The sequence below is a fragment of the Medicago sativa genome, chromosome 7, assembly GCF_051527215.1.
Source record: "Medicago sativa cultivar Bolivia chromosome 7, Bolivia_mono, whole genome shotgun sequence".
Taxonomy (NCBI): domain Eukaryota; kingdom Viridiplantae; phylum Streptophyta; class Magnoliopsida; order Fabales; family Fabaceae; genus Medicago; species Medicago sativa.
This window is the reverse complement of record NC_140755.1, coordinates 99,885,194-100,007,601: the sequence shown is the minus strand read 5'-3', so window position 1 is coordinate 100,007,601 and position 122,408 is coordinate 99,885,194. Positions and strand designations below refer to the sequence as shown.

The 122,408-nt window shown below is 33.0% G+C and overlaps 7 protein-coding genes, 3 long non-coding RNA genes and 2 pseudogenes across 31 annotated transcripts; 7 read left to right on the top strand and 5 right to left on the bottom strand.

Annotated features, from left to right (window-relative positions):
• Positions 1-6,057: 6,057 nt before the first annotated feature.
• LOC146911178 (Chaperone DnaJ-domain superfamily protein) lies at positions 6,058-9,211 on the top strand. 2 transcript variants are annotated; one of them, XM_085723865.1, is made up of 6 exons: positions 6,058-6,149; positions 6,333-6,425; positions 7,486-7,516; positions 8,436-8,462; positions 8,556-8,688; positions 8,831-9,211. In XM_085723865.1, the coding sequence occupies exons 1-6, from the start codon at positions 6,084-6,086 to the stop codon at positions 8,883-8,885; spliced, it is 405 nt and encodes a 134-aa protein (XP_085579991.1). In that variant the 5' UTR covers positions 6,058-6,083; the 3' UTR covers positions 8,886-9,211. The 2 variants fall into 2 exon arrangements, with proteins under 2 accessions (XP_085579991.1, XP_085579990.1); XM_085723864.1 differs by having other exon boundaries at positions 8,803-9,211.
• A 2,618-nt stretch (positions 9,212-11,829) lies between these two features.
• Positions 11,830-13,931, bottom strand: LOC146911177 (uncharacterized). The gene is made up of 3 exons (XM_085722544.1): positions 13,487-13,931; positions 12,372-13,413; positions 11,830-12,287 (listed from the first exon to the last, which is right to left on the bottom strand). The coding sequence occupies exons 1-3, from the start codon at positions 13,734-13,736 to the stop codon at positions 12,119-12,121; spliced, it is 1,461 nt and encodes a 486-aa protein (XP_085578670.1). The 5' UTR covers positions 13,737-13,931; the 3' UTR covers positions 11,830-12,118.
• A 902-nt stretch (positions 13,932-14,833) lies between these two features.
• Positions 14,834-20,906, bottom strand: LOC146911176 (putative sugar phosphate/phosphate translocator At3g17430). Of its 2 annotated transcripts, XM_085722546.1 has the most exons (11): positions 20,803-20,906; positions 20,532-20,610; positions 19,741-19,849; positions 19,519-19,626; positions 19,358-19,389; positions 19,230-19,280; positions 18,254-18,315; positions 17,870-18,131; positions 17,088-17,353; positions 16,895-16,983; positions 14,834-15,426 (listed from the first exon to the last, which is right to left on the bottom strand). In XM_085722546.1, the coding sequence occupies exons 3-11, from the start codon at positions 19,840-19,842 to the stop codon at positions 15,259-15,261; spliced, it is 1,140 nt and encodes a 379-aa protein (XP_085578672.1). In that variant the 5' UTR covers positions 19,843-19,849; positions 20,532-20,610; positions 20,803-20,906; the 3' UTR covers positions 14,834-15,258. The 2 variants fall into 2 exon arrangements, with proteins under 2 accessions (XP_085578672.1, XP_085578671.1); XM_085722545.1 differs by lacking the exon at positions 20,532-20,610.
• A 971-nt stretch (positions 20,907-21,877) lies between these two features.
• LOC146911175 (uncharacterized) lies at positions 21,878-23,601 on the top strand. The gene is made up of 2 exons (XR_015018134.1): positions 21,878-22,627; positions 23,373-23,601. It is a non-coding gene; the product is annotated as an uncharacterized LOC146911175 (long non-coding RNA).
• Positions 23,602-46,457: 22,856 nt separating this feature from the next.
• LOC146911174 (F-box protein CPR1-like) lies at positions 46,458-47,780 on the top strand (annotated as a pseudogene).
• Positions 47,781-59,125: 11,345 nt separating this feature from the next.
• Positions 59,126-73,726, top strand: LOC146911173 (squamosa promoter-binding-like protein 1). Its single transcript, XM_085722543.1, has 10 exons — positions 59,126-60,034; positions 60,154-60,335; positions 61,801-62,387; positions 63,765-63,839; positions 63,927-64,034; positions 64,137-64,254; positions 64,597-64,738; positions 64,880-65,024; positions 72,030-72,665; positions 72,994-73,726. The coding sequence occupies exons 1-10, from the start codon at positions 59,469-59,471 to the stop codon at positions 73,435-73,437; spliced, it is 3,003 nt and encodes a 1,000-aa protein (XP_085578669.1). The 5' UTR covers positions 59,126-59,468; the 3' UTR covers positions 73,438-73,726.
• A 958-nt stretch (positions 73,727-74,684) lies between these two features.
• Positions 74,685-77,181, bottom strand: SAM-2 (S-adenosylmethionine synthetase 2). Its single transcript, XM_085722541.1, has 2 exons — positions 77,070-77,181; positions 74,685-76,064 (listed from the first exon to the last, which is right to left on the bottom strand). Exon 2 carries the CDS (start codon positions 76,054-76,056, stop codon positions 74,872-74,874), a length of 1,185 nt encoding a protein of 394 aa, XP_085578667.1. The 5' UTR covers positions 76,057-76,064; positions 77,070-77,181; the 3' UTR covers positions 74,685-74,871.
• An 11,413-nt stretch (positions 77,182-88,594) lies between these two features.
• LOC146911171 (Transducin family protein / WD-40 repeat family protein) lies at positions 88,595-100,472 on the bottom strand. 3 transcript variants are annotated; one of them, XM_085722634.1, is made up of 20 exons: positions 100,312-100,472; positions 99,976-100,226; positions 99,500-99,617; positions 99,319-99,401; positions 98,650-98,874; positions 98,446-98,560; positions 97,543-97,625; positions 96,766-96,966; positions 96,261-96,620; positions 94,097-94,265; positions 93,489-93,680; positions 93,099-93,305; positions 92,901-92,993; positions 91,749-91,963; positions 91,096-91,665; positions 90,929-91,009; positions 90,742-90,827; positions 89,536-90,276; positions 89,023-89,173; positions 88,595-88,939 (listed from the first exon to the last, which is right to left on the bottom strand). In XM_085722634.1, the coding sequence occupies exons 3-20, from the start codon at positions 99,524-99,526 to the stop codon at positions 88,864-88,866; spliced, it is 3,675 nt and encodes a 1,224-aa protein (XP_085578760.1). In that variant the 5' UTR covers positions 99,527-99,617; positions 99,976-100,226; positions 100,312-100,472; the 3' UTR covers positions 88,595-88,863. The 3 variants fall into 3 exon arrangements, with proteins under 3 accessions (XP_085578760.1, XP_085578759.1, XP_085578761.1); XM_085722633.1 differs by having other exon boundaries at positions 98,650-98,858; XM_085722635.1 differs by lacking the exon at positions 100,312-100,472 and having other exon boundaries at positions 99,500-99,620; positions 99,976-100,116.
• Positions 100,473-104,187: 3,715 nt separating this feature from the next.
• Positions 104,188-110,609, top strand: LOC146911169 (leghemoglobin-1-like; annotated as a pseudogene). Its single transcript, XR_015017498.1, has 5 exons — positions 104,188-104,361; positions 104,485-104,563; positions 104,599-104,642; positions 105,564-105,671; positions 110,354-110,609. The product of XR_015017498.1 is annotated as a leghemoglobin-1-like (transcript).
• On the top strand, positions 107,516-110,091 carry LOC146911170 (uncharacterized). Of its 2 annotated transcripts, XR_015017500.1 has the most exons (4): positions 107,516-108,100; positions 108,194-108,521; positions 108,707-108,782; positions 109,572-110,091. It is a non-coding gene; the product is annotated as an uncharacterized LOC146911170 (long non-coding RNA). The 2 variants fall into 2 exon arrangements; XR_015017499.1 differs by having other exon boundaries at positions 107,516-108,521.
• Positions 110,610-110,679: 70 nt separating the features above from the next.
• Positions 110,680-113,852, top strand: LOC146911168 (uncharacterized). Of its 16 annotated transcripts, none has more exons than XR_015017488.1 (7): positions 110,680-111,012; positions 111,408-111,674; positions 111,822-111,931; positions 112,476-112,558; positions 113,043-113,164; positions 113,260-113,403; positions 113,578-113,852. It is a non-coding gene; the product is annotated as an uncharacterized LOC146911168 (long non-coding RNA). The 16 variants fall into 16 exon arrangements; XR_015017494.1 differs by having other exon boundaries at positions 112,294-112,558; XR_015017485.1 differs by lacking the exon at positions 113,578-113,852 and having other exon boundaries at positions 111,873-111,931; positions 113,260-113,440.
• Positions 113,853-115,167: 1,315 nt separating this feature from the next.
• LOC146911167 (RING/U-box superfamily protein) lies at positions 115,168-120,535 on the bottom strand. Its single transcript, XM_085722539.1, has 7 exons — positions 120,160-120,535; positions 118,330-118,629; positions 118,019-118,227; positions 117,868-117,916; positions 117,661-117,750; positions 117,388-117,450; positions 115,168-117,248 (listed from the first exon to the last, which is right to left on the bottom strand). The coding sequence occupies exons 1-7, from the start codon at positions 120,325-120,327 to the stop codon at positions 115,662-115,664; spliced, it is 2,466 nt and encodes an 821-aa protein (XP_085578665.1). The 5' UTR covers positions 120,328-120,535; the 3' UTR covers positions 115,168-115,661.
• Positions 120,536-122,408: the final 1,873 nt, after the last annotated feature.

Here is a 122,408-nt window from a genome sequence, read left to right as displayed (position 1 = left end):
TGACCTGGTCCACGCTGACATGGCACCCACATCACTTATATGAGGGGCCAAAATCGCAACTTTTGCAAACATAGGGGGCCAAAAGTGCTATTAAGCCTATTTTTTATTTTTTTAGTTCATTTTCTTTTTTTTAATTTTTTTTTTTGTTTTGAAAAAATTAAAAAAAGAGGGAAAAAAATCGCATGACATGTGTGTATATACATACCACATCATTAAATCATTTTAATAATAAAAAAAAACATTAAAAACTGAAAATCTTTTAAAAATAACAAAAAATCAGATTATTTTTTTAAAAAAATAAAAGATTGATTTTTTTAAATTTTAAAAATAACAAAAAATCAGATTATTTTTTTCGAAAAATAAAAGAAAAAAGCAGAAAAGACATTTATATTTTTTTTCAAAATTTAAAAAATTAGAAAAAGTTCGGATTTTTTTCGAAATTTAGAAGATATTTAAAAATACTGGAAATTAATTTTCAAAATAAAAAAAGTTTAGATTTTTTTGCGAAAAAAAACTAGAAAATATTTAAAATTTTAAAAATCTGGATATATATTTTTTAAAACCCAATTACAATATGAAAACTAAATTTTGAAAATCATATAATCTGAAGAAAAAAAAATCAATTTTAGTTCAAAAGAGACTGGAAGAGCAACTTGAGGTACTCACTTTTTAAATTTTAATGTCTCTTAAATAAGACACTTTTTAAAATTTTACACGCATTAATAATTCTTTTTACAAAAATATTCCTATGTAATTCAAGCTTCTCAGATTTTTTTTCCTAAATTTTTAATTAAACTAAAATCAATTTTTTTCTTCAGATTATATGATTTTTAAAATTTAATTTTTCTATTGTAATTGGATTTTAAAAAAATATATGTCCAGATTTTTAAAATTTTAAATATTTTCCATTTTTTTATTTCGCAAAAAAATCTAAACTTTTCTTATTTTGAAAATTAAATTCCAGTATTTTTAAATATCTTCTAAATTTTGAAAAAAATCCGAACTTTTTTCTAATTTTTTAAATTTCGGAAAAAAAATCTAAATGTCTTTTCTGCTTTTTTCTTTCATTTTTCGAAAAAAATAATCTGATTTTTTGTTATTTTTAAAATTTTAAAAAAATAAATCTTTTATTTTTTTAAAAAAATAATCTGATTTTTTGTTATTTTTAAAAGATTTTCGGTTTTTAATGTTTTTTTTATTATTAAAATGATTGAATGATGTGGTATGTATATTAAAAAATAATCTAATTTAGATGGGATCAGGGGGGTTTTCGAAAGAATCTTCATATTTCAGGGTTGGAATTGAAAGAATCTTTTTTACAGGGGGGAAAACCGGAAGTCGCCTAAATTACAGGGGGTAAAGACATATTAACCCTTTTTTTATTTTTTCAAAAAAAAAATGGAAAAAAACCGAAAAAATGATTTAATTTTTTTCCAGATTTTTGTTTTCATTCTTATTAATTTTTTAAATTTTTTTTAGTATTTTTTTCATTATTTTCGATTTTTATTAATTTTCCCTCTTTTTTTAAATTTTTTCAAAACAAAAAAAAATGGAAAAAAAAAGAAAATGAATTAAAAAAATAAAAATTAGGCTTAATAGCACTTTTGGCCCCCTATGTTTGCAAAAGTTGCGATTTTGGCCCCTCATATAAGTGATGTGGGTGTCATGTCAGCGTGGACCAGGTCAAAATTGACCATGGGGGCCAAAAGTGCAACGAAAACGAAACATAAGGGGCGGTTTTGTAGTTTTCAAAGATAGGGGGCCAAAATCGCAATTTTGTCAAACATAGGGGGCCAAAAGTGCTATTAAGCCAAAAAAAAATACAACAAAATAAGACAATACCGTAGGGACTAAAAATAAATTTCATTCAAGAGAGAATCAGGAGTATGTAAGCACACATTACTTTGTAAAAGTAAAACTGCTCCACAAAATCTATTTTCTTTTTTTGGTTGTAGACAAATATATTTTCTATCTGCTCTACTTAAGAAAGCTCTGTTAACACTCTACTTCGTTTTTTTCTCTTTTTATTGCGTTAATATTTGTAAATTATGAATTGTGTTTTTATTTTTTATTTTTATAGAATCTTGATTTTGCTTAAAAGTGTGTGTGCAACTTTTAAATTATAACAAACTCAACAAAGGAAGTTTATCAATTTCAATGACACATACAATATAACAAATGTAATATAAATTTTTGTCTTTTATAATAACACCAACAATAAACATTTTTTGAGCATATAATTTGTTTAAAGACGAGCACAAAAATTTTGTCTTTTTAATAACACAAACATTATTATAGAAAAATTGTTTAAAGATATAATTTGGATGATAAAAAGCCAGCACAAAATTCCTTTCCCCTTTGTATATAGTATATAATAGATGGTTATTATTAATACTAATAGAAAAGACGAGCACCCGCGTGCTTGTCTTTCTGCTTTTTTTTTCGTTGTGTTAATGCTTGTAAACTATCACCGATGTTTTTTTTTATGAAAGTTTGATTAAAAATATAGATATAGATGTTTGTGACTTTCAAATCGTGCAGCGATTAACTCACCATCGTAAAGCAATTTCTTATCAACGTGACAACGACTTCATGTACTTTTGCCATCATGAGGTGATGGTATACAATCGTGGCACAATTGTGCTTATTTTCTGAACCCTATTTAAGCATCCTTTCATCATTTTGTTGAGTAATTTCGTGAAACCATATGAGGAAACTTTTAGAGAATTGAGAGGCTAAGAGTTGATGGTCTTTAGATGAGATTCTTAGGTTAGGAAACAATTTTAAACAACTTGAATAAGGGAAAACATTATTATTATGTAATGTTATCTCCTTCAACTATTTAACCACCCAGACAAAAGTTCATAGAGCATTATAACTCGATTTAACATGTAAATCAAATTTTTACCAAATTTTGTTAATTAAAACTATAAAAAATTGAACAATATATATGCAGGAAACAACCACCCAAATGTTTTCATAAAACCACGTCGTTGCTGTGGAAAATAACAACAAGAAACAGTGGAAGCAAGAAACAGTGTGATGGAATCACGCATGAAAAAAAAAAAAAGACGCATGAAAGCAATTAATGAGGTTCTTGCTTGCAGTAATGAAGAATAATAATACACATGTACCAAAATCAAGCAAAAGATGAAAAGTAAGAGAGGAAGAAGAAACGTGAGAAAGATGCAATTCTGTGCAAGGTAACAATACAAATGTAACACCCACAACGTGGCTTTCGATATCCCGCCAGTTGGATACGAAAGGTTCCCGCCAGTTGGAACGGGCACTATCCGTAAGGATGACCCCACGTTAATAAGAGGAACCGAATCACATCAGAATGAGAGGGATCCGGAGGCCGTGTAGGTATGGGACTACATGGTTGAAGGAAGGCTTATAAGAATTGTTAGGTACTACCCATATCAACAAGATGCATCTTCTTTTCGGTAGCTCATTCCATAAGAACTCCACAGTTAAGCGTGCTTGACTTGGAGCAATTTTGGGATGGGTGACCTACCGGGAAGTTTCCCGGTAAGCGTGCGAGTGAGGACAAAACACGCTGAAAAGACTCGTGTTGGTTTGTGGGGTTAGTCGGCAATCCTAAAAGCAGTCTGGGATGTTACAACAAATAACATAAAAATAGGGGCAAAATAGTAGTTTTTAATTATAAATACATTTCATTGGATACACCCCAAATTGGGGGATGGAAAATTGAAGTATTGGATGGAATGGAATGGGATGGAATGGTTCCATCATGTTCCATCCCACTACATTTGATTTTCGCACATCCAAACAATGGAACCTAATTATTTATCACTACATTTCATTTCATTCCACCAATCCAAACAGAGCCTATGTCTCTTGACAACGAGAAAAGATTAGGAAAATGATGGAAATTAGGTTGTTCTTATAGAGTTTGTTGAAAGTAATTTCATGTACTCTTTTGTATCTATGTGAGAAACTCATTGATAGGGAGACAAATTTTAGATGGTATTCTTATCGCTAATGAGGCGGTGGACGAAGCTAGGAGATTAAAAAAGGAAATGCTTATGTTTAAAGTCGATTTTGAGAAGGCGTATGACTCAGTGGACTGGAGTTATTTATAAGCGGTCATGCGTAAAATGAACTTCCCTACCTTATGGAGAAAATGGATTTTAGAATGTATTTGAGCAGCAACGACTTCGGTTTTAGTTAACGGTTGTCCCACAGATGAATTTCCTATGGAGCGGGGGCTTAGGCAAGGAGACCCTTTATCCCTTTTTTTGTTCTTGTTAGCGGCAGAGGGATTGAATGTGTTGATGAAGTCCTTGGTCGCAGAGGGGTTATTCCGTGGTTACCATATTGGTCATCAAGATACAATGCATATTTCTCATCTTCAGTTTGCAGATAATACATTGATTATTGGTGAGAAAAGTTGGGCTAATATCCGGTCTATGAAGGCTGCATTGATTCTTTTTGAAGAAGTATTGGGTTTAAAAGTTAATTTTCATAAGAGCATGTTAACTGCGGTGAATGTATCTGATTTGTGGTTGTATAAGGCCACCAGGGTAATGAATTTTATAATGGGAACCATTCCTATTGTGTACTTGGGGATGCCTATTGGTGGGGATGTTAGGCAGTTGAGTTTTTGGAAACCGGTGGTTGATCGTATTATATCTTGCATGTCGACTTGGAAGTACAATCATCTTTCTATGGATGGTCGCCTTATTGTGCTGAAATTTTTCATGTCTTCTATTCTTTTTTATTGGAGGGGGTGAGGATAGTAGGAAAATTGTTTGGGTCGATTGTGACTCTATATGTTTATCGAAGGAGGAGGGAGGGCTTGGTGTTCGGAGGTTTGGGGATTTTAATATGGCGTTGTTAGGGAAATGGTGTTGGAGGATGCTTGTGGATAAGGAGGGGTTATGATATAGAGTTTTGTAGGCGAGATATGGTGAAGAAGGTGGCCGTTTGAAGGAGGAGAGAGAAATTGTTCGACGTGGTGGAGGGTTGTGAATGGAATATTCGTGAGGGAGAGGGAATGGGGGCGAGGAGCTGGTTTGATGATAATATTAGGTGTGTTGTTTGTAATGGGTGTAATACCTTTTTTGGACAGATAACTAGGTTGGTGGAGTCTCGTTATGTGTTAGATTTAGCAGGTTGTTTGAATTGGCCAAGAATAAGTGGTGCTCGGTGGAGGATATGGTGCGGCTAGGGTGGGGGAAAGGGGGAGACAGGTGGAAGTGGAGGAGGCGTTTATTGGCGTGGGAAGAATAGAGTGTCAGGGACTGTTGTTATTTTCTTCTTAACATTGTTTTACATGCTGGCGTCGTTGATAAATGGAGGTGGCTCCTCGATCCTATCAACAGATACTCTGTTAGTGGAGTTTATCACTTCCTCACGGCAACAGATGATCCTATTGATAGAGGTTTGGTTGATGATGTTTGACGTAAACGGGTCCCATTAAAGGTTTCATTGTTTGCTTGGCGTCTACTTCGCAACAGACTTCCAACTAGAGACAAACTGGTGCGGAGAACGCCAATGTTTGTGTTGGTGGGTGTGGCTCGCTGGAGACAGCTAATCATCTATTTCTAGGTTGTTCTTTCTTCGGCGAGTTGTGGCTTTTGGTGTGGAAGTGGTTACATATCTCCTCGGTGGATACTATTGTTCTTCGTCATCATTTTGTGCAGTTTGGTCAGCTCGTAGGTTTACCGCATTCATCTCATTCTTTCTTGAAGTTAATTTGGCTCGCTTGCGTTTAGGTTATTTGAAAGGAAAGAAATAAGTGAATTTTTCAGAATACGGCTATGGACTTGGACGAGATGCTGGACAAGGTAAAGCTTCAGTCATTTTTGTGGTTGAAAGAAAATATGTTTACTTTTGCCTTTATAGCGTTACCCTTTGTTATGCATGGGTCAAAAACCACCTTAGGTGAGCATTGTAAAGTAGAAACCAAGAAAGCATTTTTTTTTTTTTTGGCGGTAGTAACAAAACGAGAAGAACAAGTTTCTCTTTTTCCCATTGTTTCTTGCAACTAAGGTGTTAAATGTTGTCAGTGTTACAATCATTGAAACCATCGTGTCGTGTGTGAATCGCTGACACAAATGGACGCTAATGAAGCCAGAATTCTCCTTGGTTTCCCACCCAATTCAAATCCATCTCCTTCCCAGGTTAGTTCTTAGGTTTTTTTTTTTTTAATTTTCAATCAAAGTTTACCCCCTTCATCGACTCAATTTCAAATTTTGAGCCTGACCCTTTTCAATTCATTACTATTATTTTCCAATTTTGATCTTCAAGCTTCGTTTCCCTAATTTTGAAATTGATTTGTTTATGTTGATGTTAATTTTGTTTAGGTTAAATCAGCTTACAAACAGAAGGTGTGGGAATCTCACCCTGACTTATTTCCATCTCATGAGAAGCCTCTTGCTGAGTCCAAGTTCAAATTGGTGAGAGAGCATTTCAATCAATTTATTTTTTTCCTTTATTATCTTATCATATGAATTTGGGTGATGGTTGCATTTTTTTTAACCAGTGATATGAATTGTGATAATGTGATGGTGCTCTTTGGGACTTAGTTATATTATAATATGAAAGTCGTTTTTTATGGGCAAATATTTAATGGTTAATTTGTTAGGAGGAGGGAAATTTGTTAGGGGGAGAGGTCGAACTTGTACGTTCCCAATCCATAAACTAAAATAAAGGAAGTAGAACATTTGTTATAAGGCTAATATATTTCTGTGTTTTACTCCAGAGTGTGCTCATTGTAAAGTGTAAACTGATATGAGTATGTAACTTAGGACAAAAATATTTCATCGTAACATCCATCCTCACAGGCCAATTGTGTCGTGAATGAATATAAGGCCTGTTTTGATTGGCATATATGAGCTTATCTACTGACATAAGTTTTGTGAGATTGTCTGGGAGAATTTATGAAAACAGTTTATGACAAAGTTCACGAGTTTTTTTCGGCTTATTTGCCTAATTTCTCCAATATAGGTCATAAATATAGCTTATAGCATATACAAAAACAATTTAACTTTATTTCATCTGTTTCTTTTAAAAATAGCTTATGTAAGCTTATGCGTAAGCACTTATCATGATAAGAGCTTGTGCGATAAGCTGCAAATAAGTTGTTTATCCAAACAGGCCCATAGTAGTTGTTTATCTGTTTTAGATATTTTTGTCAAGGCAATAATTTTTATAAGATATGATTTTAGGTGTTAGATTTGTTTCTTTTTCTTCTTCATAAAACAATGCAGAAAGCATTTTCCGTCCTTAAAACAAAGGAGGGACTTTTCCTTTGCTTACCGTCTCTTTTCCCCTCCCCATTTTATGTCTAGGCACTGGGAGGGATCACCAATGTGTGACATTGATTTTGTATTGTGTTAAGTTAGACTGTGAATTGGTTTCATGTAGGATGGTTGACACTTAATTTGGCTATTGTCATATTCCCCTCGGTTAAATGGAAAGAGTGAGAAGTGACTGAACTTTTATGTCTTGCTGCAGATTTCCGAAGCTTACACATGTCTTTTGCCCGGTAATTCTCCAGAGTCCTTGTACTCAGAATAATATTCCAAATGTCACTCATGGTATGCAAACTCCTGAACAGACAACTGAAATTATAGAAGAAACTAAATGGGGATGCATGATTTTCTAAACCTTATTATATTACTTTCCCAAATTCAGTATTGTTTATTGAATTATGAAAAGAGATTAAACTCCTCAGTCCTTAGCTCACCAATCCTACAAAATATCACTTTGATATTTGAGTTGAATTCACAATTTTATGCTTATAACATTAGCATCCTTAGATGGCATATGGTCAGACCAAATTAGTACTCTGACTGGAAGAGCAAATTATAGGGAAAAATAACTTTCCAAAAGCTCCCTTTTATTGTTTTATCTTGTTTCTTTGATATCCAGGCAATGATCACGGTCAGTATCTCTAGGTGTTTTCATGCTTGAATGTTAATCATAATTGTGCATTATCATGTAGTGACTGGCTAAGTAAAATTGATCGAGTATATTTATCCTCATATTTCATTATTTTTCCTTCCTACCCAGCTCCAAATTTGAAAGGGAAAAAAAAACTAGGTTGTTGTCCTAGTACACTGGCAGTTGAAATTCTTTGTTCCTTTTGTCTCACAAGTTTCATCTTCTTTGGTAGTGGCAAAGTGTGATAAGGTTGCCTAGAGCATAGATACGGGTCTGTTTAATTTCTGTTCACATTCAATACTTTAGTTTTTTATTTTCACTTTTAATTACAAAAATGCCAAGTTGCTTTTACTTTTTTTTTTCCCTTTGGAAACTTTGAAAACAAAGTGAACTCGATGGGGAATTATATGATTAGGAAAAGGCCCTTATCTTCCCTTTGAAGGACCTTGTCTCATCCTACTGCTTTATTTATATCTGTATTGCAACTTCTTTCAAAGTACTGAATAAAATTTGAAACACAGGTGGCAGAGGAGAAGCTTCAACTTCAGGTGAATTCCTATTCTAAATCCTCCTATTTGTCATCTAAAAGCAATGCCTCTGTTTTTATTTTCTTATTTAAATGTGCCATTTTTGTTATTCAGCTGAATATTGGCGAGTTGTGAGAACTGGAGTTCCAAGGGCCAATGGAGGAAGAAAAAATCATGCCATGATTAAAGTTCCATTCCTTTTACTTATTCTGGGAACAGTTGCACTTGGAGGGTTTAATGCTTCAAGGTGCTTAACTACCAATTTTTTGGCTTGCCTTTCACTTTATTTTTGGATATATATTACAAATTAATGAACTATGCACATTAACAGTGATACCCTTTCTTGTAACCAAAAAAACAGTGATACCCTTTCTACTACTGCTACGCAGGGCTTACAAAAGGCAGAAGGAGGACTACCCTTCACACAATCCATTTCTTCCTTGATGACCTCCCGAGCAGGAATCATGCCTGGAACTGCATATACTCCATTTGCAATTGATGGCTAATACTTAATATACTCCTACAATATATTTAAATGTAAGTGAAAATGAATAGTTTGAGTCAATAAAAGTTACATGATCAGTGATTGCAAAATGAACTCATCCTTGATTCAATACAAGCTGATTCTTTGAAGGGATGTTATGCAGTCCAATAGAGGGTGATAGGATAGTTTTATACAATAAATGGTAATAACAAATTTGGAAGTAGTGTATGGTGCATCAAAGTTTTTGTATGTTGGATTAATCTCAATTACACATTTTTATGGTGCACCCCCACATCAAAAAAAAAAAAAAAATCATGTGCAATTATTTGGCGATGCAACTCCTTCCATATCTCTCCATTATCTTTATCTACCCCTTTTTTGGCTGGTGGTTTTGGATTGGGACAGTGGTGCCAACCTAGTTGGGATAGGTCCGCGATGCCAACAAGTCAGATTTTATCCAGTACTGTGATTTTACCTAATCTAGAGACCTTACTGTGGTCCATATGTAAAAATTCTACTTGCAATGCATGTTGACTGCTGATGATTGTAACCATTCGGAAACATTCGTACCAATTGTTTGGTGATTTTATTCATATCATTACAAGTTTTTTACTTGATAAAATTCGTATCACAACCAGTTAGAATGTTATGGATGACATAATGACCAATTTGGTTTCCTCTAATTTGAGTTATCTAGGACTTTAATCTTTCAAGTTGTTACGGACCTGCCAAATCACTCAAAAAAAAAAAATACGGTTCCATAGTTAATTTTCTTCTAAATTCAAATTAAATAAGCTTGATTACACTTTTGATCTGTCTATTTTCACTCACTCATGAAATTAATCTCTATTTTAAAATCTCTAATTTTAGTCCCTCTTTCATATTTTTGAACTTAAAAATGGTGATATTTAATATTTGAATAGAAGGTTTTAGAGGGTTTTCTCGCCACACGAGTAAGTCTTGTATGGTCCTTAACTATTTTTAATCATTTGATAAAAAAATCCACAAAATGTTATAATATATCCACATATCTTTTATCCCAAAAGCGATGTTATTTTGTCCCAAAATTCAAAATTAGGGGTCAAAAATCAAAACATTTTGGGCTAAACATCACCATTTTTAGTTACAAATTTGGTTTGATCAGAAATTGCAACAGTGCATGAAAATGGAGATGGAAAAAAAAAAAAAAAAAATTAATATTGAGGGACTGAAATTTTGTTTCAAATAAAATAGAGAAGTCATAATGCATTTAAGCTTGAAAATACAAAGCTAAATCCCTACTTAGTGATTCTTACCCGTGCTACGGTCTAACAAAAATGAAAATAACACAAAACCCTCTTAAGTTCAACACATGATTTCTTCATCAACTGTTGATTCCTTCCGTGGTCATTACTCAATCAAGTCGTGTCTCAGTTCCAATTCTGTGCAGAAATATGACAACTTTGATTACATATGCACCGTAAAATGCGGCTGCATGTCTGCCTTTTGTGGAGTATCCGATTGTTGTTCAAAGAATAGGGTTCAAGAGATTCTGTAAGGTTCAATTCATTCACTATTTGGCAAAGAATTGGGATATGGGAGCTGATTGTAGACAGAGTTGCAGGAAGAAGCTATGTTTGTCCAGTGCACTCTAATGGATTGTGTGTTGTTGAAGATAAGTAGTATTCATTCATTCACCATTTTGGAAACAATTGGGATATGTAAGGTTGCAGCAAGAAATCTGTTTTTTGGAGTTAAAAGTTTTGTTTGTGACAGTGTTTGGTTATCTTTATTTTTTGTTTTGTGTGTTGGTCAACGGCTCTTTCATCAAAATCAAAACACATCCATAAAATATTTCTGTCGTATCTGTTTGTGGGACTTGGAGGAGGTGAATGAAATACGGATCAATTTTGTAATTTTGTAAAAGTTTTGGGTTTGCATTGAATTTGAAACTGAGACTTTTTTGCAGTTACTTTATTGTGGACCCAATTACTAAATAAGGCTACGACATAATCCTGCCAATGAATAATGGATTGTATTGTTGTGTGGCAATTTATTGGACTGTCAAGTAATACAACAACATTATATATTTACAGGTTGCTGTCATGAATACTAACTAACAGATGAAAGGTGACCCTTTGTTATGTTAAAATATATTCAATTCGACGACCCTTTGTTTTGACCAGTCTATCGAATAGTGCAAGGTGAAGAATTAATTAATAGTGTAATGTTAGCATGACCCTTATATATAAGTGCTCTACTGTCTCAAAATCCATGGTTTTGGATGTATCATCATGTAATGTATGGTTTAAATTGGAATTTGGAGTTTTAGACAAAAGTTATGTTCTGCATTTTCACGATCATTTTCCTTTTGTTTTCTAGTCTTTGTTTTCTTAACATGGAATGCTTGACTTCCAATGGTAAGTATTGTAAGAACGGGAGTTATCAGTGTTGAGTATCCAAACCATCTCAACAAAGGAATAGAACTTACAAATACAGTGATGTGATGATACAATATATATTTTTTTTATTTTTAAAATGAAAGGAACTTCACTATTTATTAAAAGAACATTTATTCAGTTCTACAAAAATCATTACTTTTGAGGAGTATCAAACAAATGAAAAGCACAACATCTAGTGGTCATCTCACATCAAGTGGCGGACTACGGTTTAGACTTAAATCTCGTTAGACATTCATATTTACTGTCCAACGATTCTTCAAGTAATTTTGTTTCTAATAGTCCCGCTTCTCAACAATTTGTGTATGTGAGTTTCGTCATTATGCTCTTTAGAATAAATTTATATATCTTTCAAAAGAGACATTCATATTTAGAGTCTAAGGATTCAAGTTAATTTGTCTCTAATAAAATTAAAGTCTAGCTTAACTGCAGGAAAGAAGATTTGAGATTGAAGAGAGAATTCCACAACATATAAAGGCAGATCAATGTTGCACTCATTTTCTATACCATCAAAAAATCCACCAGTAAGCAGATGGAAATGTACAAAAAGTTATATATCTCGAATCTTCTATACCAACAAAAAGTCCCACCAGTAAGCAGATGGGAATGTACAAAAGGTATATGACTTGAAGCTATTCATCATTCAAAGAATTGCCATAAATTCCTCTATATATCCCTAACTATGGAAAAGCTCATATCCATTTCAAACTTGACATTGGTTTGCTATATTAAGACCAGAAATACTATTTGTATCATCAACTATCATCTTTAGTCTCTGCAAGTGAAATGGTAATCGGCTGCCATCTAGAATGATAAGGTATAATCCATTTCTTGATTGTGATTATAATCTCCAAAATCTTAAGTACATCACCCAACACAAGCTCTTCAAGACACAATTTCTTTAGAATTAATGAAGCTTCATATCTAATAAAACACAAAAGGTGATTACGTCAGTAACTTAACAAGTAATAAAGCTTCAAGGAACTAAGAAAAACAATATAGTTTTACCTGTTACAAGAGGCCAAAATCGCCGATCTTCCTGAAGATGAAGCAAGGAATTGCTCTATCCTAACCCAGATTGCATCTGGGAAATGACTGGGCAAACCACGTAAGGGGTTCACACACTTCCATAGATTCTCATTTGCAACAACATACAAACGTAATGTGCCAAAGACTCGTTTAACCACCTTCTGTTGCTCAATTGCACAATGCAAACCTTTCCTAATATCAACTGTCTCATATTTGGGATCCCCAAAACGAATGCAATCAATTATATTTCCTTCAGTAGGAAAAACCATTTCATTCATCAGTGTATTCAAAGTGACCAGAATAACATCAACAAGTCCTTGCAAATTGTCATAAGTTGATATTGTTGGCATACTCTTCACTTTCCTTACATTAGAACCCAACAATTGTTCAGAACTAGTATTCCTCTGGTTCAAATTCACATTACAAAATTCTTGACCACCACTACCACAATTAGAGTTGTTATCATTTCCAACATGGGTTGCATCATTATTACCATTTGAAATTGGAAGCATTAATTGCTTATTATGATCATTAAAATCAGTAATGCTTTTAGTTGAGTCCTGATTGTGAGTTTGTCCATTAGTACTAATTGGGATTACTGTAGGGTCATTACTAGAAAAGAATTCATGTGGTGCTAATCTAAACAACTTTGAAGTCTTTGATTGTTCAGAATTAGCAACAGAACTAGTATCATTATTGTTGTTGTTGTTATCATCAGTTTCAGGTTTAGGTTGATAGACAAGTTTCCTAGAGCAATTAGGGTTTGGTTCAGTGAAGAAAGGAGGTCCACCAGCAATGAGTGTAGGCCATTGCCAAACGATTTTCGCAGCGGCGGTAAGAGGTTTAGAAGCACAAAAAGGTTGAGCAAGAAGAATGTTATACCTTCTCATACGAAGTTGATGAAGCGCATTTGAGAAATCTCTATCACCAGAAATTAACAAATAGTTAGCAGGTGCAGGGTTATCAATAGCCCATAGTAACATATCAACAAGTATCTTCTTATCACTAGCATCTTTCGCACCTGCAAAACAAAAGAAAAAGTGATTATGAAAAGCGATTAGGGTTAGAGAGGTGTATAGTATAGTATAGTATACCTGCAGGGACGTGGTGGAGGGAAATGCCGGTGGAAGAAAGCGCGTGTTGAACGTGAGAGGGGATGCGAGTGGTGTCACCGTAAGAGGAAATGGAAAGTGGGCCATGGAAGTTGGAGTTGAAGAGAGCGGTGGTGATATTTTGAGCTATGGAATTAGCGTCGTTGAAGTATCGTGGAACTTGACAGTTTTCTATGTCCCACCAAACGGAAATCTTCGCCGACGAGAATGTACTAGTACCATCTTCCATCATCTAACTCTAACTAACCCATTCACTCTTTCATTCATTCATTCATTCATTACCTCACTTTCTTTCTTATATATATATATATATATATACCTCTGAGAAATTCTTAATCTTAAATCGTAGTACTTTAATTTGTGAGTATTTTTTTTAGAGTATTTTAAACACCAAAAATGGAACAAGACGCCAAAAGAAAATCAACAACCAATATTTGTAAAAGAAATTGCGTTTTTTATTTAATTAAAAAAAAACAACTAAAAGAAAAATGTGTTACTAATCAGAATATCAAAAAAAGATGCACATATTACATACATCACTCTCAATTAAAATACTTGCATTCAAAGTAGCAAAATTCCCAAATATACCTTGCTTTCAAAGTACCAAGTACTCTATACTAGAAAATATTTGCAAGTATTTTTTTTTTTATCATTGTGTAGCTAGAGTATTTGAGAGGTTGTGAAGCTAGAGTATGTCAATATATTTGCTAACATATACTTTTAAAACACTTCTAAAAGAATATAAAAAATGCCAATTTCATTTTATTTTAAAAACATTTTTAAGCTTTTTAAAAAAATATTCTATATCATAGTTCAACTCCTATGTTTGACACTCATTTGATCTATGATATAAGAAAAAAAAAAAAGAAAAAGAAAACAAAAAATTGGAAAGAACGGTTTTTAAACTTCAAAAAAGTTTCTCAAATTATTTTTGTGAACTCTTCAGCATTTCTAAAAACAAAAAAAAACAAAAAAATTCTTTCCCAACTGCTTTTAGGGAGGGAGAAAAGTTTCTCAAAAGAAATCGAAAGCCAATTTGATTCATTCCAATGAAAGAATGGAACTGTTGGGAAAGAAAAAAAAATGAATGATATGCTAAAATGATACTAATGAGTATGGATTCCCCTCTCCTCAAAAGAACAATATAGCAGCAATACGGGAATTAAAACATTATATTGAAGAATAATCATTATCCCTAAAACTGGATGAACTTAATTGCATCAAACATGCTTAAGGGGATAAATATATAATTATTATTCGATTACATTCAAATCTCCATTCTAAGTTCTAAGATGATGTAAATCACCAAGAAAATGAGAAGTCATAGCATTGTCAAACATTTTCATTTTAAAAATTAACAGTCAGCAAAAATAGGTAAAAATAAATATCAAGTACAGTAGCAACTTGATGATAATCATCGATCAGAGTTATATCAGTCCATGTGGAATAAATAGAACCTTCATTGCATGGTCCAGCCAAAGCCTATACAAAAATGAATTAATTTACTAATGAATACTTTTAACATTAAAGAAATCAACTCTGCCGAAAGAATATGTATGTTTCCTCTGCTCTGTTTTCCCTCTTTTGATTTTCCTCCCTATTCTAATGGAGTCGTTCTACGTTCTTTTGGGAAGAAAGGTTAAGACATATACTTGATTTGGTGCCTTTAAGATCTTTGACTCTTAAACACAGATTGTTGATAAGCTAGCTTTCTTCCAAGATGAATGTTCTTTTGCCTCTAAGCTAGATTGTTGCTATGCTGGCTTTCTTCCAAGATGAGATATCCGTGATGAATACATTAAAGGTGCTTCTTCGTCAAAATGAGAATGAGAATGAGAATGTGAATCAGAAAATGAATCGTTCCATAGAGTCTCCTTGTTGCTGCTCACATCATCGTCTGCCTTTTTCTCCATCAGCAGCTCCTATATATTAATTGAAAATGTCAAAGAACAGAAAGTTGAACCAATATATATGCTTCCTTAAAAACGAACATGCAGGTATAAATTGTAATCATATTTGAATCAAGAGCTATGTTAATTACAGATAAAACTCAAACATAACAGCAGAAAGGTGAGATCAGATTAACAACTACTGAATGCAAAAGTTTCTACCACTGTATCAAAACTCACAAAAGAAAAGGTTAAATGCTTAAAGTTAAAGAGTAAATAATGCCCCGTTTGTTACACAGAATGATGACCTATCTAGATATCAATTGAAACAAAATGGAAAGCTATGAAATTACCCTTATCAATTCAGTTTTTTGACACATTGAACAAACGTGCAACTCTTGAGATGGGAAAAGGTTACAGAATTGCTTGAGGAATCTCTCGTCATAATTGATTATATATATACAAGATTTACAGTTTAAAATTGAAAACTTCATAGAAAAAAAGCTAATGGAACTAAATATATATAGTGCTAAATAGATTATATTTGTCCCTGAACACTGCCCTCAAGCAGGTGAAATTTAAAAATAAGAGGAATAATTGGATCCTTCCTAAGAATGTATTAGAAAGTATCAGACACATATCGGTATGGAATAAGTGTCAAACGTTGATAGTTTTCCATGTTTGGAGTGCCTAAGCTTCATATGTGTAATGTATTAAAAATACAATACATTGTTTTGTGATTTTTCTTTATGATACATTGAATAGTGATTGTGTTTCCCAATATCTCAATTTCTATAATTCTTTTGTATATTCATATACTATTTTTTGCTCAAAAAAAAAAATATACTATTCAATAAAATTTAAGGGGATTTCACATTATTTATACAACATAAAGAGTGGGTTGAAAATGAAATTGAAATTTAGAAATCATAGATTTATTAGTCAAAATAAAATAAAAATCATAGCTTTTAATAAAATGGGAAATAAGTGAAGGTGTGTCGGAAAAACAAATAAATCTCATTTCACAGACAATGAAATCAGCCTCCTCTCTAGAGAGGAATGGTCATGGAATGGAATCATCTTTCCATGATTGTTATTTACCAACAGAGATGGGAATATTGGCTAACTAGAGTAGTTAAGAGTTCTTAAGGGTAGTTAATTAGTTGAGGTTGTTATAGTGTTATTTGTATAAATAGAAGAACACAAAGGGTAGAGAGCATATTTGAATATTGTAATTGTATTCTCTATTGTGAAGGGGAAACCCTTGGAGGGATAGATTTTCTCCCATTCTTTTTTATCCTTTCTCAGCCTTTCAATAAAATAGTTCATTCTTTCCAATCCAATTCTTGGGGTCCTAACAGAATGTGAATGAAATAAAGCATAAAATGCGATCACCATTCGAATAGAAAACACAACAAACGATAACACAGACAAAGACATTTTAATAACGCATAATACTAATCAAATTACAATACAAGCAAAGTTTACCGAGAAGGCTTACCTTTTCTGATTCATCTGGGATAATTTGAAGTTGAGATGTGCGCACATCCCTGATCTTCAGGTAGTTGTAACAAACAACGCCACTTAAAGCTGCCCATTCAAAAATAATTCATATAAAAAGGTGCTTGGAAGAAATCCATGCAAAAAATGAAATTTAAACTGCCAAAATGTCTCGGTAATAAAGAAACATATACCAATAGCATAGCCAATGACATTCAATCCTGTAATCTTTGATTCAGGAAATAAGACAGTTGAAAGAGAGATAAGTAGCCAGTCTTTTAAAACTCCAGCCACTCGAATAGTTACAGCCCCAGTTCTACCAATTACTAAGAATGTTGAGAAGTTCAATGCCAAAGCACAAAGAGCATTTGAAAAGAATATCCAGAAGTTAAACTGCATATGTGGAGCTTCCATCTCAGGCTTCTCAAGGATATACCATGGAATAAAAAGGAATACAAAGCTGCATAAAATAATGAGTAAAAAATGGTCATTATTCAGCAGATAAAATAAATGTATAAGTTTGAACTTTCATATAGCACTGACATTTTCAATACAAAGGTATCCCAAAAAGTATTTCAGCCCTGTTCCCCCTTGTGTCAAAATGAGTGCAGTATAAATAAGCATAAACCAGTACCCAAGGAGGAAGCAACAGAGCGAACATAATGTGAAGAACAAAAGAATGACACGTATTATTTATTCGGAAGGGCAAAAATGAGATTATCATCAACAGAGATCAGCATCATAGTCAGCAGCATTTTGACTCTAAGCTTCTCTTAACACAAAATAAGCCAACTCAAAGTTCAAATATACATTAACAGTCAGATGAATCTAGTGAGGGAAACTAACCATGCCATTTTCAGTAGCAAGGTCAAAATCAATATCAATATAACGATTTTAATTTTAATGAGCTTTTTTCCCGCCCAAAAATATAAGCAGAACTACATACAAGTTTTAAAATACACAGAAACATAACTACCTGCAGGGTGCTATGTAATACAAGCTGGTAATAGGATTTAGCGTCAAGCCTTTATTTTGAAGAAGAACTTGAGTTAAGACCAGCCTCAATGCTTCAGCAGCTATTCCTGATACTTGGTAAACTGTACCGATCACATTAAAATGAATTTCCCCATAGGAGGAAATGACAACTCCAACACTGACCAACACCATGTTCCAGAATACGTCACACCTTAATCTCTCAGTTCCAAGAGTAACAGCCACAAGAAATGTTGCCACTGGCACTATAAATGAAAAAGGAAATAAATGAAAAAGAAAATAAATCAAAAAGGAAAAAAAAATCTTCCATTAAGGAATGTTATAAAAAAATGTCAGATGGGAATATGATAAACAAAAACTGACTCACTCAGGGCTTTAAGCATCTGGATGAAAGCCACAGAAATGTATAAATAAGCAGTGTTCCCAAACCTAAACAGACAATAAACCAATTAAACTAATATATAAAATATACAGACATGCATCAGGAAGATAGTTTTCAAAGTATTTAAAAAAACTTCAATGGGTATGTAATAATACAGCTTAAATTTTTTATTAAAGATAAATAACCTATGGTGCAATATTAAAACAATTCAGTTCATTAAAATCTCAAATTAAATCTAATCTAAAAGATATGCAATTTTTAAAGTGGTTTGTTAGCTTCAGGAAAACTGTTGTGAAATCACCAGTTCTATCACCTAATTTCCATCTAAATGCATATCATAATCAACGGTACGAATAACAAATATATTATACGATTATACATGACCCGCAGTATCTTAGCTACATCTTAATCTTAATTTACACATCTACAAACGGAAATTGGTGACTATATATGTAGCACACCATATTTGTTTCATCCAACTTTGTAATGAAATCTTCTGTTTTATTTTGTCAAAAAATTTCCAACTGAATGAAGGTGATCAACATAATGAATAACATATAAGCTTCTGATAAAATGTTAGTTAAATCTTTGCATATGTACAAATAAAAATTTAGAATCATCCTTTTTGTGCTACTTTTTTTTTTGCACGGCCCCACAAACATGAACATGCATGCACACAAATAGACTTTCATGATCAAAACGAGTTTCCAAATGAAGATCACAAGCTAGAAGCATAGATCTTGATCTTGATAACCTTGGTCAGACGTTTATATTAAAAAACGAGACAAAAACACTAGAACATCAACTTCGCTAAAATGCCAGCGAAATTTAACATTGACATCAACTAACTTTCACTACTATAGAATTGAATATAGGGGACTGTATAAGGCGCGCACATAACAGACTTTACAGATAGCTTTGCTTGAATTACAAATTTTGGTCAATATCATCAACTGCTTACCACAGACTTGCTGCAAAGAAGGCGCTTATAGGGACCACGCAAGTTACATATCTGCATACCAAACATTTTGTGAGAAGCCAGAAGCATTACACGAAATATAAAACAGGGTGTCTATGTAGAATTCTTACATATGAATTGTCATTTTAACAGGCGCTACAACCTGCATAAATTGAAATGATGAAAAAGAAAAATCATCCAGTTAATTCAGTCATATTTCAAGAAAGGCCGATGTATATTACGAAAAAGCTAGTCAAAAGTCGTGATTTGACAAACTCAAACAGACTCATACCTTCAGAACACGGATTAGGAAAAATGCAACTCCACCAGAAAAAGCCATATGGATCATGGTGAGTGTTATTGGAAATGGAAAATTAAAATACAGCGTGGAGAGGACCCACTGCAATAAACCAATGTCCACAAAAGGAAATAGAATGAGCAAAACATATTACAGTAGAAGATAAATCAGAAAACATAATTGAAAGAATTCATTGGGAAATCCACGAACCCTTACCTTGTTATACAAAATAACACCTGAGGAAAGGGAAATGTAAACCAGAAGGTAGATGTAGGTCAGCAAATGCTGCCTACTCATTAATGTCGCCATGACTGGCATATCGATCCTGCAAAACATAATGCAACCTAGTATGTGAAAGATCTCCAGACATAAAAACACAAGTTGTCACTGATTCTTATCACCGTGGTACAACCAACTTAATTAAAAATGAAATTTTTCTTAAAAGACCCATGTTAATATCAAAGGGAATGAGACAAAAATCATGATGAAAACATGAGAAAGCAATGATCATACCTTTAAATAAAATTTTTCGTTTACTCTCATGTAACCTTGAATCAATAAACAATTAAACTCACTTCAACAAAAGATTAGAACTTTCCCTTACAAACTCGCTTTTACGAAACATTAAAAATGAAATAGACAGAAACAGAAATCGCTTATTTTTTAGGTGTACTGCGCACAACAGCAAAAGCCGTAAACTAATCCCATCCTAGGAGTTTTAACGTTCCTGCATACCAGAGTTCGAGTTTGAACCCGGGAATTACTCATAGGAAGCTCGTTACCAACAACAACAAGCGGGATTACTTAGCTTTGATAGTTATATTATATGATTTTGTTTTATTTTATATTTTATTTACCAAAGTGGAAAAAGTGTAAAGCATGAACTAAAGTGGTTAACTCAAATTAGGAAAAACATAGTTCAAAACATTAATCCTAGGGTCGTTGTACCGACCAACATTCATTCATTCATGCGACCTTATAACTAAAAGTAGAACGAGGTTACTTACTGTATGATTCGTTATGTGTGTGGATTTAAAGTTTAGAAACTACGAATAGAGTTTCTTCGATTTAATAGTACATACAATGCTGAATTCGCATAAACACAAAACAAAATCGTAATTAAAAAAAATAACAATAATAATAATAATAATAATAATTAAAAAATTAAGTGAGATTGAGAGTGGGGATTAACGAGAAGAAATCGAAAGAAAAAGAATAATATTATTAAAAGGAAACATAAATAACGAAGAGATGAAGAGAGATTAGAAGAGATGTTACCTAGCGGGTAATGGAATGGTATATAGTGATCTGAAAAATAGAAAGGTGGAGAATGCAGAGAGAACAACGCGAACAAATTTGTAAAGAACGAACGCACTGGGTATGAATACGAGAAACCCGAGATTTTGTCTTTAAACACTTCTCTCAAAAGAAAGATTTTGATCCAAAATATTTTTTACAATTTATATTTATTCACGGATCCTTACAGGATACGATTTCATTTTATTATTTTTACGGTCACAAATTTTTAACTAACTCCTTTTATTCATCAAATCAAAATTATCATAATACACAATCAAATATAAGAATTTCGGTCAAAAAAATAATGTAATAAAAAAATTGACAACTAGTAGTATATGATTATGATAATGGTTTGTAAAAAAAAATATATGATAATGGCTTTTCTTTCAAAAGAAAAATGTGATAATAAGTGTCATAAAGAGTTAATCTTATATTGTCACATAATCATATGTGTGTTTTTTCTTGAGTTCGAACCCCAACATTGCATATATTATGCATTGTCATTATCAGCTTAGCTAAGCTTACGGGATATATGTAGAGTGTTTATGCACACGTACAAAGAGATATTCTTTCTAATAATAAAAAACAAAATTAATTTAATATTTTAGAGACAATTATCTTACCTAAACACTATGCATTTGATATTGTAATCAAGTAAGTATTTCTCTAACAAGTAAAGGTAAGTTATGCATTAGTAATTGATAGGTGAAAACTATCTTCTTTCTTTTCAAGTAGTATAACCGAAAAACTATTTGATAATTGATGTCTGAAAGTTGATAACTTATTAAAATTAAAGTGTTTGTAGAATTAATTGTCGAAGTAGTTCATAAATATGAAATAACATAAAAAAACATATTTTAATTTATTTTAAATTATTTTCATCTTCAAAATGATAAATATGCTTTATGAATCCAATTGATATAATGTTAACCGGTGCCCCAGGCACTAGTTAAAGATATTAAAGGTTTCATCGGAATGAATAAAATGCATTTATCTAAACCGATTGATGGACAAAAATACTTAAAACGGCCCAAATTCATTCCACTAACAAATTAAGTCACTAATCTAGGAGCAGACTAACACGGTCAAAAAAAAGGCACACACACTCAAAGAGATAGAGATTGGTGATGAAATGGCATGATCATCTTCACAATTATCCTTTGAGACAACTCTCTAACCAATCCATGATTTCTAGTTGCAGTGTTGCCAAAAAAACAAAGTAGTAGTGTGGTTGAAGTGAGGAACCTTTCCTTCCCATTCCCATGGCTGAACTTCTCACTAAATTCCTCTCCCTCTTACCTCACCCATTCCAATCAACTTCTTAATACTTGCATTTGATTTAACATTTGAGATTTTTGAGGAGGTTCCTCTTCCAGAGATTGATACTGATGAGAGTTGTTTCAATATTGATGCTGCAGTTTTGGGAGAGTGTCTTTGTATGATTGTGAATTATCAAACTAATGAAATTGATGTTTGGGTGATGAAAGAATATGGATCTAGAGATAGTTGGTGTAAACTTTTTACTTTGGTTAAATCGTGTTTCAATTTTCATTTGGAATCTTTGAGGCCTTTATGTTATTCGAGTGTGATCGAAGTAAAGTTCTGTTGGTTACAAACCATGCAAGTAACTTGTATGTACTTCCTAGGAAGTTTTTTTGGTATGATCTCAAAAGTGAACAACTTACTTATGTTCAAGGAATTCCTACTTTCAATGAAGTAATGATTTGTGCTGAAAGCCTTGTATCACCTTTCTTACCTATTGATTGCAGCACAAGTTGAGATGAGAAAGCACATACAAGAGACGGTATGATGCATATCAGTTGATTTCAATGATTCCATCATATGATATCTTTTTTGATTGAGAAATGATGTCTGGACATCAAAATTTTGATATCAAATACAATATCCTTTGGTTTTTGCATGTTTTTGAAATATTTGCAAGTTCTAGAAGATAAAGAATAAGAGAGATAAAGATAAACACATATGTATCACATATTATGGTGTATGTATTTTGATGTCGAAATAACATAACTGCATTTTATCAGAGGTCGAATCGAATGAACTTTCTTGTGTCGTTTGTTTATGTACATATGTTTACATGTATTTGAAACTGACTGCATGTCGAATTTCGAAAGAAACAGTAAAGAGTGTATGTGACGAAAAAAACAATTAAGTTAGACAGATTCATTTTCATATAAATTTAGTTAAAGAAAGAACCTCGATTTGGATTGATTTTTTTCCTCTTCATTATTTTATATAACCTCACTCCTAAATCATCATTTTGACAAGCTTATTTCCGAGTTGAGACTATTCCACCCTGCTGTGGTATCCGTGGATAAGAAAAATGTTGTTTTGAAAGTTGTGTATAGTGAAATTCCTCCAGATTAATGTACAGTTCCTGTTTAAAATGTGCTGTTGCAGTTGCTGCTGCTGTTGACGTCGTTGTTGTTGTTGTTGTTGTTGTTTATATATCTATTCTTATGTGATATTGTTGAGGTTACTAACATGAGATTCATGTTTTATTTCACTGGTACGACTTCTTGTTCCAGGGATTTAAATTGACATTGAAAGAGAGCCAAGAGCCAGTGATTGGTAGTTAAAACCAGATGCTCAAAGAAAAACGGCATATATGTCTTTTAGGTATGATGTAAAGAGGTGTTGAAAATTTTTATTATCTAAGATTTTGTATGTATGTGTATCGATATGGTTTTACCATCAATTGTAGCAAAACTTTTACACTTGACTATCTTACATGAATTGTATTTTTGGTTTGTTTTATCATTGAAATCTCTTAACAACACACCTAGTTTGTGTATTTATTGTACGTCCCATCTACATTCTCTTTATCCCTGAAAACCCATCTACATTTTTTTGGTAAGCTAATTAATTAATCAGAATTTTAATATTGGAATTTGATATTCCATAGCATTTTAAATGAGATGGTGAAACCTATTGTTTTGAAAGGATCATACAGGTTTATTTTTCTTTTTTGAAATTCTTTTTTAGCTTAATGTAAGAATGATATTGTTATAATTATTGGAATTTTGAAATGTGTGTTGTTCCATGATTTCTGAAGGTAGTTTTTTAATGAGATAGGAAGATCTAGTACATAAAGGTTTATGCATAAGGGGCTAAATGGAAGAAAAAAATTTGAGTTTGTGATTTTTAAGATTGGAGTTTTTTTAAGGGGAAACATTATGTTTTCTCTTTCAATTTAGAATGATGCTGATTTATTTGGCATGCATATGATATTATATGATAGTGTGTGTTGTTATAGTTGATGGAATGAAGATATGATTTGTAGCTGTACTTGGATATCGACTGTGGTGGTTGTTAATTGTCAATGTTTTTCTTTTTTATATTGCTGGTGGTAGGCTACATTATATTGAACTTAGGGAGAGTTATAAGGGAGGTTAAGCACTAAATATTGTGCTTGAAGATCCAGAAATTACTACAGGCATGTTCAAGTAGTTAAACAGTGTTTTTGGGGGTGTGTTGAATTGATAGCAACAAGAAAGTTTGCTACTGATTTTCTGGGTTTTTCTGCTATATGTATGCTACTGATTTTCTGGTTTTCTGCTACTTGATTGCAGTATCTTCAATTCATATTTATGTAGTGATAAGGCCTGATTAAATCCTATCAACAATTTGATAAGAATTCAGTGTTGCACTCTATAATAATAGTATTAGGTGGCTTGTGCATTAGGTTTTTATTCTTAAGATTACTTTCACCAAAAGTAGACTGGTGTACATAAAAAAGAAATGAGTGTTGCTGAATGGGGAGTTAGAGGGATGTGAATCAGTGGCAAAAAAATTATCATTTTTGCCGTCATGTTTGTATATGAAGCACGTGCTAGTTTGTGCATATATGTGATGTAACTCTGGATTTGGATTTGGTGCTGTAGAAAAAGCACGTTGTAACGAATCAGGACCGTCCGATTGTAATGTGTGGCTGAGATGGTTTACAGTGATTTTGTAACTGCGTTAAGCTGAACCGTCTGATTGCAAATGTGTGGCTGAGATCGTTTACAGTGTGAAACTGTGTGTTTTATTACAGCATGCAAACCCAATCCGGGTAACTCTCATAGAATATGTGTTGATGCTATCATAGTAAAAAGATGGCATAAATGCAATTTTCTCCCCTATCTTTCAAAACGTTGCTATTTTGGTCCCCTATTAAAAAAAATAGATATTTTAATCCCTAACTTTAGCCCTTTTGCAAAACCTTGATTTTGACTAAGTCAATGTCTATGAGACAGGTCACTTGACAACTGTGTTTTTTAATTTTTTTTTTAAACAAGAGAGAAATGCCACACGTGTAATTAGACAATTAAAAAAAATAAAAAAAGGATGGAGTAACAAGAATCGTGAATAAGTTACTAAGTTGAGTATTTGGTGCTTAAATTCTCCTGAGCAAATGGGTCAAAAAATTTCGAGTTTATATTAAATTCAATGATTTTTCTATGGAGCTTCATTTGGTTTGGATGGTTAATTTTGCACATTGAGCCAGATTTTTAACTTTTTTTTAGTTTTAAGAAAATACTATTGTTTTTGGAAAAAGAAAAAAGTACTACTTTGTCAAATAATCTAATCGATAGAATTCATATTTTAAGATAAATAAGTGGGGTGTTCGGGGTTTGAACTCCGACCCATACATATTAACATGCATTGTCCGTATCAAATGAGTTTTGATCAAGAGAGTACTATTGTTATTATAGGGCAATGTATTTAATTGATTTGCAACGAATTATACTACTTAGCTGTGTGTGGGGGAAAAAATGAAAATTCTACTACTTAGTAGACAATTGACAATCTGGGTTCTCTATGGTCTCCCAGGAAGAGTTTCTCGTGTAACCAACATTATATTGCAAGAAATTAGAATCAAAACCATGTGTATCTTTATCTTTATCTTTATATAATACAAAAGCATACATCTTTGGGCAAAAGTACATGTGGCGTCTCAAGTTTCTCTCAAGCATTTATTGCTCCTCTAATAAAAATGTTCAATGCATTGTACATTTGATCAAGAAAGTTGCCTTAATTACGTCTTGTGTATATTACATTCATTCTATTTATTTAAAATGAAATAATTATATGTATTATCTACATTTAAATTGAACCATATTGTTTTATCACCGTAAACTAAATTTTATAAAGATTAGAACAAGAAGAATAAATATATTTTTTTTCTTTTTCGACTCTAATTTCGAAAAATTATTATTGAAAAATTTCAAATGTTTATTCTCACGGTTCCATGTTCTATGCTAAATTATTGTAGAAAAATTTCAAATATTCATTCTTCAACTTTCCTCCTCATATTATCGCCACAATCCCATGTTTTATGCTAAATTACTATAGAAAAATAATCAATGTCTTCAATGCTATTAGTGTAGAATAAATATTACCCTTGATTTGAAATCAATCTCACAGGTTATGCAAAGTATCATTCTACCCACGATTAGTATATAAAGGAAGCATTGCTACATTTTCAACCTTATTCTCTTTTCTTTTATCCCTCAATACTCATTCTATGTATTGCTAATATTTATTTCTTATTCTTAATTTGCTTTTTGTTGTGATTTCTTATCTTGCCATTTTCTTTTTCGTATTTTTCTCTTTTTTCCGGTGCTTATACGTTTTTTGTTTTCGACCGGATTTTTATCTTAGACATGTGGAAGTCAATCAAGAAAAAAGAATAAATGCATCATGTATCAATTAAAATGTATATGAAAGATTGTTATTACTACGTTCAAATATAACCGCTTTCAGCCCTCTTCTATTTATTTTAATACCTTAATACTCGCTAATTTTTCTATCTCTTGATACTTTCATATGTTCTTTGTTTAACATTTCTTTTCTTTTTTTTTATTTCTTATGTTGCTATTTTACTTTTAAATATTTTTCTCTTTTATATTTTATTTTGGTGCTTAGATTTGATTTATTCTTTATTTTTCCTATTTATACTTGAGAGGAAAACAAACCGGTAGACAAGAAGAAATGCATCACTGTTGAGTCGAGATCAAACTCGAAGTGGATTTTAACTTTGGAGTGGTAATAATAAAAAGAGTAGTGATATTTGCGCAATCAATTTTGTGACAACTTTTAGGATAATCTTCTAATTGGTTAACCAAAATCAGTTAATGATTTAAAGATTGGGGATTTTTTTTTCCTTTCTCATATCCAAATTCAAATGTTAATATAAGATAGCATCTTATATACGCATATTCTCTCTAGCAAGCTCCACAAATATTTGGATTCTCTCTAACCTATTAGAACATAAATAAACTGCCTTAGTGGATTGTTTTAATATAGTTCCCCAATTTTTTTTAAATGGTTCGTTATAAAAAAAAAAGTAGAATTGCTTTAATAGCGCATAAAATAAAATTAATATCTAAATTTTGTAGTTTAAAGAACGGCAACGACACTGTTATATATTGCAAGTGGTTCGTGAAACTACTGTCACGATATTAAGCATTACCCTTTAAAGCATAAAACATAAAGTACACTTGATACTATTCATTGGTAAACATAATTAATATGTTAAATTAACATTGTTAATACACCTCAATATGACTAATACACAAACCAAATAATTGAGTTCAAATGGTTAATAAGTTCTCTAAGGACATGTTGAATGAAAAAACCCGGATTACTATGTAACACAAAACACCACTAACACACGCACACTCCTCATCATCTAAATAAAGCTTGCTTATTGGTTATTGCATAGTCACTCATTCATATTAGCACGTATATTTTTTTAATAAGTTTCAACACATATTGAATCACATGCATGATACATATTAAAATTTGTCATTTATTCTAATTGCTTAATAGTGAAAATTTTCCAAAAAACATTAACTTACAAGGTGCAAATTAACCAAATTTTCTTCTTACTTTTAATTGCTAATAAATGCATTACTTTTCCTAAAAAATGCATTGCTTTTCAATTCATGTAATCGATCAGGCAAAGTAACTAATTAGCCTTTAATTTTAGCAGATTCCCTCACTTTTTCTATTCTACGATCCACAAATCATACGCAATTGCTTATGTGATTTTTAGTCATATGTGGTTTTTTAACAAGACCATAATCACTTTTTTTTTTGGTAGTGAAGACCATAATCATTTATAATTACTGAATTCTTTTCTAACGTGTCTCTATTAATCTTAAGTTACTGTAAATATAGCTTCCAATCTAAACGTTTGTCATAGAAATAGAATAGTGATCTATCTTCTACCAGTTTTTTATTTCTTCAACCTGTTTTTTGTGTGATAGTTGATAATTGATTTTTTGGTTTTGCTTATTTTTTCTATTTTTTGTGTATGGTTGATTTGTGTTAACTATAAACTAACATATTATTCTACTATAGGTTTGTTTAACTATTGTTGGTTTATCAATTAAACCATGTGTACTTAGTTGTATCTCTCTCTTTGTTGTTTTCACTTTTGTGTTTAGATGCTATCTTATTCGGTTTTAAAAAAAAATTGCTAACTACTTTGTTATTTGTTCACTTTGTTTTCATGATAGCCAATATACCATATAACTTAGCAGTTAGCAATTCCATCTCACGTGATCTTATGGCCTTTTCCTCAACACACTTCATAATAGATCACAATAAGACATATTTGAATAATTCAAGGATGTAAGCATTAACTCACAATTCTCATGATATAGCTATATTCTATGAAGCCAAACGCAAACACGACACATACACCAATATGGATAATAATCTGAGAAAATGATGTAATTCAGTGTCACAATAAGTGTCATAGGCTATATGGCTATTTTTTTTAATTTTGTGGAGCAAAAATAAAAATAAAAAAATAAATAAATAACTATACGTATTCTAAAGCGTCAATGACATCAAAATATAAAGCCATAACTTTTCCCTCAAAAAAAAAAATAAAGCCATGACTTTTGGAGTGAACTAGTATAGTGACCCGTGCCAAGCACGGGAAATAAAAAAAAATTTTTGATCATATTTATAGATTTTGTGTTATGTTATCTTAAAGATATAAATGTAGTTATAATTTAAATTTGACATGAAAAAAATATCATCTTAATTTTGTATATATTTTGAAATATCTAAACATCGTAGATAACGATTAAAGTATTTGGATTTTTTTTTTTTGTAGTGAAAAGTATTTGGATTTACACTTATACTAATTATTTGTAGTATAAGATGTACTCAGTGTTAAACTTAGCATATATAATATTTTTGCAAAAATACGCCGACGTACTGTATATTATTATTTGTTGACATAATGTATTTTATTAATCATAAAATCTAAAAAAATTGTTTTTTTATATAATAGTCAGTGTCAGATGTATACATCTAGTCTGTGAATGCAAACGTTAAATTTTTTATAGGTGTGTATAAATATAGTTTGGGCTACAGAAATGACGATTGTTATTTGTTTTTATTTTTTATAAAACCAATCGTCTAATGTAAATATTGTATTTTAGTGTAACAATGATGTAAAAAAAAAAAAAAAAAATCTGCGTATTGTTATACCTGAAAAGTGCATCAATTAAAAGTCAATGGCAGGAGGATCTGCTTATATAGAAATTGCATGTCCCGTAATGACCAGTACGCCTTACAAAGAAATTAAAAAAAAAACGACTTCCAAACAATACACAACTTTAGTTTTCTAAATTATAGCAACAACAATTCTAAAACATAACCAATGATCATATTTTTTGAAAAACTTCATGATACACAACATTTGTGGTCTCCTTGCAAACATTATTATCTTCATCCAAGATGAGCAGCTTCAACCCTTTTCAAGAAATAACTCGAGAGACAACGACATAGAGTTGTCCATGCGTGAACACGGGCTTAGGAAGATAAACTCCCACTCGAGATAAAGATTGACCCTGACTTTTATTTATTGTCATTGCAAAACAAAGCGTCAATGGAAATTTCCTGCGCCAAAATTTGAAGGGTAGTTCTGGATCACTCGGAATAAGATTCATCCTGGGAATGAATACCCTGGTACCTGCCCTTTTTCCTGTAATTATGGTAGCAACTATCGTGCTCTTCCCTAGATGTGTAACTGTTAGCCTCGTACAATTACACAGTCCATTGGCCTGATCGATGTTTCTCATCAGCATAACTGGGCATCCGACCCTTAGTTTCAACCAGTGATTTGGAATTCCATAGCTCTTAATACCATTAAGAAATTCCGCTGTGAACCACTTGCTCTAGACATCAGAATTTTCGCCCGATCGACAAACAGAATCAGAGCTTAAATACTCTTTCTCTTCACCTTGAATCAGTGACATCATATATTCGTTAACATGCTCAACTGAATCAAGCGTTGGTGCGAGTATTCCCCTTTCTTGGAAAAATAGCGGATCACCGAGGTTATCATTCAAATCGGGATACACAAAGTCTATAAGTGACATCAACGGATTTGTTGTGTCTAATATGAGCAAATCTTCAGGAATTTCTACCTTCATTTCAGCATTCTCATCTGAAGCGTCGTTTCCATCTCCAATTGAGAGTATCCACTTGCTAAAATTAGCAATTTCTTCCTGCTCTGCATGTACCGAAGATTAGCCATGGCAATGGGGCGGGGTGGGGACGGGTTTTACCTTCCCCATCCCCATCCCCGATTCCTATATACTTACTTGTTACCCTGCCCATACCCAACGGGGATAAGAACTCGAATCCCATCTCTGTCCCGACGGGTTCGGGTATCCCATCCCCGTCCCGAAGGGTTCGGGTATCCCATCCCCGTACCCGTAGTGAATCATTTTTTAATAAAAAAAGGTTCTTTTTTCCAACATCAATGGCAATAATGGACAGCATTATGTTCCCTTTGTGAGCAACGTTGACTGATTGAGAGAGAACCCAGAAAAGTGCCGTCTGACAATGACATTTGTCATTTGGACTGGAGTGAAATGATCTAGAGTTGTGCTTGTATTTATGTAAAAAGGGTGTAAAAAAAGTAATTTTTTATATTTGGGACGGGTATGGGTATGGGTTCGGGGTGGGTAAATATAACCCTGTTACCCGTCCCATACCCGTGTTTTGAAATCGGGGAAAACCCAAACCCATACCCAACCCCAGTCAAAGCGGAGAAAACCTGTCAAATCGGGGAGGGTATGGGCTGGTACCCACGGGTATGGGTATTGTTGCCATGCCTACCGAAGATGCACCCAATCTCATATTAACAGTAAGCCTCAACACATTACAATAAGCTCATATCTTTGAACAAAATTTTAATAAGAATATTACTTTAAATTCAATTGAAAATTCACACAAAAAAATATATCACACAAAGTTAGTGAATATTTAAGTTATTTGACAAATAAATCAACATAAATTTAAAGTAAACTTAATATATATTATAAAGTTTTTTTTGATGAAAAGTAGTTTTGTTTCAGGGGATGGGGTTTGGGTAGCTTAGCTGGGTTGAGTTTAGGAATAAGGAGTTGAAAGGTCAGCGTTTCGAACTTTGATGAATGCGTAAATATTAATCTAACAACTAATTGCCAACATCCGTCATTAAAAAAGTATAAAGTATTTATAAATTTTTGTTTGGGGGAGTGGGGTGTTGAGGTTTTGGGTATCTCGGCTGGTTTTGGTTAAAGGATAAGGAGTTGAGTCATGTCGTGGGTTAAAACTTGGACGAAGGAGTAGATACCTCTAGCATAACTTATGTCCTTTTATGCTCTTTAGCTGGTTCCACTAATCTCTTTTTTGTCTAACCTCTCTCTTTATGTGTGTGTGTGTGTGTGTGTGTGTGTGTGTGTGTGTGTGTGTGTGTGTGTTCTACTACTAATATTTAGATGGGATTTCCATATAATTATGATGAAGTTAACACCAAATAAGCAAATTATATGTATTCATATAGCCGTGCTAAACTCGTGTAAGAAATTTGTATATTTTTCTCAATTCTCGAAATTTAGTGATTTTTTTTATTATATCCATCAGATATCGCTCCATCGTACATCGTGGTAAGTGGGTCACTTTCATAGTCGACCTCCTAAACACAAAACTAAATTGATTATTAGTAGCTCTAGTCTATTTTCTTAGTCTCCGTTCAATCACTCTTGTCCATAACTTTATGGCATGACTAATAATTTTAATTCCTTTATAATTTGCACAATTTTGTATATTCTCCTTGTTCTTATAATTATAACTAAATTGTTTTTCCCCATTTATCCAACATTCGCTTTGACCTCATAATTTCGTTTAAATTTTTGGCGACTCACTCGTTGTCTCTTTCTCCAAAATTTTCCCACAATCTAACCGGTATGTTTGCAGGCCTAACTTTCTTGCCATTACTCATTTTTTTCAACGTCTCTTTTACCTCATATTCTTGAATACCACAATAGTAGTTATAGTTTCAATCCTCCTATCAAATGTCTAGCATGTTAGAGTCTGGTAAGATCTCATAACATTCATTAAATCAATTATAGAAATAATTCGTCCATTATCCTTTATCGAAATCTCTTGTTTTTCTTTCTCGTCCCTTAGCAAGACTATATATAGATTTTGCTCCCTCCTTGGTGCCTAAGGATTGGTATAATCCATCAAAAGTTTGGGTTCTTGCTTCGTTCAACGCATTCGTGGTCTCTTTCTTAGGTCTTGTAATTTTCCCAAATTTCGGCACAGTTACACGTAGGCTGCTCTTTAAAACATTTCATTTTGATTCTCACTTTTCTTTGAACATTATAGTTCGACCACCTACATTCTTTACCCCTATATCCAAAACCTCTTTATTCTCCTAGTGACTCTTCTACTACTTTTCTAACCTCATGTGTCATCTTTTCCCACATATCATTTGGGAATTCGTGCAGTTTTGTGAAACCTCCCTATAAAATCTTATGTTAGTAAATATTTAATTTTCACCCTTTAAATGCCACCGCTTGACTCTTGGAATCTAATTATGGCTTCTTCTCTTCACTCCCCTGAAACCCTTACATTTATAACCAATCGCATATGTTGGGTAGTTAAATTCTCTCTAGGTAATATTTTATAGTTCAAACAAATATTTGTTAGATTCCTTAATAAGAAAGAAATATATATGAGAACATTGCACCACACTCTTGTATATGATAATATGCTCCTATCATTTCCTAAAATATAGGATGGATTTACCCTCCACATTTATTTCCCTGAGGCAATACTCACATGCACACCTTCAAAACTTCTCAAAATACTACCTACATATGCCCATTTAGATCCCCTCTTAGAGAATATTTTCTCCTAGTGTTATATTTTGAATTAAGCATCCTAAGCCCTCCCAAAACCATACTTTAAGGTGTTTTTACAACCCTACTTAAGGTGTGTAATCACCAATAACATTAAATATGTATTGCTCCACTACAAATTTTAGAAATATGATCTGATCTCCAATCATTTTTACATCCATAATATCATTCTTTCATTCCTTATCAGCAATATTGCCTACCCCATTTCTCGATCTAACTTACAACACTAAAGATGTATTGTTCTACTATAAGTCATAGGGCTATGATATGATCTTTTGTCCTTCTTACATCCATAATATCCTTCTTTCATTCTTTATCAATAATAATCTCTACCTCATTTTTCAATTTAACTTTGTCAGTGTATCAATGCTTAAATCCTGAACTATCTAATTCTTTTGTCTTTTTATCCACTCACTTAATTTATTGTATGCACAAAAAATTAATCTTCCTTCTAGTCATAATATCAACTAATTCCATATATCTTCCTAAAAGAGTGCCTATATTTCATGTTCCAAAAAGTATCATACTCGCATGTAGTAACTTCTTTATCCACACTCGTGCACGAATATGTAGGAACCTTGCTTATTTTTCACTGCATCTAGGTGGGGATATAAGGACTCTTTCTTATTTAACGTTGTACTTTAACTCTACATCATGTTTCTTGTAGGAAACGACCAAGCATTCAAATTATTACATATTTGGTCTTTGTTATATAGATTTAATAAAGTTTTATGTAGGCCGTTGAGGTATAGCACAAATTAAATTTATATTAAACTCATTTCTACATGTAAACTAACAAATTAAAATTATAATTAAACTCATTTCTACATGTAAACTAACACATTAAATTTTGATCCAAAATGTTTGTCCTATAATTTAAGTTGTATTGACATGCATATTGTGTATAAAATCAAATAATTGTATCAACATGAAAATATCAATGTTTTTTTTTATACCAAATTTCATTAAAATAATCAATTTTACTCATTTAATTTAAAACAAAAATTTAAATTCTAAGTGTCTTCCCTAAAAAAAAATCTATGTATTGGAAAGATGGATGCGATAAAATTTAAACATAGCCATTTTTTTCTTAAATTATATACATAACCATAATGTTCAAAATATATATGTATTTTTCTAAAACTTTTTAATATATGTTTAAAAACGGTACATTTGTAACAGAATCACTAAAAATATGATTTTAATGCTTAAATGATGCTGATTCCATGATGACTTTCTCAGGGAAAATTTCTCATTTCCTTTTATGGCTCATTCAATTTCAGAATGATTTTTTTCATTCTCTTAGTCAAACATTGGTTGATTCATATATTAATTTAATTATTTTATAAAATTATGGTACCATATTGAAAGTTAACCTTGTCTTGTTGTCCTGTATGACCATGCATCAGAAACAACACTAAATTTGTTAATAGAATACAATTGATCTTCACTTAATTCTTTCGCATACTTGTATATGAGAGTACGCCTAACAGATGTGTAACTTCTATTAAAATTGTTTTGATCAATATATTATGACTAAATCATTTATCAATAGTAATATGTATCATATTCTTTGTCAACAAAAAAAAAACGCATCATATTTAAGTTGTTTAAATGCATAATTCTTTGATCAAATTATGTCAATAATATTCTCGATCAATTTGGAATAGTTATAACTGCTTTCGGTTCCTATCATATTAATATTATTTTGGAACCATCATGCACTAATTTAGAATTGATTTAAAAAAAATGTGAATTCCATCGTTAACCTATTTTCATGTATCACCTGTATTTTTATATATACTGAAGCTCAATGTTATTGTTACATTATAGTTATAATAGAATGAACTGATTTATATGATATAAACCTTTTTAATGAAAATTATTGAAACAATAATGAAAAAAGTCTAAGATGTATTATTATATAGATAATGATACATTTTAGAAATATAACTTTTTAAAATTAATAATTTATCACACATGTTTCCTTTTTTTTTTTCCTGTCAATAAATGCAAAATATATTCCCATTAAAATTAGTTGACTTAATTGATCATTTAATTTCCGTCTTGAAGGCTATGATTTGCATCAATAAAAAGTTATTACTCTCACTTAGATCGTACACGATGATTGCTTATTCAAAACATATGTGTACTTTCTTGCAAAACATGTGTGTACTTTTTTGAGAGAAAACATGTGATCACTTATAATCCAAAAAAGAAAGTTTTTTATTTTTTTATTTTTAAATTCAATAAAAGAACATTGATGCGGATGGTTTTATTTTTGGTCAAGTAGCCTAGTGGCTAGAACTCACACAATTAAATGTGGAGAAGTGGGGTGTCCGGGGTTCGAACCCCGGCCCCTGCATAAAATATGCATTGTCCCTACCAATTGAGCTAAGCTCACAAGGACTACGTTTTAACTTCACTTTTATCACTTTCTATCTAACCGAGATAGAGAAGAAAAGGAAAGAACATCTTTTATAAGAAACAATAGATTCAATTTACTTTATTTGATTTCTGTCTCTCCCCCTATGTATTTATAAAAAAAATTATCACAGTGTTCTCTCTTCTCATTTTTTTCTCATAATCAGACATTTCCTACAACAGAAACAATAAAAGTAAGGCACAACAAAAGTTTTCACATTTCAGGGTCATAGACTATTTTTTTTTCCTTCAAAATGTAAAAGTATTCTACATAAAGAACAACACAAAACACAACATGTACTTTGATTATACATAATAGTACAACATGATATTTGCCTTATACAGACTACAGAAAAACAGTAGTCATTATAAACCACATACTTAAAGAAAAAAATTGAACCCAAATAATACATCTTGTGCTATATAGGAAATTGATTTATAGTATGTACACGGAAACAAAAACACACCAGCTGCATCAACTTGAGAGGATATTCCATGCAAGCAAAATTAATTTCACCACCAGCAATATGAAAATATTGTTGAATGCCCTTCTAATAGCCTTCATACCTCCCACCCATATAACGATATAACTCTAAGATTATAGGAGGTGCATGACATTAAAAAAGGAGGAAGGTTTTGCACAAAAGTATAAAAAGCTCTACAATTTTTTAACAAAGATGTGAGCAATTTGGAATGGCTAGTTTGTGTGCCTTATATAGACAATAATTGTATGAATTATACATTTTTCTATTAATGGCAAATTAATAATTAATAATAAGTAATTAAATGAAATTATTGGAAATGATATGAATTCCTTTTTTTTAAGCATAAGTTTTTTATTCAACAATCTTTATAATAATTGCAGATTTTGATTTCCATATACATGTTACAAAATGAAGAAAAGAGGAACAAACTTATTAGGTTCTGTTTAACTATTTTTGGTTTTTTTAAAAGGAATATTCTTTTATAACAAATTTATTTTTTTGAAGAGTATAAAAAATTAATTTGATAGTCACTATTTGTTATTCTTTTTAAGAATTTAATATTATAAGTTAGTTCATCTCATTAATTAAAATGTGAATTCGTTAAAAAGAATCATATGAGATGATAAGGTTATATCATAAACCTATAATTGGTCTTCCAAAAAAAAAAATACAATATAGCTCATATCTTAGCTATTAAGCAAAATATAATATTTTTTTAAATGATTTGCATTTGAAAAAAATAAATAAATAGGACTATGAATTTTATGGCATTTAATCTATTTAATAGTTTTGCAATTTTACAGGAAAGGTCTCAAAATATTATTTTTTTTGTTAAGGTTTTTAATTCCAATTAAATACCTCCAATTCCGATTTTTTTTGGTTTAAGCTTTATTTTTTTAGGGAAGGTTTAACGTTTATTTTAGCAAGTCCATTAAATACAATTAATTAAAATATTATTTTTTTGTTAAGGTTTTTAATTCCAATTAAATACCTCCAATTCTGATTTTTTTTGGTTTAAGGTTTATTTTTTTTTAGGGAAGGTTTAGCGTTTATTTTAGCAAGTCCATTAAATACAATCAACTGAAATCATATTTTTTTTTATATTCTTTGTCAATCACCCATTTATGATATTCTTTGACTAATGAACTAATGATGCCCAATTCCGATTTTTTTCTGTCCTAAAATAAAGTATCCGATTGTTTTTTCTTTCCTAAAATAAAGATTGAACAATTCAACGAAATTTATTCAAAAAAAATTCAGTTTAACGAAATAAAAATGTGACTTACATTTTATACTTTGTGATAAATTATAAATCTGATAATCTTTTTAATAGGTTAAAAATATACGCAATTTATTCTGCATATTTAAATACGTTATAACTGAAATATTATATTATATAAAACAATCTCGTTAAAATTTCATTCTTTAATATCAACTATATTTAAATACGTTATAACTGAAATATTATATTATATAAAACAATCTCGTTAAAATTTCATTCTTTAATATCAACTATAAAATATATGATAATAAAACATTACATTACACGATTATACTAACAATATAATAATACAATATAATTGGTCTTCAAAAAAAACAATATAATTGATACACATGGTTCAATATAATAATTAGAAAAAATGATTTTTTTTCTTTCCGAAAATAAAGATTGAACAATTCAACGAAATTTATTCAAAAAAAATTCAGTTTAATATCAACTATTAAATATATGATAATAAAACATTACATTACACGATTATACAAACAATATAATAATACAATAAAATTGGTCTTCCAAAAAAAAACAATATAATTGATACACATGATTCAATCAATATAATAATACAATAAAATTGGTCTTCAAAAAAAAAAAACAATATAATTGATACACATGGTTCAATATAATATATGATAATAAAACATTACATTACATGATTATACAAACAATATAATAATACAATATAATTGGTCTTCCCGATTATACAAACAATATAATAATACAATATAATTGGTCTTCCAAAAAAAACAATATAATTGATACACATGGTTCAATATAATAATTAGAAAAAATTAATTAGAAAAGTTAATACACAAAGTTACAATAATGCAAATGCTTGAGAATAAAACAATCTTAGAGTGCCACATGTCGTGACTTGAAAGAAATTCTAAAACATTAAAATATAGTGACACGTGTCAAGAAGAGAAGAGAAGAAAAATGGAATAGGTCCTAAATTTATATAATATAGATGACTAATGACAAATCTTATATGCAGAAGAATAAGATCATATATAGTCTTGAGTACGGTAAGATTATATTGAAGGACTTCATGTTGTATTGGCAAGAGTTTTTTCCAAAGGATGTTGTATTTGTGAGATAGGAGTTTTTTTTTTTTTGTGGTGGCTGGGGTTTGAACCTCGGACCTTGCATATATTATGCATTGTCCTTATCAACTGAGTTAAGCTCACGAGGACAGATAGGAGTTTGAAATATTGCAAGTTACACTCATAGTCAAAATAAAATGCTAATTATCACTTTATGCTAAAAGATTTAAATTTCAAAGAAAAAATGAAAGGAAAACTCCAGTTAAAAAATTAAAGAAACTTCATTTCACTTATGACAAGTACGTTCATTTAGTATTAGATAGATTTCTAGATTCACATGTTCTCTCTTCGTGTGTAATCAAAATTTTCTAAAGGATGATGATTTCAAAAATAACGGTTATTTCAAGCATAAATGTAATCAAGTAAAAGAGGTAAGGAGATCTTTTCCATTAATCCCCCCTTCAAGAATTTTTTTTCCATTAATTTCAGTTATTTTCCTTGACTGAATTGTTTTTATTGTCATGTTGAATTTCATTTGACAATAATATTGCATTTTGAATTATCTCCATTTATACATTTCTAATTTGTCAGTAATTAATCAAATGAACTGTATTCATCAATACACCCACAACAATATACAAAAGTATAAATGACCTCAAAAAAAAAAATATACAAGAGTATAAATATGGAAAAAATCATATAATAACAACAACAACAACAACATTTTGAAGGAGAACTAAATGATACCCAGTGATTTTTTAAATTTCAATTTTACTGATTTTCTATAAAATTTGACTTGAAAAAAAGAGCATGTCATGTTTTTTCATAGCACGTAAATGCCTTTTAAGGTAATTTTTTTATATATTTATGACTAATTTAATAAAGAAAAAGGTATACTGGATAATTCTTTAATGATCATTGCATGATAATGACTATTGACTATTGAGGTATAACATTTGATGTTTTTATTGAATAAAACAAACACCATAAAAAATTCATGAGAAGAGCAAAAGGAAGTTAGAAAAAAGAAATGGATTTAAAAATAATTTGAACATGAGAAAAATGATAAGGAAAAAAATAAGGTGTATGGTTTGATTGTGAGAGTATAAGGAATAAAGTGATTTGTTGGTAATCTAATGAGTTTGTTGAAAGAGTTGAAGATTTTTGGATAATTATATTACCAAGAAATTAGACTTAATTAAAAAAACTCCACCAAAGAGCAAATGTGAAGGAATTTTTAATAATAAAGTTTTAATAAAAAAAATAGTATGAAACCAAATGACATCTCAAAACTAAATTTTAGGATAAAAATGACATTCAAACACAAACAAAATAATTCATCATAATGTTAGAACTTCGGGGGAATCTACACTAGGATGAATCATCATATTAGACTAAGAGTAACCATATAAATGAGATTAATTGATATCACATGTTTGCTTCAAATGTCTAATAAGCATCTATTTTGTTAACATAACACATTTACATTCTTCTATTGTCAGATCCCACCAAAGAACAAAAGTGAAGGAATTTTAAATAACAAGGGTTCAAGAAAAAAATGCACCAAAGTGAATGACATACGTACAAGAACTAAAATTTAAGATAAAAGAATTTAGCATATGACATCCAAAAATGAACAAAAGAATTCCCCACAATGTTGGGACTTTCTGCGGAGTCTATACTAAGTTTGATAATCGCATTAGACTAAGAGCAACTACACAAGTGATATTAACACCACATTTGTATTCAAATCTTTAAGATATATAATAGGTATAAGGATCGTCTCACTTATACGCTTCTTATCGTCTACTCATGCATCTAATATGAAACTTTAACTCACATATGACATATTAACATATCTCTCTTTAGGCTAAATTACCTTTTTGGTCCTCTAACTATTTAATTGGTATCGGATTGGTCCTCTAACTAAAAATTGATTTATTTCGGTCCTCTAAGTTTCTCACCATTACTACATTTAGTCCTTTCTATTAGTTTTATTCAAATAAACGTTAGGGTTTGTGTTATGTGGGTCCTCTAACTTTATTTATTAGTATCATTTTGGTCCTATACCTTATTAAGGTATTATGATTAAATAGTGACTGATATTATTAATAACTGTTATGGTTCATATGTATGTGTGAAACAGGAGGTCTGGTACCCACATAACACAAACCCTAACGTTTATTTGAATAAAACTAACAGAAAGGTCTAAATGTAGTAACGGTGAGAAACTTAGAGGACCGAAATAAATCAATTTTTAGTTAGAGGACCAATCCGATACCAATTAAATAATTAGAGGACTAAAAAGGTAATTAAGCCCTCTCTTTATATGTGAGACTCTCTGCATCTGTGATCTGGTAACGTAACCAAATAAGATAAGATAAAGGCATAACAAAAGCTTAAGATATATAAATTAAATAAATGACATGTAAAAATTAACAAAGAATTTATCGCAATGTACAATACAAGTGAGATTGATGCCACGTCCTCACACAAAATCTTAAGACATTAGGTAAATGAGACGTCTCACTTATATGTTGTTCAAACTCTTTAATAAGGTCAAACGGAGGCACAACATATGTAAAAAAGGTGGGTTAGTACGTAGTGGTTTCATGAAGGAAGATTTATGTACCTTTCTTTCATGAGAAGAGAGACAAAAATTATACATAAAAAAACAAATACGGTGGTTTATGTACCTATACTAGTGTACGAACCCGTGCAACGCACGGCTGGAATATCCTGTTAATTTTTATTTAAGTTCGAAAACAACGTGAGCAGACCAAATATATTCGGTTAAGAATAAATATTATCACTCAGCAACAGCAGCAATAATACAAAAACCACCAAAGCACACATACATAATATTAACCATCAAGGGGAAATCCACAAAGAAGAATACAATCTCTCTTTCTGTACTCTGTTGTGCTAAAGATGCATTGATAAAGAGCACATCCTTTCACAGACTGTTCAACTTCACAATGTAAAAAATACCCCTTTTTGTTCGAAACTGTTCACCTTGTTTCCCTTTTTCACCCATGCACTTTCAAAACACAAAGAAATATTAAACATATTGTAGAAAACACAATACAAAACGGACAAACTGTTTACACAATGTATTGTATAAACCATATGAATCTACATGCTTTCACAGACTAACAAAAAAGAAATCTAGATGCTCATCAAGTTCATTGTCCCCTCGAATAACATTCACAACAACCGATTGGAAAAAACTCAAAGTCAAACTTGGAATTCTGCACAGTAGAAGAAAGCTTTGCCTTAGTCTCAGGGTTGCAGATAAAACGAATTAAAAAAAATAAAAAAATTGCTTACGCAACACACTGTCAACCCCAATAAACATAGAGAGATTACACAAAGTCATTTTAAAAAAGTCTCTTAAAATCCCATAAAATCAATAGAATCACACAAAGTCTTTTAAAATCTGCAGGATTTTGTTTGCCAAAATAATCTTTTAAAATCTCAATCCAATACACCCCTAAGTCAAAATGTATCTCTAAAAATAGAGAGATTAGTTCGCAGAAATCTAAATTCCTATACAAACAAAAAACCATTGATTAAAAAAAAAGCAAGAACTCCAAACAAAAATAAAAAATCGAAAATACAAATAAGAATATGGATACAAGAACTTCTTAAAAAAAGGGACATATATCTTCAATAAGCTATCGAAAGAAAAATGAACACCGCAACAAACTCTTCCCAACAGCTGTAGAATATTATCAGACCTCTATATATGAATTGCAGAATTAAAGTATCAAACATCTTGAACAAATCATCAGTACTTAAGATAAAAGCAAACTAAATCCGACAACAACTAAGTGTGAAACACACGGCTGGGAACACCCTGCATACAACACTCTAGTTTGATTACAAAGAGCAGAATAAATGCGCGAAACAAACAAAAATCCAGTCCACACGAACGATACTCTGGTTTGAGTTAGAGTTGCAGACAAAACGAAGTTAAAAAAAGAAAGTAAAAATTGTTTACACAAGACATTGTCAACCCCAGAAAACATACTCTAAGTCAAAATATATCTCTAAAAATAAAGAGATTAGTTCGCAGAAATCTAAAGCCTTATACAAACAAAACACAATTGAGAAAAAAAAAATAAGAAGTCCAAACAAAAATAACAATTCTAAAATACAAATAAGAACAACTTCTTAAAAATCACCACAAAAATCCCTAATCTAATTTTTTGTATTTTTTGAAATATATAAAGCGGTAAAGGAATAAAAGACACACACACACACACACACACTTTCTCTCATTTATATTGTACATTGACCCTAACTACATTCTATATCTATACGATAAAATAAACGACAGAAAATAAATATGCATGAATAAATAATGCAAATGTTGAATAACAAATTTAAACTAATAAAAATGCATGAGGAAATGAAAGTTGCGAGAGAGAAATAAAATGCATGTAGAAGAAATAAAAATTAGATGCTGGGGGGTGCAGGCAGTGAATGGGGGGTGCAGTAATTAAAAAAAGACAGAATTGGGCTAAAAAAGAAAAGAGAGGCGCGTTGGGCCTTGTGGCTGGGTTTAGGCCGGTTCAGACCGGTTCAAGGGCTGAACCGGTTCGGCCTGGTAATATATATAGGTGGTGCTGGTTTTTTTCACCATTTTTTCTTTCCCTCTCTCTTTCTACCTTCTTTTAGAGAGAGAAGCTCTCTTCTCTCTCCTTCCTTTCTTTATCTTCTCCGACGAGAAGAGTGGTGGCCGGCGAGCCATCGTGGCGGCGCCGCCACACCGGATTTAAAAATCGTTCCTTTTTTTAATTTTTTTTGTTCTTTCTCTTCTACTCTCCCTCCTCTATATGTTTTCAGACTCAAAATTCACAAAAACAAAATCAAACAACCTAGATCTAAAAAAAAAGAATTACTACCTTTTGTTTTTTCTTTGATGGTTGTGTTTGTGTTGCGGTTTGGCAGCGAGTTGGTTCTGCTTTCGTGGTTTAGCAGCGAGTTGGTTGCGGTTTATGTTGCTGTGTCTGTGTTGTTTGGAATCTGGACATATGAATTTGATTTTTGGAGGTTGTGGTGATGAACCTATGAACAGCTACGATTGGACCTTTACTAATTTTAAATTAACCTATAAACAGCTACCTTTCCTATTAATTTCATTGGGCCATCCCCTATTAAAATTATTTTCCCATCCAAAATAAATCAAAATTCTGAGAAAATACCATTTATGATGAACAGTTCTCCCCCATTAAGAGTAAAGGCACGTGTTTGGATTTGTCATAATATTCTACCCATTTCTGAAAAATTTTATTAAAAAAAAATAAAGGTTAGACATGAGCTGACTGAAAAGTAGGGACTAATTTTATGGATGGAAATTTTTTGGAGGGACTAAAAACCTAAAGAATCTTTTAGGGGAACTAAAATCAAATGTTTGTATATTTAGGGGGACCATTTACTTATTTGAACAAAAAAATTAAGCAAATGGAATCCAAAAACTAACAAACCTAGAATCATAAAGTTCTGAGTTCTAAGGGAGTCTACAATTGGTTGGATCATTGTATATAGCTAAGAGAAACCCCGCAAATGAGAATAACACCACATCTTCATCCAACAACTTGACTTATATGTTGCTCAATTTCTACTATTGGAAATAATAGAGAACTTTAAATACACATGACACATTAACACCTCTCCCTTAAATGTGAGACTCTCTATGTCTATGATATGGTGAAATAGCTGAATAAGGTGTCGTAGGTACAAATGGTAAAAAAATGTGGGTTGGTGGCGATTTCATAGAAGGGTATTTTTGCTCCTTTCTTTCATGAGAAAAGAGAAAGTAAATTAGAAAAGGATATAAGATGAAAAACGAATTTAAATATATAAAAGAAATGATAAGGGAAAATAACGAGTTATTGGTAATTTTATGGGTTTGTTGAAAGAGTTGGATATTGTTAAGTAACTATGATACCAAAATATTATACTCATTAAACAAATTCAACATCAATTTCAAATGTCTAATAAGCACGTATTGTGTCGACTCAACATAACACATATTTGGTCAAATTTCAGATTGACACCACATTTTCATTTAAATTCTTTAGGTTTATGTATATGATCATCTTACTTATAAGTTATTCAACATCTATTGTTCCATCCATTGTAGAAATTTAACTCAAATTTGATACATTAACATCTCTCCCTCAAGTGTGCGAGTCTCCGTGTCTGTGATAAGGTCAAACGAAGGCACAACATGGTCAAAGTAGCGATTTGATTCTAATTTAATATAGGGGGTTTATGTTCTTTTCTTTCATGAGAAAATAAAATGAAAACTAGAAAAATAAAGAAGATGAAATAGAAACTTGAGATCAAGAAATATATATGTCTAATAAAAAGGAAACTTTAAATTCAGAGATTGAGTGAGTTGCCGGTAATTTTATGAGTTTATTGAAGGAGTTGGATATTTTTGTATGATTAATTTAGAAAAAAGTTAGACACATAAAATTGGATTTTTAATTGTGTCTAATGTTTGGATTTTCATAATGTTTGGATTTTCATAGGAGACTACGTTGGGTTGTTCAACATCTACTCTTTATTAAACTGTAATTTTAACTCACTTGACACATTAACATCTCTTCATTAAGTGTCGGAGTCTTCGTGTTCGTGATTCAGCACCAAGAACCACTCCTTCTCTCCCACAATATTAAACCGGGACATCATACAGCTGTTGGGCCTTATGGGGAGCCAACACTGTTGTGGATTGACACATTTGAGAAAGACCAACCACACAAGTGAGAGAAATATCACATCTTTATTCGAAATTTTAAGACTTAAGTATGTATTTTGTCACTTATTTGTTGTTTAATGTGCACTCTTTTTATCCAATGTTAAGTTTTAAATTACATTTGATACATCACAATATATCTCCCTTAAGTATGACGAAATTCTAGCCCGTGCTTGGCACGGGTGTCCATACTAGTGATAACAAATTAGTAAACCCAATTACGTGCATTATTCACCAATGTTTCTAGTGCAATTTCAGTAGTTCCCACTTCCTAGAACGTTCAGATGATGGTCATTGTTATAGATTATGGAATAATCTTAAATAGCTGTAATTAGTTTTAACTACAATTATTATTGTATATTAATGTGTATTTGCATAGTTTGATTACGTATATTAATGTACATTAATATCGGTTGATTAGTAGCTTGATTGGCGGCATTGTATTGTGTATATATTTGTAGGTGGCATTTAGGGTGGGTGAGGGAAAGAATTTCCCATCATAGGAAAGTAGATTCTGACCATTAGATTAAAGAAGAACATATATTTTATTGTAGTCTGCTCACATTATATATTTCTCACTTTATCTTCAACCTCTTAGCATCTCCATTTTTTCACCACCAGCACCAAACTCAACAGCTCTGTTGGTCATCACGCCACCACAAACGTTAACGTAACTCCAACCAAATCTAGCTATCATTTTAACCATCAACTAAAGAACATTTTAATATTCTGAAAATTATATTTTTAATTTAAAATAGAAAACTCAATTAGAATAAAATATGATTCTGGGTTTGACATTCAAATCCAACCCAAAAACTTGAGAATTTGCAGATCTGTTGTTTCAAACTTCCAGCCCTCACAGAAATGGAAAAGAATTGGATTTTTCATTTGTTTACTAATGATTTTGAGTCAAAAGTTTAAGAATCGATGAGCTTTGAGACACAAGAACCCCATTTCTCTGAAACCTAAATGTCATTAACAATTTTTTTTTAAGCTTCGGTAAAGAAAGAAAAAAGGTTGAAAGTGATTGGATTTAATGGTCTGAGCCTTTTAATTTGTTCGTATTTAGATCTGATTAATTTCTAAAGACCATAGCTTTAAGTATACTAAAATGGGGGAAACGGGAAAGTAGGGAAAGTTGTTGTAGAAGATGAGTGATTAGATATAGTGTTGAGAGTCCATGATAAAAATATGTTCTTTGCTTGATCTAAGGATCAAAATTAACTTTCCCATAGTGGGAAACTCTTTGCCTCACCCACCCTAAATGCCACCATATTATATTTGTAATGTAATGAATAAAGACACTAAGACACAGGATCAACATCAAAACCTTAGAACCTTCCTTCCTTCCCATGGCCGATCTTCTTTCGGAACTGCTCACTGAATTCCTCTCCCTCTTACCTCTCCCATTCCAATCAACTGCAAAATCAATGATTCTCAATGAACCCCTCCCGCCAATGCCGAATATCCCGTCGGAATTACTCACCGAAATCCTCTCCATGTTACCGGTAAAATCCCTACTCCGATTCCGATCAACTTCAAACTCACTTCTTTCTTTAATCGATAGTTACAACTTCAGCACCCTTCATCTCAAAAACTTCTTCAACTTCAACCTTATCGTACGTTACGACTCTGATTTCTACAAACTTGATTTCCATAACCTATCCATCGCATATCCCAGCAACCGCTTCATGCTCACGAGTAACAACAACCGCGTCACTTTATTTGGTTCATGCAACGGTCTCCTCTGTATCTCCAAAGTCCCCGATCACATCACTTTTTTGAACCCTTAGCATCCGTAAATATCGGAATCTCCCTAAACCTCCCCTTCCTGAACAAAAACAAGAAAAAGAAGAAGAAGACACACGCGATTCAATTTGCAATCATGGCTTTGGTTTTGATCCGCTCACCGAAAATTACAAGCTCGTCAGGATCACTTCTTTCGGCGGCACTTACCATTCTGAGGTGATACTCTTCACCTCAAAAATGAATTCGTGGAAAGTACTTCCTAGTATACCTTATGCTCTATACTATCCTCTTACCGTTGGTTTTTTCGTTAAAAATTCTCTTCATTGGGTGGTTTCTTCTCGGGAACGTGAACAACAGTTTCAACCATGTTTAATACTAGCATTTAATTTAACATTTGAAATTTTCGATGAGGTTCCTCTTCCAGAGATTGACAACGAGATTGAGAGTTGTTTCAGTATTGATGCTGCGGTTTTGGGAGAGTGTCTTTGTATGATCGTGAATTATCAAACTACTGAAATTCCGTTCAAAAAAACTACTCAAATTGATGTTTGGGTGATGAAAGAATATGGATCTAGAGATAGTTGGTGTAAACTTTTTACTTTAGTTGAATCGTGTTTCAATTTTCAGTTGCAATTTTGAGGCCTTTATGTTATTCGAGCGATGGAAGTAAAGTTATGTTGGTAGCAAACCATGCAAGTTGCATTGCAAATCCTAAGAAGTTGTTTTGGTATGACCTCAAGAGTGAACAAGTTACTTATGTTCGAGGAATTCCTACTTTGAATGAAGTAATAATTTGTGCTGAAAGCCTTGTACCACCTCCTTACCTATTGATTCCAACACACGTGGAGATAAGGTACTTAAACTTTTCTTTATTGAAAAATGATGTTTGGACGTCAAAATTTTGATATATGTTGTATGAATTTTGATGTTGAAATATTGAAATAACACAGCTGCATTTTATCGGAAGTCAAAATTGAATAGCCTTTCTTGTGTGTGTGTGTGTGTGTGTGTGTATATATATATATATATATATATATATATATATATATAGTGTCTTTTAGCAAGTTATTCTATGAACATTTGTTAAAAGACACCAATTAATTTTTATGAAGATGTCTTTTAGCAAAGTTATAACTAAAAAGTGGAAATCACACATTGAGGTGTGAATTGCTAAAAAACACCTTCATAGATGGCTTCTCGCAAAACTATATATATATATATATATATATATATATATATATATATATATATATATATATATATATATAGGGGTTTGCTAGAACACACCCACTAGTTTTTATGTGGGAGTGTTTTAACAAGTTACAACTAAAAAGTTAATAAATACACCTTAAGATGTATGTTGCTATAACACACCTTCTAACAAAAACAAGTGGGTGTGTTCTAGCAAATCCTATAGACATTTGCTAGGATACACACACTTATTTTTTAGAAGGAGTATTTTAGCAAGTAAATAACTAAAAAGTGGTTAAATACACCTTAAGGTGTAACTTTGCTAAAACACTCCCACATAAAAACTAGTGGGTGTGTTCTAGCAATATATATATATATATATATATATATATATATATATATATATATATATATATATATATATATATATATATATATATATATATATATATATATATAGGGTTATGTTACAAGACACCCTTTGGTGGTGTCTTTTATCAAGCAACACCTTAAGGTGTGATTTTCACTTTTTAGTTATAACTTTGCTAAAAGACACCTTCATAAAAGTAAGTTGGTGTCTTTTCGCAAAAGCTCATAGAGTAACTTGATAAAAGACACCTTCACAAAAAGTGTCTTCTATCATAACCCATATATATATATATATATATATATATATATATATATATATATATATATATATATATATATATATATATATATTCATTTTCATATAAGTTAAGTTAAAGAAAGAAGTTAGATTTTTTTTTTTTTTTTTGAAAGAAGAAAGAAGTTAGATATGAATTGATTATTTCCCTCTTCAAATTTTTTTAAACAAATAGAAAAAACTCGGTATCCGAGATAAGGTTTTTAAAATTAAAAAAGCCACTCAATCTATTAAACAATATGTTATCGCGCTGTTTGCGTATATAAATTTCATCAAGACATTCACTTTGAAATTACAAAACCCAAATGTACTCTCCAATTTAGTCTATTCATTTGCAGTACATGTTGCCATATTTTGACATAAAAAACCACGTATTTTTCTGTTCTATCAACCGTCAAATTTATAACAATTGCATACAATTTAATGAATTTTTTTTGCTTGAATGTTTAATTAAGATTATTAATTGCTATATAGTGCCATTCAAAAAAAAAAGTAATTGCTATATAGTTTATAAGTACATCAATTTCATGCTCATATACATATGTAAATACAAACAACGTATGTGAAAACCAGAAAACGCATAAATATGTGACAATGTACTTTTTTTAAGGGATATGGCACCGTATGTGTCAAACTCTATTTTTATCTTACTTTTCTTTATCTTTTATAATTTATTCATATTTTTAAAATGCACATAAAAATCAAACTAAAAAGCATTATTATTAAAAATTTGATGTCAATATAATTTTTTTTCCTATTAAATAGTATGTATATAACTGACCCGTTGCATGAGTGATTGCGTTAATTTTATGACGAATACCTCCACAGTCTTGAATAAAAATCAATTATGCAAATTCAAATAATATATCCAAACACACACACACATTAATTTAGATGTTATCTTATCATACTCATTGTGTTAATTTGTTTGATATTGTATTTTTTGGAACTGAATTAGATGTATTGAATGTGGCAAATTGTATTGTGCAGGAAACGATGAAACCTCGTCAAGATTCAGTTGTTCAAAATCAGCCAATTGAATTTTCTATAATACCAATGAGCGAACTAAATTACAAATAATTACAAATAACTTTGTAGAATTTTCTTGATAAGATTTTTTGAATTTTCATGTTTAAAGGGTATCATGACTGTTTCACCCCAATTTTCTTAAATTGCTTAGATATTGTGTTGATGGAAACTCCCGAATTCTCGCGTATGAATATGCATCTAAAGGATCTCTGTCTGATATTTTACATGCTACGTGATTTTGCTGTATAAAACTATTGACATTTAAACATTTTGTGTTTGAACATAAATTTTATGGGAAATGTTAACCAATGCCTGGTTAAGGAGTTAAATATAGTAATATCTTGCATTAGAAGTTGTGTTGTCATTGCATTAAAAACTTAAAAAAATGTTCATTTTGACTTAAAATTTCCACTTTTGGCTTCCTTAACCAGTGCCAACATGACCCAATTTTTATTTCTTGTGTCACGATAAGCAATAGTTCCTTTTGGAAGTTATATATTTTTTTAAAAAATTTATTGTATATTTTTATCTATATGTTCTTATCGTTGTCATTAACATGTAACCAAAATAGGTGTTGAAGAAGCATCATGTTCTGACATGGGAACAGAGAGTTAAAATGCAATTCATTAAGTATTGCTTTTGTTGTAATTTTGTATGCATTTAACGCATCTCATGACCATTTTCCAACAATGAGCAAGGAGTCAAAAACATATACCTTTTTTTTCATAAAATATATCATATTTATATTGTGCACGAAATAATTACTTGTATTGATTTTAATAGTAAATTTTTCATAACAAATATCCTATTTAGAATGTGCACGAAATAATTACTTAAATTGAATTTAATAGTAAAATTAGTATTTCATTTGTTCCACAATGTGAACTTGTTATGTATTATTCACATAACATATTTTCTCCATATTTTTCTATTAATATATAAAGACAAATGATAACATATAAGATGTTTCAGATTTCTTTTGATGAATATTTTTATTTTAAATAGATATTTAAAAATATTCGAAGTTAAAATTATGATTGACATATGTAAAACAGTCAACCGGCTCATTCGTTACGGGACAAAAGGAGTATCATTTTCTAAAATATTCATCTTTATTGTAATGAAGAGTAGTTTTGTGGAATAAAATTTAATAAATATAGGTATATTAATTGAACAAAAATAATAAGAGTTACGTTATTTGAACAACATTTTTTGGATAATTTATGAGACAATCAAAGATATACAAAAAAATATAGGTATTAACACGAAATCTAAAACAATAGAGATAGTTGTTGCCAAAGTTGTGAAGAAGTTATTGTACAAATATCATTTCTCAAATATTAAATGTTGTATTTGTATTCTAAAGTGAAAATTATTATTTGATAGAGAAAAAGAACGCAAATGAGACATTTTTATGAAACCAATGGAGTAATTTTATGACAAACAATTTTTTAATGCATCTTATGTGCAATTATGACAAACAATTAGCTTAATAAGAAAATCATAGTAGTTTTTTTATCAACAAAAGTATTGTTGTAATTGATTTAAATAGCAAAAATGCGTGTTTTTTGAAAGGGAAACACACCTTTTGTATTTAAACCAATTACAATAGGTGTGTGTTATCAAACCCACTATTTAACACATTTTGTACCATACTATATATTATTAGTTACGATTCATGTGCATTTCATCTAAAAAAATTGTTTCCATTTAAATTTGATGGGATATATATCATTTGAAGATAAAAAATAAGTGTGTTAATGTCACGACCTAATTTTAAATCATAACCGGCGCACATGCTAACACTGAATCAACCTGATTTTAGCCTGGCAAGTCTAATGCACTATAATATATGATGAACTCATATAAAATACATATTCATGGAGTTTTGTGGGGTAATATAGTTTCATGACATTCCAAAAATGACGGTGGCCAAACACAAATCCTAAAAACTTACTCGTCGCTTTGTGGAACCTTTTAGTGATATACGTCGCATCGGGGAAGTAGCTTATGAACTCAAGTTACCATAGGAAGTTCGTATTAACCCAGTAGTATTCCACGTTTCTAGGCTTCGACCGTTTCATGGAAAGCCTCGGATACACCAGTTACATTCCCAGCAACAATCACGAGCACCGCTCTCAAGCCTTTCACTATTTTGGGTACACTTACCAACATTTTTTTTTAAAGAAAATACCAACAAACTTGATGATGAGTACGTAAATACTATTGTTTTATATGGAAATTTGTGAAGGATGAAATTGGATTTTTAGTCAATTAGTTATCAAATAACACAGAAGTAGACGATAAAGTAAGTTTCATGGTATTTCCAAATTTTTCTGCTGAAACATTTGAATAATTTGCTTCTATATACAGACTTTTCAATCTGCATTGTAACACTTAGGAATGATCTATCTATATCAGTGAATTTTTTCTGACAAGTTCAACATATTGATTAATGATCTTCGATGAGAAAAAAGGTTGTGTATAGTGAGTTCTAGCGTGCATGATCTTCTGTAATCTGCACTAATCCTGAAATTCATGGTTTAATTTTTTTCTTTTGCAATGTACAAAATGTGATGTGATGTGATAGGTGATGACATTGTAGATTGAGCTAGTTGCCACTGATGCTGTTGATGATGAAATTTGACTATTCTGTCTTTTCAATAGTTTGAGATCATGGACTGTGAAGTGCAATTGGGACTAGAGATGGTTTACTTGAGGCATAATACATATATAGCTTGTAAAAATATTTGGTTCTATATATGAACATTTTGATTCCTTCTCATTTTTTCAGTGGGTGGTTCTAGTTGGTGAAGAGAAGATATTAATCATCGTATAATCTACTTTTCCAAACCGAACAAATTATCCTGTTCAGTGCACTAGGTTCTACATTTTTTACCTAAATTGTCTGTGTATACATAATAACCAATTCTGAAGCTTGGTTCCATTTCTTCTTGGGTGGCGATGATTTCCCAGCACCGATAGATATGAAGCAAACACCATTAGCTTGATTCAATAACATAAATAATTTAGATGAGCATTGAAAGAGCTCATATTGTATCACTTTTTTTTTTATTAAGTATTCATATTTTAGAATCTCTAAGAAACTTTGAGATTCAATTATTTTATGCTTTGATAGATTTTGCTCTTCCAAAATTACGTTCTTGTGTCAATGCACACACAGGTCCAAAACAAGTGGCACTCTGTCTGTAGACTGCACCGCTTAACCTATAAAAATTAGATGTTATTGAGAGAGACGATAGTATTAAACTCTGGACTCCACTTGTGGGGAAGCACTTGGGTGACATAATGTCACCGTGACATTAAATCTGGGCCACATAACACACATTGTCACACAACATCTGGGCCACACAACACATACAACACATCTGGGCCACACAACACAACACCTTTATGTGGCCCAGATTTAATGTCACGGTGACATTATGTCACCCAAGTATTTTCCCCACTTGTGTAACATTGGGGGTTTTAATGTTATATAACATTGGCGAATCAGGGTGTGCCACGTGGCACACTTTTTTTTTTTTTGAAAAAAAAAGACAAAAGAAAAGGAAACAACCCGTGAGAGACTAGAAAGAGAGAAAAATCTCAAAAGTTCCAACCCTTTTCTTCTTCTTCCTCTTTCTCTTCAAAACAAAACCCAGCCACCATCATCATAAGATTTTCGTCCACCGCCGTCGCCTCCGCCTCCGCCACCGTTTTTGCAATTAAAGTACTGTGTTTCTGCTTTCATTTTGTATGTTGATAATGGTGATAATGATTCGATTAAATAGACAAGATTAATCATAATGAAACAAAAAATCTCAATTCAATATGTTCTAAAAAAGTTACAAACTTATATCAAAAGAATCTCAATTCATTATGTTCTACAACTATGCCTTCTATCAGCTTCAAATCTGCCTTTGTGCTGTCAAAGTCAAGTGGAAGTGTTTTAAGCAACCTTGTGCTTGTCTTTGTGATTATGTTTTGAAGCGGAAGGAAGAAGAAGAAAAGCGTTTGCCAGTTCGACGGCAGCGAATGCAGCGGCGGAGACGGCGGAGGCGGCGGACGAAAATCTTATTGTGATGGTGGCTGGGTTTTGATTTGAAGAGGAAGAGGAAGAAGAAGAAAATGGTTGGAGTTTTGAGATTTCTCTCTCTTTCTAGTCTCTCACGTGCTGTTTCCCTTTTTTGTCTTTTTTTTCAAAAAAAAAAGGGTGTGCCACGTGGCACACCCTGATTCGCCAATGTTATATAACATTAAAACACCCAATGTTACACAAGTGGAGTCCATTAAACTCTAGCCATCAGATAAAAAGCAAAAGATGTGATTTAATTACCAAATACTAGAGCACGAAAAAGTAAATATGTAATTTGTATTGAACCGGTATCAATCAAGTTACCGTTTTAATTGTGAATAGAAGAAATGTCATGAGTTTTTATTTATGAAGGTCACGGGTTCAAGTCCTGGAAACAGTCTCTTGTGTAAAAACAGGGTAAGGCTGCGTACAATACACCAAATGGTGGGACCCCTTCCCGGGCCATGCGTATGCGGGAGCTTTAGTGCACCGGGTTGCCCTTATCATCGACTATCGTTGATTTTTTTTTTATAAGACAGCTTAATGAACATTTTCTTCCATGCAAAACATTTTCCCATGAGATGCAACATTCAACTATTGAAGTCGCTGGCCGTTTGTGGATCCTCCCCAGAATTCAAATCCTTTAAAATAAGTCATGATTTGTTTATTTTTTTCTTTGTCAAGTAGTTTAGTAGGTAAAAATTCATATTTTAAGATAAATAAGTAAGGAATTTGGAAAATCCGACCCCTATACATATAGTGTAATTTTCATTCCAACTGAGCTAAACTCGCGAGTTTTATAATATCATTGGAAAAAGATATAGAAATCATATTAAATTTTAATATGAGATGTTGTCCATTAGTCTTACCCTTTCATAATGGATCAATTATGGGCATAACATTCCATAGGCACTGAGCTGAAAATTTAAGAGGGAAACATGAAGACGGACGAAACAGTGATCGTGGATTATAATGAAGGAACCGATTTAACCGACAATGAATGATTGTGTTGTTGTCATGCAAATTAATTGTGAGCTATGCCTATAGTCATACGACTCTTTGCGTTAGAAAACATGTTCTTCGCAATAATGCTGTTTTCGAGTGCATTTTTTAAACTTCATATAAAACAAACGTTGTTAGCTATAAAGGGAACGAAGCAGATTTATGCATGTTGCTAGATTACATTCTCATTATTAGATATATTAGTAATATGCTTAAACTACAACGGCTTAATTAGCAGTAGTATGTTATGTTAATTAATTCAAATGATAGATGTTTGAGTCCATTAACTATTTAAGAGTTTGACATATGGCTGGTGCGTATGAAAAAATATATGTTGAGAGATGTCAACCTCTCTCCAATAGATCTCAGTCATTTGAAGAATTCATTTATAATATTGTGTGCGGAGATGTTTGTTTTAAAAAAATAATTTAAAAATTAAAACAGAACATAAAATTGAGGCTTAATTCCTATTTGGGTTCTGCCAGCTTCTTCTTGTCTTGTGCTCCACTTTATGCGTGTGCTTTGTTTGGACTAATATCACTATTCCATTGAGAACATGGCTGGCTAGAAGGAAGGAGCAGTGGAGAATATTTATTAAGCTTTAATTGGATTTGTGGGCTCACATCATGTTTGATTGATAAGATTTGTGACACATCCTCGTTGGAAATGCTCTTCCAATTTCAATAGGAACTTTGCACCACACGCAACTGTATATGGTTTACAATTTGCAAATGGAAAATTTGAATTAGGAGAAAGAGTGCCTTATAGAATAATTAATGTCTATAATTGGCAACATGCCCACATCCAACAAAGGTCTCATGTCTTGTTAATAACTATTATGAGGACATTAATTATTTAAAATTATACTATAAATAAGACCGGAGGGAGTATTTTGGAATCTAATTTAATTAAGATGACCAAAAGTGAGGTCGGCATGGAAAGAAATTGTGCCAAAATTTGTGTAAAAAAGTTATTTGAACAACATAAAAAAGTTGTACCCGTATTTTTTTATACCGTTGTTATTTCAATACTTTTTTTTTCTCGCTTTTAAACAAATTAACATTTATTTTTTGGGATAATTTTTTATTTCAAATATTACTCATGTTATATAATATTGTCAATGATTTGATATGGGGTATATCTTAGGCCAGAGAAATGGTTGCATCTTTGCCAATTTTTGTATATAAGCTTTTGGAGTAAATGGGACGTGTAAAAGTTGTGCTTCGAAAAAAGTTCGTAACAAATGTGAAAAGTGGAAGGTGTATTCGGTATGTCTTATTATGAATGTTGTATTCACCTCCTACAATGATGAATGGACAAACTCAAGACAGGAGCGACAGTTACTTGAACACAAACATAAATAAAAATGACTTAAAAACACACACCAAATTATATATTGTTTACTTATTTAAAAAAATATGCTTTGTTTAATTCCTTTTTTTTTTTACTTTTATTCACTCATGTGTGTATACCTAAAACCTTTATATTTTGGTTTGTGATCAAGTAAGAATTAACCTTAAGACTGATAGACAAGGAGAAGAGAGAGAAAGCTAGGGAAGAGAGAAAGGATATGAATATGATATTGTTGGTGCATTATAACATGTAGAACATCACAATCCCACGGTTCATTATACTCGCTCATGATGGAAGACTTATCAAACTCATCCTAGATCGGACCCTTTGCAACCATAGATAAATTTAGTCATTGTAGATTGGGGCAACTGCCCCCACCAATGTTTATGTTTATATTTATTAAGAATTATATGTTTTAATTGTTGCCCCCTCTTAAAATAATATATTGCTCCCACTAAATAGAAATTTATACTTAGAAAAGAGTTTTTCTCATGTGATTTTTCCATAATCAAATGTGCAAATGCATTTGAAATGAAATTCGGAATGATTTTCTTTTCGGAGAGAGAGGGATTTATTTTCTGATGTTGAAAATGAAAAAAAATATATTACAGTACTTTTTTTAAATATAAAGGCATGTAAAAACAATTTTAATTTTAGATGTTCATGAGCCTTTAATTTTTCTAATAATATAATGATTATAATCTTAAGTATTTTTTGCAATGATAATGGTGTATTATGTTATCACTATGTATTACTAAAAAATTTGTATAAATTTTGTTCAACCGAGTATAACTCGATTAATAAAGACGTTGTACTATTTATGTAGAGTCAAGATCGAACATTAGATTCCTCAATTATTAATCTTAAGAGGTGAATTCTAGTAATTTGTTTTTTTAGAAGACACTAACCACCTCTCTTCTTCCATACTTTTTTTTTGGGGTCAAGTCTTCGTAATATTTTATTTCCCCATCATATAGCAAGACAATAATAAACAATCAATCCAAACTGTTAGCAAATAAATGTGATAACGAGGAATGTGCGTTGAAGAAATGAAAAAGTGATGAGATTAGTGTGGTGGTAAGATTCATTTCACATGTGTATGGGCTTGGATGGTGGCACGTGCCACATGTTGAACAGAATCCTTGAAACCTAAAATTAAAACTAAAAGAAAAACAGTCGAGTGAAAATGTGACTGTTTTTACTCATGAAAAACGTTGTGAAGTCAAACTAGACAAAGTGAGTCCAATATCAACGAACACAAGGAGTAACCTGGCACTGAGGAAACGCATCCACTTCCTCCCAAAAACAGGATTATGAGATTAGGAAACCAAAGGTATCTTAATCTTATCTTTTTTGTAGGTTACAAATATAACGTGACTCTTGTGAGACAAACACATGTGGCCCACCATTTTGCTGGTGGATGTTACTGTACCCACCACCACCACCTTCCTTCCTTTCCCAGTACTATACTTTCTTTCTTTTTTTTAATCAAGTTTTGATGATAAAATATTCATTAGTTTTGTTGATGAACAATCTTTGCAAGAATCTGACCGGCCATATTTAACAAAGTCTTCTCTCTCAGCCATATTCTTTGATGGATTTTGCTAACTTACGTTCTAAGAATTGTTAAGAAATTTAAAAGTATAAATTTTGTATTTGAAAAATTCAATTTTATGTTTTTAAAAAAGTTGATTGCACAACTTTTAAAATGATTACTTTTATATTGAGTTTATTAACAAAGTCATTGTTAGCATTTACCTTTTTTATCCACAAGACTCATACTTGAAATTTTGCTTAGAATTTGAGTCAAGCTCCATCGAGACCAATTCGTATAATACTTTTTTTAACAAATCATTTTTTTATGTGTCAAAAAAAAAACAAATCATTTTTTTTTAATTCTTATAATCTGATGGGTTCAATCACATTGCCTACTTGCATGAGACCCATCTAAAGCCAGATCAAAGTTTTGTACATCATAATTCACCAAAATTGACACCGAGATAATCGAACTTGAGTCATTGAGAGGAACACACTTCAAAATCTCAAGTCAACACCACACTAGTCATTGAAAGGGATACACTTCATGATCACAAGCCAAGACCGCTAATTTTTTTTTTTTTATTAAATTTAAGTTTGAAAAGAATTATGTAATTAAAATTAAATCTGTTAGAAAAGGTTATATTGACAATTGATTTTAGTGTGGATTTAAATTTAAAAGTGGAAGATGGGTGGTTCTCCATTTCTATGGCAAAGTTAAACAATATGCAGATACATTAACTAATTTTTGTTGTTTGTTAGATTCTAATGTGATGTTTTTTGAGACATGTTTGTATCAGTTTAGTCATTGATTAACCGTTAAAATGTTGGAGAATATTACCCCTCATTTAGTAGCAGTGTAGTTCCTCTTTCTTCGAATTTCGACCCTCTTTGTAATAAGGAAACCTGGTGTGAAGTGATTAATCTTCTTCAATTCTACAACAAATCAAATAGTTGTATAAAAAAAAAACAAAGCAAAGAACACACAAATTCGGTTTCATGGAGGAAAAAAATTCTACGACAACATGCATGGGAGAGCTCTAGATAAATGAGGAATCTGAAGTTCAAACATGACCTACATATAATAACGCAATGCTTCTATAATTGAACTATGTTAATGGGGAATCCGTAATTTGAACTCAATATTTTGATACTGCAACGTCCACGTCAAGATGCATGGGAAAACTCTAAATGCTAAATAAACGAGGAATCTGAGGTTCAAACACGACGACATACACTTGGATAGTTGAACTATGCTAACGGGGAATCGGGAATTTGAACTTGATTTCTTCATCCTACAACGTCTAGTCAATTGAGTTATGTTATGATTTTATTTGTTGAGGAAATGAGTTGTTGTTTATTAGTAAAATAAAATTTTGTGCGTACGCAATAACATAGAATATCAACATCAATGTACCATACCCTCCATTAACATAGCCCTTTTTCTTGTCACGCAAAGAATTCATCACATTCATTCACTCATTCATCTTCCATCTCCATCAGTACACACACATCATTTTCCCTTTTCCACCCAACCGTACTTCCCGCACTTTCCCAATTTCACTCGATCCATTCACTCTTCTTAATTAACCTCTTCAATTCAACTCAACTCAACTTCTTCTTCATCTTCATTATTCTTCAACTATAGTAATCTTTAAATTCTGTAGTTGACTTGTGCTTAATTAGCTCTGTTCTTACTTAATTTTAATTAACTATGACTGTGTCGGTGTACTCTTACTTGATCTATAGGTAACAAGAACAGAGTTTGTGTAATTAGTTGTACTTCTTTGTAATTGAGTTTGTGAATTCTGTGATTATGGAAGCTTTTCAATTGTACGGTAATGATGGTAATTCCTCTGATTTAAGGGCTATGGGGAAAAAATCAAAAGAATGGGATTTGAATAGTTGGAAATGGGATAGTGATCTTTTCATAGCTACTAGTAAGTTGACTCCGGTGCCGGAACCCCGCCAATTTTTGCCTATTCCGGTTGGTGGTGGTGGTTGTTCTAACTCAAATAGTTCATCATCTTGCTCAGAACAGTTAGATCTTGGGATTTGTCAAGTGAAGGAAGGTGAGAGGAAAAGGAGGGTTATTATCGTGGAAGATGAACTAGGTTTAGGTTTGAATAAGGAAGGTGGTAATCTTAGTTTAAACCTTGGTGGTGGTGTTGGTGCTACATGGGAAGGAAATAATGGGAAGAAAAGTAGAGTAGCTGGTGGAGGTAGTTCTAGTAGAGCATTTTGTCAGGTGGAGGATTGTCGCGCAGATCTTAACAACGCCAAAGATTATCACCGACGTCATAAGGTTTGTGAGATACATTCAAAGGCTAGTAAGGCCCTTGTCGGGAATGCGATGCAGCGGTTCTGCCAACAATGTAGTAGGTTAGTTCATGTAGCAAATAGCTGAAAAATGTGTTTTTTTTTTTTTTTTTATCAATTTTAATAGTTGGATTGGATTGAGATTCATCTTATTTCATGGTATTCTTTTATTATGACAACAGGTTTCACTTGCTTCAAGAGTTTGACGAAGGAAAAAGAAGCTGTCGAAGACGTTTGGCAGGCCATAATAAAAGGAGGAGAAAAACAAATCAAGATGCTGTTCCTAATGGAAGTTCACCGAACGATGATCAGACTAGTAGTTATCTGTTGATAAGTTTATTGAAGATACTTTCAAATATGCAGCGTAAGTATTTCTTTAGTGTAATCCATGTATGCAGGGCCTAGTTGTCAGTTGGTATCTTATTAATATATGATGTTGATTGATGCTTGTTTCGCTTTGAAATGATGAAAAGCTTGGTATTGGTTTAAACTAATTTTTTAAAAGATGAAATTGGCAGCTAAGTTAATAGCTGCAGGAAGGTTGTTTGTTCATTTGAAATTTGGTTAAATAAATATACATCTTGTCGAGGATATAGGGGAAGACATATTTATTACAAGGAGGTTTCATACTTTGACCTTGGTAGCCCGAAATAGACATGTAAGACCAGTTCTTGATCTGGAATTTTCATCACAGTCGACTGTAAATAGTTGGCCAACATAATTTTCCTCAAGTTTCTATCACATTTAATGATGAAGAATTGGTTTAAGTTTGTTCAATTAATCTCTATGGAAGATAATGGGTCGGATGGGATACAACATGGGCATGAGAAGTGTACGGTGCTTGACCTTTCATCACCACTCACGAGGATTCAATCGGATTTGTATCCTCTTCTTTTCTCCCTCATGTTAGGAGAGAGATAGACACAAAAGCAATTGTTTACTCAATTTTTGTGTGTATAAGGTTTATCAAAATTGTCTTTTTGTCTATCTCTCTCCTAACACAGGAGAGAAAAGGAGAGAGGAAGACGAGATGATCCAAATCCAACTCAGTTTAGGCTTTAAAGGCTGCAAGATTGGCAGAATAGTTGAGATCTAGAGACTTTCAGCTTTCATTTTCAAGAGTGAGACCTAACATTTAAGAACTTCAAAGGAAAATAATAATTTCTTTGGGTGCATCCCTCACCCTACACGTCAGTTTTGTAAGGATGAATCAGGCTCAATATAAGAACCTAATATTTTGTTAGAGTCTATCCATTGGGCCACCCACCACTTATATCCACTCACTAAGCCCAGTAGTTTTGGACGCAAGCGGGTGGCATCCCTCACCTTACAAAGCCTGCTTTGTATGATGAGTTAGCCACGATATAAAAACCCAATAGGTTTTTTGGTGCTAGTTGACATCACTTAGTTAGACTTGAGCTTATTGCACGAGTACATCGACTGGTTTCCCTTCAGAAGCATTTGTCAGTACCTTGGCGGAACAGAGTATGGAATAAGGGATTCTTCAGTTTCCAAATAAATAATAAAACAAACTGCTTAAAAACTGTCTGATTGATCAACTGATTTGAAAATGGCTCAGAAGAGACGGCTTGTCCAAATATGTCTTAGTGTAATTAACAACTGTAATGGAGAAGAAATTGCATAGAGAAGACATTGTAATAACAGAAAGATAAATGTCAGTTTAAAAAGGTAGCGATCTTGGGCATGATTTTTACTAGCTGAAACACCAGTAGTTGAGAGCATTGTTGTCAATCATTGTTGAGCATTTCTGCTATGAGCCTATGACAGGTAGTTGAAGGATGAATAATGATTTTTTTTATGAATTACAGCTGACAGGTCAAATCAGACCGCCGACCAGGATCTGCTTACTCATCTTTTAAGGAGTCTTGCTAATCAGAATGGCGAACAAGGGGGAAGGAACTTGTCTAACCTTTTACGGGAACCTGAGAATCTGTTAAAAGAAGGGTCTTTATCTGGGAAGTCTGAGATGGTTTCTACTTTAGTTACCAATGGTTCTCAAGGTTCTCCAACTGTTACAGTACAGAATCAAACAGTTTCTATAAGTGAAATTCAGCATCAAGTGATGCATTCACATGATGCTAGGGTTGCTGATCAACAAACCACATTTTCTGCAAAGCCCGGTGTTTCAAATAGCCCTCCAGCTTACTCAGAAGCCAGAGATAGTACTGCTGGACAGACCAAGATGAATGATTTTGATCTGAATGACATCTATATTGACTCAGACGATGGCATAGAGGACATAGAAAGGTTGCCTGTCACTACAAATCTTGGTGCTAGCTCTCTTGATTACCCATGGATGCAACAGGATTCACATCAGTCGAGTCCACCTCAAACAAGTGGAAATTCAGATTCTGCATCTGCCCAGTCCCCTTCTAGTTCCACTGGCGAAGCTCAGGTATTTATCTATTGCAGCATTATTCTGGATTGTCTGTTGCACCCATGCTCATGTACATAGTCCTTATACTCACACTCACCCTCCATGACTGGGATTTTGTGATTTTCTGTAGAAATTCTGGGTATTTTTCAGAAACTACAAATGTTTTTTATTGTGGTTCTTAGAATTTGTGGAACTGTCTTAATTTGTCATGCTGAGGTCGACGGGCTGACACTAAACTTCTTCGTTAGTCATACATGACATGAAACTAAAATATAATAATCTCAAGAATATCTGATATTCTGATGGGTGTGTGGTTCTTAGGAAGATCTGACAAGAGGTCAGAGGAGGGGAATGGAATTCATTTGCTTCTGCTTCCTGTTGACATACCGCACACAGGAGGTCTTTAGTTAGTATAAGGGGATGGGGAAGAGGTGTGACCTATGAAGCATGGACTCCGACACGGACACCTGACACGACACTGACACGGACACGTCGACACCGCTAATGTAAAAAATATTGGACACCGACACCGCTACATGTATGTTAATTTATTTCAAAACGGTCTAAAATGAAAATTGAAATAGATATATAAACATCTAACTTGAACAATTTATTTCATTAGAAAAAGTTCTACAACAAGATATCATAGTATTTGACCTTTATTTATCCATCTACTATCAAAAAAGTTAAAAATAATATAATCAACTATAATGTCTATAACCCCTAATTGATCAACATTTCTAAAAACATATGTAACTCTTGTATCTATGGTGTGCGGAAGCAAGAGATAAAAAAATTGGTTTAGATATTTGTCTTAGTCGTCCGACACGGCTCGTATGAGTGTTATACAGGTGTCGGACACCGATCGTAGGAGTGTCGAAGTAAAGAAAAAAACAATTATTTAGGACACCGGTTTAACACGTGTCGTATGGGTGTCATAGAAGTGTCGGACACCGCGACACGCCTAGTCCTAGAGGTGTCCGTGCTTCACAGGGTGTGACCGAGACTAACTGAACAGTACATAATATTTTGTACTGTCGAAAAAACATTAAGATGAGTATTTTGGTCATCCTTACCAATCCTGGTTTAAATTGCATGCCCATTAATGGCTGCGCGTTTGATGAAAATATTCATCAGACTTGAGGATAGAATTTGATGCTGAGAAATTCCATGATGGAATTTCCTTAGGTTTCAGAAATAAATGGCGCCTGCTTGTTTTTGGTTGCAGAAATTTGTATCGTAACTGACTATGCAGGACCTTGTTTTCATGTATGAAATTGCATTCTGGTTCTAGCTCCTAATGTTAGCTTCAATGACACCCTTATATATATTAAATTTATACTATCCTGAGATTGTCATGATTCAACAGCTAATTTGTTTGTTTCCACCATTTAGAATCGCACGGATCGGATTGTTTTTAAACTCTTCGGTAAAGGACCAAGCGATTTTCCTCTTGTACTTAGAGCACAGGTACGTTAAGCTTTTCAAAGCATCTAAGAATAACTGTTATTATTTTTCTTTGAAATAATTTAATCATACTAAGGTTTTGGTCTCCAGATTCTTGATTGGTTATCCCACAGTCCAACTGATATTGAAGGATATATACGGCCTGGTTGTGTTGTTTTGACTATTTATCTGCGTCAGGCTGAGGTTGTGTGGGAGGAGGTAAGCAATGTCCTTCTAAAACTACTAGCAGGTCTGTGTGTGGTTATTTCGGCAATCAGGGGATACTTTTTGACCTTACAAGGCTTATTTGTTCTTTTACAGCTATGCTTTGATCTGACTTCCAGTTTGAATAGGCTTCTGGATGTCTCAGATGATGATTTTTGGAGAACTGGATGGGTTCACATCAGGGTGCAGCATCAGATGGCCTTCATTTTCAATGGTATCTTGCTAAGTTTCTATTTGGTTTTTGCTATCTGTCATGAAAACAGGAGTTGGAATTTGATTGCAGTATTCAATTAAGTCCATCAAACATTATTTTGCTCAGTAAATTTACATTAAATGCTTAAAGGTTAAGTTATCTGCATCGAGGATTTGTATCGACACTTAATTCAAGCCACTGCTGCATATTAACTTGTTTTGATGGACTTTTATTGAATTTGGTCTAATGTGATGTTGCAATTATTGTCATTTTTATTATTATACTTTGTGCATATGTCAGAGTCAGTAAGTAGTATATTTTTATGACTAGGCTAGGCATCTAACTGCAACTTTTCTGCTGCAGGCCAGATTGTCATTGATACACCCCTTCCTTTCAGGAGTAATAATTATGGTAAGATTTTGAGTGTTAGTCCAATTGCTGTACCATCATCAAAGACAGCTCAATTTTCTGTGAAGGGTGTCAACCTGACTCGACCTGCCACAAGGTATTCTTTACTAGTTGCCCTGTGAAATGCAATAACATTGCACGTCTAGAGTTAGATGAAAATTTAGAAAATCTCTTTGATATACACATGTAGGTGCGTATATTTCGTTATTGTATGTGACCCTTGTTTTTATTATTCCAGGTTATTGTGTGCTTTAGAAGGGAATTATTTGGACTGTGAAGATACTCATGAGCTTATGGATCAATGCTCCAAGGATCTTGATGAGCTTCAGTGCATCCAATTTTCATGTTCTGTCCCTGCGATGAATGGACGAGGGTTTATTGAGGTGCTCTTTCTTTGCTCTCACAGATTATAAAGTCTAAATTATCAACACGATAAGCCCTCGCCAAGGCTTGCAGTGTGCCTTGTCTTTGGAAAAGGGAAAGTACTCTCCGCCTAAACATTGTAGCGAAGAGTAATTATAACCTATAAATTGTTATACTATTAACATTCTTATAATACTGACTAAAGAACAGAACCTCGTTACGTAATGGTCTTGGATTTTATGCATGAAGTATGCGTAATCTTTTCTTTTGGATGGGGAGAAAGCCAGTACTGTATATGTTAGTATCATTAGATTGGTTATCTGAATTGTAATCTCAATGTACTGGACCTATTGAAAATGGGAAATACTAACATGTACTCTCAGGGCACTTGTTAGTGTAATGAGGATAGAAATTTTGTATTGGAATTGCGCATTCCATTTCTTAAAAAGTGAAAAACTGTTTTTTTTCAATACATAATTACTATTTGTAGATTCCTTAACATGTGCTCTTAGGGCACAAGTTAGCATGACCCACTGAAAACATACATTTTCGGCTACTTAGTTTCGTATTTTTAGCATTGGAATAAGATCCTGACTGGAGTTGGTTTTGACTTTGAGGATGATTGTATTGGTGTTTGGACTGTCTCTTACTCCCTCCGTCCCAAATTGTATGACGTTTTGGGCATTTCACACATATTAAGAAATACAATTAATATTGTGTTGAAAAGAGATATTATGAGTTGTTTTACAAAATTGTCCTTAATAAATAATATGGGAAAGATAAATGAAAGAATTGAAAGAAGAGAGTAATAAATAGTTAAGGTTATAATAGGAAAAGTAACATTAATGTTGCATTGGTATTGTAAAGCGACATATAATTTGGGACAAATTTTTTCCCCTAAAGCGACATACAATTTGGGATGGAGGGAGTAATTATTAACCTTTTAGATTTTTTTTTTTGTCCTTAATAAATAATATGGGAAAGATAAATGAAAGAATTGAAAGAAGAGAGTAATAAATAGTTAAGGTTATAATAGGAAAAGTAACATTAATGTTGCATTGGTATTGTAAAGCGACATATAATTTGGGACAAATTTTTTCCCCTAAAGCGACATACAATTTGGGATGGAGGGAGTAATTATTAACCTTTTAGATTTTTTTTTTGTTATCGAGACTGATAGTGATTATTAATAGTGCGATACTGGTACATTAACCATTGTGTTAGCAAACCGGATCAATCTTTGTTGAAGTTGTTGCTGCATACTTAGTTGAAGAAGTAGGAATAGTATGTTGGTGGTTAAGAAGGATATTATGACACTGATAGATACCTGAATATTGGGCCTGATGTCATCACTGATGTAGGCCTTAGTGCAAGGAAGCCTGTCACTTGGAAGGTTTATTCTAGAAGAAAGAATGTGGGACCAGGGAGAGAAACAGACAATGAAGAGGGAAATAAATAAAGGTAGTGGCAGGAAATAAGGAGGTAGTGGAAGGAAAAGTAATAAATAAAGGTAGTGGTAGGAAATATGGAGATAGTGGAAGGAAGAGGAGTAAATAAAGTGGCAGGAAAGGCTAATAAATAGAGAGGCAGTGGCATGAGGAGGGTATCAATCTATTTTGTAATCTGTTTTACAGTTTCAAATGGGGCAGAGAGTTTACATTCTCTGAAGGAGCTTTTGCTCTGGGGATTATAGGGGGAAACTCTTGTAATCATTTACTTGCAATCTATAATAATACACCCATTCTACATTTTACTGTTTTTGGGTTCCTAACATTGGTCCGACCTACCGGATTACTGGGCTAACGAGTTGTCCATGCCACCAAAAATGTCTGATAGAGTCGATGCATTGGAAGAGAAACTTGAGACGTTGGAAGAATCCCTACGTCTCAGGATGGAGGAATTTCAAAAGATGGTTATGGAGGAATTTGCAAAACTCAGATCTTCTCCTGAAACCTCATCGCCTTTGTCTGACGAGGCGAGTTCAGAATTTAAAATGGCAGTGAAGAAGGTGGAGCTGCCAATGTTCGATGGTGATGATCCTGTTGGTTGGGTTACACGTGCTGAAACCTATTTCGAAGTACAAGGTTCATCGGAGGAGGTGAAAGTGAGACTGGCGAAGGTGTGTATGGAAGGTGCAACTATACACTGGTTCAACTTACTTCGTGAGACAGAAGATAATCTCACTTGGACCAAACTGAAACAGGCGTTGATAGAACGCTACGGAGGGCGAAAGAGTGATAATCCTTTTGAAGAGTTAAAGGATTTGCAGCAGGTGGGTGATGTAGAAGAGTATATTTCTGAGTTTGAATACATTTCATCACAAGTGATGCGTCTCCCGGAAGATCAGTACCTAGGTTATTTTTTGGGGGGTCTCAAACCAGAAATTCGCTTGAAGGTTCGAACTCTCAACCCTCGATCTCGTCTCCAGGCCATGAAAATAGCACGTGATGTTGAAACAGAGTTGCGTGGATCGCTTAATTATAGAGGCAGCGGAGGAAGAAAAATTGTACATGGTTCAGGTGGAAAAAGTGGATCCGGGTCAGCTTTTAACCCGGGTTCAAGTGGGGGATTTCAGCGTTCTGGGCCTGCGAGTCAGAACACTTTCAGACCTGCCCAATCAGGTACCAACTCACAGTCTGTCACGAGCCCAAATCTGGTACAAAAAGGACGTGATGATGCTGGAAGGGGAGTTGGATTCCGGAACAGGGGTACTCGCCACCTACCTTACTCCGAGTTGATGGATCGCAAGGCTAAAGGGTTGTGTTTCCGATGCGGAGAGAGGTTTCATCCTCTGCATCAATGTGCAGAGAAACACTTACGTTTGCTGATTTTGGGAGATGATGAAAAGATTAACGAGGAAGGAGAGGTGATTGCCATTGAAGTGCAGGAGGATGAAGAGGAGGTTGCTGTTGAGTGTAATGCATTGGGATTGATTGAATTGACTGGGATGGTAAAAACAGTAAAACAACCTGCCACGATGAAATTGGAGGGCCAATTGATGGGAGTTCACGTTCAGGTGTTGGTTGATAGTGGTGCGAGTCATTGTTTCATAGACTCAAAGGTGGCAACGGCACTGGGCTTGGTGGTGGAAAAGAACGCGGTGTTGGGAGTGAAGTTAGGAGATGGTCATAGAGTTATGACAGTAGGAAAGTGCAGAAACTTAGAAATTCATCTGGGAAATTTCACAACTCGGATAAATGCTTATGTATTGGAATTGGGAGACTTAGATGTAATATTGGGGGCAGCATGGATGAGAATGTTTGGTAAAGTCACCTTTGATTGGGAGCACATGATGCTGAGTTTCCCTTGCAATGGGAAAATAGTGGAGTTACAAGGGGTAAAATCCTTCACAGAAGTCTCTAATTCATCATTGCACAGTTTTCTAAAGGATGGGGAGCTAGAGACTGAAGTTGGTCAACATAATGAGCTAAATACTCAACAACAATTGGAATTGGAGCAAGTGTTGAGTCGTTTTTCGGTGGTGTTCCAGGAATTGGAGGGCTTACCACCCAAAAGAGATACTGTTCATTCCATTGAACTGCAGAAGGGGGCTGTTCCAGTCAGTGTAAGGCCCTATCGATATCCATATCACCACAAGGATGAGATAGAAAAGCAAGTTCAGAGTATGTTAAGTCAAGGTATCATTAGGCATAGCTCTAGTGCTTTCTCTAGCCCGGTAATCTTGGTCAAGAAGAAGGATAACACATGGAGAATGTGTGTGGATTATAGGGAGCTCAACAAAGTCACCGTACCAGACAAGTATCCTATTCCGGTTGTGGAGGAGCTATTAGATGAATTGTATGGTGCTAGATACTTCTCCAAGATCGATTTAAAGTCTGGTTACCATCAAATAAGGGTGAAAGAAGAGGATGTGCACAAAACGGCTTTCCGAACACACGAGGGTCACTATGAATTTTTGGTGATGCCTTTTGGGTTAACCAATGCTCCAGCCACATTTCAAGGGACAATGAATCAGGTGTTCAAGCCGTTCTTAAGGAGGTTTGTCTTAGTTTTTTTTGATGACATATTGATCTATAGTAAAGGGTGGAATGATCATGTACAACACTTGAGGCAAGTTCTGGAGGTGTTACAAGCTAAGAAATTTGTGGCTAATAGAAGGAAGTGTTCTTTTGGCAGTAAGCAAGTTGAATACCTTGGTCATATTATATCTCAAAAGGGAGTAGCAGTAGACCCAGAAAAAATTAAAAGCGTTGTAGACTGGCCAATTCCACATAATGTGAAAGGGGTGAGAGGATTCTTGGGACTGACAGGGTATTACAGAAAGTTTATCAAAGGTTATGGTAAAATGGCTAAACCATTGACAGAATTGACCAAGAAGGAAGGCTTCAAGTGGGGAGAGGAGGCTTTGCAAGCCTTTGAGGAGTTGAAGAAGGTAATGACTACATCACCGGTATTGGTGCTTCCAGATTTTACTCAACCATTTGAGATTGAGTGTGATGCATCCGGCAGAGGAGTAGGAGCTGTTTTGATGCAGAAGAAGAAACCCATCGCTTATTTCAGCAAGGCATTGTCCAAGAATAACTTACTCAAGTCAGCTTACGAGAAAGAACTAATGGCACTTGTGTTGGCAGTACACCATTGGAGGCCTTATTTGTTAGGCAGGAAATTTGTGGTCTATTCTGATCAAAAAAGCCTCAAACATTTGCTGCAACAACGGATAACAACGGCTGACCAGCAAAATTGGATGGCTAAGCTTCTAGGCTATCATTTTGAGGTCGTTTACAAACCTGGTCCTGAAAACAAAGCGGCGGATTCATTGTCAAGAATGTTTGATGAAGGTGAGCTGAAGAGTGTTACTTCATTTCCTATATGGCTGCAAGGGCAGCAGGTGCAGCAAGAAGTGGGTCAGGATGAGAAGTTAAAAAAAGTGATAGAAGATATTCAAGTTGATTCCAATGCCCATCCCGGTTTCAGTTTGCAACAAGGGATGCTACTCTACAAGAACAGGTTGGTTCTGTCTTCCAAGTCAGCTTGCATACCCATGATATTGCAAGAGTTACATTCTACTCCAGTAGGGGGACATTCAGGTTTTTTAAGGACATATAGAAGAGTGGCTGGAAATTTATATTGGGTAGGGATGAAAAATTCTGTGCAGGAATTTGTGAGAAACTGTGATGTTTGTCAGAGACAAAAATATTCCGCTTCTTCACCAGCGGGTTTGCTGCAGCCTCTTCCCATTCCACAACAGATTTGGGAAGACATTTCCCTTGATTTCATTACCGGTCTTCCTAAATCTAAGGGGTTTGAGGCGATATTTGTTGTAGTGGACAGACTATCCAAGTATGCACACTTCATACCATTGAAACATCCCTACACAGCAAGAAAAGTAGCGGAGGTGTTCACAAAGGATATAGTTCGTTTGCATGGAGTACCCCAATCCATTGTAAGCGATCGTGACCCCTTGTTCATTAGTTTATTTTGGAAGGAACTGTTCAGATTGCAGGGAACGGTTTTGAAGATGAGTTCTTCTTATCATCCTGAGACCGATGGTCAAACAGAGGTGGTAAATAGGTGTCTTGAAGCTTACTTGCGTTGTTTTGCGTCCGAACAGCCTAAGAATTGGCTTTATTGGTTGTCTTGGGCTGAGTTATGGTATAATTCCACTTACCATGTATCTACTGGAGCAACACCTTTTGAGGTTGTGTATGGGCGAAAACCACCTCCTTTGATTCGCTTTTCACAAGGTGAGACAAGAGTGGAAGCTGTGGCGGCTGAATTAATGGATAGGGATGAGGCTTTAAGACAATTAAAGCATCATTTGCTTCGAGCACAACAACAGATGAAGAAATATGCGGATAAGAAAAGAAGGGACGTGTCTTTTGAGGTGGGAGAGTGGGTCTTCTTAAAATTGAGACCTCATAGACAACAAACAATTGCAAGAAGGATTAATCAAAAGCTAGCACCGAGGTATTTTGGACCTTATCCGATATTGGAAAGGGTAGGGGCAGTGTCCTATAAATTAAAGTTACCTGAGTCTGCCAAGGTTCATTCGGTTTTCCACATTTCTCAGTTAAAGAAAGCAATTGGAAACTACGACATTGAACCAGAACTGCCTGATGGGTTGGAAATAGAAGATGAAGACTTGGATGAACCTGAATCCTTGTTGGCCTCTAGAGAAATTCGTGAAGGTGAATTGTTGGTGAAGCAATGGTTAGTCAAATGGAGGGGGCGAGCCATGGAGGATACTACTTGGGTGGATGAAGCTTTGCTGAAGAGTCAATTTCCCTATTTCAGCCTTGAGGACAAGGCTGTTGTTGCAGGGGAGGGCAATGATAGATACCTGAATATTGGGCCTGATGTCATCACTGATGTAGGCCTTAGTGCAAGGAAGCCTGTCACTTGGAAGGTTTATTCTAGAAGAAAGAATGTGGGACCAGGGAGAGAAACAGACAATGAAGAGGGAAATAAATAAAGGTAGTGGCAGGAAATAAGGAGGTAGTGGAAGGAAAAGTAATAAATAAAGGTAGTGGTAGGAAATATGGAGATAGTGGAAGGAAGAGGAGTAAATAAAGTGGCAGGAAAGGCTAATAAATAGAGAGGCAGTGGCATGAGGAGGGTATCAATCTATTTTGTAATCTGTTTTACAGTTTCAAATGGGGCAGAGAGTTTACATTCTCTGAAGGAGCTTTTGCTCTGGGGATTATAGGGGGAAACTCTTGTAATCATTTACTTGCAATCTATAATAATACACCCATTCTACATTTTACTGTTTTTGGGTTCCTAACAGACACAAAAGGGATTCATGAATTTGATATCTATTCTTTAATATTCATACTGTATTTCGCCTATATTATGATTTTTAAGTAAAGTCTGAAATGATAAATACCGGCCAACACTTATTCACTGTTCTTGTCCATAATTAAATGCCTCCTTATAAATTGTCATTTATATGCCATTTACATGCATCCTTATAAATGTGTCATATTCTTAACTGAAGATAAACATGCCTGCATCAATGTTATGTATCTGATCTTTTTATCTTATAATTTTCCTGAACATGCCAGATTGAGGACCAGGGTTTGAGCAGCAGTTTTTTTCCTTTCATAGTCGTGGAGGAGGATGTTTGCTCTGAAATCTGTGTGCTTGAGCCTCTACTGGAATCAAGTGATACTTATCCAGATGTTGAAGGGGCTGGAAAAATTCAAGCAAAAAATCAAGCCATGGATTTCATTCATGAAATGGGTTGGCTTCTCCACAGAAAGCAAATAAAATCTAGGGTGGTTCGTTTGAATTCTAGTATGGATCTGTTTCCATTAGATCGATTCAAGTGGCTCGTGGAGTTCTCTGTGGACCATGATTGGTGTGCGGTAGTTAAAAAGCTATTGAACCTCATGCTTGATGGAACAGTGAGTACAGGAGACCACACATCCCTGTATCTTGCACTTTCAGAGTTGGGTCTCCTTCACAGAGCTGTGAGGAGAAATAGCAGGCAGTTGGTGGAGCTTCTTTTGAGATTTGTTCCTCAAAATATTTCAGATAAACTAGGACCTGAAGACAAGGCACTGGTTAATGGAGAGAATCAAAACTTCTTGTTTAGACCTGATGCTGTCGGTCCTGCTGGTTTGACACCACTCCATATAGCAGCCGGGAAAGATGGTTCTGAGGATGTGCTAGATGCTTTGACTAATGATCCTTGCATGGTAAGAATTTTTCTATCTTAAACTGACAAGAGAGGGTGAGATTTTCTTGTAAGTCATTTGGATCTTCACTGCATTTAATTCCTGCGCAGATTGAACCCTGTTATATGCCTAGGTTCTGTATTATAACTGTTATTTGAATTGTTATCATCCTTCCCACTTCTTGAATCAAACTATTACAAACAATGTTTGGTATGTCTGTGAGCATTAACCCATATTACAGCCCCCTCTTTTTTTCATAATAATTTTCATTTCAAGTTGGAAACCGCGAGCAGCGTGTTAGTGTTAGTGGTATTTAGCATTTGACAATAACTTAGGCATTTTAATTCAGGTGGGAATTGAAGCATGGAATAGTGCCCGCGACAGCACGGGGTCAACACCTGAGGATTATGCACGGTTACGTGGTCATTATACTTACATTCATTTGGTGCAAAAGAAAATCAACAAGAGTCAAGGAGGGGCTCACGTGGTGGTTGATATTCCTAGCATTCCGACAAAGTTCGACACAAGCCAGAAGAAAGATGAATTGTGCACTACCTTTGAGATTGGAAATGCTGAAGTTAAAAAGGTTGGAAAGGACTGCAAACTTTGTGATCATAAGCTATCGTGTAGAACTGCTGTACGAAAGTCTTTCGTATACAGACCTGCAATGCTGTCAATGGTGGCTATAGCAGCGGTCTGTGTCTGTGTGGCTCTTCTATTCAAAAGCTCGCCGGAAGTTCTGTATATATTCCGACCTTTCAGGTGGGAATCTTTGGATTATGGAACAAGCTGATGCTTGTCAACCTACAAGGCTACAACATAAATTTGATGGACAATTTAATAGGATGCGTTCATATACTGGCTAAACTGGGTATTTTTTTTTTTTTACTAAATCTAAAAACTGTAATGGTTTTTACATATTTATTATTGATAAGCTTCCTTGTGAGACTGCATGTGTGGATTTGCTTGTATTGTATTCTCAAACTACATTTGTCTAAATCCTTGTTGTACAATAGCATAATACTTGTATGCTGCAGCGCAGCCTTCTTTTTATAATGAGTTTACTTATCATGCGGCCTCTACTTTGGATCACTTTTATTGGTTGACTGAAAAGGTGATATATGATATGGTACACCATTTATTTGAATTATTATTATTACTTTATCTGATAATTTTATATCAAAATTGCAAAAGAACTTCTCCCTCTTTCCTTTCTTATGGCCTAGTCACCCTTGTCAATCTGAGGTCAGTTTGTCTTGCCACCCCTGCTAAGTCCAAACACAATCACACTCTATTGAGATCCATCACACCAATGTTTCGTGGTAAGCCTCCTATTGTTCTTCACCATTCTTTTCAAATAATGTACTGGATGAAACATTTATGATTTGTATTGGCAGTATTTTATGTTTCGTTGGAAAATCAAATATTTGTTTTACTAATACTAACAATGTATACAAATTAAACTTGATTTTTAAAATTAATAATAAATAAGAAAAGGTGAAAAATTATGCTGATTGAGTTGTTAATTCAAAAGAAATGAACATTCATTATTCAACATGAAAACCAAAAATATTTGCTGTAAGATGATGGTTTTTGACGTGGCAATAACAATTTCAACCTAGTTGACACCACAACACCTACCAATCAACAACCACACACCATAAAAATGTGGCTATAACATGAAAAAAAATAGGTTTGTGAGAATAAGAGCACACATATTGTATCTTTGTTTTTTTTTTTTTTAAGGAACATAAATAAGAAATTTTTAAAACAGATCGTAATTTTCTTAATTAAACATCAATAACATACTATAAAGTGGTGTTTCCATTTGCCTAGTTGAAATTTTTTTATTTATTTATTTTATTGTTAAACAAAAAAAAACGTTTTTAGAATACAATGAGGATCAGAAGTTAAAGTAGCTATATGATTTCTAAATGCAGAACTTAAAAAAGATATTTTGGAAACAAAGTTCCAATTATGTGAGAATGATATTTTGGACGCACTTAGAAAAAATAACATACATACATAACTGGGACAAAATTCTAAAAAGAAACTTTCATTGCACCCAACAAGGTAACAATCACATAACATTCCATTACAAAATTTAAATTGCAAGTAAAAAGACGAAACAACAAAAGTAGCAACAATTAACTAAACACGCAAATTATTCATCCACACCTAATAAGACAACCGTCAAAGGGACGAATATAAATCCGCAACACAATTCTTAAGCTTGAGGCTTCTCCCACTTGAGTGGTTTCACAACTTCCCATGTGAAGTCAGGATCATCCCTTCCAAAGTGTCCATAAGCAGCTGTCTTAAGAAACCTGCTGTTGCCACCCCTCTTAAGGTCCAAGTTTATGGTGATCATTCCAGGTCTGAAGTCGAAATTCTCCTTCACAATTTGAAGAATCTCCCTGTCAGGAATCTTTCCAGTTCCATAACTGTCAACAAAGACTGACAAAGGTTCAGGCACACCAATGGCGTATGAAACTTGAACAATGCATCTGCGAGCAAGACCGTTGGCCACGATACTCTTGGCCGCCTGCCTTACAACATAGGCACCACTTCTGTCAACCTTGGTTGGGTCCTTTCCTGAGAAGGCACCTCCACCGTGAGCACCCCAACCACCATAAGTATCAATGATAATCTTTCTTCCGGTGAGACCGGCATCACCATGGGGACCACCAATGACAAAGCGGCCAGAAGGGTTAAGGTGGAAGATTGTCTTCTCATCCAAGTACTTCTCGGGAATAACAGGCTTGATAACATGTTCCTTAAGATCAGCAGCAATCTGGTCATTACTGACAGTCTCGTCATGTTGAGTAGAAATGAGGACAGTGTGGACACGAACTGGAACCATAGCACCGTTCTCATTGTAGTACTCGATGGTAACTTGTGTCTTGCCGTCAGGTCTCAACCAAGCGCAGGTACCATTCTTCCTAACCTCGGTAAGACGAGAACCAAGTTTGGTTGCAAGGACATGGGTCAAAGGCATCAATTCAGGGGTTTCATCAGTAGCATAACCAAACATGTGACCCTGGTCACCAGCACCAACCTCCTCCGGTCGCTTGGTGAAGTGTCCATGAACACCTTGAGCAATATCAGGACTCTGCTGCTCAATGTTGACCAAGACCTTGCATTTGTCGGCATCAAGACCAACATCATCAGAGATGAATCCAATGGTGCGGCATGTGTCACGAACGATCTTCTCATAGTCTACGTTGGCCTTGGTTGTTATTTCTCCAAAGACCATGACCATGTTAGTCTTGGTGCATGTCTCACAGGCAACCTTGCTGTCAGGGTCCTGCTCAAGACAAGCGTCGAGCACTGCATCAGAGATCTGGTCGCACAGCTTGTCGGGGTGACCCTCGTTCACTGATTCAGATGTAAATAGAAAGGTTTCCGCCATTGTTCAAGCTACACAAAACAACAAACTATATGTTTAGTGCTACAAAGCCCAAAAAACTTAATCAATGGTAACCAGATAAGTGAAACAAAAAAAAAACTACTTTTCTCAGTGCGTATCAATAGAAGATAACTAATATTCGAGATCATATAGCAAAAGGAATAAAGCCACTTATCCGAAAACAATTGAAAGGATCTCTGAAACTTTATGATTAAAATAATTTAAAAGTTGTTGGTCCTGATAAAAAATTGCAGCCAAGTGGATAACATATCAAGATTCCCTAACCACCAAGAGAGAATATTGAATTTTTCAAAAATCATGAAAGCACACACCACCATATGTCTCAAAAATATAATATAAATTTCAATTTAAAAATCCTCTACATGATCCTCCTTGGGATGTGACTGAAAACATAGTGCTCAGAGAAATAGCCACAATTTAAATCACATGTAAAAAGACAAATTTCTTAACATGGGTGGACAAAAATATGAAAAAAACTTCACCAAAAGTCCATAACTGATTTTTAATTAAGATTAGTTGTTGCATATCAGTTATTTTTATAGTTTGAAAGAGCCTAACTAGAAAATAAAAAAAAAAAAACTAATTTTTATTTATAAGTGAATATCCATAAACATGTTTTAATGGAAGAAAGGGTAACTAATAGATGACATTAGCAGCTAGAAAAGTAGATCCATAAACTGTAACGGTTAGAACATATTATACCCTAACAGATCTAGTATAACACAAAACGACAAGGTTTAACAAACGAACAGGATTGGACAGGTCAACTACCTAACGGTAACAAATTCGTTCGTATATATTAAAGAAAATAAACACTACAGCCTTCATAAACTATAACAATCAGAATCATAAACAATGAAGCAATTCTAAATAAAAGAAGACAAAAAATCAGATCTAAAACTGCTACGCTTAATTTACGAAAGGAAAACAATCATTAAAAGCCATAGAATAGAAAGAGGATGTAAATAGTAGAAGAAGAAGAAAGGAGAATGAACCTGGAGCGAGTGGGGGTGCAAGTAGAAATGAAAAGGAGGTTCACTCGCTCTGACCAGAACAGAACAGAACAGGAACAGAGCAGGTTATGAAATTCACTTGAATGACGGGTGTGATTAGTCCAACGACACTATCTTCCTATTTATACCCACAATTACTGGTCACCGGGTCTTTCGGTGCGCAGTTAGTTTTCACGGGGTTGGTGAGTGTTTATATTTACCGGATATTGCCGGTCATTACCAACCCTTACTGGTTGCCACCGGATCTCATTTCATTTACTAACCAACCAACAGCGTCTCGTGCCGTGTCGGTGGTAGATAGATCCCCTCCATCATCTCTCCTCATTCTATATTTTTTTTTCCTTTTATGCATTTATAAAATTTGATTCATCCCTCAAAAAAAAAAAAATTGATTCATTTTTATTATTATTATTATTATTATTATTATTATTATTATTATTATTATTATTAAATTAAATTAAATTAGTCAAAATAAAATTGATCAAAAACTAAGATTGATGAAATTAAATTAATAGTATTATTATTATTGTACGAGAAAATCAACCACACACTGTTTATAAACAATTGATCAATGTCATCGTGATCATAACTCAGTTGTTAGGGACATTACATAGTATATGGAAAAGTCAGAGTTCGAACCCCAAACACTCATCCCCTTAAAAAGAGAATGTTTAGTCACTAGACTAGGGATGACAAAGCAGGTTGGTCCGTCCCGCGCTAATCCCGCCTAAAACGGGATGAGACGCCAAGTCAAATTTGGTGATCGAGTCCAAAATCTCACCCCGCCCCAAACAAAAAATTTATTTTTAGAGAAAAGAACAACTTTTTTTAATGCATTTTTTTTTTACAACTTATTTAAAAAAAAAAAACCATGTTACCCGCCCCCATTTTTCAACGAGTTAAATGGGGCGAGCCAATTATAGGAAGCGAGTTCAAAACTTCAACTCAACCCACAAAAAATAGCTGGCTAAAGGAGTCTGGTCAGCAGGTTGGACCTGTTTTGCCACCCCTACATTTGACTACTTGACGAAAAAATGAATAATAATATATTAGTAGGACTCAAACAAATAGATAAATGAATATATAACACTTCGATCAGTTCCTCAAAAGTATAACACATCGATCATACTTTATTCATTAAAAAAATATTTTACAGTGTCTTTAATTTATAAAGTAAAACTTTGTTCTCTTCTCCCTTTCAAATCACTTCATCAAAAATAATAATTTTATAATTTTATACATGTAACTTCATCAAACGCATTTTATATAGATATATGACCTTCAATTTTTTTTTTTTTGAAGAATCAAAAATGAATTATATTACCAAGAACAACGTGATTGTTGAAGCACAACGTGTGCCATAACAATCACGACAATCAACATCCTGTCAAAATTACAACAAAATCAATCGATACCCATACAAACAAGCGGGCTCGACCACCAACTATGTGTACCAAACTAAAAGACCACATTACAAGCTTTCAACCACCACAAAGTATGTGATTTTACTTTATCTAACAAAAGTGGTATAGAACTGTGACGGTTCCTAAATAACCTGTCATTCCGTTCATTCCATAAAGCCCACACAAACTGAAGCCAAATCAAATGAAATAAGGATCGACGGGATTTCAAGCCACCTGCATATTCAATAAATTGCAAAAAATGATCTGAAATAACAAGAGAATCTACCCCTACGACACCAAGCCATGCCCGCACCAACGGCCACAATGCACCGAAAATTGGACAGGATAGAAACATATGATTCACATCTTCAACATGCCCACACCCCGTGACACAAAACCGAGCCTCCACAGATATAATGCCACGATCTACCAAATTTGATTTTGTAGGTAAACGATCCCTCAACAGCCGCCAAGCAATGATTGAAACTTTTAAAGGAACCTGTTTATGCCAGATTAACTCCAAATTTTGATGAACATGAGGTTGTTCATGTGATGTCAACATGTCATATACACCACGAACAGTATATGACCTTCAATTTTATTCATATTTATCTAGAAAGGTAAGAGGTCTTGGTGGATTGATGGAAGAAATGTTTCGTGAACAAAGGTTTTTGACCAAAATCTAAAGTTGAGGTGATAACTTGAGGGGGAGGTGATTTCGGTGGTGGGGTGTAGGGGAAAACACTTGAACGATCATGTCAATATAAGTTTGAAGTGCAAATCAAAATTAGAATAGTGCGTATCTTGAATTTTTAGTGACATGAAACTTATATTACTTTTGTTTTTTAGGAAATGAAACTTATATATTAAATAAGGTGGTATTGGACTTCGGTCAAGAAAATTTTGCTATTTTTAAAAGAAAGTAAGAAAGAGTTTTTTTTTCCTCAATATTTTGGGTTAACTATAGCTGCTGTTTTATTTTATTATGGTATGCTATAAGTCTACAACACAACGCAATATGAATATTGACTGTTTACTTATTAATTTTGTCGTACTGAACGATTTGCTTCATGTTGTATCATGCATAAGAAAAATGGAAAATAAGTACTATACTAAAATTAATTCATAAGAGTCCATTCAACTTGCTTGATTTTCTTTTTTTGACTGGAACTTGGTTGATTTTAAAAAGGCAAAAGAATAAATAAATATTATTACCAACAAAAGTAAAGAATAAACAAATGCATAATGACAATATTAAATGTTAAACGTGGCAGTAGTGCCTTTGGGTTAATGGTGTGACCAGACGTTATGCTGTTCTCTCTAGAAGATAAATATGGCACGATTGCGTAGCAACCAGCACGTCCAATATGACCATTATATTATTCCAAATTCAATTTGCATAACTTAAGTTTTTAGTCAATTAATAGTCTAGAAGTTTTTTCAGTGGCCGGGGTTTGAACCCCTGTCAAACCCCGGTCCTTGCATATATTATGCATTGTCCATATCAACTGAGCTAAGCCCACGAGGACAATAGTCTAGAAGTTCTAACTCAACTGACAAATGTTAAAAATTGCAAGGTCGGACGTCGTGACCCGGGACTTCACAGCCATGTGCGAGTTTAATTTTAGCTGATTACCATTTCATATAACACAAAAAAAATCCCAATATATACGATACGATAAAATTGAATCTAACCGAAGGAGATAGTGCAACTCAACATATTTGATAAAAAAAATTACTCACGTTTTAATATTTTATTTACAATTAATTTTATTACAACTTAAAATAGTAGTTTATTAAAGTAATTTAAGATAAAAAATTGTATCGAAAATGAAATTATTATAAGATAAAAATTGATTGCAATATTTTCAAATGATCACAAGTTATATAACATTTTTTATGAAGAAAACGGTAGCATTTTTTACAATGAAGTAGTTACTCCGAACGAGTTTGACTATATTTTACCTTGATTTGTGTGACCGAAAATGCAAGTTCACCTATTGAAAAAAACGAAATAATATTTATACTACTATTTTGTAATAACTTTTATGATAATTTTTTTCTCTTTCTTCTTATTAATCAGAAACAATATAGAGAAAAACGAAGAGAAGGAGTAAGTACAAAATATAAATATGAGAGAAAAATTTGTCCAAAAAGTATCACAAAATAGTTATACAAATATCATTTCTCTAAAAACCGCTGAAGAACCTCCATTGGCCTTAGTGTTCTATTAGAACATCTCCGATGAAAAAAAAAAAACCTATAAAATATCAAAACATAAACTGAAAGCACATTGATTGTATGTTATTTATTTTATTTAACAAAAAAAAAAAAACTTCATATAGAGTTAAATGAGTTTGAACTTTGGGAGGATATTTATGTTATAGAGAGAATCAATAAGAATTAATTACTCTCTCCGTCTTAGTACTATATTAGTTTTCACTAATATATCCTTATTTATTGCATTTAAATCATCTAATCACTTCATTAATTATAATTTTTTTTGAAGAAGCTAAAATTTCATTAATTATAATTAATAAAGATTTTTAGTAAATTAACACCAATAATCACTTTCTTAATAACCTTGTAAAATTCAAAAGAAATATATATTGTGAAACGGATGGAGTGTTTAACTACTTCATACATCAAATTCAAAATATAAACATTAAAAGATTTTGTAATAAAACAATATACTCTCATCAGATGTTAACTAAAACCACTCTACAGTACTAGTTTTTCATATCATTTAAACTTTTATATATTATTGATCGGTGATCACTAAATGTTGGGGTTAGTTGGGATAGTGAAGCAGCTACCACTTACAGATATTTTATACTTTTTTTATATTAAAATAAAACAGACCTTTCAAATTAATTACCTAGTAAATAGTTTAACCAAGGTGTCGACAAAAATAAAATTATAGATTTAGCTTGCAGGTAGTTCAGAGACGAACATAATGATGAATAATATACAAATATGTATAAATTCTAAGGTGAACAAAAGTTGCAGTCAAACTCTTGTAAAAAAAATTGTAGTCAAACACTATATACGAAATAATTAGTCACGTGGACTATATGAATTAATCAACGAGGGATCAAACCAAATATCCAAGTTAATTAATTGACTAGTGTGTATATATATATATATATAGGGCTGTTAACTTTGCACCCACCTAAAAACACTAAGGTGCAAGTTAACAAGCTGCACCTATTTGTACTTTACTAAAACACAATTTTGTCTCTATTAAACTTTATTTTAATTAAAAGGACATTTTTGTAAATAGCATAATTAATATTTGTTTATAATAGAAAAACATGGGTGTTTTGGTAAATAACTAGTATGTGCAGCTTGTTAACTTGCACTTAGTGTTTTTAGGTGGGTGCAAATTAACAGCCCTATATATATATATATATATATATATATATATATATATATATATATATATATATAATCTTCATTTAAATTATAAGTCATTTTTACATTTTGCATAAATTAAAAAATATATTAATTTTGTATGAGAAAGAGAAATTATGAATTATTTTATAAAATTACAAAAAAGTAATAGTGAAGGATAATTTTACAGAAAAAAATTAGAAAATTAGAGTAATAAATAGTAAATAGTATCATAAAAAAAATATTCATGTGTCATTAATATTTTAAATTGAGAGATAAAATGGGACCATTTTTTTATTTTACAAAAAAAAAAAAATATATTGTGATAAGGAGATAGTATACTCTTGCAAGTGGAAATACATAGTCATGCATGATTGTTCTTTGAAAGGTGGTAAGTAGTAGGAGGTTGGTGACCAACCAAAGGACATAGCAAGATGAGTGAATAAGTAAATTAGCTTTTAGGCATGATGACAATATTAACTCAACCAACCCAATCCATTATTGTATGTATGGGGTCATAGCCAGTTAAGTGCTCTTCCAGTAACCAATTTTCCAAATTAATAATCAAAGACTAAAAGAAAAGTGTGTGATAACAGGAAAAATTTCAGATCACATAAGGATCCAAACATTTTAATAACTGACAAGGTCATAACATAAAATTTATGTAAAAATATATATACACATGAGCAATCAAAATTTATATAAGTGTGGTTTATGACTGCTCTCAATTGTTAGTTTTTTTTTTTTTTTTTTAATTCCAATAGAAGCACAAGGTAAAAACATAATAAGAATTGAAAAAAAAATAGTGAATATGAACGATATATAAGTATTGATTTAACATAGATAATAAACAAATGGCTAAATTACATTTTTGGTCCCTTAACTATTTAGGTAGTATCGCTTTGATCCCTTAATTAAAATTCGATTTATTTTGGTCTTTTAACTTCTCTCCGTTACACATTTTGGTCATTTCCGTTAATTTTAATTCAAAAACGTTAGGTTTTCTTCATTTTCTTCTGGAATTTTTCTGGGATTCTTGTTGTTGAATGATGGAGATTATATGAAGATGAAAAAGAGGAGAAGAAGATGAAGAAAACCTAACGTTTTTGAATTAAAACTAACGAAAATGACCAAAATATGTAACAGAGAGAAGTTAAGTGACCAAAATAAATTGAATTTTAGCAAAGTGATACTACCTAAATAATTAAAGGACCAAAAATGCAATTTAGCCTAAATAAATGAGGGCGACTGACCCCACTGCCCCATGCTAGATTTGTGCATGAAGTAAAGGAAAAACTAAACAAAAGTTAAGCTTAAAATTCAATTTAAGGAACATTCATTTTAGAATTGAGAGATGTCTCTCAACTAACTTACGTTTTTTTTAATTATTATTGAATAATTTTACTTTGTCTCCACTAAATATCAAGTTAATTTAATGATGTATAAGTAAAATAATATTTCTCAAAAAAAAAAAGTAAAATAATATTGAATCATGTACAAATTTATTTTTTCACTGTTAATTAAATCAATAAATTTCTATATGTGAGTTCATCTAATAGATGGGCTTATTTGATCAAATGTTGGAAAACTTACATGGTACACCATCTACTTCATTTTGTGCATTAAAGAACTTACTAGCCATAAATATTAAGGAAAATTACATTCACCTTCTCTAAGGTTTATTAAAATGACAGTTAGACCTCCTCCAGTTTTAAAACTAACACTAACCTCCCTTAAGTTTCTATCAAATAAACAAACACCTCCCTTTTATATTAACACCATTAATTCTCTATCAAATTGTTTGTTTTAAAGAGAAATTTTTACGATTGTTTTGTGGAGAATTTGAACTTTATACCTCAAGATTACTAGACTAAACTCACACTATTAAGATATCACCTCGTAAAATTGGATAGTATAAAAATTAACATATTAACATTTACATCGACCTTGTTAAAAGGATATTAAATTATTTTTATTTGCGAAGAATCAAATCTACATGACTACGACAATACGAAAGATAAATCAATTTTACACCCAAAAGAAAAAACTTATTTTATGTTGCAATCAGAGTTCTATTCTAGTTTTCCAACGATAATCATATGTGTTAGTTACTAATCATCCCCTGTTGGAAACCCCTAAGAGGCAACTCATCATAACCTGTCTATTTATGAAAACTGTATCAAATTATCAATGTTAAGTGGAACTTTTTGTATGCAAATCGAAGCAAACTTTTTATTATTAGCTTATTCTATTAATGCATAAATTCACCATTGGTTAGAAGATAATAGGAACCAGACTGTTGGCCAAACAAGGAATCAATGAAGTAGGAAGATCGTGGCTATGAATATATGAAGCATATTCCTATATGTGTACTGTAGACCATTTACGATGTCTATAGTTGTTGAAGGTTTGCTGGCTAAAATAGTGTATCCTGATTGTAAGAAAACTACATGACACAAATAAGTTATAAGAAAACTATATATCTCTTGAAAATTCTTGTGACGATGGTTGTTATAAGCTTCATCAATTCTCTTTTAAAAACTATCTTGTTTTTAATTAATCTTTACAATTGGATCCTTTAAAATATTGAGTCACGATTGAATGAGAAGTTCATCCTTCTTTGATTAACATTTTATTTTCGACATATTCATAACTGATGTAGTTCTGACTTCTTCACCAAGGTTAATAGTTTCTAAGTCACTTTGAGTGCAAAATTATGGTGTTGCAAGCTCTTCATCATTTAATTGTACACCACTACTATCCATTTGAACCCCATGAGGCATATTAGAACTATTTGATTGAGATGAAAATTGTTGATATTGATATAGGCAAGATGATGTATAATATGGCTAATTTTCAAAGTGTGAGATAGAAATATAATTTGAAAATTTGAGTTATTGGATGCATTTTTAAAAGATGAGGCATTTTTTTATTTGGGATACATGGAAAATTGCCAAATGAAATATGTAGAAGAAAATGTTAAAAAGAGATAAAATAAATTATGTGCAATGATCATATTCATGTAATTTACAATTCTAAGAAGAAAGGTACCGTTGTACAATTTAAAAACACGGTCGAGTAAAGCCACAAAATGTTAAGTCAATTATCCATGATTCTCTGACACACGTTGTTAAAGTTTGCATTGCAACGACGGATAATTATGCTCTAACCATTTTGATTTTAAAGTTGTAATTTTTTAATGTGAATATAATTTATGGGTAATGTGTAACATCAATTTATATTTTTTTACCTTATAGGAAATTTAAAAAAAATTTACCTTATATTTTTGTATCAGTTACTTACTTAGCTTACTTTCATATAATAGGTCATTTCAAGGATTCACTTGTGGTCCTTTTTTCATGGTCCATATTAGAGGACCCTAAATATTGAAAATATAAAACTAAGATAAAATTACCTATCAACAAACTCAATTAAATTCAACTTTTATTTTAATATAATTCAAAATAAAGTTGTATTTAAACAAAGTTTGTTTGGAGATATGATTTTAATTTGCTCTTGGAGCATTGCAGAGGCCGTTATGATTTTGAGGGTAAACATGAGATGATATTCTTTCCTTTAATTAAACGTAATGAGATCATGTGCAGTTGTGGTCCTTACCCAAAAGCAAAGAATAAAATCAAATCAAGTAAAGAGAAAGAGCACTGTGTGCATCGCAATGGGTTGTGTTGTGTTTGTTCTCATTTTTAAATGTGACATTTACAGTAAAATTGACAAAAATAATAGGGTTAATTAAGTTTTTGGTCCCTATAAATATTTATAGTTTTGTTTTTAGTACCTATAAAAACAAATCACACTTTTTAGTGCCTACAAAATTTTCCGTTAGTGTTTTTAATCACTGTTAAATTAAAATTTGTTTAATTATACTTAAACTTCTAAATTTTTGAAAGATTTTTTATAGACATGTTCATAACATCGTAAGACACTATTTTATAAAATCTTTTAGTTTTTTAACATGTAATAAATTAAATATGAATTTTTCTAAAAGCCAAAATTTCAAGATTATATTAATGAAAATTTGGACCTAATAATAAAATTTTGAGTTACTTTTTTGCGGAGGAACTTTGTATAATGTTCTAAATAAGTATGTAAAAAATATGTTAAAAATTTAAAAGTTTAAGCCCAATTAAGCAAATTTTAATTTTACACGGACTAAAAGTATGTGTTGGTCCCTGTTAAATTAAAATTTGTTTAATTATACTTAAACTTTTATATTTTTAAATGATTTTTAACAGACATGTTAAGAACATTATAATAATCTCTTTTATAAAAAATTAGAATTTTTTAACATGAAATGAATTAAATATAATTTTTTTAAAATGCCTAAATTTCAAGATAAAACTAACGAAAATTTGGACCTAAAAATAAAATTTTGAGCTAACTTATTGTGGCGGAACGTTTTATAATGTTTTAAACAAGTATGTAAAAAATTATTAAAAATTTTAAGCATAATTAAACTAATTTTAATTTAACAGGGACTAAAAACACTAATGAAAATTTTTGTAGGGACTAAAAAGTGTTATATATTTTTATAAGGACTAAAAACAAAACTGCAGATACTTATAGGGACCAAAAACTTAATTAACCCAAAATAATAATTCTATTTTTGCATGCACTGTAATTCTTAGTTCTTACATTTCTCTTACTTACTCACCAATCAGCAATTATATATTTTACGTTTCCTCGGGTTTTTCTTAATCATATTATATACACATGCCACTATTTAGCATTGATAAATCTCTATCTGAAAAACCATATAATATAAGTTATTTAGTTTTGTTAAAAAAAAAAAAAACACCGTTAGACAACTTATTAGACACAAAAGGTAAATTCTCATCTACTAACCAAATTTTCTTATATATACGACTCTAACAACAATCATGATTAACTCTTGTCAAAACTCCTAAAGCATCTTAAATTTTGGGCTTCAAATTTAGGCATCAAAATATTTATAGGTTATTTAAGTAGAAAAATGCATGTTCGTACGACGACCAACAAGCACGAATGCAGCCGAATAGACTCAAAATGTTGGATTAACCTTTTTTTAGCTAATAATTATTTATTCTCTCCAACTTTCTTCTGCCATCTGCATGATTTCTGCATCGTCAAAATTCGCCAGGGTAAGGAGTCGTGCAATATAAAGCGCTGCTCATTTGAGTTTAATAATTTAAAAATTACAAGCTATAAACCATAGAAACTCTTTTGTTTTTTATTAGGGAAACCATAAAAACTCTTATATGCGATTGTATATACTAAGGCTCTGTTTGGTAAAATTAGCTGATAGCTGATAAGCTAGCTGATAGCTTTTAGCTGATAAGCTAGTTGAAGTGTTTGGTAAAATTAGCTGATAGCTTTTGCTTTGAATAATAAGGGTAAATATGGAAGAAAAAATGAGAAGCTAAAAGCTATAAGCTCAAAAGCTACTTGAAGTAGCTTCTGAAAAATAGCTTATAAGCTCCTGAAATAAGCTATAAGCTCGTTGTACCAAACAGAGCTTTTGTGTTACCAAACAGAGCTTTTTTTGTCAAATGAGCTTATAAGCTAAAAGCTAAGAGCTAAAAGCTCTTTTTTTGGGTTACCAAACAGAGCCTAATTATACTTTAAAGATATACAAAGTCTAATATGTTCAAGTTTAAGTTCCTAATAGCTTTTTTTAGATGAGGTAAATGTAATTTTTTCTTTATACAATTAGACGCCATCTTCGTCCTCTAAAATTTTCATTATATAAAATACAAAAAATTATAACAGAAAATTTAAACAAAACTATATTTGTCCTCTTAATTATATATATTTTTGTTAAGTAGTTAAGTGCCTGAAAAATCGTATTTTAAGATGAATAAGTGAAAAATTCATGAACTCAAACATCAGTACTACATATATAACACAATGCCTATATCACTGAACTAAACTCACGGAGATTTTTTTAGAGGGCCAAAACTGTACTACCTTGCTTATGGTATTAAATTTTAGAAAAGCCTAACCTCAAATTTTCTTTAAACAAAAAACTCAAATTTCCTTTTAAGCTTCAAAATATATTGGGTCCCGCCCTCACCGGTAACCACCACATGTATACCCTTGAAAAAAATCTGTTGAAAACATAAAAACAATTAAGAACACCTACGAATGTGAACTTGTGTGGAGATTTAGTCCCATCCTCATTGTGCATCCGCATCAATCATGAACCGTAAACAGCTGTAAATGTAGCTAATTTAAGATCCTTGCCTCACTTGTATAAGCTGATTTTGAGGCAGTTGCAACTTTTCAATGCATAAGGCTGAATCTGAAACATGAGATATGCTTGCTATTCTGGATCTAAACACCATAAATGCAAAAACGTGCTTATCTTATTGGTATAGCTTAATAGAAGTAGAAGACAAGTTGTTAGCACATGACCAGCCAGCCAAGCACAGCTTGCCGCCATTTATTTTTTTAATCATTTTGCAAGAGAAATGGGAATTTTAAAAAATATTTGCAGCTCATATCTACAATTTCAAAGACAAAATTGGTGAATTAATACTCTAGTAATAATATTCAATCATATTAAATTAATAAACATGATACATTAACTAACAAATGTCAAGGAAACACATTGAGAAAAGCATATAGTGGCATAAAACAACATATATCAAATAAGAGTGATAAGCACGTAATCTTTCAATATAGGAAATAAATTTGCTCGAATGGGAACAGTGAGAAACATCAATGTGACACAGTTTCCTTGGATTTAAAATAATTTATAGTACAAGTTACAGTTAAATATAAATCAAAATTGCACATTGCAGATTCCCAACAATTTTCAGAGGCATGGATCAACCACAGACCATTTTGCCAATATACTAGAAAATACCAGCAGGATTAGATTTAGAAATAGATACATCTGAACGAGGTAGAACAAATTGCACCTCCATAAATTATTCTGATTTAAAAATAGAATAAAATAACAACAATCAATTATCCTCGCATCATTCATCGTGCTGGCATCCTGAGAAGTCCACTATTTGCATCCCTCTTCCAGCAACAGCAATCTGATAATGGTTCCTGCGTAAGGGACCAGCAAGTGTTAAGAGAAAGAACAATATGATATATCACCCAACCCAGTCATTCACTCCTATAATAATCACCTGCTACATGCCCTAGCAGATAACGCTTCAGGCTCTGGCACACTAACTATTAAGTGTGCACGTTCAATTAGTTTACTCTGGTGAAGATGCCAGCATCGGACCCGCTGATCAAGTCCAGTTGAAAACACCCAAGATCCATCCGTCCAGACACCTTCATAAAATAAAATAAAAGTTGATAGTCATACAAAACTGACCAAACTTTCTTTCATAAATATACTAGAAGTTCAGACATCCATACACTAGCTTCAATTTGATAAAGTGGTTCAAATGGATATGGTTCACAAGTATTATGAATACTTTATCATTTTATCATAACAAGGATCAATCCTATCGGGAATGATAGATTTAAGATTCTCAGTGGGACAAAATGCTAGATGAAGTAAATGAAAAGAATCAGTGGGAAAGCCAACAAAGCATTGTGTCAGACAAAGAAAGCCTGTCATGCCTTGCCGACTGTTCATTATTGACACACAAAAAGTAGGTAGATAGGGAAATTTAATTTCACAGAATTACCTTTCACAGAAGAGCTGTGGGCCGAAGGAAATTTCTCAGAATTTAAGAATCTGATCTCGTAGTTTCTGCTATGATTTTGAAAATTGGTGTCCTTCAAGTATTCAGGTTCAGTGACCAAATGTGCTACATCTGGGGTTAAAACCCCATAATCGATATTTATTGTTTTAGTTGATAACTCAACCACGAGATGATGAATTGACTGATCATCTCCCCCACTAACTATGCTGTACACGCAGGAACTATCATTAGTTTGCCCGGCTTTTATCTCTGAAACATGGAGACAGTTGACACCAGATTGGTGAACATTTTTCAAAAGGTGTAGAGGTTGTATTTCACATATTTCCGCTGAGGAATCATCAGCCTTAGTTTCCAACACGGGGGATGCTGTATGTCTGGTTTGAGAACAAACCATATTGTTGTCTTCAGATTTATTTGGCACTGAAGAGGTCCCATGTGTAGTAGAATTGATGCTTTCGGCCTTGTTTTTGGCTTTTGAAGTCACCTGATTGTTGCCTTGTCTTTCCTTTGATAACCCACTGCTTAAAGATCTCCTCCACCGTCTACCACCCTGACTTCCTCTCCCTGTGCGTGGTCGTTTTTGACAATCAAAAAGCTTCTCTACATCACAAACTGAAACGCTCTGCATAAAAGCTTCCACACTGTCAGTCAGGTCCCAAAATGTAACACTCCCATCAGTAGATCCGCTAATCACAATGTAAACATTTCCAACTTTGATGTTATCTGCAAAAGAAAGTTCAGACATATTAAAGCAGGGAAATAGATCAGGCAGAAAATATACGAAGAACCTCTAAATTTATTCTAGTATACATTTTAAAAGGTATGACAAAGGAACAGGACATTCATCTTAACAAATAATATCTTTCGTTTCATATACTTAGGAACAAGGTGGAGACAGGCACTAAAGAGGCTACCTATCACACTATTTTATAAGTAAACCAAAATATTGAGACAATTTCATTTTCAATTTAGGCTTTCGTGATGAGTACATCATACATTTGAGTCTTTTCATCATTAATTGTGATATTCGGTAACAGGTAAGTACCGCCTTAAATTTTGAAGAGACGAGCTTCAAGAATTCTAGTAGCATTACAATTTACAACAGAACTTCTACATCCATATGAAAAGAAGGGATTAAGTGGTTCACAGCTCTCATAACCAATCACTTAAATGGAGTGCAAGACAAACCTTTATAAGGCTTACGTAAGGGAAAGATGATATGCTGCAATGACAAAACAGGTGCCAATAAAGGAACAAGTAATGCAACGTCAAACCTGCCATCAAGTAAAAGGGAAAGAGCTATGTAAGATGTAACAAGAAATAAAAAAAAGCAGAGAAAAAGTTCATAGAATTTGATGGAAATAATTGTTAATACCATAAGCGAAAGGGTAAAATTAAAGCCCGTAACATAACTGTAGCATCTGAACAAGCAACGACAACAAAACAGACAGATATCCTGAAAAATATACAAAATAGAACTTTAGTTTCAAATTATTTGAGTTATACGGAACCAAGACGCAAATGTTAGGCATCTCCTCTAACCTGGAACCAGCACATTTAACAAGAAAAGCAGTGACTGCAAGACATCTCCAGTCATCCTCATGTTTATCTCTGACCAAGTTCATTGTCCCCCCTTCAGAAATCAGTGATCCAGCCTCAGCATCAATTTTTATTTTAGAACCATTTTCAGCAACATCAACTGCTTTCCCCACATTATTTTCTGTATATCTGTGTGTACTTGAATATTTGGTTGGCATGTCAGTGGAAAGCCACTGGAACGTCATTGAAGAAGACATGCTGGACAAAAATTGATCATCAAGTTCCTTTGCATCATGCTGATTATCAGTTCGGAAGTTAGTTTTGTTATCCAGTTTCCTGCTTTTAAGTAGCCAAGAAGTTAAGACACGCTTTGCACCCACTGATATCAGTAAAGTTGGATTATCTTTGTCCTCATCAGCAGCATTAAGTTCGCTCCTCCCATCAGGTACATTGGTTGTAGCTGATGGAATGATGTGTAGTTTCGAAACACAACAAATTGACCTTACAGCTGATCCTCCAACATGCTCACCAAGCAATTTTGACATGGACCAATTCTCAATACCTGGAGAGTACCTAAATCAAACAAACAGACACACATTAGGAGTTTATGAGGTACTCAAATGAGATCTACACGCAGCAGAGAATAATGGTTTTACCAAGTCAATCTCACAGTCCCGTCTTCACATCCAGTTGCAATCCAACTTGATTTAGAAAATGATGGACGTTTACAATAATCTCCTAGAAGCATATCTTCGTGTATAAAGCACAAGGAATGTATCTCTCTCCCATGGAATTGCATATGCAAACTTAGAGGGTATATCTTCCCAACGTTATCATTAATCCAGTGTTTATGTATATATATTATTTCATCCTGTAAAAGTTGGAATGATTTGTCAGGGATATTCAGAAAAATAAATTTGTGATAACAAAAGAACAACCACCCACAAGAAAATAGGACTGGTGTCTAATAAAAAGGTGGGTATTGGCAAAGCTTAAAAAGTAGCTACTGCTAAAATTAGAGTTGAAATTTAACACTAAAAGTGTAGCAATAATTTTAACACTTTTTCAAACTTTTCACAACACCCATGTTACTGAAGCAATAAAATAAAGGGAGATTAACAATAAGTATACGGAAAATTGTTTGTTTCAGATCCCCATGGATATGTATGGATGGAAAATTTTGAAAGCTGAAAACTGCACATATCAAGAAGGCAATCATGTTTAACTGACTTTGATTGAGGATTTGGTTGCTCTAAAGTGAAGGATGCACTTCAAAGGATTAAGTATCTGTTTCCACGGCAGATAGACGTGCGTCCACCAAAAGCTAGGATTTCTAGCTTCTTTAAATTCACGGAAAAAACAGCTCTAAACACGTCATAAATCTGGAATTATAACCATTTATTGAAAATTCATAATTTGTTATCTATGCATGTATTTTACCACAATCTCAACCGGTTTTTAAATCGACGGTTATCAACTTATAATTGCACTTTACTCTCTAAAGTACACCCCACTATAGAGGAGCCAAATCCTTTTATTTAACCGTATCCGGTCTATCCCCATTATTAGGTTTAACCAATCAAAAAGTGAGGCCTTAAAGCAATTGTATGGAATTCCTATTCAAGCCAAAACCAAATGCATATAATGACCTCAAATATAGTGAATTATAGTCGTCCCTCTAAAGAATTTTTGGAAGAGTGTAACTTTTTCAGTATGAGCAGGTGTCATATGATTTAGGATAGGTAAAGCTTACAGAAATATATATTGCTTAATTTTTGTCAATTAAGTGTTCAAAGCAAAAAGCAAACCTTAACAAAAGCAAAACAGTTCTTCATCTCTGGTACATCACCTAGAAAATAGGAATGAGGACGCCGCCAGCCACCACATGGAATTTTCACCAACTGATAACACCATATGCACATGATATCGTAGCTATAATTGTTGATGTACGCAGTAACAGATGAATACAAACTAAGCAGAGTAAAGAGAAAAAATAGTCAAAGTACCTTATTCTCATTGACTAAATTCCATACTATGAAATCTACAGATGCAAAACCTGCTGCATAGCTTCTTGATGATGTATCTTCCGAGTTGTTATCAACAGAAACATGCTCAATCGAAGACAACTCTTTCACTTGTTTCATTCCCGTAAATTGCAAATTCTGCATTTCCCCATCATATTCCAGATAGCATATACAACCATCTGCTCCAGTCTGAACATGAATAAAAGTCAACAATTGGAATTAGAGTGGAGCATATTCATAACTTTAATTGATGGATTGATATTAACTGTGCTCTTGATGTTATTGTTTGCAAAATGCTTATATCTGAATTTGAATTTGAATTTGATTGTATCCAATCTTATCTCAATTTGAAGGATGAATAGTTAAACATACTGAGCGTATCTCAATTTGATTATAACCAAGCTTAGTTACAACAACGCTGGAGACACTTGAAATCCCGTGAACACCTTTAAAATGATTTACTGGCGGTATTTTCATCTCTTGTGCAACAGATGTACCTAGCACCAGATTCTTTAGCAAAGGAAACAAAACCATATTTCCACGTAGATCTCCACACGCTAGGACCTGCAAATACATATCCAGATTCCAAATGAGATTCCCTTTTTAAATTATAAGTCAGTTAAAATTAAAAGGGCAACCCGGTGCACTAGAGCTCCCGCATATGCAGGGTCCGGGAAGGGGTCCCACCATTTGGTGTATTGTACGCAGCCTTACCCTGTTTTACACAAGAGGCTGTTTCCAGGACTTGAACCCGTGACCTTTCAGTTAAAATTAAAAGGCCAAAATTAAAAACAGTTTTAGAGCAATGACGCTGTTCCTCACAATTAGTTGTTGAACAATGTCAGGGCCGACCTTTACATAAAAGAAGTTTTTGTTAAAATGGTATTTTAATTGTGTATAAAGTCAGGTTTCATCAAAGCAACACCGAACATAACTCACCCCCAACAAGATAAAAAAGTAAAAAGGGAGAAGATGAATACCTCTTCCTCCAAGCATGCATCCAAACACATTATCCGCATTCCATAACTTGATATGAATTCTGCTGCATGTGACACAATATCCCTCATGGATTTCTGACTATTAGATTGTGAAGGGTCAGGCAACCTCCAGAGTTTCAATCCTCCTCTGGGGTCAGTTGTAAAGACATACCTACATGATTGTGTCACCAAAGAATGGCAAAAATACATTCACTTAATTAGTTTGAAACAAAGTTGTTGAAGTTATAGTGTTTAGATAAAGTGTGTAGAAAAAGATGAATAACTTGATTAAGGTTTGATATGATTGATGATACACTAAACTATAACAATTATTTATAATAATACAAGACTGCAAATCCTATTTAAATAGGGAAACAAATAATGATAATAATAAAGAAATATGGAAACTAGTTTTAAGAGATAGTCTAAGATACTATGCTAAACACTAAGCCTATTTTTCAATTTTCAAATTTGACCCAAATTTTGTCACATTTATATAAGTAGCTGAAAAATGTTAACAATGAAATTTTTTATTACTCTATCCAAAAAAATAGATTTAGAAATGAAGGCAAATTAATTGAATAATTTCAACTGCGTAGAATTCTAAACTCTCTAAAATTTCCAATTACGCCATCCAAACACACTCTTAGAGAATCGGGTTGATATCAAGATATTATAATTACTAGCGAAAAGACGGGCACTCATGTGGCCGTCTTTCCGCTCTTTTTATTGCGCTAACGTTTGAAAGTTATGAACGGTGTTTTTTTTATGAAATTTTGATTAAAACTAAAAAGATAAATATTTGTTGCTTTCAAGTTATAACAACCAAACTAACAATATAACAAAAAAATATAATCTAAATTCTTTTTCTTAATGACACCAACAACAATCTTTATTACAAAAAAAGTTGTTTAAGGGTACAATTGGGATAATGAAAAAGTAAGTATAAATATACTCATCTAGTTTGTTACACTTTTTAAATGATAAAGAAAAAAAAAAACAGACATATATATATTCGCGTCGTGTCTGTTACATTTTTTTTAATATTTAAATTTATTCTTATCTATTTGTTATATGTGTTATTTATATTGAAAATTGAGGGCATTTTTGGAAAGAGAAAAAGTCAGCCAAAAATAGCTCAAAGGGGTTATTTTCTTTATATATATTATAGATATTCTAACAAAAGCAAAAGAAATAATAATAATAATAATAATAATAGTAATGATAATAATAATAATAATAATAATAATTATTATTATTATTATTATTATTATTATTATTATTATTATTATTATTATTATTATTATTACAACAACAACAATATCAATAATAAATAGCAGTAATATAATAAATTGAATGGGGTAAACTATAAAAGAGAAGAAAACACTAGGATCTCCCATTTGATTGCGCCGCATAATATATCGCTAACAAACTATTGATGATTATGCTTAACTTGGTATAATCTTGATGGCTAGTTAACCAAATGAGAAATACTAATATGCACGACAATTTTTTTCGTTGAATTAGCACGAAGGTCATTTAATCTGGCTCTCTTAATTTTTTTTTTGAAGCAAAATGACCCATTAAATTAATGATGCACTTTTCCAAAAAGAAATCACAAATTAAGTATCCTGTGGTGGTGAATTGTGCATCTCCAAATCATATACTGAGTGTGTTTTTCTTGTCTAATACTACCGGTATTTATCTTATTTTTTTGACTAAAGATAGTATTTATTTTATCTTATTTTATTACTATAATGCTTTAGAATTTGTATCATGATGAATAAAAAGCAAACTGGTGTTTTGACACATTTGTTTTTACAAAGCAAATTGCATGTAAATTACTGTCGTGCTTGTCGTGTGGGAAGGGATGTCGTGCTGTATAGCACGGCTCTAACCAAATAGAGAGAGATGACTTGAACTACACTAGCAATAGGTCTATTTTTTTTCCCCAGGAGTCTCATAATGGTGTGGATAACAACGGAGATCTTTCATGAATTATACACATTTTGATAGTGAGGACAGGACAGTTATCAGGCAGTGGGTAAAAAAGAATTGGTTGACACAGCATCGACTTGCACAACTTATCTATGTGTGGCTTAAGCTCAAAGCATCTTGTAAATAAGTAGATGCTATTATCGAAAGATAAGATAAGGCAATTCATTACCTGGATCCCAAAGATTTGCACCAATAAGTACCCAATAGCTGCCTCTCCATTTCAGCTTGCCAAGTAAAGCTCAATCTAACTGTAGGAGCACAATCATTGTTAGTAACTACAACAACTGTCATATTTCCTTTACCATCTCCAATGGCAATCCAATCCTCATCACCACATCCTTGTTCAAATGAGTCCTTGGACAATAAATCCATGCAGATAATTTGTGCCCCGTTGCTGACCTGGACAAGCTGATTCCAACGAGCACCTCCAGCCTCACATAATTTAGCATGGTAGAGATAACCGTGATTGGTAGCAACAAAAAGAGAATCCTGAGATGAAAAACGCAAACAACGAACATATTCACTCTTGCTGCAACAAATAAGGAGGCAAAAAGGCCAGTCAACATGGATATGGCAAACACAACTGACTTAGATAATGGCATCTCAAAATCAATTAAAAAGTTTGTAATGTTACAGGGCATCCAAAGTGAGCTAATCAAATTTAATTATCCTACCTGTCTGTCAATCCAATATGCTCCAACATATTAGGGATGCAAATGGAAAACATCTCTGTTCTTCCGGGGGATAATTGTGCTGCTGCCAAACCCCTGGACAGACAAGAATGAGGCCTATGCACCTTGATAGCAGAGTCAAACCCAGCAGTTATAAGAAGTGACAAATTTGGGTCATACAAACATCTCCATATACCCCTACCTCTGTACATAGAAACCAATACACATTTCATTAAAAAGACATGAAAATAAGATTTGATGTCAAAAGCCTAACAGAGAAAACAACTTGAGTAGCACACACATTATGACTCTTGTAATGCAGTACCACACAATAATTAGAAGATATAAAACAAATAGAGAAGTTCATTTTATTCAACTTGCGAGTAATCACTCTTTTAATCATCTTTAACATTCAGAAAGGATAGAATTCAAACATCTATTTGTAAGAAACCCCGTCATTTAAACCTCATACAGCAAAATTAAAGCGAATCAAAAGAACCAATAACATTAAGAAATGATATATTTTTGAGTCAGGTCTTTTAAGGGGGGGTAAACATAAGGTTGATTATATAAAATACAATTTACAAGTCCAAGAGACTCAAGATAACATATTTATAGCAATTGTTTCCTGTAGATACTAAGTTCACATGATTTCAAAACTCGAGAAGTCCAGACAATAAATTATAGCCAATGTTTATTCGATCAGATCCACAGAACTTCAATTAATCGACAAATAGAAATTTAATACTGAACAATCAATAATCCATATCTAGAACTTACATGTGCTCTCTAATGACTTGCAGCTGTTCACCATCAATTCCCCATATACGACATGTACAATCCTCACTGACAGTGACAATAAACTGCACAAAAAATAATTAGAAAAGGGATATTGCAATTGCATGAATTAACAATATAAATTGATAATTAAGCAGAAAATTGAACACAGTACAAGTACAGTTTTAATGTTGTCAAATACATTTCAAACGATGTTTTCGTAACTAGTTTTATATTATACACTGAAATTGTGGTTAATTTTAAATACTGATAAATTTGTAATATTGAATTGAAGACAATTTACCATATTTTGAAGAACGAATTTATCAATTACAAAACATATATTTATTATTTATAGTAACAAAACAGTCATGAGATAAATAGAAATGCATTAATGTGTACGTTTATTTTTATATGTGAAGACTATAAACTACCGGTGAAAAGAAAATAATTGATAATATCAACACGTGAACGATACTATGATTTAAGTTAGCAGCACATGGATGTCTTAAGAAATATTACTGCACATTTCAACATTTATGCAGTGTCTCGGTGATAATTAAAGTTAGAGATTGCAAAATGCAAGTGATCCAACAAAATAGAAGTGGCTAAGCCACTTATCTTGATGAAAGCAGCACCAATAAGGGAGATAATTAGCATTAAAAATCTGGTCTTGGCGATAAGATCTGTCTATAGAGAGGCTTTTAACTAAAAAAAACGATATAGTTTTCTAACAAACTTAAAAAATATCTATAAAAGTATACTATATAATGATTTACCCATTTTTGTTGGGTGGTAAAAGAGCACAGCATGATATGATGAACAAAAACTTAAAAGAGTTAAAATAACATCAGAAACTATTTTTTTAGGATTAAGTTTTTCATAAGCATGAAATGAATGGCTTACATGATCAGAAATACAACAATCCCAAACTCGAGCATTATGTCCAAATAAGACAAGGGCAATGGGATCATTGTACAATGAATCTTCCCTTTCAGTAGGAACAGCCCATACACGTGCGCTGCATTATAAAAGTTATCATGGCATGTATTGTTAGATGAATATAAATATGTGATAATTGATACAATAGGATTTGAAAATCTAACTCACCTACGGTCATCAGAAACAGACAGAAGTTTAGATCCACAAGACGACCATGCTATTCGGAAGATTGAACCTTCATGTCCCACAAGTTTACATACGTGAACAGCCTCATACATATTATCTTTTAGTGAGCTGCAATTAGATCCCTGACGGTCATGGTCTTCTGGAGTTGTTGAAGATTTATCATGTTGAGGGGATACTTTCCAAACGACAATCTGCCCGAACCAAACTCTTTAAAGTAATTAAACGAAAATCGGAAGGTGGACACATTAAACAACAGATCAGAAAGAAATTTTTACAAGGATGATATAAAGTATAATAGCTAAAATACAATGATTATGCGTAGAAACTAAAGGTAGAGTTTTGGTAAAGCATATAGATACAATGTGCAGAAAATAGATCCTTAATGCATGAACTTAAACAGAGGGGAAAAAAAAAACAATGTAGTGTCGTATTATGTGTACAACAGTAATTATGTCGTATTCCACCAAGATGATAATTGTGATTAACTTGAACTGCTTTAGTATTTCTGAAGTGTGGTTTTAAAAGTCGGCGGAAGTCAAAAATTATTCTGGGGATGATCAGAGACGGACTTGAAGCAGAATGTTGAAAACAAATTCAATGCGATATCAAGCTCAAAAATGAACAAACATCAAGTATCAGACGATTCCTTACCTCGTTAAATATTGTACCGGATGCAATACGGAGAACTTCAAGATTGTGACCCCATAACCGCATTGAGTACAAAAGGCATCGTACTATGATCCCATCCAATGACAAATAGTTACTCATTAGATATAGAAGAATATTTTAAGAAAAAATGAAACCAATGCCATGCAGTAAAATTGAAACCAACCTGGTGATTGAACCTTAAGAACCGCATTAGAATTGGAAATGTCCCATATGCAAACTGAATTGTCACTACATCCTATAGCAAGAAAATCACTCTCCACATTCGAACAAGGTAAACAGCCCTACTACCAAGTGGCAAGTCGCAAGCAACAAAAAAAATCAATAAATAAAACTTACAAACACAAGTTAGAACGAAAGAAGCATTCATTATTCAGAACATAAATGAAATTTTGACAACAATTTTAAATGGTTAACGCAGTTTAAATATGTGCTTAATTACATTCAGTAGATAGCTAAAGAACATAAGTTATAACAAGATGTTGCAATTAATCAATCATTCACCGAATGTAATTAATCATAAGCAAACAAATCATCCACCGAATGTAACTAAACATGTATTTGAATTGCGTTAATCATCCAAATTATTCTCTTATTTTGACAGCTCATACAGAAATGTAAATATGAGTGAATATTATTCACCTTGAGGAAGCAAACATCCAAAACCCAATGACCAAACTTGGGCAACAAATGGATCAATGTTAACTGTGGACTCCCAAAATCGTCATTTTCAAACGAAAACCGAAACATTTTCACTCTTTTCTCTCCAAACACTACAATCACAGATTCAAAACTAGAAGCAATCCCGTGCACACGAATTCCATCGAAAACCGAAAACGATTTCATTATCTTCCCAAATTCTAAGTCGTACAACAAAATCTCCGAACCCAAACCTAAAATTATGAAGCAAATGAATGAGAATAATCGATTGTTGAATTGAAATTGAAGTGAAATTTGAAGTAGAAGAAAACGAGATACCGGCTAGTAGAAGAGGAAGAGAGTGATTGGGAAGATGAAGAAAGCAGAGAGCTGAGATGTCGCCAAGGTAAGGGCCACGATGCAGAAGCCATTCGGTTAAGCGTCGGTCTTCTTCCGTCGCCATTGCTGCTTCTTTTTCACTTCAACGATACCACTGAACTGAAGAGCGAGGAAGTAGGGTTTAACAAAATATTTAACTCAACTATTTTAGGTTCTTTAGTGCAATTTCTTGCTTCTTTGGGGATAAAAAGGTTACGTCACTTTTTACATATACACCCTATAACTTTAATAAATTGACCAGAGTACCCAATCTCACACCTTCCTTCGTGACTAGTTTATACAATTTCGAAACAAAAAGTTATTCAATCTAAAATATCACACCTTATGTGTAGAGAAGTGTTAATTGAACATCACAATTTTGACGACGGTCTTTCATTGTTTAATTGATGTATTCAGTCTAAAATATATACCATATATATCAACTCTTCAATGAATGTAAAAAGTCAATTGTTTCTTATAAACATATAAATCATTCATGTCTAGTTTTAAGTGACATATGTATCACATTCGAATAAATGACAGATTATTTTTAATTTAATCCATTAGGTCATCCACATATGCCATTGGTGGTTTAGAAATCTATTTGAAAAGCACTTCTCTAGGTCCCTATTCTACATTTGCATTTTGGACATTATCCATACACACTATCAATTAGACTATAACAATAAATATAGATTGTCATTTTAAAATATCCACTCATTGATAGTAAAGAAAGAAAGAAAAAAAAACATGTTCACAGTCTCAAAAGTAAACACATAATCATAAAAAGCAGCCACATTGAATGGAAATTCAACACTTAAACATATAATTTATGTACCTATCATCGGCCACAAATGACTCATAAATCGAACCATATAATGTGGTCTTGTATCTTGAAGAAACCAATTTAAATATGACAATTATAGCATATGGTCTTTAAGTACCTACAAAACAATTAATAGTACTTTCTAGGTACCCATTGTGATTTGGGTCCTTGTGAGTTAATTCCTTTCTTTACCCAAATAAATTCACCATAAGGAACACCAAATGTTTCTTATGTAGCAAGTATTTGGAGTATGACCTTTTGTGTTGCAATAAAAACATGTTAAATAATGATGTGAATCAAAATTATTTTCATTGGAGAAATTATTCTTAACATTTGAATTATTTTTCTTAAAGGAATTGTTGGAATAATTTCTTCCTTTAGGATAAATTCTTTGATTCACATTCTTGAAAGAATTAACAACATGCATTTTCTTTGTTTCTATACTATTGGAAATTGTGCTTGCTTTAACAAAGACCGTTTTATTTGTGCTTGGTTTATTAAAACTTGAAAAACCAATTCCGATTTTATTATTTGAATATCTTTGTTTACTAAGCACTTCTTCCAAACTATTGTATCCTTTTTCAAAATTTTTGATCACTTGTTTTAATTCAACAATTTTTGTTTCATTTTCTTTACATTTATTACATGAAGAACTTTTAACCTTTTCTAATTCTACTTGTGCATCAAAAGCTTTTCTTTCAAGAGATACAATTTGTTTCTTTTGCTTTGCACAAGTTTTAGAAAGATTAATACATTCTTCATACAATTCATTAAATGCATTTTGCAATTCTTCATGAGAAGGTTTATCATTAATTTCAGAATCACTAACCTCATTTTCTTCATCATCAGAATGATGAGACGCCATTAGTGTCATGTTTGCACATTCTTCATTTTCTACATGTGTTGTTTCCAAAGTGTCCCATACTTCTTTGGCCGTTTTGCATTTAGAAATTCTGAAAAACTCAACCATCCCAAGAGAGGATTGAAGAATGTTCTTCGCCTTTTTGTCAAATAACACTTTCTTGCGGTCATCATCATCCCATGATGTTTGTGGTTTGACACTAGTCACACCATTCACAATTGTAGTGGGAACATAAGGACCATTCTTGACAGCATCCCAAATTTCTTCATCTTGGCTTCTAGATACGTTGTCATCCTAATTTTCCAGAAATCATAATGATCTCCGGTGAAACATGGTGGTCGGTTGACATCGAAACCTTCTCCTAAAAATAGTTTTGCGGAAGCCATATTCCTGGATCAAAAGGAGCAAGTTACCTTAACTCCTCTGATACCAATTGTAAGTTCAGATTGTAACCTAAGAGGGGGGGTGAATTAGGTTTCTAGGAATATTGGTTAATTTTTCAGAGTTTAGCGTTCTTGATAATTTTCCGGTAAATAATGATGAAGGTATAAATGCGGAAAAATAAAAGAGCAGGGGAAGAAGAAAAGACACAAGAGAATTTATAGTGGTTCCCCTCTAAACCTTAGGGTCAGTCCACTCCCTTCACACCCCGCGAAGGAATTCACTATGTTAGAATCTTTGTTACAAGCAATCTCACCCCAAGACCCCCTAACAATCTTTCTAACATAAACACAAGAAAGAAACCCTCTCTCTTGATTACAACACAAACACCAAACACTTTTGGTGGACTTTGAATCTTCCCGAATCAAAAAACCTTTTACAACAATCACAAGATAGCACCCTCACTATCTTAAACAATAATTCTCACCAACAAGTAATTGAAGAATAACAAATGTATGGTTGTATATCTTTATCAATATCACTCTAACAAATGGACTTAGTGCTCAGAAAACTTTTTAATGAATGTTAAAGTGTAGACAAAGTTTTCCAAACAATTTGAATGAAAGTTTGAAAGCAAGTGATATTGAAAATGTCAATTGAGATAATGAAAGTAGTTGTGTGTAAATTGCTTTGATTCTCAATTGAATTTATAGAGGCTAAAAAGATGTTTATGAAACAATGCTATTTTTTCAAAAAGAGTTATCAATGAATAGAAACATATTTGAATGGCACCTATTCATAAAAATGAGTATGAAATGCTTTTTGAAAAAATTGTCGTTGTACAATTAAAATGGTCCGTTAAAAATCAATTATGCCATATTTACACTCTTTGGCTCATGATCAATTAGCATGTTAATTATTTGTATGTGAAAAGATCAGTTAGCATGTAAAAAGAAAATACGTTGCAAAAAGTGACCGTTGGCATTTGAACTTAATTTTGCCAAAATACATGTCCCCTCGACAGTTAACTGCCGAGGAATTAAAAATCCGGCTGCAGTTAACTACCGAAGAAAACCTCGGTAGTTAACTACCGAGGAATGATACTGGTGTTTTTCGGCTATCTTCTTCCCCCTCAAAGCAAGCATGGTCATTCATGATAGGCCCCACAAAGCTTAAAAATTAATTCTCAACCATATCACTTGTGAATTCCATTTCAACACAAACAAGAATTTAGATATATATAATAATAAGCTTACACCACAACAAAATCGTTACTTCTACGGTTGAATTTGTTTTAATTTTTTTTTTTTACTTTTATAAAAAAACATGATATGAAGATTCATTTTCTTAATGGCAGTTGTTAATCGAAGCAAGCATGGTGAAATTAACACAACAAACGTGTACGTGGATCTAAAATTGATAAACTTCATCATCATCCATTTGCGTCGAAGACATTAATAACTTGAAGATAGTAGAAACAACACAATACTTGACCAAGGCTAAGATGAGTTAGTCTCCTACAAAAGCAAGCTTATAATATAAACCAGTTTTTGTGGTTGTGAAAGAAAAAAGACAAAAAAAAGGGATTGAAGTGGAAGAAGAAGAAGAAGAAGAAAGAGAAGGGTCTGTTTTCCTCGGTAGTTAACTACCGAGATTTTTATAATATTGTTTTCCTCGGCAGTTAACTACCGAGGAATTCCTCGGCAGTTAACTACAGCCAGATTTTTAAATCCTCGGTACTTAACTGTCGAGGGGGCAAAACCGTATTTTACATGTGTGTCCCAGCCTTCTCAAATGTGTGAACAGCAATTTTCCTAAGAAAGAGGGGAAAAAGAGAATGGAAAAATATGAGTTTCAGTGAGAAGCAAGAGATTCTGGTGAATGGTTCGTGGGAATCCGTCAAACAAAATCTTCCTCACTGTAGTGTTTTGTTCTACACTTTGTAAGATTTCTTTTAAAGTGCTTTGGTTTTGTGTTTGCTTATTCTTTTATTCTTTATTTTAATTAAAAATGAATGGGGTAAATTAACGTGAGTATTTTTTATTGCTTTAATTAAATTAAATAGTATTTTGGAGAAAGCACCTACTGCAAAAATATGTTCTCTTTTTTAAAGGACTCGGCTGAAGCACCTACTGCAAAAATATGTTCTCTTTTTTAAAGGACTCGGCTGGAGTACAAGATAGTCCAAAACTTCAAGCTCATGTTGAAAAAGTTTTTGGAATGGTATGTGCAATCTAACACCAATTAATTTCCTTTTTATTTTTTATTCTTCAACAACAATTTTGTAATACATGTCATAATATGACCCAAAGAATTACATAGAAAGAGTTTACTAATGCAAATAATGTTTATGTTTTGAATGATGGAACTTAATATTTGCTCATACAGGTGCCCGTAGAACCTTTTCATCATATTATTAGGATACTTCTATGTTAATATTAGCTTGTCAGGTTGGCTTAAGTAACTCCTCTTCAAAAAAATTGAGTTAAGTAACTCAGACATGTATATGTTGGCTCCTAGCATTAAATATTAGACAATTGACGGTAAAACAACCTTGGAGATACAAGGTTGATTCAGTGGCTAGATGGAGAGTTCAGAAATGGATGTCGATGGTTCGATTTTCATTCTTCGAATAATATTAACTATTACTAACAAAATTAGTATTGACATTTTATTTTACTTTTTTGTCAAATAGACCTAACTTTAAAAATTGTAATACCTAGAGAATTCAATTCATGTCATTAAACACACAAAGGACCCACAAATTTCACAACAATATTGAGAGACAGAAAGTTTAATGAAATATATAGATTAATTTGAATGCAACGGTACCGTAAACTGTTTCTACACATGCATCCAATCAAATTACTCTATAATGTCACTTTTTAGGTTGGCTTTTAAAATATCTCTACTACTATCTACTTGACATGATTTGATTGGATGCACGTGTAAAAAAGTTTTACACGATCGGTGTATAAAAATTTATCTCATTTAAAAGATGAATTAATTGTTTTCTTCTTGATAATGTACGATCACATTATAGTACTAGAAATAATATAAATTTTATTGGTATTTTTAATTCTATTTTTTTATCAGTATGACGATTGTGTCATAAGACATGTATTTATGATTTTTGAACCATAGGTGCGTGATTCAGCTGCACGACTTCGAGCAAAAGGAGAAGTAGTTTTGGGAGATGCTACATTGGGTGTTGTTCATATTCAAAAGGGAGTTGTTGATCCACATTTTGTGGTATGCTAATATTATGCAAAATTTTATGCATCCATTTTCAAACGAAAAACAACAAATTTATATTAAAAAATATTCATCTAAAAAAAATGTTTTCAATACATCTTTTTTAACCTTGTTCAAATAAATATGGGAAATGTTATCTTGTGCCCTCAAGGCACAAGTTAAGAAGCCAAAGATAGAAATATTTTGTTGGAAATTGTGCATTCAATATTCTTGAAATTTGAAATCTTATCTTTTCAAGACAAAATTTATTATTTAATTCCATTTTTAGATTCTTAACATGTGCCCTGAGGGCACAAGTTAACACTACCCAATAAATATATATCTATTCTATATATAAAAGTTGTCCCAAGCAGTCATTGTTGCCCTAATTTCACCGTTGCCCTAATGCTTATAATTACTAATTTACCCTAACCAAAAATTTAATTATTTTAGCCCTAATTAAACCTAAACCCTAATGACTAAAATTCCTGTTTTACCCTAACCTATTTAATTAAGAGATAAATTTAAAAATCGTATTACTCCTATTACTACTATTTGTCTCTTCTCACAATTCCTCACTCTCTCTCTGCTATTTCCAGAACCCCAATTCTCTCTCAGCCGCAGGGTTTTGAATAGCTTCCGCCGCATCCCCCAATTTCTCATTCTTCCTTTATGTTCATTATGTCTAAATCAAGCAAGAAATCCGCTACCAAAGCATGCTTTTTTCATCAATCTATTGTTAATTTAAGGTTTTGTTGTTGTTTGTTGTAATTTGCTGATTTTTTGTTTGCTTTTGATTTGTTTATAGGTTGATGCTGCTCCTGTTGTTGTTTCTCCAGTGAAGTCTGGAAAGAAAGGTACCAGTACCCCCTTTACTTTTCTGATTCGATTTTTAGCTTAAAGATGATTTTTAACTGTTTTTGATTTGAATTTTATTTGATTTGATTCATGGGTTTTAGCTTTGAACTGTTGGTTTTGATTAAAGATGATATTTTTACTTGGTTTAATTTGAATTTTATTGTTTTTGATTCATGGGTTTTAACTTTTTAAGTGTTATTAATTTCTATAGCTCATAGAGTCATCTATATGATTTTTTTGTTCTGTGTTTTTTAATTTATTTTTGAAACTTGGTTTTTTAAAGATATTATTTTTGCTTTGTTTTAGTTGAATTTCATTAGTTTTGATTCATGAGTTTTGAGAGTCGATTATTTTTTCTGTCCATCGAGACATTTATACGATTTACTGGTGTTTTATGTTATGAAGTTAGGTTCTACATGTATTATTGTGTGTTAATGTTAGTATAGATCTTGATTGGTCAAACTGATTTCTCGGAAAGATGAAGCTTGGTTCTCCCCCAATTTTGTCTGATGTTATTATGTTGTATTTTCTGATGTTGATTATATAGGCTTGAACCGAATTAACCAAAATCTAGAAGCTTGGTTCTCCTTCAATATTATTTGATGTTCTGATATTGATCATGTTGTGCAATGTTATAGAGTTGTTGATTAGTTGAACTGATTTTAAAGTGAATTTTTTTTCTTTGATTATTTTTTTATGTTCTGATGTCGGTTTTCTTATTGGGCTATTTTCACTTTGATATAGGCAAGAGGCAGGCTGAGGAAGAAGTCAAGGCAGTGAGTGCAAAGAAGCAAGGGGTAGAAGAGGTTGCCGCCAAGCAAAAGGCGTTGAAGGTAGTCAAGAAGGAGGAAAGTAGTTTGGAGGAATCCTCTGAGGAATCTGAGGATGAGGTATTATATTTCACTGCATATGCTTTAACGCATTTCGAATTAACCCTATTAACCCTATTTTTTTGTTGAAACAAATTGGACCTAATCTCCTATTTCCCTATTAACCCTATTTTTTTGTTGAAACAGATCGGACCTAATCTCCTATTTCCACCTAATCTCCTATTTCCCTATTAACCATATTTTTTTTGTTGAAACAAATCGGCCACATCACACCTAATCTCCTATTTTCTTGAACAAAACAAATCGGCCCTATCTATTATTTACGGCTCACTCCTAAATCCAATTCAATCCTATTTTCGCTCCTAACAAATTCCCTCCTTCAAAAAAAAAAAACCTAACAAATTCCTATAAGTGTGTTGCAGCTTTTCCAATTCGTGTGCATTAATTAAGGGATGATTTAATCAAAATTTGTTAGGCTTCCCATTTTTGCGATTGCAAAATTCAAATTCCCTTCTAATATTAACCACGACCCAGACTCCAACTCCCCACAAATTTAGCTGTTTCCAAAGTACTTTCACGTATCAAATCTTCCAAAGCACTTTCACATATCAATTCTCCTTCTCACTATAAATGCGTACCATACAGAATTGAATAAAACACATCCTTATTTATCCCTTCAATCATTCATTCAGAGAATTTCTCCCTTCAGAATATCAAGTGGTAATATTGAAATGTTGTTGTCGTATCACTGCTTAACTGGTATGTCTGATGCTATGGTCTGATTTTTGCGTATGTTTTCATGCTTAAAGATGTTTTGTAACACTTTTTATTTTCACTGTATTGATGCAACAGGTCCTTTGGTTAATAATCCAGATTCATATAATGGAGTGTTTGCTGCTCCATCTTTTTGCTTTATTTTCAGTTGTTGAATCAAACATTTGATTCTTCAGTTTTTGCTTTTCAATGTAATGAAGTATCAGTCTTGCTAAATTCTCTTCATAATTTTAATCTAAGCATCCGGATTTTATTCTCTTCCCAATTTGGACTTTCTTTTTTTACGGCATCTGTATCTTATTTTCTTAATCTTGATTTTACAATTTCTCCAATTCTTCATTGTTGCAGTTTTACTACGATGTCGATGTTATGATCTTTTTCCGTGTTCATTTTCTTTCAATTAAACGTAAGTATGCATTCGTTTTTCTTCATTCCTTCCATATAATGCCGTATTAGCTTTGTTTAGTCTTTCCCTAAGTGAAACAAATAAATAATTTATTGAGGGATTTAAGTGTCTTCTTTTATTTTGTTTCAGCATTTATGTGTGCACAACTCAAATAGTACCTCTCTTGAAGTAAAAATCATATGCAGTTGCAGGTCCTCACAATGCAACACAACAATTGCTAATGTTATTGGTGGGTGAATAAGAGTTTAGTCTCTTCATTTGGTAAGGAGAGTTTATCAATATAACTTTCGTTTGCAATATTTAAGATTATAACTCAGAAAATATACATTGATTTGATTTTCACTTTGTGGAAACTTCTAGCAGGTGGTGAAAAGTGATCATGCTATATTTTATAGAAATTATATAGACTTAACTACAAGGGATTTGTTTCTGTCTTTTAGTTGGTTAACAATGTTTTTGTCCCGCATTTTGTTCTCTTAGATGTTACACTTTTTAGTTGTTAACATTTGATGCCTTCTTTATCTTAATTTATATCAATCGATGGAAATGTGACAACATAATATATTTAGTGTATAAAACGTAGGACATGCTTCGACAGAGGGTATGAATATGAATCAGGCATTTAGCTGCATGTGTGAATGTTAACTATAACATAATCTTTCATTGTTTTATATTCAAATAATATTTTTGAGATTTATTTATCTTGATAATCCTCTTTATTGTCTTCACTCTTTTCTAATCTGCTTTGCTGATTTGTTGTTTTATAGTCATAATAACATTTTTTTAATCTATTTATTTTTTATTAGAGGCTTTATGAATGGCAATACCAGTTCTATAGATAACACTTATCCGTAGAGCTGGTCTTCATGGACACACATCAGTTCTCATCATAGCCATACAAATAGAATGATCCCTTTGAAAAATTCTTGATATTTTGGAGGATATAATGCAAAAATTTTGTTGATTAGTTTGAAAAATTGTAAGCTAAATAAAACAAATATTGTTGTTAATTCTTCTTTTTTGCTCACTGTGTTTAGCATTTCATTACAGGAAAACAATTTACATAGAATTCCTTAAGGTGCCTAAAGGAAATATAAAGGTCTTCTATTTTGTTTGTGGATTGAGATAATGCAAAAGTTTCAGTTGTTTCTAAGCGTTATTGAAAGTTAAGGATATTTGATTTTTTTTCTCAACCTACAGAAAACTGGTGTTTTTGTCTTATATGAGGAAAGTCCTGTGCATGGGCCTACTATTCAACTTATGGTGCTTTTGACACAAAAACAATACAACAAGAGGAATTGTGATTTTGAAGGCTAAAAATGTTTTTTTTTGGGTCCTTTGAGAATAGTTGATTTTTGTTTTGAAGGTTTATTATTGTTATTTAGTTATGAGTGGTTTTCATGTAACATAGGTTTTTGGAATCAAGTAGTGACCAATTTGTATAATGTCGATTCTATTTGCACTTGCAAATTTTTTAATTAAGTTTAAATGATTACAATGAAGTGAACCAATTGTAATTTTGATATGTGAAGGATTGGAAATAGAATTTTAGATCCATGTTGTTGTCTAATTTTTATTTTTTAATATTCGTTTGTTTCAACTAAACGATTTCATTTCATCTCATACTTCTTTATTTTTTGAACTTGCGTAAGTAAAATGTATAATACTCTTCATCTTTTATTTATTTTAGGATCTTTTTTACCATTACTCATTCTTATATATTATAGTCGAAATGACCCGTGCGACGCACGGGTCTAAAGTCTAGTCTTTTCTAACATTTATCTATTGTCTATGAGTAAATCCGCTAAAAAAATATTTTTGTTGTTTCAAAGGTGGTTAAAGGAGCATTGCTAAAAACGATAAAAGAAGCAGCAAGAGACAAATGGAGCGAGGAATTGAGTATTGCATGGGAAGTAGCTTATGATGCATTGGCATCAACAATTAAGAAAGCAATGAGTTGAAATTTGAAATTACAATCAATATTATAAATAAGTTTGAAAATGACATGTCACCATAGCTTGTTAAACAAGTTTCTATAATAAATGTTATTTAAAAGAATTGCCTAATACTTCAACTATATTTTTCTCATGTGTTTGGATACACGCCCCTTCATCTTTCTCATGTTCCAATGCAACTCCAACATGACTATCGCTCGTGATCCTTTATATCTAATCCTAGCAAACATGCTTACCCTAATTGCCAAACCCTAATCCTAATTTTTTGGCTCCAAATCGTTTCAGCCGTCAGATGAATCTATGTTGATCTCCAAAAAATGGCTCCAAAAATTTGAAATTTGAATCCACATTGAAAAACCACCACAATTAGTATATACTTAGTGCTCAATAATCACGTGAGCCTCTTTCTCTCTCTTCACTTTCCAAGGCACCCCTATGTTCATCACCGGCCTCTCTCTCAAATTACCATCTCTTGCTCTTTCTCTATCTACACTTCCATTTCAATCTCATGCGGTGCTGCTGAATTGGAGAACGAGGTGATCTGAACCACCATCATTTAATTCAAACTTTCTAATCTAATCTAATGAACATAATACCTCACAATCCCATCTTTTTTTTTTATTTTTATATTTTCATAATTCTATAGTTCTGCAATGTTTTTTTGAGTAAATATAGTTCTGCAATGTTGGTTGTGTCGATTAAGTTCTTCATAATCCTATACAACTTCATTTTAAACTCTTTCCTTGATATCTCAATCCTTTCCAATACATCTCAATCAATTCTCTCATTAACAGTAATTCGGGTATCTCTCATCTAATTATCCCTCTGTTTTTTTTTTCTCCCCATTTTTTTCTTCACCTTTGCAGTATTTCCTTTTTGGTTGAATGTGTTTATTGAGGGATACATGGCTCAGACTGTATTACTGATGCAGAACAGGAGGATCGATTGACTATTGGCATTGGAGATGGATTTAAATTGCTACTATAAATAGGAGTGACAGTAAATGGTTTTTGACAATTGTAATCAGAACTCAAAATTAGCTATCTTCTCTTCCCTTCTCCTCCCTTTTTTATTTGACAATTGTTGAAATTAACTCACGATTTCGAAGCTTCAATATCGAATCATGTTTGGTAGTCAATGAGACGCTTTATGCTATTTTACATAACAAATACTTCATGTGAAACTCTGGAGAAAAAAGGTTTAGTTTTATTGAAACTTTGTGCAGATTTTTTTATAGTTTTGTTTAGTTTGTTTCCATTCTGTGTTGTTTGTTCATGTTTGGATTGCACAAACTTCATATTGTTGTGTTCAAAATGATTTTTATTTTCACAATGAATTAACGCAGCCAAAGACTATCATTATTGATTTCAAATTGGGAATTTTGACTCTATAGCAGCCTGCGGTGACGGTTTTTGCGGTGGTGATTGCTTGCAGATGCTCGAGTCCTATTATGGAGTGAGTTGTTTCCTTTTTCATTCATGAACTTATTTATATTTCATCTTTTTAAGTTTTTAGCTTTAATTACTTCTACTTTTACATGTTTGATTGAATGCCTCTTTGAATTACTTCTACTTTTACATGTTTGATTGAATGCAATGTATTTTTACATGGAAAGCTATATCTTGCCACAATTTTCATTCATACTATTAATGGTGTAGGATCACAAGATACACCACATTGGAAAATGCATATTATTGATTAGTAGTATTAAGGATCTTTAGTTCTATCTACAAAACCATATAAGCTCATTTAGTAGTTGTTTTCTTTGATGTTGCTGAGAAAATATCAGCTATAAGTTAACAAGAGCCATTTTGCAGAGCCTGGTCAATGCACATGAAGGACTAAAAGCTATATACACATTGAAAGGCCACACAATTAATCAAGCATTGTTGAGGCTAATATTTTGCAAAATGCATTATGAGTCAATGAATTAAATGCGTTGTGGTTCTTATGTGCGTTGATTGTTCGATATCTTGCTGGTATCAAACCAATTTTCTAGGCCTGAATATGTTTGGAGTAAAACATGGGAACACCTCAGTGATGATGTCCTTTATCGGCAACGAATGATATTACGTGTACAATGTAATGATTTTTTTCATATTCTTCCAACTTTTTTTAGTTTTATCAACATATACTTGATAGTTTTTACATATAGTCACATCGTGTTGAATGTCTATGTATTTTTGCATCATGTTACTATGTATTGGGAGAAATTAATGATAAATGAATAAGTTGCATATTATAAAGGTTGGTTTATCAAGCACGTGAATTTAGGATGTTTGTGAAAGTTTCAGCAGGATACATATGCCTCACAAACTTCCAGTGGGGTAGAAATTTAATCTGTTTAACCAACTAATAGACATACTTAAGACGGGTTACCTGAAAATCATAGCACATGAGTTTAATGTAATTTGCTGCTTAAAACAAAATAACCAGTATAAAATATTCAATCTCAATCCATGTGAGATCTGTTAATGTAATTTATACCTACCATTCTGTAAGCTTTATAACACTGCCTTCATTGACTGCTGATTATATTAATGTAATTATGTGATGCATGTTCCAGATTTAGTGTTAGATGAAGATCAGTTGAAGAGTTATGCACTTGAGGAGATTGAAAGACTTCTGCAGCGCCATGGTAAAGACATGAAGGAAGATTATCCTACAATGCCTAGGAGTTATGTGCAGGTGATTCAATCTCCTTCATTGATCAACGAGTCCCATAATAGGTTGATATTTGATGAAATGAACTATAATTGCAAATTACATCTCATGCTATATAGGTACTTACATGTGGGAAGAAAATATCCATGCTGCCATGTGTTATGTGCAAGTGATTGTTGCGTATAAAGAATGTTACTGCTGATTAGCTAAGAATATTATTAATTGCTGGTGAAACATCAATTGCAGAATGGTAGTGACATCAGGTACATTAAGAAATAAGAACCGCGTTAGTTTACTCATTGAGACTTTCGTTAATTTAACATATGTATGATGTATCAATTTGTGGCATAAGAAAACTTATAACTAACATTTATATATATATATATATATATATATATATATATATATATATATATATGTTTTGTTATCACCACCAGGAGGTTTGTTCAATAGGGAGATCGTCCTTTTTTTGTAGTAAATAATGGCTATACAAGCCTGATCCTGTTTTTGCTATATTTTGGAGTTGATGGAACAGAATTGGAACAAAAGTCTGATATGATGTACACTGATGGCTGCGATCATATTTTATTTTTACATCCATTTTAAATTATGTAATAATAACAACATTAAATTCCCTTAAAAAAAACAACATTAAATTAACCAATTCGAAGTACACTACAACGTATTGAGTGTATCACACACATTTCGCTAATGATATTCGACATCCAAATATGAATAACAAGTAATGTCTTTTGCTATTTATGGCCCGTGCGGCAGCACGGGTAGACGATCTAGTTCTTTGAAATCTTAAAATCATAAGCTGGAAAAAATACGACAAAATAATGTTTTTGCCGTCCAAAACAAAAGTGTATTATCCTATAAGTTGCACTTCAACCCATAGGCCTTCAACCTCTCTCTCTCTCTCTCTCTCTCTCTCTCTCTCTCTCTCTCTCTCTCTCTCTCTCTCTCTCTCTCTCTCTCTCTCTCTCTCTCTCTCTCTCTCTCTCTCTCTCTCCCTTTTATGTTATAAAATAAATACATTGCCATGTGTTACAATTGAATTGGTTAATGTTATGTGACATCATGTCACTGACCATTATCCGATAAAAACAGCCTCCTTTTATGAAAGTATGGGAAAAAACAACATTCATCAATGTTGAAACAACCAAGCCCGGCTTCATTTCATTAAGAAAATAACTCAATAACATGCCTAAAAAATGGGATTTGAATCCTTTCATTCACTATTTCTCAATACCTCTGACCTAGTCCTATCTTTCTCTCAATCTTACTCTCTCTCTCTAGTAATTGAGATAAGAGACGGACAGTGTATGGAGAAAGATATAAAAAAGGGTCATGTTAACCAGTGCCCCCGAGACACTAGATAAGGTAGCCAAAAGAAGAAATTGTAAGTCAAATAAGACACTTTTTAAACTTTTAATGTTTTGATTACACATCTTTCAATGTAAATATTTCTATATTTCCTTAACCGGTGCCCATAACGGAGATGATCCAATTTGAGAAAAATGTCTGGGATTCCGAAAACCTCATTAGCATATGATATTGGTCTAACCCACCCCAATCCAATTGGTCCAAAAACTAACTACTTGCTATCCAATAAACTCTTGGAAAATTCCATTTCAAATAATTGAGATAAGAGACGGACAGTGTATGGAGAAAGATATAAAAAAGGGTCATGTTAACCAGTGCCCCCGAGGCACTGGATAAGGTGGCGAAAAGAAGAAATTGTAAGTCAAATAAGACACTTTTTAAACTTTTAATGCTTTGATTACACATCTTTCAATGTAAATATTTCTATATTTACTTCCTTAACTGGTGCCCATAACGGAGATGATCCAATTTGAGAAAAATGTCTGGGATTCCGAAAACCTCATTAGCATATGATATTGGTCTAACCCACCCCAATCCAATTGGTCCAAAAACTAACTATTTGCTATCCAATAAACTCTTGGAAAATTCCATTTCAAATAATTTTAAAAAGCTAATTATAGACATCTAACCACATAGGATTTAATGACAATTTCCGCATGTATAATCCAAAAATTCCACGCATATGCTCAATCATTGATGTCCATGTTCGTTTTATAAATATTCAGATAGATTTCTCTAGACTCATATCAGGACACCAACCGACATGAATTCTATCATTCAGACTTGTGACTCTAAACAGTAAATACTTGAAACACTAATAGTAAGAAAACAAGAAAGCACCACTTGAGTACAAAGCAAAACAGTACACTTGGTGCCCACTTTCATATGAACACTTGAACAAAATATACCCCAAACCAACCAAAATCATCCCATTCAGCCAATGGAATTCAGCCTTCAACACAACAACAAAATTCCCATGCCAGCTTGCTGTACTTGAAATCTAACTCAAATTTGATACCATGAAATGATTACCTCCTAAGCAAAAATTCAATTCTTTATGTTCAATCCCTTTTAACTGTGGTTTCTACAAGCCAATTCAAGTGTGCCTGATTTTCAAAGCCACAGAGCAGAATCAGGGGAAGAGTTTTTGACCTCCCCCCTTTCGCCAAACACCTCGTACAGGCAGCCCAACTCCAGAATCATTATTGTTACCATTTAAACTGTCTGTTGTTCCAGGATCAGAAGTGGTCCTTGAGTTTTCAAGATCTAGAAGGGCCGAAGCAGAACCATCACCAAGGCGCACTCTGAGGAACTTGGAAGCTTTCTTGCGTTGCTTGTTCCCACCACCCCCATCCTCCTTATTTTGATTAGATAAACTGCCATTTGAAGTTTCAGTCTGCCCACCAAGCTTAGTCTTATGTTGACTGCTAGAGTTTGTTTGAATCTGCGGCTCAATTTTTAATTTACCTTTGTCGGTGCGATAAGCACCCTTTGATAGCACCTCCAACTTCTCTTCTGAAGGTTTATAACTTGACTGTAGTTGATGAACAGTGCTTAAAAAGCTATCTGCTAATCTCTCAGTGGAGTTACTCCGCCTAACATCTAATGACTTACCTTTACCTTTCTTGTCGACATTTTTGTCCTTGCGATGGGTGCTAGCGCTGCCATAAACCCCGTCATTTTCTTGGAAAGTGTTTCTTTGCAAACCAGCATTGTAAGACTCCAAAAGTTCTCTCTGCTTCCGAGCATCCGGGCATAGTCTTGCCAGCTCAGGTACAAGATGAAACAAGCCAAACTGCTGCACACAGTCCACATATGCATCAGTATCTATCGTGCCTTGGCGATATTGAGCAGATATGTCTTTAAATATAGTATATCTATCTTCGTCAAAATTAAGCGCACTACGAATCTTTTCAACCAAGGACTTGTTGGCAGACTGAACATTCTCCACATTCAGCGGAGGCTGGCTACTTGTAGGTAACTTGCTCACTTGTGCCGCAGAAACTGGAGGAAAATCAGAAATTGAAACTCCAACAGGGTTGTTTTCAACGAGGTTTGGAGCTGATGCAGAGTGAACGATTTTTCCATTGTCACGTGTGTCCTTCGATGGACCAGCAGGTAGTTTTCCATGAGCAGTTCTATGTGCAGCTTGAATAGAATTAGCAAAACTTGATGCTGGAAGTCCACTGTTAATTACTGTCTTCATCTGGCCAGAATTTTGAGACTTTGTTGTCTTTTTAGATTGCGAAGGTTGTACAGGTCCACGACTTGGTACAGACCAGGCATTTCCAGAATTAATAACAGATACATTTCTGTTGCCATGCCGACGTAAACGTGCGGCCATGGTATTGCTAGATGAACCTTCAGACTCGTGTTTGGACTTTTCCTGGCCAGGAAGTGGAGGAAAGGAAGAGTCTACCAGAGGTCTAGAGCTATGCCCTAAGGCCTGACGGTATCTTGAAGTTGATTCAGAATCTGCAGTAGCTAATGATTCAAACGGATTAACGATGGAATCAATATGTGCATCTCCGTCATCATAAGCAATTGGCCCATTACTTGAAGTTGGCTCACGGTATGTCTGCTCAGCATTAGCAGTCTCCAAACTGGCTTCAATGGCCATGGAAAGTTGATTTTCAGAATGATCACGACGAAATGTCCGGCCTCTTCCACGGCGCTGATCCTGTTCATTATTGTGTCTATATCGAAAACTTGTCGGTATCTGTGAGGAAACAATGAAAGGTAACTTCTATAAGGTACTAAGAAGGATCATGGAAGTAAATATTGTCTTTGGAAACTAGCAATAATACCAACAGACATGAGAAGTGGGTTCAAGAAGAAAAGATTGCCATTGAACATACCTGAAGAGCAGCATTACGCTTTGACCGTGACATACGCCCTCCATGTTCCGTAGCATTATGTCTCTATGTCATAAACAAGGAAAAAGCGACGACGAAAATAGTCAGCATCTGATAATGTTACAGTAAGATAAAAAATAGTCAGCATCCAAATGAACATGCATGGGAAATCATCAAGCAGGTAATGTACTGCACACAAGACACCTTCCAAATAAACCATTAACAGAAAAGGTGAAGAAACAGGAAAAGATCCCAGTGCTGTAAGTAATCAGTCACCTTCATCTCTGATTCAGATTGAAAAACAATAAATTTCTTGGCAAGGCAAGCCTCATCTTCACATAAGAAATGTTGTTGTCGGAAGTGGATCTGCATCAGAGGACATTTGCCCATACAAATACTATCAGGTCAAATAACATGAAATATCCGACAAAGCCTTACTTTCAGACGAAAAAAGAGTAAAAGAAGCTGACAAATATTTCTTACCTCAAGGTCATCATAGTTCTTATAGTATTCAAATTGTCCCGGGTGCTGCCTGCAATTAAAGCACAGATATAATGAACATTACACTTCTAACAGTTCAGACCAAAACAAAGAAACACCTATTGAGCACATGATTGATTAGCTTAATTGTTACCTTTGGCATATATGACAAGTATAATGTTCCGTAGACATGTGTGTGTACAGTTCATTGTCCCCATAAAATGGGGTTCTGCAAAATTCACACATAGGATGCCCCATAAAACCACCTCTCTCACTCTCACTTCCATCCACGTCGGAGTCACCTGTGCTTATGTGTTGATTCAACTGGGCTCTAGTATATAATTTTTGCTCACATATAAACACCTATGTCATAGAAATGATGGTATAAAAACTCAATAAAAAAAAAAAGATTACCAAAATTGTCATTCAAAAAATACATGGAATGCCAAAACATAAATATTTCACCTTCCTTCCCTCCAAACACAAACTGCACATATGCAACTTATGACGGTGGAATAAGTGACCCTTCAGCTGCCCTATATTCCTAAACCTTTGTCGCCTTGAACCATCATTTTGTTGCTCCTCGATCTTGTCGCATTCACTGCAAGAAAGCCTGCACATAGCCTTGATCATCTTGTAATGGTCCACGTCATCGAAAAATGCATTCATATCCTCATGGTACCAGTACGGTCCAACCTTCCCTTCCCTCACCTCAGACGGCAGGGATGAAAAGGCATTGATCACCCTTGTATAATCTCCAAGAGCCTGACGGTATACACCAAAATTGAATATCAACCACATCAAAAGATAGCAACAAATATAAAATTAAAAACTTGATCCCTGCTATTGATTTTTTTTATCAAACAAAGCAATTAAATGTTACAATCTTGAACTAAAATTATGAACTTCCTAACAAAGTGAGAATGAGAACTATGTTAACCAAGTTTGACTACGTCTTTTCTAACCATGTTCACCAAGTCACAAATGGAATAGTTCAGTTGTTTAGAAACAACATGAAGCAAACATTTCAAAGACAAACGTGTCATTTTGAATGCATTACTAACAAACTAGCCGTAAAGAAAATATTTAACTTCAAGCATATCTACACTTCATTACATCAGTTCAAAAACAAAATTTCATAAAACACACATCCAAAATTTAACGTTCTCTTTAAATATTCAGACAACAAGCACAAATGCAGAACAAAAGGGTGGGCAAGGATGAGGGAAGCGGCAGTAGCCTTTACAGGGGAAATTTAACGATATGCTTGAAACTAAGAATAATTTATATACAGCCCAGGACAGTTGCAAACTAAAGTTAAGACAGGTAGCACCTCTTTTCAGCATATAACACAGTCATCATAATGAATACAACACCATTGACACAGATCATATTTTAAGTCGTTAAATTCAGAGCACAAAAATCAACAAAGACTCGTCAATTCCATATTTGTGCAACAGATACAAAATAATTTCATCTAACAGAACAAGCTTAAACTAAAAGTCTAATGCTGTGTCTGGTTGTGCGTTTGGCACCTCAACCGCACGTCTAAATTGCTTTTTTGATGTGAAAACAAGAGGCTAATATTACTAGTTTTTTGAAAAAACGCATGTTTGATGCCTATTTGCCGCAGTTGATGCCTATTTGCCACAGAAACAAACAGGTTATAAAACTGTGAACGCCCTAACAAATTAAGTATGAACCAAGTCATGGATAAATTAGTTCAGTTGTTTAGAAACAACGTGAATGAAAGAATTCAAAGACAAACGTGTTATCCTGAATGCATTACTCACAAACTAACTGTCAAGGCAAAATTTTTTAGCAAAGCAAGTATTTTAGATTCAAATAACATACCTAAACTTCATTACATCAGTTCAGTAACAAAAATTTGTAAAACACACGTGCTAAGTGTAACTTTCTCTTCCAATATTCATGCTAGGAATTAGGAATAAATTAAATCATAATATGCATATATACAGCTCAAGACCTATGTTTCTTATTGAAGGCGCCTTATGTGTCAGTGTCCGACACCAAAACAGCGATGGCAATGAATTACGCCATTTTAAAAAATTATCATGGGTGCCACCGTGTCCGCGCTGCATAGCAGCACAGGAGAGTTGAAAACTAAAGTTAAGACGGGTTGTTGAGTCTTTTGAGCATGAAAGTGACACAGATCAGATTCTAAGTGGTTAAATTCAGGGCACAGAAATCAGCAAAAACACATAATCAACTCCACACCACATATCAAAATAATCTCATGGAATCGATAAGAAGCATAGGGGTAGGGGAGCAAACCTTGGTAACAAAGATGAGATTACATTCGGTCTTACAGATGCAACAACGTCGATCATCACAAATGAAACGAAGACGAGCGACACAGGTGGAGCAAACCTCACGATGCAAACAAGGTCCGTACGCAACCCATTCCAATGGTTCGGCGCAGACAGCACAACAATCATCCATGTCTTCTTCTCTTCAAACCCTAATTTCAATGCCCAGATCAAATCACGAACGATTGTTTATTGCAATTAGGGGAAGATTGAATTTCTAGGGTTTGAGATTGATTGATTGAAAATTCGTAGACGTGGAGCGGAAGGGTCGGAATTATTGTTTTTATTTTATGTGAAATTTGATTTGACAATCGTAGCCAGCCACCGCTTTCACCAAACATACCCAATCCCTCCTACTATTTATTTTCCACACGAGAGAACCAGATACCTACTCGTATCGTATCGTATCGTATCGTATCGTATTCCCTTTTGCCAAATAAATTTATTTATTTTTGACCAAAATATTCTTTTTTTTATTTTTTTATAGTATTATTTTAGTTTTACCCAAACAAAATATACTAACTACTCCCTCCGTTTCAAAATGAGTGTCGCTTTAGCCAATTGCACACAAATTAAGGAATGGAATAAAGTAGTCAAATGTCATATCAATTTTACCAAATTATCCTAATCAACTATTGGTTTGTTTTTCATTAAAGAAAAAATAATACTTTGGAAGTAGTGTAACATAGTATTAATTGAAGGGTACAATTGAAAAGAAAAAGTTATTATTGCATTGAAAACCGAAAGTGACATTCCTTTTAAAACAATTTTTTTTGGCTAAAGCGACACTCATTTTGAAACGGAAGGAGTAGTATTTGTTAGCCTCCATCAAACTTTCCTTATATGGGTCAATTTGATTCTCCTACGTTCCAACAATCAAACTTAATTTTTCTCTCGATTTAGTCTCAAAGTGGAAAAGACCTTCTAGAATCCAAACTCTTTGGAAGATAGCTCATGGTTGATTGATGACTAGTGATGAGAGGCGTCATTGTGGTTTTGTCAACTCCGACTTATGTTTAATAGGGAAGTTCCTAGCATTTTAGAGGCCTTAGGCATAGAATGAAAAAGGGCCTCTTACATAATTTTTTTTAGTTCTTTGTTGTGATTTTATTAGTTCTTCATTTCATTTTTTTTTCTTTCTTTTCAGTATTAGATAAATATTTTATAAGCTACATCTTAAAATAAATCAAATACTCAATAGAAAGCAAAACAAAATAAAAAAATAGTAAAAGTAAAGAACGGTAACACATGCAAAGTAGACTGAAATTTTAGCACTCGAGAATAATAGCACAAAAAAAGTACAAAAAAAAAAGTATGGTGGACCACATGATCATTAGTACGTCTTATATGATCTTGCATTATCAAATTCAATTCTGCAATCTTTTCAATCAATCTAACAAAGTTGACATTATTATATTAATATAATTTATTTTTTTTATCCTCTAAATAAAAGATTAAAATTGATTTCTCAAGTAGGCCCCTTTTCAACTAAAATATCGTTTGTTTTTTTTTTTATGAAGATTCTCGCAATTTCTTGGATAATAAATATTACCAATATTTTTATAATTAGTGAGACACATTATGAGGAACAAAGGGCCCAAAATAATCTCATCAATTTCTTGAATAATAAATTTCTTGCCACATAATTAGAAACAAAAAAACACTTTTTTTAGGGTGTATATAAAAATCTATTTTAATATGGGAGTATATATAGCAAATCACACTAAAAGGGCCAAAAATTAAACAGATCAGCCCATCATTTTATATTTGACAACTAAGTAGTCGGGCCTCTTAATGAAATTTGCTAAACATACTCCCAAAAAACCATATTTTGCTATATGCACCCCTCCCCTAAAATTATTTTTTTTGGCCCCCTACGGGCATGGCCCTAGGCCGTCGCACCCCCGGCCTATGCCTAGGGCCGGCCCTGATGTTTAAGGCGTAATCAATCTAAAAACCGTCATACATCCTTCAAGGTTGTGATTTAGCAAAAGAATCACGAGAATTATTTTATGGGTAAATACAGATTTTGGTCCCTTAACTTATTTTTGCGTTTCATTTTGGTCCCTTAACTTTAAATTGTCTCAATTTGGTCCCTTAAGTATCTCTCCGTTTACCAAAGTGGTCCCTTCCGTTTGTTTTCTGTTATGTTTAATAAAAAAAGTTAAAATGTGGTACACGTGTCATCTTCTTAAACCGTTTGATCTTTTTTCT

Bases quoted from the DNA above. Each gene is read 5' to 3' on its own strand.
- LOC146911178 (XM_085723864.1), top strand. From the start codon at position 6,084: ATGGACGCTAATGAAGCCAGAATTCTCCTTGGTTTCCCACCCAATTCA. The intron at 6,150-6,332 runs GTTAGTTCTTAG...AATTTTGTTTAG, and splicing joins CAAATCCATCTCCTTCCCAG to GTTAAATCAGCTTACAAACA. The intron at 7,517-8,435 runs GTAATTCTCCAG...TTTGAAACACAG, and splicing joins TTACACATGTCTTTTGCCCG to GTGGCAGAGGAGAAGCTTCA.
- LOC146911177 (XM_085722544.1), bottom strand. From the start codon at position 13,736: ATGATGGAAGATGGTACTAGTACATTCTCGTCGGCGAAGATTTCCGTT. The intron at 13,414-13,486 runs GTATACTATACT...TTTGTTTTGCAG, and splicing joins CCTCCACCACGTCCCTGCAG to GTGCGAAAGATGCTAGTGAT. The intron at 12,288-12,371 runs GTAAAACTATAT...GTGTTTTATTAG, and splicing joins ATTTTGGCCTCTTGTAACAG to ATATGAAGCTTCATTAATTC.
- LOC146911176 (XM_085722546.1), bottom strand. From the start codon at position 19,842: ATGCCAGTCATGGCGACATTAATGAGTAGGCAGCATTTGCTGACCTAC. The intron at 17,354-17,869 runs GTAGTTATGTTT...TATTTTATGCAG, and splicing joins TATTACATAGCACCCTGCAG to CTTTGTATTCCTTTTTATTC. The intron at 16,984-17,087 runs GTATATGTTTCT...TTGAATGGGCAG, and splicing joins TGTCATTGGCTATGCTATTG to CTTTAAGTGGCGTTGTTTGT.
- LOC146911173 (XM_085722543.1), top strand. From the start codon at position 59,469: ATGGAAGCTTTTCAATTGTACGGTAATGATGGTAATTCCTCTGATTTA. The intron at 63,840-63,926 runs GTACGTTAAGCT...TTTGGTCTCCAG, and splicing joins CTCTTGTACTTAGAGCACAG to ATTCTTGATTGGTTATCCCA. The intron at 64,035-64,136 runs GTAAGCAATGTC...GTTCTTTTACAG, and splicing joins CTGAGGTTGTGTGGGAGGAG to CTATGCTTTGATCTGACTTC.
- SAM-2 (XM_085722541.1), bottom strand. From the start codon at position 76,056: ATGGCGGAAACCTTTCTATTTACATCTGAATCAGTGAACGAGGGTCAC.
- LOC146911171 (XM_085722633.1), bottom strand. From the start codon at position 100,435: ATGGCGACGGAAGAAGACCGACGCTTAACCGAATGGCTTCTGCATCGT. The intron at 98,859-99,318 runs GTAAGGAATCGT...TGGTTCGGGCAG, and splicing joins CCGGTACAATATTTAACGAG to ATTGTCGTTTGGAAAGTATC. The intron at 93,306-93,488 runs GTATGTTTAACT...ATTCATGTTCAG, and splicing joins ATCAAATTGAGATACGCTCA to ACTGGAGCAGATGGTTGTAT.
- LOC146911167 (XM_085722539.1), bottom strand. From the start codon at position 120,327: ATGGATGATTGTTGTGCTGTCTGCGCCGAACCATTGGAATGGGTTGCG. The intron at 117,917-118,018 runs GTAACAATTAAG...CTTTAATTGCAG, and splicing joins ACTTGTCATATATGCCAAAG to GCAGCACCCGGGACAATTTG. The intron at 117,751-117,867 runs GTAAGAAATATT...CCTCTGATGCAG, and splicing joins AGAACTATGATGACCTTGAG to ATCCACTTCCGACAACAACA.